A 116,976-nucleotide genomic window follows, 5' to 3' on the forward strand; every position below is an offset into this window, starting at 1 on the left:
CTCAGACCTTGGTGCCGGTGAAAACGGGTCACTCAAGTCTGTAAAGGGGCGGCTCAGTAATGCACTCATTTCTGCAACAGGAGAAAAAAGTATACAGTACCACACAGAAAAGATTCCTCACCAAAGTCCACAAACAAAACAAAAAATAATAATAATTGGCACACATGGTACGCAATTTTTTATTTAATTTAACATAGGAAGTCAAAGAGAGAAGAAATACATCCATTTATGTCAAGCAGCCTAGAAGCAGATATCTCCACACAGCAGCCTGGATGAACTACAGATTAATAGTCATCTTTACATGGCTGTCCCTGATGTCCTCAGTCTCAGGATATAAATAGCATTTAGCATATGACCTATTATTAGAACACCAAAGTCTAATACTGTACATATTTACTGGCACAATTCACCTCCACTCTTGTTTAATATGAGTCTAATCCTGTCAAGTCTGCCGATATTCAGTTACAATCAATATTGTTTTGGATAATTGAAATTCCGATTTACACATAAAAGATTGTGTTTTTCATGTTCATCAAGTGATCAGAACAGAAAATTACAATGTTGTACGTTAATAGTTACAAAAAATACTGACGCAAATAAAGTTTGCATAAGACATCTGTCAGTTTTGTTGATTTTGGTTGTTGTGCATTCAAAGCTTAGATTGTGTTTTGTTTTTGTGTTTTTGTGTACGTGTAGTAATACGTAGTAAATTGTATTTATGTGTATGTATATGTATGTAATCAATTTGAATGATTTATTTAAAGAATGAAAAAAATATTGAATTACAATTTAAAATTCACAATATTACCTGAAAAAAAAGAGAAAGGTTCAGCTGAGGCATTGTCACATTTTGTGGTAATAGTGCTCCGTTTATTTGCATGATAGTGACAAGGATTGTCAGTTGTTGTTTTTTTTTTTGTATATATTCCTTTGGCTTGGTTCAGGCATTTTCTCTACGAGCAGGAAAAGGTGGTGTAAGCCAGCAGAGAGCTGGTTTTGTACATTTTTGCTGTCCTGTCGTTTTCTCAGCAGGATGTCTCTTGGGAAAATCAAGGGGAGGGGAAGGCCATGGGGGGAGGGTCTGGCAGAAAACACACACGCACACACACACACACACACACACACACACACACACACACACACACAGAGGCATCACATCTCCAAAACACATCGGCTGTCTGATGCCGCTTACATGTGATTAAGCCTCTGCTTCTAAACAGGCTACGTCTCATGACCCTTACCCCGTCTCTGTTTTTCCCTCCCCTCCCGACAGATGCTGCAGATGACCGTCTCAACAAGAATCACTCTCATGTTCGAAGCTACACTTTGCTTTGTGAGACTCCCTGAAACTGACATTAATCCACTTTTTCTTCTATAGACTGACAAGAGCATGGAATGGAGGTGTCACACTTTCAGGCAGTGCAGGGGGGCAGCACGGCTTTGACGGCCCCGCTAAAGCACTGCTGCTGTCTGTAACAGTCAGAGCACTGCAAATTGGAAATCCAGAGGAGATCATCTGTAAAGAACACGTCTACCAGTGGTGTAGGATACAACCGAGTCAGAGAGGAGAGATGAGAAAAAGCCAGAAAACAAACAAGCTGGTATAAGAAAAAAAAAAAGAATAAAAGCATTCGAGTCATTTTGGGAGAATATAACGAGAATATTTCCAGAGCAAAAATTCCCATTTTCCCACGAGACAAACGCCAAAAGAATATAACATAGCACAGATAATATATTGTGTCATGTGTTGCCATTCAGCTGTTTGTCAGGAATGTGTGGTTCACGTCTTGCTGATCTTCAAACAGAGCCTCTCCATCTCTCTGACATCTGCTGGGATGTTGAGTTTTACCAGGTTCCTGGAGTATTTATTAGAACATGTGGGGCAAATTGCATTACCTGAAGGAATTTGACCAGGTCAGATGCAAAGATTAACTACATGTATTAAAGTAATACACTTTCTTTGGAAGGATCGCATTGGCTTCTTAGCAGGAAAACCTTGTTATGAGTTCATTCCATCACCACCAATATCTTGGGATTTCCGAGGCATTAACTTCATTCTCTTACATACTATACAGCTTGTCGGGTTTATTGATAAAAGGATCAAAACTGTTGCTCGTTCGTTGGTTGGTAATACACCTGATTACATCACAGCTATGGGTCGTATTTTAGATTTGCGATCACTAAGATGCAAGGAAAATCACAGACTTTAAAAGTGCAAGAGTGCAACTCCAAACGAGTTCAGAGATTACGTTTTTTTGCAATGTTGCATCTACAGTTTAATTGAAATGGTAAGTTTATGACAAGACAGTGTTTACTGGTTGTATTCCCCTTTGTCTTGTGGATCATCAACCACGGCGACAGCTTTTCTCTGCGATCTAGGCCGAGATCTTTGCTGTTGCCTAGAATCAGTTGAGTCATATGGATGCCTTGCTTATCTAATGGTCTGGTGACGACAGAAGCCTTCAGCCTGCATTAAACTAGACATCAGCCTACAAGAGAGAGTGGCCTGAGAGAGAGAACTACAGTACAAACTAACAATGGCAGCTCCAGTTTTTTTTTTTATATTTATAGCGCCCAGCAGGTGTCAGCCACAGCAGTCTCTCTGCCCCCTTTGACACCCCATGGCTGCTCCGCTCCACCGTATGAAAGAAAAACGAGAGGGAGGGGGGCAGCTGCCGCCTGGGATTAGGTACCTGAATCCAATCTTGAGGAGCAGTGGGCTCCAGTGGCGTTAAAGTGTTTTCTGGAGAATTTCTCATGTTCCCCACTAGCTGATTATTTCCAGATTTTAGTTCTGCCTCAGTGGAGATGAGCTCCACACAGTTTTGCCAGTCATGGTTAAGATGTAGTTTGACACTCACTGGCCACACTCAGATGAGTTGTATAATCCCATTTAGAGAAGCACATCCCACAGGCAAATCATAATTCCCTAAAATGATATTAGCATTTGTCAACATGTTTAACACATTAAATGTTAACATTACATTCAAGGCTTGCGGTAGAAAAACTGGTGATTTCGTTGAACGTCTTTGTTTCAACCATCAAAAACAAAGGCATTCCCTTTTCACCTCTCTCTGCCTTCTTCTTTCACCAGTGTCAGCACTGCTCTGTCTACTCTTGCTCATTAACCTTGCTTGTTCTTCCACTTCATAGCCCTGCTAATATGAGCCCCCCTACTCTTAGAAGACTCTAAAACCCTTTGAATAACCAAAGGGAAAGAGGTAGTTATTGCTATGTAACTGTCCAGTGATTGGCTTCTAGAAGAAATCACTTTAAAAATGTAAGATTTAACTTAACGGGGCAGACTCAGACAAAACTATGTAAGGATTTGTGAATGTGATTTGATATTTTGTTTGTAAACTGTCAATTGTCACAAGTGTATTGTTATATAATGACATATACTGTATAGTGGAGTTTGAGTTGTAGATGTTTTTGTTTCTTTCCCAGTTAATCATGATTGAGAAATTAAAATTTGTAAATATGACCCGTCAGTAAATAATAAACAGATCTAAACAGTATCATAAAAAAAACAATAATATACATTTAGTTGTTGTTTAGTATTAGTGTATTAATGTTAATTTGTGTGTTCTGATTTTTAAGTTTTTATAGTATGAAAATGACAGGTGTTAATAATAACATTAACAAAGGATTCGTTCAAGTGTCCCACTAAGCCATGACAGTGTGACAGTGAACCAGCATGCACAATACAAGAACCCTGAAACTGAAAAAGTGGTGGTGAACCTGTACTGTATTGTTTCCATTTGGATCGCAGATTATGCCCTAAAAGCCACGATTTAGATTAAGCATTGTGTTCTGTTCTTGTTATATAATTCATTTGTTTAGCTAGAACCTGTCATCATAAGCATATGTCATGATATCATCGTCGTGTCATGTAACTGGACCGTAACAATTTCTGCAACTGATATAAATTGAGCAACTGACCATTTGGGGATTAGACAACATCAAAACTGTGTCCCAGTTTGCAAAACAGTAAATGCACGCTCCTTCACATCTTTCACTCAACACAAACAATAACACCATGTGATGTCAGACAGCAAAAAATACTTTTTTTTAATATGGTTACATCAGCATGTAAATGTTCACTTACAGTAACAGTTTCCTTGATGATCAAACACTTTCAATAAACAAGCAAATGTGTGACAAATACATCCCTCTGTGTTTATTCTTTATTTTATTGAGGTGGAACTTTTATATTCTCGAATGGCTTAAAACCTCTTTTGATCCAAACCGACCTTGCACCAAAACAAATCTGTTGACTCCACAGAATTTCCTAACTAATATCCACACATTCTCTTAGCTGCATTTCCTACTGTAACATCACATAAATCTTTGGCTGTTGTATTTCCTGTTCTATTTTGGTATCCTTACTTCTAATGTCAGTTCCTGCATGTTCCACATCTGTGCGTATTCACCTGCTCCTGGTTGGGACCACCTGCTTGTTTTGAACTACCTGTGTGAGACCACCTAGATTTTCAGTAAAGACTTTGCCTTTTTGAATTCAGCATACTTCTTTGCTGTGTCTGAGTCTCTGATCTACCAGAAAACATTACAGCACAATCTGGCCATGACAGACCCAGCAGAGATTGGCGCTATGCGCTCCGCTTTCAGTCTCAAGGGAAGAGGCCTCACAACCATGAGCAGATGCTGACAAGTTTGGTCGGCGGGGTCCAATAGCTTGCAGTCCAATAAGATGGCTTCCAAGCTGCTATGGAGGACTAGCTGCGTGACCTCAACACCCAGAATCAGCCAGCCCTGAGCCCTGATCCTCGGGTGCCACAGATTGAGAAGTATGCCTCTCATTTCTGACTCTCTGCTCCTTAACCTTCCAGTTTCAGCCGTTCTCCTACCGCACTGAATGATCCCAGGTGGCTTTCATGATTACCAACCTTTTTGGGGAGAGCAAAAGAGTGGCCCCCACAGACTGGATCAAGCAGTCCTCTATTTTCTGTTATGGACTTTTCGTAGGGCTTTGAGGAAGGATTTGGACAACAGCACTCCAGGCAGAGAGGACACCCATGGACTGTTGGTGCTTTAACAGGAAAGCAACTGGGTGGCTCAATATGTGTTTCACTTCTGCATCCTAGAATTGGATTGACCATTCTTTGTCCGACATCCTTTCTGACAACATTAAAGACCAGTTAGCGCCAGACTAGACTTACCCACTGACTTTCACACTCTGGTTGCCTTGGTTTTGAAACCAACCTACTGGAGGTCATGGTTTCCTCACAGAGTCTTCCCCACTGGTCCAGTCTGCTCTGCCGATGCCTTGAACAGCCACTTTGCCATGGTACTCATCGCACTCCACCCCTGCCAACGACTCTGAGCACCTTGCTTTTCATGTTATTGTTTCACCTCAGTTGTCACTTATCCTTGGTGATGAATGGTTGAAGAGACAAAACCTGTAGAAAGACTGGGCTGGAGTACTGAGTGTCACTCATCGTGTCTCTAGTCTGCTTCTGCAAACATGTTCTCCAAGACTTCTCAAACATTCCTGATGTTCCTCCAATTTACAAAGACCTTAAGAAAGTGTTTAACAAGGTCTGTGCCACTTCCTTGCCTCCTCATTGACAATATCATTGTGCCATAGTCCTTCTCTCCAACGTGTCACCTCCCAATGGTCATCTCTACTAGCTGTCAACCCCGAAGATGGAGGCTATGAATCAGCAAGCAACAATCAGCAAATCAACTACTGTACTTTGCTAACACAGTCAAACATCAAGCAAGTGCAACAACACAAGACATAGCAGCCTCTTAATATTGCTTACTAGTCCAACAGCAACTGTGCTTTACTCTTATCAACTCTTTTCTTTTACAGTGGCAGAGGTTTTTAAAATTGATGCATAAAAAGCATAACATCTCAACAGAATGCACAAAATGACGTTTCTGACACTCAACAATATCCCCAGACCTCTGCTTGATTTTTGTCCCCTGGGCATGGGTCTGCCGGCAAGGTGTTTCTTATTTTTACACATTGAAACTTCACACTACTTGGCACAGTCTTTGTCCTTCTCTCTGTGTGAGCACAACAGAGAGAAAGAGAGAAAGAGCAGAGTGGTAACAGGGCTTGTCATTGTTGGCATCTGGTGGTAGCTAGCTATCTAATTCACCAAGGCAAAACTTGAAGGTTATGGACATAAGATGCTTTTTGAAAAGAAAATGCAGGAAGGCAACCAGGTGCAGGACAGGGTAGCAGAGGTGGAAGAAGAGTTATCTCATGTTGTTGTACCAGCAGATGAGTCAGGATGTAAGAGAGAAACTGCATCATCTACAAGCTCAAGTTGGTGAAGAAGAGGGCTCTTTAGTTAGGCTGTGGCTAGATGGTAACCCTAGATTTGCAAAACTCTATGCCTACGAACTAGAAATATCTGCCCTGCTCGCAACGTTTCACTTGATCTGACAGATATTTGCATTTGAAAGATAAGATAAAGCAGGAGAAATATTCTTATCTCTCTGAGTGTATCTGCAATGGTACGAGGAATTTCTAACTCACACCTTTTATGGTTAAAGCAATGTGGATCATCATAAATAAGACCAATTCTGAGGCACCAGTGTGTGACCTGTTTGAGAACCGCTGGTTTAACTAGCCCGCACCCACTGTGATATAAGTACCTTGGGCGAGGCATAGAAAGAAAGTTGGGATGACCTTACTTTGGTAGAATTGATTGGTCTTCAAGCCATAATTTGCTTCCCCTGAAGCATTGGTATGAAGCATATAAATCTCTGCAAGTGAAACAGTGTCAACTATAAAGATATCTAACTAGCTAGGTAGCTCGCAGTCTACCAGTTCACTTTCAATAGCAAGCAGAAATGTCAAGCTACCAGGAAGGTTATAATCACTTAATACGATAATTACTATTACTATTATTTATCTTATTACAAAGAGAATTACCCATTATCATACAGTGAAATGTGTCTCGATCAATCAACCATTTATTTGGGTGTGTTTTGTGTAATTTCCCCCCTACAGATGCAATTTGAAGATTATATATTGAGGTTTAAGTATCATGCTGTGTCCTTTGTTCATTGTGTATTAATGATATCTAAAGGATATTGAGGATAAAAAGAATAAATAAAAGGAAAATTGTTAAAATTGAGAAACTGCTGCAGTTGTGTGAAAATCTAAAGATTTCTGCACTGGGCTAAGCCTCCTTTCAACTTCCTAACAACGGCTCTGGTACTGGCACAACCAAGTGATTGCCAAGTGATCCCTGTGAAGGTGCAAAAACACCACTGCTTGCATGCTAGTTACCATAGCAACTGCACAAACTAGACCTGGATGCTGTCATTACAAATAACCCCTTTCATCTTTACATTACATTTAAACTATTTCTGGTTGTGCATTCAGATACAAACCTTTCACCCAATGCCAATTTGAATTTATCGTCTTGAGTTGTATTTCTGTCTTTGGTTTAGTAGACGTACGTACTTGCTGCTGCCGTTAAGAGATCAGACACTTGAAATTTCAAGCAACTCTTTACACGATTTACGTAATGTAATCTTTTTAGTACAAAAATACACATACTTAACATAAACTACTGAAATATCATTGACCTAATTAAATTAAATTGTGTAAATTAATGGTATTACATGTTTTATATAGTCCAGTATTGATGCAGAGGTGGAAAAAAGCAGGTCTTTAAAGCATTATTACTTTTCACACTAGTGTATCACCTGAAGTAAAGCTGCTTCTTCTCTTTCATAGTAATGTGCCCAGCCAGCACTGATGTTTTTCTTCTTTTCTTTCAGTGATCTTGCCTGTAAATTTCAGCTCATAAATGTTTTAACTGTTCACCAAGACTTGTTTTTCTTTTGCTATCACGTTTCTGTTTGCTTTAACACCTCTTTATTGCATTATGCTATCTTGTCATTTATGATTTGTGAAGAATGCCCAGTGTGATGCATTCGAAGACCTAGAACGATTTAAATAGAAATTAGGTAGCCAAAAGCAATTTAGTTTTTACTATTTCATATTTATGGCTAAAGCCATGAACATGAACCATGAAGAATTATGTCTCTCAGTCAAGGGAACCTCTATAGTGAGTGAGGCTACACTTTAGGGGGTCACTCTGCATGGGCAATTTTCCTGGAGTAGTCACAACGGCATATTTTACTAAAGCAAACTTTGAAACATTTGTTTGACTAACTCAGACTGGATTTCATTTTAACTTCAGGTAAACATTGAACTACATTTTTGCACAAAACAAACTAGATTGTGACTCCCATCATTTACTGTAAGAACAAGAAAAATAATTACACCGTGCAAGCAAAACTTAAGTCTTAAGATGCAGTCTTCCAATGTTCTTATCATCTGCATTTAAAGATATTATGTTCTAAAAAAAGACCTCACAGTTATTAAACAAGACAGGTGAAGATTATGTAACTTTATTATCTTGCCATATCACAACAATCTAATAAAAAGAAATGTCTGAAGAGGTTATTTTTACAGTAAGACAAGCTTAAGACATAATTAAACACAGTACAGACGTGCAAAATGATTTAAAGTTTATTATTCTTGTAATTTAATTGGGTGTAACGGTGATGTTCTGAATTCTGTATTCACTGCGTGTAGCGTAGGTGTAAATAAACTAAACAATGATTCAAGTGTTCTTTGTGTATGCAGAAGGCAGGAGCTGAGTTCAACTCAACTCCAGTAGAACAATTTCAACATCTTTATGATGTGCAGAGATGAGCTGTTTTCTTTCAGATTTGCACACACAGAGCAGCAGAGTTCACTCTCATACAGACTTTACAGTCAACTGACACAGCACTGTGGAGATAGGTCTGCTTATGCGAGACTGCTCGGCTCTAACTGAACTCAAACTGACAGCTACACTTGCAGAACAAGTTTATCTAAAGGTACCCTCAAGAAAGGCTTCGAATGTGTGACCATTGTTATTGTCTAACTGTGCACGTTTTCTTCTTTGAAATGCACAGTTAAACAGCTTGAGTGGGTGATGATACAAAAGAATGTAATTAGTAGATGCTGATTTGAAAAAGACGCAATGGAGAAAATCATAATGACAAAGACGACTGAGTCAGGATCCAAAGGACCAAGACATCTGGGCCAGAGCTTTAATTCTTGGCTTGCTTAAGCATCAAGAGTAAGAAAGCCAAGAATTAAAGCTCATTGATGTCACTATTCATTGCAAGATGATGGCACATTCAGCACAGTAAAACCTCAGTGTTCCTGCTAATGATGACAGAGGAGGCCAATATGGCAGCGAGATCCAGGGGAATTCAACAAAATGCTCATTAAAAGGTCTAATAATTAAAATATTGATTAATTAGTCTTACATTGATTTACAGTCACACTTTATCAAAGCGTGAGGCTCTAATTACCGTGCCATTACGCCACAGGCTGACCTACTCATTTTTTGTCACATGTAATGAAAAAGAACATTTCTTTAACTGCTTTTTAAATTTTTGACCTGTAAAATTTTAATGGGGAGTACAGTGGGTGTCGAATCTGGATTGGCAGCAAAGTCATGGGTGGCTAATGTCTGTGAGTCTGGTTAAGTGGCTGTACACACCGGGAGCTGGAACACCTCTCTAGAGGCATTGGTCAGGGTTACTCTGTTTAAGCAAAATTGCATTCACCAGTCTCTACAAAGGCATAATGAATAATTACACAAAACTTGACTTTTCTAGTGTTTCACTGCAACCTTTTCTTTTTACTAAAGCATTAGAACATCTGTGAAACACCCAACCACAATGTTTTTAAGAAGCACGGAAACGCAGTTATCAAAGTTCTTTGATACAAGCACTTTTTGTGGCTGTCATTTGGTGGTTAGTTAATGAAGAGGTGTTGAACAAGAATTGAATCCTATTTTCCACTCCATACAGTCAGAAAATGGTACTTCACACACTCAGGAATCCCAATTTTGCTCCTGAAATTGGAAATCTGTAGACATGAGAGTGAGGTGCAAATCATCAACAAAGTTTTGGCTGACCAGTGGCAGGATACGGTGCTCTAACTGTCCGCATATCTCTCTCTGTCTATCACAACTCTACAAATTATGCACCCCTAGCCTGACTTAGCATTGCACTCATTTAACATTGTCGGACTCACGATTAGACAAATCGATGCAGCAGAACCAGAGGTATCGTCTTTCTCATTGTCGAAACCTTGCAACTTAACCACCAACCAAGGTCTGGTAAGCTACCCTATTTCTCGACTCTACACCCCCAAATATAAACTTATAGTCACATGATCTTGAATTAGTTGAAGCATCACATGCCGCATAGTTCATGTGAATTTAAGATGGAAGAGAATCACTACAAAAAAACAAAACAAAAAAAAAACAAGGAATAATAATGACACTTATACCATTAAAAACCACACAGCAAATCAAATATTCATTAGTCCCGCAGAAGAGAATCCACCACGGTGAGATATTTAGGCTTTAAAAACAGTAATTCAACATATGAACACATAGTACAAGAAATAGAAATACTGCACGCAATAACAGGTTAAAATAATGCATAACACATAATGGGGTACTTAAAGCCTCCCACCAACCTCTCACCTGATTTCAAACACTTTCAATATAAGTTCTGTTCTATTTAAAATACAGGGCTGTGTTATAATTCAGTTTTGCAAATGTTATTTTATCATCGTGTCATACACAGACAGATCAAACCATGCTGCTAATGATGGTTTTAAACATGTGGTGTATCACAGACAGACCTGTATTTGAGTGATGGGAATGAGACTCTAAAAAACTCAAATCTCATCACAAAACTCCCAAATCACAGCAAGCCCATTAATACAAGGTTGAGGGAACATAGCTGATGTCTTTCATATTGTAATGAGATATGAACGGTATTACACCTCCATGATTTTGCTGCATCAGAACCTATATCCACCCCACCTTTGTTTGCACTCTGTATTTGCATTTCAAAGGGAGCCCCTGGGAAGCCACTTTGCATATTTACATCTGATTAACAACTTTAAATGAACATGTCAAAATCTGAAAATTGTTCATCACTGACATAGAGAGGACCACACTGATTCCGTACTGTAAGATGTAACATAACAAAACACTGAACACAAACTGTGATTAAAATGACACGGTGTTGGCTAACATATGCACGTGTACACAGAGTTACTGTGGATTAAAACATGCTGTTAATTACATACTGTTCAAAGGAAATGTATTTTGGTAAATGTTGGTATACACACAGATAAGAGGAACATGAGGTGAAGCATTTGTGCCTAACATGACGGCAAATAGGAAAAATGCAATATGAAGGAAAAAAAGAATATATTGCTTCCTCTGGCCATAAATTTAAGTAAAGTATTTCATGTTTTGAGAAGGCTTAACTGGTCAGAAACTGGCTCTGAAGCACCGCTTTACTGATTTAAGTATACGTCTTATTTCGTGGTGTATTCCTCCAAGACAGACTCATTCAAATTTCATGACTATCCCTTAGTGGTCCCATTATTATGTATTTTGTACACATGATAGTGAATTAAAAGAAGGGTGAAAGAATGGTCATGTCATTAAAAAAAATCCCAAATTCTAGCATTCGAAGGAAAAGAAAACACAAAGTTCACAGTGTTAAGGTAAAGCTTGGTCATGATTAGGTAGGAAAACAGGCTATAAATTTCTGATGAGAGCTTTGTTCTGCTGAGCGCTCTATAAGATATAAAATATGAACTAACTATGTGATTATTAATTGGGCCCATTGTAATTTGAGGATTCTGGGCTGCATATTGTTGGCAGCTCTCCACGGGGTCTGTCTGTGCAGGAACGTGTCGAGGGGGTACCAGCCAGGATGCCTCAGCCATTTAGAGAGCAGCTTGCCACTCGCGCATCGGCATACCAATGAGTGGGGTTAAAAAGGCACGGCTCCTCTCACAGACGGCCCTCCTTCTCCAGCTCGGCTCCAAAGGGTCTCCACGGACTAATTTCCAAAACCACCTCTTAATGTAGGCTTGTGTCAATCACCTGAACAGACAGCTTCATCCCCTGATATGGAGTAGTCACACAGCAGAGCCAAGCAGACCAAAGAAAGAGTGCTTTACAGTAGCAATCATACGGAAAATAATAGAGAAAGATCTTAAATTCCACATTGATTATTATTAACAGCTCCTGAGAAAAAACATGTTTGCTTATATTTACATTGCAGTGGTAAAGTCTGATTCACATGGTAAATTAATATTATAATAACAAATTCATTGTTTTAGACTTTTAGAAAACAAAATATGCTTTTAGTGGATTTTTCATAACACCTTCATACATGAAATGCTCTTTAATTTAAAAACAAGTCACGTCTCATACGATATTTTTCATGTACAGAAATATACAGCAATATGTGGACAGAGGATTGCATGTTTACTAATACATCCACATAAAACATGCGCATAAATATGGAAGCGTAGTGGAAATGTATAAAATCACGGTTTCTTTGCAGTTTTTTATTTATTTATTTATTTAAGCTGTGTTCATTAATAAATGTCCAAGCACGCATGTAAATGCATATATCAAACTGCCTTGGTCATCGACGCTGTTTTTTTTCCCTAAAACACAGAGTCAAATTGTGAGACTGACTGCAAATATTTCAGTAAGCGTTTTGACCTGCGTGTGTGTGAACGTAGAAGAATTAATTATAGTGAAACACATATTTTAGCTGATTAAGAGTCTTTAAATCTCTTATGAGCAGCATCAGGGTCACTGTAAAACTTGCTCACAAACTAGCTGCTTCATTATGATCATTGTGATTTTTCATATAAATCATAATTATTATAACTAATCTGATCTAAAACCAATGTAATTGGTAGATAACGTTGACTCGGAATATGGATTAAAAAGGCATTTATGTGTGGTCTGCTGTCGCTGTGCAGCTTGAATAGAGATACAGCTTCAGTCATTCCTGATCCACAAACAACTACACACTCCACTTAACTCCTAAACACAACTTATCTCACACTTCTTCTGAAACCCTTTCACGCTCTGGCTTCTCTGAACATTGAATAGCTGAGAAATCATCCCTCATACTGAGTTTTTGCTTTTCGTGTTACAATCCAAGATGACATACGACACGAGAAATGATGAGAAAACTGTGGGGAGGCTTCCAGTAGATTGATTCTCCCATCGCTTCATTCTTTTCTAGTTAGTCTTTTATTGGCTACAAAGGTAGAGTCGTCGTGAAGCCGAGTGAGAGAGGAGTGAACCAGCCTGCCCTGTTTAATCCACGGGGCATTGAAGGAGGGTGATCACTTCTTCTTAAGAGCACAAAGGCCTACAAGGAAATCAGTGCAGTCTATGAGATCCCAAAGCTGATTTAAAGGAGAGCTGTCCCAGCTTGGGCTCCGGGCCTTTAACAGGAATAAGGCCATCCTGTACAATAACAATCTAAGGCTCCAGAGGAAAGAACTATTCATGGTCAAATAAGAAGATCTCAGATTTGGATGGTAACCCTGTGTCCCTTATAGAAATAAGGACGTTTGCTTCTTACAGAGAGGAAAAGTAAATTATTTTATCAGTGCATCACGTACTTCCAGATGTGTGATTTGTTATCTTGTACGAGTAATTCAGTTAGAGGATGTAGATCTGCTGTGTAAATTTCCAATTACATGTTCTCTATGTACTCTATGTACTCTTACAGGCAAGAAGGAAATCCTGTGAAGTTTTTTTTTCTATATCTCTTACGGGCAGATCATGTCCATCTTTATCCAAAACCCTAATAATCAAAGCAGCATCAAAATGAAAACCTATATCTTCAATTTAGCCACAAAGAGGGAACCGAAGATAAAGATATTATTTATATGACTGTGTTTTACTGGAATACAAAGCCATCAGATGTAAAAAAAAAAAAAAAAAAAAAAATTAGCGGTAAGACAGTTGGCTGGACAGCCGGTGGCAATTTAAGGAAATAATCAGTGTTCTGGGTTTTCCTGCGGCTTTGTCATCTTTATTTCAAAGGCATTGATTGCACTTATGAGCGCTTATCTACCTGATGAAGTGCATTCATTCACACAATGTTAACATTATCCCAGACTAGTAGTTAAAGTTTATGTCATTTATTGAAAAGAGCCCATGTGGTCAGAACCAGCTTTGTTGCCGGTACAGGCTGAGGAGCAGGAATTTTGTGCTAAAGAGTGAGTGCAAAATTAATGAAGGGGAACTCTGACTTTTAGTCAATGTAAAATTTCATTAATGTTATTATTCAGTCACCCCTATGGTCCTGAATTTATATCATACAGACCTCATGTGTTGAATCCTGATTGCGTGTATTTCCATTTCTTCAACATCAGGGGACCCTGAGAGCTGAGAGAGGGACACCCGGGATGTTCTGCATGAGAAAGGCATGAGTGACATTAGTGCATCTGAGTACTGAATATCTTTTCATTGTGTGGTATTCCGAGCCTTTAAGTTATCTGTACCACTTGTATTTGTTAAGACACTTTATATTTATTGTAAATACGTGTTGGTAAGGAATCCTTTTAGCACATGCCTTTGATGAAATTAAAGATATATATCTTTAGAGAAATAGATTGTCCCTTTCTCTCATGTCACATTAAAGATTAAAATGATTTTAGGGCACATTTGTATTGTCATGTGACAGCTGGAAAGAAACAGACTAGTGCAATATTGCTTGACATGATGACATTTGGTATTTTATTCAAACGCATTAGCACGATGAGTGCATAGTTAGCACGGATGACCTCAATAGGTAATGCTATTTGATGAGATGATTATATGGGAATATGTATAGACACACTTAGTGATCTGGGAACAAATAGAAGGAAAAGGACAGAAATTTGAATAGACAGTACAGTAGCATTATGTAAAATTTCCCTCGGAGCATCATTTCGTATCAGATCAATGGTGTTCTTCAGACAAATATGTCCCTGATGTTCCTCCACCATGATCGTGGAAAAATAGATCCAGGCAGTGTTTAATTGTTAGCTGTTTTCTCACGAGACAACCACTTATGTATCAATATTACAGCCTCACAAACAGAAATCAACTCAAAAAGCCCCTTGGCCTTCAGTTTTGCATCCTCCTATGGCACTGTTTCCTCTTTCAAATGTTCAACAACAACAAATACTTCTTTGTCTTTGTCTTTCAATCCTGGTCACCTCACCTGATCAGCTGTTAAACGTCAAATAATGTCAACAGCCTTTACAGTAATACTGTCATACAGTACCTCCCAAAATATTCAGCCATAACTCATTTTAATGATATATCACAAAACAGAAGACAACACTGCACACTTAATATAAGTATGTTATTTTATTTAAATTGCTCTATGCTTAGCGAAACAGTTCAAACTATTAGTTACAACCTGCAACTACAGCTGCTCTGCACAACCTATCATTTGCTCATCTGGCTGCATATAAAATAATAAAATAATGTGATATTAGATGTGTATTTGTGCAAAAAAAAAATAGTCACAAAATTTATGTCAGGTGGACAAGATGCTTTATTTGAGTTGTATAATAAATGTGTGTTCCTATGATACATATTTCACATATTAAACTTCGTATTGTGCAAATTGTGTCAGAGAATTGTGTTAACTTTGCATTAGTTTTAATTTCTATAATCTTTTCCTGGTTCCCAGTGTTTTGTCAGTATCTGCATCATGTTTCAATTGGTAGGTAACACACATTACAAGGTATAAAATTAGATACTGAGCCCCTTATTGAGACAGGAATGTACAGTACTGGTTTTTACTAACAGGAAGAAGATAGGGTCATCAGAGGAGCGGCATCATAAAGCTCTTCAACAATAGCTTCCACGCTCTGACAGTCGTCCAATGGACTAAATCAGATAGGGAACGGACAGTCGAAGCACATATCTTTTGACCTGACGAGAGGATTATAGGCTAGGTTTTGTGCTAGTAAAAATCTGAAGCAGACAGCGATGCATAATAGCTCACCATTGCTCAAAGATTGAAACCACCTGATGCCTCAGTAAGATGATCCACTCATTGACCTCTCCATTCCCACCTCCTGTGAATATTCTCTGCATTCCAGTTCACAAGCCACTGAATTATATATAAATATATTATCATTGTGTTAATTTGTGAATACATGCAATTTATTATTACCAAGTGTACTGACTCTCTACATGGATACTTCTCGGATCCAGCACAGGTAAAATCTGAGATGGTAATTCCACAAAGGTTTGTCTCTACGCTATGAATTTACATTATAAAAACACTGTCAGCTAACATGGGTTATCTCTTCATTTTAAGATTTTTGGGCTGTGGATGGAGCTAGAAAAAAAAAGAATCATAATCTTTGTAAAAAGTAGATGCCTGTTTATTTAGTTATTTTAATTTAAAAAAACAGTGCTTATTACTGTCTTTAATGTAATCATCAATGCAAAAGAAGATATCAATGTGCAGTAAGATGTCATGGTGTTGATATACCATCATTCCGTGTTGACTGGTGTTTTAAAATCTTTGAGTGCAGTACATAACCATTCATATATTGAATATGTCAAGTAAGATTCTGTGAACATACCCTGATAATGGTCAAAATATACTGCTGGAAATCTGTGCTCAACACTGTAAGTGAAATGCATGCCTTTGCTTTGGGGAAATAGTCCTCTGTCAATTGTACTGAAATTGCGCTATCCTTATCTCAAGTACTGCTTCACAGATATACGGAGCAGCCTGCTTTGTAAAAAAGAGAAAAAAAAAGATGTCAAATCTTTGCAGTTTCAATTTCCTGTGACATGCCTCTCCAGACCAGTGTCCATACAGCACTTAGATTAAAAAAAAAAGTACACATTGATCCACTTATGTTTGTCACAGCATCAAAGTAGATGAGCTGTAAAATGAATAGCTGTTACATAAATAACAGAAATAACACATCTCAAAATATGAATGTAACGGTGCTTCATGATTACACACTATAACTCATATTCTAAATTATCTCAGCTGTAAATTGTCCATGTAATATATTAAGGTTGGCCAGGTGAGAAACCATGAAGGCATGTATTGATGAAGTCAAGTCTGGTTTGAGATGTGCAGTATGCAGCAGGATATGAGAGAGAGAACAACAAGTTTATTTATTGACATGAACATCTGTATTAGCAGATGTTGTGACTACACTTTTTTGTGTACACGGCTTTATTTACTGTACATGCACATTTGTACAGTATACATCCTATTGATGGAGTGCACTCTTTTCTGAATGGCCAGAAGTATGTGGTCCATATATAGTCCTTCACAGCAAACAATGTGTTGTATGTCTCAGTAATAGCATTTCTTTGAAATAGTTCACTTGAATAAAGACTCAAGATTTTCCTGGAGTGCGACATTTTGCTACAGCTTCTACAATAGACTGAGCATAATGCCATGTAATCTATAGGAGAAAAGGACGACTTATCACACAGCTTAGTGAAGGCTACACTCAGACAAAGCGGGTTATGTATCAAATTACGTAATTAAATTAGCTGACCACATGCATGGTCAGCTGAATGTTTTGGCCGCTGCACGGCCACCACAGGTTGTGTCTTGGCTCTCGTCACTTTCTTTAGCAGATTTAGCTTGGCAGATAAAAAGACAGAGGTCCTCCTCAGGACCTCTCTCTGATTCAGCTTTTTTTGCATTTTTTTTTAAACAAACAAGGTTAATTAGCGAGCTTTAGGGATGCTTTCAGGCAGATTTTGTTGAAAGAGCCAGGCTAGTTGTTTCACTCTGTTCCCAGTGTTTGTGCTAAGCTAAGCTAACCAGCTGATGGCTGTAGCTTCATATTTAAGTGACATATATTAGAGTGGTATCAATCTTCTCATCTAACTTTTAGAAATGTCCAAAATGTCGAATTACGCATTTAAAATGGATGGGGCTACACAGCTAATATGTTATAATATGAATATAATATGAAGGGTTAGGGTTGCTATTGGTCAACAGTGTGTTGATTTGTGTCATAATTTGCAAATGTTATGATTTCCTCAATACAAAAAGAGACTTTGAGATATGGTTAAAAGCTTTTAAAAGCTTTTTTGACAGCAGCATTAATAGATTTTTTTTGGCCACTGGGTGGCAGTGTAACAAACTGTAAATGCCATATTGACATATTATCTAATAAAGTTGATACAAATGTTAAACATGTTAACAAACAACTGCCTATTTACACATTGGAAGACAGAGTAACCTTAGCGTTCATTTGGGGTTGTATATCGTTAACACCAGATACACAAAACACTGTGTGGATTCACCAAAAAGCAAAAATGGATACATAGTCATTTTTGTCAGACTTATGAAGTTGTGTGTACGCTCATGCCCAAGCCTCATTTTCACTCTCACAGTCATAAATTACATAAATGGCTGTAAAAACGCCCGCAAATATCCAAAAAAAAATTGTGTTGCATCAGCGAGGTTCTCCAACTGCATTAGTTAGAACGGCTGTCATTATACACAAAGATTAGGCATGGCTCTGTCTATTTATAGCAGCCATAAGACTAATTCATCACATGTATCTGTTAACCATCACTGTGGCGATATCTCAATCATCATTACTAAATGTCAGAAGGATGATCAATGATTAATCTATAGAGCTCATACTGAAAGTGCTTCATAATTCAGGATAAACTGAAAAGATCATTAACGGGAAAGCGATGACTTGAATGTAAATAAAAAAGAACGATGAAATTCATCACTCATAAATAATTCAAAATCAAGTTTAGAAAAGCGCCTCACAGTGACATTTTACAGAAGATTGTGTAGGCTGCAAATATGTATATGTATATATATATATAACACAATCAGTGCAATCAGTGTATTAATATAGGATACATTTATCATTTAAATTTCAAGTCCACTTTATAATATCGCCACATATGTAAGTATACATATGCACATCATTCATACATCTGGCCCCAGATGTCCAATACTCGCCTGAGGGAAATATCTAGCCCTTTAGCTGCTAATTGCTCCACTATGTTCATCTAGTTTCTGACTTTGACAATCACATTTTGTGTGGTAATTTTAAATTTAATGGCAAATTTGTATTTGTATGTGCCGATGCCGCTCTAAGCACCAAAACAAACGGCCATCCACCACCATCCCGACACACAAACATGTGCATGCAGAGACTATAGCTAGTAAATTCTTACTGCCATGTTTCAGTCTTGAAGAAATATGACAGCAATTACTCAACCAGCATGTTAGCTGACCACCTCTGCAAACCATTACACATAAATATGTTGTGATCCCTGTGTTCAACAGTCTGTTATGGACAAAGATGCATTCCTCTCCCTTTAGTGTGCAGTCATATCTGAGGTCATGGCCATTTTGTCCATATCCCATTTCTTGGTGTATCTTTAGCCAAGCAAACCGTGTGTTGTAGCTCAGACTGAGGTCTTTCTCTGTTGTTGGTGTATGTGGGTCAAAGAGGAATCTTTTGAAAACAGGGAGATAGGAATACTGCCCAGCACTAAATGAAAGGGGTTTACAAAACTAGAACTATTCTCTTAAATGTCTGACCAGAGCAAACTGATATTCAGAGGAAATACTCTAAGTGCAAATATTGCTGCACCTGCTCCATCACTTTTGTACCTTTATACACATAGAAGCATCTGGAAGGCTGTGCTGGACTGAGATTCAATTAACTTGTGTTATAATAAGGGGCAAAGACTGGGAGTTAGCAGCACACAACTAAGGTTCAAATCTATGATTGACGTTAGCCTCCATTCACCCTCAGCATGAAAAGAAGCGCTAAGTAAACAAATAGCATGCTCTTGAAACCTTCTGTGTATTAAACTCACTTTTTTTTTTTTTTGGTAACATCATTGGTTTTTTGTACACAGTTATAAGGTAGCATTGATGTCTACTGGATCATTGCTGGAATGTGTTTGCATTGTGGCTTGTTGATGAATTGAATAAGTCCGCGAGCTGTGCTGTAAATCTCTGAGTTGAAGGACGAACTGTATCTCATACTGGCCTCTATCTGGGAGAAGAGAACGCCTCTGGGCAATGATAGAGGTAGAGGGGACAGAGGAGGGACAACTGGTAATTTAAACAGTATCTTATTTTGAATATTTTTCTTTACAAGAATAATAACATTGTCCTTGTTATCTTTGCTCTTTTGTTTAATAATTGTTTTTGGGGGTTTTATTAAGCAAAAAATGACAAATACTGACTGACCGTGCTGAATGTCATTGTACTTGTTCTCTGTGTTTCTATAGTTCTTTGCAGATAATACTATGAGTTCCAGTGACACATGGGTTTTTATTTGTGCTGAATGAATGACAGTGTCAGATCCTGTGTCAAACCTTTCACGTTTCACTTCACTGCACATTTTATAGTCCTTCTCCTTCCTTGCAGCCTCGGAATATATTAGTCTTGTTGTTCTGGTCATGTTTGGAAGACATAAATGTGGTGTAAACTAAACACGCACACACACACACACACACACACCTAATTAAAGAGGCAAACAGTGTATGTCATGTCATGTCATGTTTACTGGAACATTTTCACACGGCATAATGTAAACTTCTCTACTGCCTTACCTATTTAAAGTAATTAGATTTAGATTTATTGATTAACTTATCTACTTTCAAATAACAGATTTTTAATCACTCTGACGCTACATTGACTTGTAATCAGGTCATTCCCACTCTGTGTCCTGTATGCCTGTGCCTCCACTATGCAACTTTGTGCTCCAGGTATGATCCCCTGCAGTACGTAGTGCTTTACGGCACTAAGTCGCACATCAACTATTTCACTGATTTTGGAGAAAGTCGATCATATTTATGCAGAAAATGTTTTCTCTTTTTCTGTCTGACGACCTCCTGCTGCTCCGCCATGACTCTCTTACTGACTAATGTTCCTGATGATTTGTTAGCCAGGCTGCCTGGACTGAGAGCAACAGGAGATTTTAGTGGTTTGAACCACCAGGAGGAGGAGGTTTTCAGGACTGGGTGGCAGGGGGATACTGACAGGTAACGGAGCCAGTGATGTGCCAGAATCGGAGCTGTGCAAAACGAAATAAAAATATTGTAACTGGCCTAAGAAACATTAGCTAGATTCTATGTCTTGTGCACAAGTTGAGATAAGGCTTCATACAGTATACCTCCAAAAATAATAATTCACATTCATAGAGAGAGATTTATAGGACTTCCCTACAGCAGGACATTCCAGCACTAGGTAAAATGAGGCAATGTGATTGTCATATGAACACGAGCAGTGAGAGGAGAACAGGAGTGGTACTTGGCACAAACACATGTTTGAACTAAATCCAGAGGGACGCAAGCAGGAGGAGGAAGAGGGAGAGTATCCCCGTGAATAAAGGCAAATAAGTCACTATTCACAGGATTACAGCAGCAGGGAGTTTTGCCCAAAGCCTTTGAATCACCATAACATCTAGCCATGCCCAATGAAAAGTGACCTGATGTAATCAGATTACAAATACTGTACATCTATAAATTCATACAGCAAGATGAACTAAAAATCTTTCCCTCAACGTTTCAAAGCTCACTTGAGTTTTCTATTCAGCAGTTTTTCTGCACATTTTTATTTTATACAACAAAACAAAACTTTAAAATTGTTCCCCTAAATTTAAAATATCAAAAAAGGTTTTTTACGATTGGTGGAGGCGGAAAAGTTAATCATCAACAAAAGCAAAATGTAGTAAAGTGCAATGAAAACAGATTTAACAGAAAAAGAATCATCACATCCATGAAGTATATCACTTGTCAACAAAATAAATGTCCACTGAAGCTTCTGATCCACTGAACTAAAACAAATAAAAGCATCAGATTTGTGTGGAGCAATGAGGAGACTGGAACATTCCTTAAATTAATTCATGAAACAAACATAAAAGTTAAATTTCTATCTTGTTTTTTATCATGTTTTTCCCGTTTAAGGTCTGAGTGGTGCTCATTTAAATACATATTTAGTTTTGCCTTCTTTTGCAGTGGTTGAATTAGAACCTGACTGGAGAATTTCTCAGACGATTTCCTCAGACTTTCCTAGAATTTGCTCTCCATTTGGATGGAAACCTAGCTAGTGACTGGCTGGTGTTAAAATTATGTATCTGCTCAGCTCATTCTCCACTGAAACCATGTCCCATGGTCCCATGTTGAGAGTGAAAGTTTTTATTCTCTTAAGAAGAAAACCTCCTTTCTGACTCACAGCAGTCCCAGGAAATTCCTTGCCAAAGTTATTTTCAGGGCCATTCTTGCATTATGAAGCACTAAGCAGCGATATATCGTGGTCAACTTCGTCTTTGTGTGTTAAAAGGTGTGATCCTTAATATTTTTGGATCATTAGCCGGCTGGTGGCTTTTGAATGTGGCTTTGTGTTGCCTCTATAATTTGTTCTGGGTACTCTGAGAGGAAAAGATTGCAAATGTAGGTAGGCTTGCAGGTTATGCCCTCAAAATGCCAACACCGCTGCTGCAAAGTGTGATTTAGCTCACAGGCATTAGGATAGGGTCCTTCATCAAGGTCTGTATTCCACAGACATTTCCGCACAACACAACAGCACCATTACGTTTGTGTGTTCAACTGCCCCTGTACTTAAGTGGCTCCAGTATTTCTTCATGCCATGGACAAGAAATATGAGGGGTGGGGATTTGCATGACATGCATCTATTGTTTCATTTGCATGGCAAACAAACTCAACCACGTGCATAGCATTATCACCCCTGTGCATCTCATACTTGCAGTCCAACAGCTTGCTCTGAGTCATTTTTGAGGTCTCTCTGTAAACTTAATGAGAGCATCATACGTACTCCAGAGACTTGAGTCACCCTCACACATGGTTTCTCATATGCATCGGAAAAAATCCAAGGCATCACACAGTTTGCAGACTAGTAATGGCCACGTTTCACAATTTGCACTTAATACAGATGATAATCTGATTAAGCACATACTTCTCGTTGATGTGGGAAGTGGGGTTGATAAGGGGGGCGGCAGCAAACCGATGAGAGAGAGACGATATTGATCCAGCTACCTATATGACAGCTACATAATGTGGTGATCGTGAACCTGCTCCTGTTAACAGCCGTGCTGGTGGAAATGGCATCGAGAGACTGATCAAGCAATGATTCATCTCTTTTCACAACCAGGGGAGGATAAGAGCTGACAACACGTTTGTGAACGGAGGATTTTCAAACTGGTGCAAAGCTGGAGAAAAATTTAGAGAGCACGAAAAGTCACGTCTTCATCTGGAAGCTGTGAAAAAGATGGCTTTGTTGAGCAACAAAGCCATTAATGTATTGCTATTGGAACAAAACACTGCTAGAGCAGTATTGGAGCTCGCTTTCAGGTCACACTTCAGACTTTGAGGGACTACCTCTGAGAGACTGTTCTTATCACAATGGTGTGTTATGGAAACTTATGGTAACTCGTGACTGGCACCTCAGGAGACACATAGCACATAGCAGAGTGCAAGACAACGTCTCTGAAGCGTCTGACTGTAAATAGCGCAGGCTCACTGACGATGTAACAACAGATAATAATTAATCAGAGCAGTTGTCATTTGTGTTATATTCTAAAGGTTTCAGCAGACATTTTGTAGGACATTTGTCCTCACAACCTGCTGTGCGAGGACAAAGGCAATTTCAATGACGTCCTGTGCCTATGGCTGCACAAATTTAAAGGACCATTATGTCACTTTTGTTATGTATCAATTTTTAAATGATTTTGGTGCCACACTGACTTGTAATAGTAGTAATATAGTAATAGTCTAAAAATTAAATTTAAATTACCACTCTCTGCCCGTATGCCTGTTGGTGCACTATGTAACTTTAGACTCCCGGTTCAAGCTCCCATGAAAATTGTGCAGTGCTTTACAAGCCACCACAAACTATGTCATTGGCTTTGGTGAAACTGGGTCATTTATGGAGAAAATGTTTCCTGTTTTCTCTTCTGAGTTTGGTGATGAACAGTATACTGCTGCAAACCGGTGCTCCCAGACCCAGACTGTCAGCTCAGAGCACCAGGGGAGTCTTTGGCGTTTTTTGGACCACCAAAAAGTGGAGGTTTTTTAAGGTCCAGGGTGGAAGGGGGTGCAGGGAGGGAGTGATGCCAGAATGGGAGCCATAACTGGAGCCAGGCAACATAACCAGGCTCAGCAGAGGCAGTGCACGACAGAGGGGAAGAGGCTAAAGAGGCCACCAGATAAGAGAAAATCTCTGACTGGTTTTTAGTGATTGGCAAGAGCTTTGTGAGATGAAAGGCTACAGACCCTGAGTTGGTCGTCTTGCTGCAGGTCTCATAAGTATTATTAGCTGGCTAGCTGGTATGTCTAATGTTGCACTTGTTTGACATTAGCAAAGTTAATTTTTGATGATAAGTAATCTAATCACAACAAATGTACATGTGCAGCTGTATTGCACAATGAATCTATGCGCTTTAAGCAGGACCGGTTTACATGGGGGGCACAGCTGTAACTGAGCCCAAACAAAGCAACATTTATGGAGCATCTTTGCACAACCAATTGAGGATCCAGGGTGATCACACTATACCTGAAATGTTTAATTCAATAAAAATGGAAGTTATGTCAAACGTGCATCCACAGACTCTTAGCTGTGTTTGTGTCTACCTGTGTCTTTCTCAGGGCTTGTCGGATAGAAACTTGACTCTGTACCAGCATAAATTTGACCTGACAGTGCAGAAGTTTGACTGCTTTCTGACTGTGTGAAACAAGTCATGCTCACTCGTGCTCAATCATACTCACACTTAATTAACGGCGCTCTTGCTTTCTGACTATTTACTTTGTGATATTTGCTTTGTTTTATAGAAAAACTGTGAGGTTTGTGCAGCATTTCGGAAAACATTATCATTAAGCAAGTAAGCCACATTTTAGCTCCAGCCCTCCTCCTCTCCTGGTTATGATGCTCAGTTCTCTGTTTATATGCACTTTCTATGTGTGTTTTGCTAAGCCCAGTTTAACTGTTTTGTCTAGATGAGTCCTGTACTTGAATAGCTAGCATTGCTTTTGGATATCACACACAGCAGGCAAAATTTTGTTCGACAATGTTGGAGTTTGCTAAGATTTGGTTTATGACAATATCCTGTTGTTGGTGAGTATTAAGGTGTTTAATCTCCAGATTTTCTTTCAAATGTGTGCTGTAGAAGACTAACTTTGCCTGTGGTGACCGCAGTTGAGCTTTCTTCTTCAAACTTTTTGGCAAACTATGGAAAAATGACAACAATGGTGCTTGGCAAATAAATTAAAACAGGGAATCAGCCCCACTTGGCATCAAATCTGTGCTATCCGCTTTCATTGCTAAAGACTTTGGGCATGCATATTGTTGCTTTTTCCACTTGACATTGCGAGCGTGGGGCTATCTCCAAATAGCGGCCTCTCCAGCCAAACATAATTAAAAAAACACCATTTTAAAATCATTTCATCCAGACACTGACCTGAAATTGTGGAATAATGAGAAACATAAATATGTCATGCATTACTCCGGAATTATATCAATTTACTCAGAGTTACTCAGTGTCACTATGTATGTCCGTGCTACTTTCACTCCTCCTCTGTGCTGCTGTCGAACTTGTAGAGCACGATCCACCCCAACGAGCATCGATCAGCATTAGAGGGCTGATTAGTCAGCAAAGTCTCAGCGCTGCAGAGTGAAGACACAATCCTGTCTACTTCAAATGACAGCAATCTTATTTGCTCTTATTTACTACTTAAATACACTCATTTCAGTTTATAATTTATTTTTATATGTCTGTGTATTTTAATCTGTATATATTGTCCATTGTAAGTTTTGTAAAACAAAATAAAAAATCAAAAAAATTAGCATTTTGTTGTATAATTGACAATCAGAGCGGGCCAAAAAAATTGTTTTGTGTAACTTATTCTCTCAGCATATGATGTTATGTGAAGAATTGTTTGATTGATTACTGAACATTAAAACTCTAAATATTGTCATATTGTGCTCTCATGTTTTCTAATTCAAAGCTAAACTTACATTTTAAATTCTTTATTTTTTATTTGTTTTCATGCATCGTTCTTGCACAAAATGTATTTTAGATTTTATTTTATTTACACCTTTATTCAAGTCATTATATAATACATTTTATTTCTCTTTAGTTCAGGCTGTTGTTTGTAATTTGTCAAATTTGAGATGCACACAGCAAATTGACAACAAACCCTGTTACTGCATCCTCTCCATCATCATTAGGACCATTAAAACAATTGAAAACACTGATAGCAAACGCTGAGCGTCTCAGCCAGCTGTCTGTCTGTTCTGATATAAAGCATGGACGTTTTTTTTTCTTCAAACTACGGCGCTATCTTAAAAATGATGTATAGATGTTGTGGGTATGGAGTGTAATGAATTGTACATTCATTAGATTGTGTGTGTTTGGACACTTTCTGCCCTCTTGTGGCGGTGCTTTGCAGAATGAGGCACATTTCACATCAGCTCATCAGTAACAAGATCTAAGTGAGCAGAAATTAAACGATTTGCAATAATTATGTAGATGAATATAAAATCATAAATCATGTAGAAAATATCAATCATGAAGATTTTGATGTATATAATGTACTCTTGTAAAACATATAAAAGGAAAATAAATACGTTTTGATTGAATATAATGTTAAATATAATATTTCTCTTATAAATCTCATCCAACTCATCCTATGCAAATTTCTGCCCATAGTATACCAATTACATTTTTAGCTTTTTCTTTGGCTAAATTTGTAATGTGCCATCCTAATTTAATTAAAACAAAAAAAAAACATTAAAACAAAAGATTTTAACAAAGACGTCGACGTAAATGTATGAGCAGAATAGATTAACATAATTCAGAATCAACAGCATGATACAGTAACACAGATCCTCCCTGACTCTGAGCCAGATTAGACGGAGAGTGAATCTGTTCACAAATGCCCAGCAAAAGGTCAGCATGGTATTGAATTTTTTCAAATATTTTTCAAAATACCTCCTGGCATTGCAAATATTTTTGACCACTGCGTAATACTTTGGGGAAGGATGAATCCCCACTCCTCCATGCCCCCATCTCTTGCTCTCCCTCTCTCTTACTTACACACACACACACACACAGATAGCACAACACAATGCCTGCCAATCTGCACAGAAAAACACCGCTCTGGGTTATTCATCGATTGACCATTCAAATCCCAACATATGCTGCTCTGCTTCTATTCCACTGTGTTCTCAGAAATGGACCATTTCCTTATTCTTCCACAAGGCTTCCTACTCTGTTCAGGAGTCACTCGCACACGATGTAAATGAGAGAAAAAAGTAGGCAGGAATGTAAATTGATCCAATACGTGTATAAATGTGCTTGTGCACATGCGCACGTGTGTCTGTGTGTTTGCCACTGTGAACATTTTGACCTATTTTGCAGAAAATGCAACAACAATATATCATCCTAAGTTCTGCTCTGTAACCTTGAAGTAAATTGCCCCGTGATATACATCATGCTGTTTCAAGTTACTTTTCCCAACTATACGTTATGGTGTGAATGATAGCGAACACAGGGAAGTGAATCTGAGAGTTTGGGTCTTCTTTTCACATTGTACAATAATATTCACCCCAAAGTGCTGCACTGTCAAAGATCTCAGCTTTACTTTGCTTTTCACGTCTTTCTACCTTTAAAGTCAAAAATGTTTTCCTCTCCAAGACCCCCTCCTGGTTTTACCCCTGTCGTTTTCCTTTTTTTTTTTTTATCCATCCTTTTGATCACATAAAACATCAGTCCATCACCACCAGAAGCTGTGGTTTATGTCTCCCTGCTGTCCACTGTCTGCCTTCCAGGGAGAGCTCCTCCCCGCTGAGCCGCTTCTCGTTTGCCAAACTCGAGTGTTAGTGGGAGAAGTGAGCAGGTTTTACATGGAGGACTGCCTTAATGTTGTTCAGTTGGTGGGCAACCACACAGGGTGCTGCACTTCAGATTCACTTGTTTGTTCATCTGTGCGGGGCCAAACTCGTTCCTGTCTGTCTCCTGCGCACACAAACCACTACACACCATCACAACCTATATGTGTCACAAAGAGAACATTTCCGAATTAAATCATCTAAATGAAGTGAAATGTACGTCTTGAAATATGGCAGGATATCGTCATGTAAACACTCGGCTCGCTCGGGATGTTACTATTTCATCTGAGGAGTGGAGGTATGCCTTTCAACTGGGGATTAGGAGGGGACGTGGCCTCTATAGGGCTCCCTCAGAGCAAAGCCATTCCTCCCATGTTAATTTCTCAAGGTCAAGACGAACCTCTGCAACGTTTCAGCTTTGAAGGTGGACTGAAAATACAATAACAGGAACCCTGCTGTATAGAAGGGGGGGAAAAAAAGACCAGAATGATTTGAAACCACTACATCTACCTGTTTGCTAAGATCAAAGAGGCCAGTTACAGAGGCGTTTCAGGCCGAACAACAAAAGACAGATACGTCTGCTTAATGTGAGTTTATACAGGACTTGCTGTTAAATGAAACTTCTGGCTTCAGCTTAATAAAAGCAGTAACTCATATTAAAGAGAAAAAAAAAACAAGCTGATCTGCAGTATTACTGTAGTTTCCAGTCTTGTCCTTGTTGGCTTAGTTCCTGTAGGAATAAGCATTAATATGACCATTCATCACTCACTGTCTTAAACAGTTATTTTACATGCTGCACTGTCTAGGTCTAATTGAGCTACTTTACATTGTAATAAGGCAACAAAATGCACGGGATTAAAAGAGACCCCGTTCCCTTATGTATTTAAAAATAGGGCTTTGGAAAAAGCTACATTGCGTGTGTCTCGCCTTTTGAGATTTAATGACTATCCTGTGACTCCACAGAGAATTACTGCCAGTAATTGATTATTAAAACTTGAAATTGCAAACCACATCCATTATTTGACGAGTGCATGTGTTATCCTTGTAATTAACAAAGCTTGGCACTTACCGTTTGCCGGTTCCAAGACCCCCAGAAAAATATATCAGAGGTTAGAAAGGCGATTTATAGAGCAAGCACTGTCTGGGCAATTATCTGAGACATAATACATAACCAAAGATGCTCAATTCACCAGGAAAATTCCTCCTTCACACCATCAGCACAACCATAGTCTCGAAAAACATCATGCAGTGTGCTTTAGATGTAGTCTTTGTTAATGCTGTTGGTGTATATATATATATATCTTTACATATTTTAAAACCCCAAAGTGTTATCTGCATAAAATGAACACTCAGAGAGCACAGACGTATTTTTTTAACTGCTCATGACTGAGAGATTTCAGCCTCTCACCTCGTGTCAAAATTGGTGGAAACATCTTGAATGTCAAGCAATGTGCGACTGATTAGATTTTTTATTAATCATAAAAGTCTAGATTTCTCTCTCTTTTTTAAAAAAACAAAACAATTTATCATTTTAAACAACAAATAAAGAATGTGCCGTATGGCATTTAAAACATACACTGGGGTTTTAATTGAAACTTGACATATCAAATAAGGAACCTGTTCCCATAACGCCTCATGTTTCAAACAGAAGGTACAAAAAGGAGAAATATTTCTTTGAAACACGAGGTTAAAAAAATGTGTCACTGTTCTGGCATCTACTTTTTCCACTTACCAATGAGGATTAGATATTTAACAGATTTTTATAAAAATCAGCAGGACAGTGGCTGTAAGTTCATCTATTGAAAACAAGTCAGACGTTGCAGTTGAGAGTAAATAAGGGCGTACTGCACACTGGAGTGGCACAGAGAAAATTCTCCCCAGATATAAAAAGAAAAGTGTTTGGACAAATCATCCTACCTGCATGACCTCCCCCTGCCTGTAGCTTCTGATCTATAATCTAGAAGACAAGATGCTTACTATAGTGTTTCACCACTGTCTGTGAAAACTGAAGGTTTATTACTACACAGTGAGAATAAAGTAAAACAAGTTTACAGTTTGTGTAGGATTAAACAAAGATAAAATAATTTGCTGTTTGATGGATCACTCACACTTGATCTGTATTATGTGTGAAAGGCTGAAAAGGGATGAAAATCTTTCACGTCACTGGTGCACCTATGATTATCTTTACTCCAGTTCGCTGTGGCCACTGTAGCTACTGTTGCTTCTGGCTTTAGATAGTCCTGATGGGAAAACACTTTGCAAAGGATCTAACCTTCACTACAGTACATCCCCTAAACAAACCTAGTCTCATTCCCTCATAGACTCATACCCAAGCCCAGATAATGCCCTTTTGTGGATCAAGAGCAGAGCAAACTCCAAGGTCTTCACTTCATTGGAGATAATCAGTAATTGGCTGAAGACAGCGAAGCCAGATAATTGAATACAGACGAGGGGAATACAACAAGAGGGGCATATAAGAACAGTGTAAAGTTGCAAAACCTGAAGTCATAAGAGTGAAAGTGCAGGCAGGACTAAATCCAGTGGAGTGGGGAGAAGTGCTACAAACGGTGGTTGTCCATGAGGGTCTGAGACAGAGCGGAGAGACGCTTTATTTACTGGGAGAAATGCTGTATCCACAGGCCGTTTGGGCAGGATGGAGCTGGATGAATTCATTAAAGGAAGCGCAGTCTCTCCCAGCTGCCATCTCTCCCCCTGCAGCCAGACTCCGATCAATGGCAGGAATACATCCAAAACAACATTTAGCACAAGACCTCGGAAGCAGGGGTGCATTTAAGACTTCTCTGTGTGCGCTCATCTCCCCTGGATGTGAGCACTGTTTCAAAATGTGCTATTGAAGTAGAGCAGGGGAGGTATAGGGGCAATGTGTTTGTATCACAACAGAGAAGATTGTTTAACACGGACGCTTCAAGACAAGACACCGCCGTTTACTATTGCGGAGAGAGAACCACAAACATGCCTGTCATGTCTGCTGTTTTTTTCCAGATTTCTATGGATCCTTGAAAGTTGGTTGTAAATGAAAAGATGATTACCTAAAATTAATTCCTTGCACCTGAATAATTAAATTACTTATCACCAGGGGAAGAACAGGCAGGTTTGTTGTAAAATACACATACTCATTGCAATGTGGTCAACTGCAACTATACATGGGTCTCTGCACATAAATGTCACATGCTTAACGCCGCAACTGAATATGCACTAACTTTTCAGTAAGTTAACTTAAAGTCAACATGAACTTCATGTTCATTTTATATGTATTATGTAATTTAAATTGCACTAGGCACATTATTATTTCAAACATAAACCTGGACGAGCAAAAGCAAAATGCTTCTAGTACCATCTAGTGGTTGTAACAATTATTTATGTGACAGCGATGTGGAGAACACAGAGGATGTATATGTATACGTACACTGCCCAGAGTACTCCGTAAATCATACCTGACAACGTTAGGCTAATGTGTCCCATACACAGACTATACAGTGTGACTAAATTTAACTATGTGCTGGATCTCATTAGAAAATCATGACTTATGTATTCACTATAAAAATCTTTCTGAGCAGAGAAGCACCCCACTGTGTGCTGATGAGATGGCTCAGGTGGACATTACATTTTTATAGTGAGATTTAGTGTCTGTCATTGCTTTTGTATCATAACCCTGTATGTCCTATTTACCATACAAAGACTGTAATGTATACTGTATTATATTTTAAAGGCTGAGTTTATCAGCCTAGTGATTGATTGCTTCACATTGTCCCAGATCTCATCTGGGTGTCTGAGTTAAGAATTTACCGTGCTGCGTGGAGAAAGAACACATTGCTGGCAGCTTTTAAACATTGCTCGGGTTTAACTAACAGTATATTTACCTTGCAGTATATCTTTAAACGTGATAATAATTCATACAAAGTCACACATTACAAACAGACTTTGTTTATATATATATATAAAACTATGCAGTCCATGACATTCATTGTTCAATGCACTGTCGTCCAGCTGGAAAAAAAAAAGAAAAGAAACTACTAACAGGAGGCGATCATGTTTGATTTAAAACAAATTGTTTTTAAAAAGCTGATGCATTATTGGCTTGACAATATCTGGCACTGTATATCCACAGCAGTGGCATAGTGGCAAAAAAAAAACCAACCCAGGTTTTGCAAACTGTATACCTGAATCTTTGGAAAACTTAAAAACCTAAATTTCAATATACAAAGAATTCAGATAAAATCAATTTTTTTTCATCTCGATGGGTTGTATCTAAAAAAAAAATTGGTGAAATATGTTTCACTGCTCACATCTAACTTCATGTAATACAAACATTTCATTTAATCACATATATTTAAAATGAATGTACAGTGCAGGCTAGTGAGGTTGTGTGCCGTTTCTCTTCACCTGTACATTAACACCTCTCCCTGTCTCTCTACAGCAGTCTCAAGTCCCAGCTTACAGGACATGCACAGTGACACTTCCTGAGAGGTCATTTCATCTCTCAAATAGAAAACAACGATCATTTTCTTTCTTGTAAAAAAAAAAAAAAAAGATACCTGAATACTTAGAGATACAATGACAATTAAAAGTAAGATAGCTTACTCAAATTTAACAGGACACAGGTGATGTGTACTACAATTCCCAGCATGATATGGTTCCAAAAAAAAAAAACGAGGAAGAAAAAAAAAAGATGCCCTTGTTGGGATTCTACCATCATTAGCTTTGTCAGACCATAACTGACAGATGTATATAATCACTGTGTACACACTGCAGTTTCAGATATTGTACGTCATTTACCAAGAAAAAACTTTCATCTGTGTCATGATATTGTTAGAAGCACAGGCTGTTTGCAGTACACCTTCAGCTCTACAATATACAGTACAAGAAGTCACGTTTTGGATCATGGACTTTGAACAATTTACCGCCACATATGGGCACGTTACAGGGCCAAAGGATAATAGTCACAAACCTGTACATCATCTTCGGGCACATGTAGTCAGTTATTATACAGTCTATTGTCAAATTCAGCTTTTTCTCAAAAAGAAAAATAAGAAGGGACCAACGTGGACAGCAGATGATAACAGTGGTTTCAGTTAGCATGGCTGTTCACTTAGTCTGTATATATCTTTCTTCGTCAAGGCACAGGAACACTGGGAGTGTTTGTCCAGAAAGGCCCCGGAGTTAAGGTGCATGTAGGCCCTCGGGGGTCTCTTGGATCCCTTGTTCACAGGGTGATCCGGGCACAGTGGTGTTTGAGCTTGCAGGGCAACACGCCACGGTTTAGCTGGTAGAACTCCACCAACTGGATCAAGTCAGTGAACCGTGTGTGACCATCATCCAGGCTGTAGAATACCTCCCCTTCATCATCCATCTGCAGTGGAGAATGCACACATACACATATGCATGTCCGCACACACAAAAGGAATCGCATAGAGCAGACAGGTGACTCGCTGAACAAATGGAAACATGTGGAATGAAAACTGAACAAACAAAAGTGGATTGTACTCACAGGTAAGATCTGAAAGTGTTTGATTTTCTGCATGTGGCACAGTGACAGTACAAATGTCTTCGGGTTGCTTTGGCTGTCTCTCAGAAGAAAAACTCTGAAAACAATTTTTTTTTACCATATTATTATTATTTCCTAAAATATAGATGCATAAATGTCTGTTTGGGCTGTTATGGACAATGAGAGAATATTGATTTAGCTTCCTTTGGAGATCTGCTTGCAGTATGTTGACAGATATAAATATGCGAAAGATACATTCAGATGTAAAAATAATGCAGCTGTAACGTTTCTCATCTAGTCTTTTTAAAAGAGTCACCACAATGATTAAAAATGCATTTGTTTAATAGATTTTATTTCTCTAATGAACTGTGTAACTCACATTAAATGTATTTAACAGGAAAATCACCCTTCATTAGCAGTACTACCATACTTGTCCCTTTACAGAACATAGAAAATAAAAGGCTCACTGTTGAGGATCATGCACCAAATGCTGTAAGCTCAGCGGTCTACCAACTACGAACACACCTTATGTTTTAAAGAAAGGATTATAAATGCTTACCCATCGATAAGACCCTGTTGAGTGATGAGACGCTGAGCCTCGTCCCGAGACAGTTTGCCGTGGAACCAGGACTGAGTCAAGTGGAGGGCTGGAGCACAAAGAGAGACAATATATATTACCAAATATATACAAACGCTAAATATTCACTCATGTACAGACGGCAAATATAAACAATAAGAAATAGTGCCACCAACCTATGTTTGACACTGAGCTCTGTGATGTGGAGGGGCTCCCGTGGCTGTTCAGACGGTGGCAGCTTTTCCTCTATAGGAGCAACAGCACCCATTTTACATGTAGGAATGTTCATACAGAGTTATTCATTCAGTCTCTTCCGCTTGTATTATAAAAAGGTAATGCAGGTGCTTAGAACTGTTGACCTTATTAGCTTTATTCTGTTCTAGATAGATGTTGTTGAAAAACACATAAGTTGTGTAGTGTTAACTACGAGTAGGCTCTTGCTGCACTCGATATTAACAGATATGATAAGGTTGTGAATTGTAAGAATTAAAACTAGCCCTAGATTCTCTCAGACACAGTTCAGCACCATTTATTTTTAGTTTGTTTTAAAGAAGGTCAGCAAAATGTCAAGAGAACGTGTTTCCACTGGGTGAAACAACAGGAATATGTCTGCTGTAAAATAAACTATTATCGCTTTCTAACATCCAGTGTACTTTGTATTTTTATAACTATTGCCTCTCAGGTAGAGAAGAGGTTTATTAGTGTAACTCACCCTCCATGACAGGCCTTCCTCCACAGCCACAGATAGCGCCTCAGACGGGTTCTCGATCACTCGGCTCTTTTGGCCAGAAAAGTCCATGGCCACCAGTGAATTTTCAGAGATGCTTTTCTGAAATTGCACACACATCATTTTTGTCATTTTGTAGTTTTATGTTTATTCAAATCACTCCTCAGTATTTTATTTTCCACCAATCCACCTTAATGAAACTTAAACTTTAATAAATACCCAAAGGTTTTTTTTTCCTTTTTTGGTTTGATTTTTTTTGTATACTGTGGAAGGGACTGACTTCTGCTGTCTGGTGGTATTGTATTGCCATCTAGTGTCTGAGTAACGTGATTCCATTTTCATCATTTCTAGATGATTCCAGACAGAAAACTCCATTGAAAAGGGATTAGAGTGGCTTTGAAAAGAAGGACACATGGGCACATTTTAGTCCTCTAAGCCGCCATATAGTGAGAGGCTCACTGCACACACTCAAGAAAATTCTTCTTATCAGGATTACCGAGAAGCTTTTAAATTATCACATTTGTTCCTATACCACCTACTAAGCTTAGAATTTGAACTAGTGGTGAAAACAAAGTGAGGAGTGTTTACTTTGAGGACAGAGGCATTCGAGTCTGTATTATCCATCATTCCCAAATTCCAATGCTGCAAAAATACCTGTCATTGCTGATAAATAAGTTACTTAATATTGTATTCAAATACAGCTTTAATTTTTTATACTTTTCAGAGATACTATGAGGCAGCTTTATCGAGGTAGCGTGTTTAGCTAAATCTGTCAAGTAAATGACAGAAGATTTGGGCAGCCTGACCCTGAATTTGGCAGATTCATGTACTCCCCTATCTTTCTAGCTAATCCTCTTGGCGAAGCTGCTGGTCACATATGACCCCTCCAACAGCAGAGAAGAGGTGATGAGTTGTTAAATCTGAGAGCAGCTGATCACTGTGTATTTTTAGAAAGCAGAGAGTTCATGAACATGTCCAAAAGCCATAAATAGATTGTGTTCACTGCCACGAAAATACTCCCAGTAGAGTCTGAGGCTATTCTGGGATACCAAACCTACATTAACACATTGAAGGTGCCTCGTTTGTCCTATGCAATTATGGTACTACACTGCTATGTATTAGTCTGTGTTAGCTCCAACAGATTTTTAACACATGAGCATTTTCTTCTGATCACCAGGAGACAATGGAACAAGCTAGAAAGACAACACTGATACAAAATGTCTGGCTCTCTGGCTGCTAAGTACTCGACCATGTTCCCCAGCTAGTTGTTAATGTTGTCTGTCTGGTATCATAAAGTGTGTCGGTGTCACAATTCTCCAAATCTATTTGATTTGAATTTTGATTTTAGAGTAACGACTCAATTTCACTGATGGTGACATCACTAGCAAGCTATCGTCAATGGTATATTTTCAAATTCTTCTTTAAAAATACGAGCTACACTGTGATATAAGAGCCGTATCTTTCTTTGAACGCACCACACTGAGGCCATATGATCAAATTTAACAATAACTCACTGCACTAATCATCAGTAAACAACACTAAATGTTCCCACACTGGTGACCTCACTGACAGGAGAATTTTCCATTTCTTTTTCTCTGTCTTCTCTCACTGGCACTGGTGGTGGTTTTCTAATTCTCAGCAGTTTACCCTTACCCTTCTTGGTTAAACTGAAATTGAAAGCTAATTTCATTTTCCATATAAATTTGCAATTGTGACCCTCCTAATAAAGTTTTATTTTTTGGCTTAAAAAAATGCTGACTGTGGCTCGGAGCAAGAATGATGAGAGTTTGTGGGATGAGGTTAAAAGAGGTTGAGGTCAAGTGCAGAGTTGATGTTATGTTCTTGTGGGTTTGTCACAAGTGATCTTGTTTACTTACATAGTATTTTGGTCCAATGTTAATACAAGCTTAAAAGGGGACGATGTAACCATTTAAGGCCCTTAAAGTGAGTTCAGTGATTAAATTCAGGCCTTCGACTTACCATTGGTGAAGTTTTTTGCTTCTGGTGTGGCTGAATGAAGTTTTGGTACAGTTGCATCCCATACTGAAATACAAAGAAAATGTCAGCATCCCAAATATTTCTTACATGTTCACTTTTAAATACTTCAAGTAGAACTGTAGTGGACTGATGAAAAGGGGCCGATACAAATAAACCACCGTCTGTTGTTCTTTACTGTATATTATTTTTAGACTACCAAGAGAGTGACTAATGCTCTAAACTGTATCCAGCAGATATCCAGACAATGAACACATGCTGCTTCTATAAAGAGTAGGAGCGCTAATCCAGCATCACTCAATAGTTTCCCTTGACCTCCTCCCAAAAGTTAAATCTGATTCGAATGCTGACTCAGCATTCCTCCTCTTAGACATCACCCGGAGTTAGTGATCGGCAAGCCAACCTTTAACAAGCGCATGGCTGTGATCCAGCAGGTCCTGGTCTGCTCATCATCCGCACAAAGCAGCTTCAAGTCCCGGACAGAACTGCACTTTGTGGACTGGAGAAAGAAGTTACGAGGAGACAGAGCGTTCAACATGCTGGAGATCGATACTCCACTTGTACTCTTTTTCTATAAAGTGATGGTACCTTGACACAGAGGCCAAAATCTGTAGGTGCTCCATGTAGTTTTTTGGCAGACAACACTGTGTAGACATCACTGTCACTAAAGTCGGCAATGAACTGGAGATGCCTGGGTTCCTTCAAAACAAAGAAAATGTAATAGTGAAACAAAAATGCTGTATACATAAGAACTTGTAATATCAAATCAAACTTTTGGGTCTCGTTTTCATCTCTACAATGGGTCTGTTGTATGTCAGGTCTGTGCATGTGCACGTGTGTGTATCAGTAAGTCTTGCCTCTTCAGTTTATTTTAGGATTATGTCACTTAAGTGATAAACAACACAAAAAATGCTGCTCCAGAAAGTTACTTTAAGAAATTTCTATTAGAAAGGTATAACTGCACAGCACTTATATTTAACATACACAGTAATCACAAAAAGTTTACAGGTGAACTTAATTTGACCTTCTCTAAACCTTTGAATACACATCGTCCAACTGTTCAATGTTTCAGTATTTATTGCATAACATGCTGTTCTCTAACAAGGTGATTAAGGTGCAAAAATCACAACAAGTATCCGATCCATAAATCGACCAAGAAATGTTCTGGTTCAATGACAATTGTATTCAAACAGTCCTCTTCATCATGCTGTTCACATTTTGACATCATAAGACCAAGACAACACCTCACAATCGATCAACAGTACTTGGCCAGTGTGAGGCTTCAAACGGGATGTACTCAGAGGGAAGTTGCCACTGAGCGTCATCAGCAGGTTGCAATGAGTCAGTTTGTGAACAGCATGAGACGTCTAGTCGAGCTGTAACTGATGATCAGGGATACATGACAAATTACTGAGGCATTAAAATGTTTTTGTTGTGGGATACCCACCACTGTTGTAATTTTTAGTTTCAATAAATTGTTTGAAACAAAGATATTAACATTGCATGCTTCTACTTAAATGCCCTACTTTCATGATATAATAACACTATAGCGTAAACTTTTTCCATTTTCCATAAATTTCACCCGAAAGTCAAACATCTGTGAGTAGTGTATAACATACTGAACCTCTACAGTCTCACCTTTTTGGCAAAAGGAACAGAATAGCTCATTTAGGTCAAAGGTGAATTACACTTAAATTTAAACAGTGCAAAAGTATATATATATAAAAAATAGTGTTATCAGTCATTCTGGGTGTGGTTAACCTAAAATCTACTGAAAGAGATAAGGATTAAACATATTGATAAAGGCTGTACTGAGACAGTATCAATAGCCACATTGTGCCAAAGATAAATTTCCATGAAAAAAAAAAAGCACAAAGACAACCATTGTTCTGCTTTCACGTCATGTACTGTTCCCACTTCCTTATATAAAGTAATGCCACAGCCGTTAGTGTCTGTGCTGATTGACTAGCAATGTGTCTGACCAAGACCACAGATGAATGGTAAACCTGCGAGAGGAAAAGTGGGCGCCATACCAAACCCTTTCTGTACTCGACAACAAAAGGTCTACTGTTGTAGGAAATGAAAGCAGTTGGGAAGTGGTTGTGTTGGCATAGCTGATGCCTAGGTATAAGCTTCACTTGTCAGCAGCATTGAGAGTACTGTTTCTGCCTGGCTGCTATGCCAGCTGATCTAAGGAAAATCAAGCTCAACCTGTTCCACTGCCCTCTCACAACAGGAGAGAGATATATACAGAGGATGAACTGGTGACCCCATAGTGCACATACAGACGGCTAGGATGTGCTTTCATAGATTAAGTCAACATATTTAATTTTCCACTTGGTGCCATGTATTTTACCAACATATTCTGTTTTCATATTGCTTTTAATGTGCCTAAAATTATTATTTCATTTTAGTTTTACTCACCTTGGAAGTTCCCTTGTTGGAGAAATAAAGCCCCGACCTCCGCAGGACAAAGTAAAACTTCTTCCAAGACTTCCTGCTTTGCTCTTTGGCATGGAGGTGTCCATGTATCTCTGGACAGGTGCTGGAGTTGAGAAAGGTCTGTGTTGGATAGGGAAATATTTGTTCATAGATGGGTGTGTTCAGTAGATTATTAAAGAAACAACATTTAGACATTGGTTGACAGCCTCACAATTGGCACTCGAGGGCAAAGAAAGTGCAATGTAAACAGAAAGAACTTGATACCTGTATAAGTTGAGAGTGATCCACCATCCCATTGGTTTCACTGGATATGGAAACCATGTGATCTGGGAAAAAGTCCTACCAATGTGAAAGCACATCAGTTATTACAACACTCATGGCATACAGTGGTGGGAACAAAGGCGAGCTGGTTTAAAAGAGATGAAATCCTCTGAAATCCTAAATGGTGTGTATCAATAAAATCTGATCATAAACTCACCAGAGGTTTCCTGAAGAATTCATATTTAGCATAATTCTTCCTAAAACACAGCCGGCTGTCTGTGTCCATTCCCCAGCCTGACAGGACCTCCATAACAGACTCATGATCTTCGATGGTTCTCTCTGGTGAATCCAGGAGGAAAGAAAATAAATGACGGGTTAACCTATTTTTCACTGCTCTATGGACAAACAATGGAGACCAAATAGAATCAGCTGTATCGCCAAACCAGAGTTTGATTATTAACCTTATATCAATGTGTAACCCCTGAGAGAGCGTGGCCTGGAGTGTAAAACGATGAATAATGCTGAATGCTGATTTAATAGAAAACCTTTTTGACCGCTATGCGAAGCAGTGTTGAATAATGACATATGTCCTGCTTTGTAAATGATTTAATTGAATAAGTATTTGTAGATAGTCACATTTACATATAAAATCTGAGATTTGTGCAAAGTCTACAGAAAATACTGAAAAAACACATTTTTCCTGATACCAAACTTTTTCTAAATTAAGAAAAAGAGAATTAATAATATGTAGTTTTGATTAAAAAACATTAATGACTGGGACAGAACAGATGGATGAATGAAAATGCAGCTGAGAAATCTTTTCTGTAGTCTCCCAGCAGATCAGCGTTAATATTCATACACCATTCTTAAATCCATATGGGGATGAATGTACAAATACTTATGTCACAGTATATAAAACATAGATGCCCAAAGCAAACATTACGTTATTTGATACAGTACCTAACAGTATCTGTATTCAAATCTAACCTCTTCAGTTAAAATTGGTACCGGTCAGAATAGCTGGTGGTGCATTAAATTAAAGTAGATCAAATCAGCAGCAGGTAATTCTGCTTTGAAATGGAGACCTCACAGCAACCTCTAACATACCACAACAGAAGCCATGCAGACAATACAGGTAGGTTGGAAAATAATAGTGAGAGAAAATCTATATTCCCTAATGTAGACAGTGATATCTTCATGTATGCACTGCAGTACCTCTCTATTAATGCATTGCCAGTGGAGGAGGAGAAATACTGTAATATTCTATGCAAGGAAGATCTATATTTGATGCCTCGCTGTGATTAAGACACAATCACCACCAGCATCATCTCCTCTCATATTTTACTCATTTCTCATATGTGGCCAGGACATTAACTGGAGAAAGAGGACAGCGCTCTGTCTGCTTGCACGCATGTCTACACACTTCACCAGCCCACTACCTACCTCCAACTCCTCCCATTGAAACCAAGCAAACCTCACCCAAAGAACTAACATCATTACCATCACATGATTAATACCGATACGTAAAATAAATGTCAAAATTAAATGCGTGCAATTATTCAAAGTTGGAACCAGGCTAGAAAGCCACAAACGACACGCTGGCATTGCAGTTTTTCAGAAGGAAATGATGCAGTTAATAAAAACATTATTTTGTTCAATGTTTATCACAAAAATATGGCTAACACTGACTGAGACAACTAAATAACAATGCTGTAAATTAAAAAAAAAAATGAGACAAAACATAAATCCTACCTATTCCAAGATGGCAGAGGTGTTCAAAGAGAGTCCAGCTGTGGTCATCAATGCAGTGGTTCTTCAAGATGAAGAGCTGGCATATGTCCCGTGCAGTGATGTCAGTGGGGACCTCTACTGCTCTGCTAGTGTTATCTTCACTATAAACTTTAATTACCTGCAACAAAAACGATGAATTAGCAACTGTTTCAACTCCTCACGGCAGGGTGGGATACTTTTTACCTTCAAGGAGCACAAGCAGAGTGTTGTTTTTGGGCTTAAGTAATGCAATTAACAGTATTAAAAGTGAGGCAAAGTATCAGACAAGTTAATCAGTTTGACCCACATACACCAGTACGGTACCTGGTTTCTATTGCAGCAACAAAATACTCAGAAAATTAAGAGTTGATGAAAGCCCTGCAAAAGTAAAGGTCAACGTGCAAAGCATATCCCAGGATGAGAAAGAAAGGTAATCTTGCAAAACACACACTAAGACTTCAAACACCCAAGAAATGAATCCATCTGAAAGAAGAACTTACCCCCCTGTTTTGAGCCAAGCAGGGTTCTGAGTTTGGGCAAGCTCTGTAGCGTATGCATGGCTGAGTACACAGCATTGCAAAAGAGAGCTTGTTGTAAGGAACATAGAAACACGCATCAGACAAACACAGCGAGTGTCAGCTGGGAAGCAACGAGCCTCTCTCACTCTCACACTCTCTCTCCACTTCTCTTGCTCTGTGCTGCACTCTACATGTCTCGCTGGGGCTCGATACCAAATCACCTGCTACCTGCGCACCACTAAGTGAGAGAGAGGGAGAGTCAGAGAGGGAGAGAGAGAGAGAGAGACAGAGAGAGAGAGAGGGAGAGAGAGACAGACAGAGACAGACTGACTTCTAAGATCATGGCAATAAATCATCTCTTATGCACAAAATCAATTTCAACTGGTCTATACTTTGAAAGAGCACACTTTAAGTTGCTGAGGAGATCAATCATGCCACATCAGATCAGGACTGAGGAAAGGAGAAAGTGTTCTTATAGTAATAACATGAAAAAAAAGCAGCCTCTCCATGTACTTCCATGTACAGTCGTACCAACTGTGTGTCTGAATAAATGAATATTGAGTCAAATGCTTTACATACAGCGTGTGAGCAAACAGGAAGAAGTTCCAACTTAACCTCCTGTCATTCAGTACTAGTGCATAAGTTGATGTTGGATTATATTACAATGAAAACTATGTCTATCAGTGAATTCACTGTGAGATGCAGGGCTGAGCTTCTTATGACAGTGATCATAAATTAAGACTTCAATGGCTAAAGAAGATCCAACAGTAATGCAGCCCGAGAGAGAACAGAAAACATTTTTCTTCCTCCTCGCTGTCATTACTTTCATAACTCACTGCTGCTTTCTTTCCCTCGCTCGCTCTTTTTGCTCCCTCAAGTGCACCCAGTGCCAAATATCATTCCATCAATGTGCTGTCATGTCTGAATGAAGCCATAAAGGACCATTAGTGTAAAATTCACCAATGCCCGAATGACAAAATTCCATCACTTTAACAAATAGATGGAGCCAGCAACAATAGGGCTATATTAAGGGGAAGGAGGGAGAGAGAGGGAGAGAGAGAGAGAGAGAGAGAGAGAGTCACAAGGCTCCAACCCCCTCTCTATTCACATTCACACACCCATTGCAAGCGGAGTACCCAGCATAATGCCCTGCAAGAGCCCACAGAGCAATTACAAAAGGTGCTGGTTAAATGTAATGCTAGTTGGGTCAACTCAGTCTAAAGTTGACAGAGGCAGGTGCAGGCTGGGTGGGGAGTGTAGTGGAGGGGGGTCAGTAAAGACCAAATGACTGTCTCCTTTCTCTCAATGAGTTCTATTAGTAGTTTAAAGCTGATTCCTTTTGTGGAGAGAAAGGAGGTCAGAGCTCTCCAACAGGGCTGTGGTTTGAGTCCTCAAGGAGCCATCAGCAAATAGGAGCCTCCAGCCATGACATCACCTCTCAGTGTAAACCATTTAGTGTTTAATCAGCCTTCCAGGAGCCTTGCAAGACAAATATCTTTGTTTGTGGATGTCTAACAAAGACGACAGCCTACATTAAACAGATTACACCAGCAGCCAGTGTTTCAATAACACTGCATCATAACGCTGACGGATAATTAACTAAAAAGAGAGTGACAAAGAAAAATAAAAGCTGAGAACTTGACACCACAGTGCACAATCATTCATTTAAAATAACTGCACCCTAGATTAAAGTTTAAAATTGTGTATTTTCTGCGGTTGATAAATGCATCCAGTCTGGACTTCAGTGAAGTTGCTGTGAGGAAGTGGCTTCCTGAGAGACGGCCAAATCAAATCATTGAGGCATCACATTTCACCAGGAACAGGGCAGGGTTTGTCAGAGGGTGAGGAAACCTTACTGGTGCATTAGCATTACAGATGTACTTTGTGTTCTATAGGCAGCTGAGACCAAAAATCTAACTTTTGTTGTCATCATAATAAATGCAACACATCGGTCTAAACACACCATCACGCAGTTGTGTCTCTGCAGTAGACCTTGGAGGAATTGTAGAGTCTCATAAATGCAGCAAAAGCCATTGAAATCCTGCCCTCTGCTGCACTCACGATCATAAAGTGACTTTTTATATTAAATCCCTGAGCAAAAACAGTGTTTTAAGAATGTAAATTATGTACAGTTATGCACAAAGTGGATTGAGAGAAGGAATAAGATGGGGGCATGATGTAGTGTTTGAGGACATGGGAAGTGCTGGTCCTTGTGATGAAACAAACTTTATCACCATGTTACTGCGGCTAGACATCAAAGCCACACAAGCAGAGCAGTTCGCTGTGGATCTAAGTGCAGTCTCCATGGTTACTGTGATATTATTATTATTTTGTGACATTTGCATAATTATCACCAATTATTTGATATTTAACAGTGGGTGTTTGGCCTAAGGGACCAAGATGATGTTCACATGGTTTGCTGAGCTATTTTCAAGTGAGGAACACCAAGGAGGGATGAATTCGGCACAGCGGGTTGTTTTACATTCACTAATTACCTTAGCTGACGCCTGAGTCATGCAGAAACCAGGATGCAATAGTACAGTCATGCTCCTGTTACTTCTCAAGCAGGCATGTATACTACACAGAGTAATACAATATAAAGTATTACCATTTATAAAATAAACACATATGTAGACTGATTATAATTACAGACCTCAGAATGTAATTACTTTTACTTCTATGTGTAAATGTATCATTAAGCATCATTTGTCATCCCAGGTAATTGAAAACATCAAGTGGAAGGTACTGTTAATCATTGGTTAAGAGTTTCTAATGAATGGCCAGGCAAGGTAGCATGATGTGTAAACGGCTGATGTGTTTTATCAGTGAACACAGAGCTGCATTCATCGGCAAGCAACCCTAAACCAAAAGTACACATGCTTTCACTTGAAAAGCATTCATGTCCGCCTACACCTTTTATGTTGCAACATGCAAAAATAGAGAAATGTTACCTGGAGATTTACTTCTCTTAGATTATTGTTACTCACTTTACAGGGCCAAAGTGCAAATTGCTGCAGTTCAACTAAAAATATGACATGTTTTAGTATAGGCATGGTCAGATGAGCCACAATATTAAGAAAACCAACCTCATTGGGGAACAATACATTTCTCAAAAATGCATCTAGAATGTGGAATAATTTCATTTTTATGAGACTGTACTACCAGAATGGAGGAGAGTAATCTAAAGAAATGTGTCAATCTATTACTGTAGTAATACTTTTATTAGTAGTAGTTGCTCCTGTTTTTATTGTAATAGCGCCCTGTTTGCTTGGTATTTTAGTTTTAGGTATTAGCTATGCTGGTTGTGCTCGGTATATTCTTTATATATTTAATGCAACATAATGTGCTGTGTTACAAAGGCCCTTCAACAGAAAGTAAAAAAAGAGAAAACAGCCCGGACAAGAGAGAGTGAATCCAGACATTGTGTATGTAGCACTCGATATAGTCTTGTTGAACAAAAACCCCTCTATTAAACTTTCTTATCTCAAGGACAGGACAGTGTGGCAATGTGAGGACAGTGTGTGGATAGTTCCATTTTTATCTGACTCTGTACTACCAGAATGAAGGACATTAATCTACAGAAATTTGTTAAATTATTACTGTAGTAATACTCATATTAGTATTAGTAGTTGCGATTGTTGGTCTCATAGTAGAATCACTATATTTTTAACACTTATAGGGAGCACCCTGTTTGCTTAGTTAAGTATTAGCTAGGTTGGTTGTGCTTGAAATATTCTTTAACTTTATTTTAAGGTAGTTTAAAACTCACTGACAACATTATTTCTTTTCACACAATGAAGTATTGTCGAATTTCAACCTTTGCCAACATGCAGACACAGTCAAATCTGATGTCTAATTGCTAAAACTAGTTGGTGCTATAATGATATTCAATATTCAAGAAGAAGAGGATGGCTTTTAAAAATGCATTACTACATATGGGCCACATTTGTTTGCTTTAAAAAACAAAAAAACAGGAACACAGTGTTACAAAGGTCTTTCAATAGAAAGGAAGAGGAGGAAACAGCTTGGATTGGACAGGACAGACTGAATCCAGACATTGTGTATGTAGCACTCAATGTAGTCTTGTTGAACATAAACTCCTCTATTAAACCTTCTTATCTCAAGGACAGGACAGTGTGAGTCATTTTGCCAATTACACTGCACTGCTTCAACCTTGAACTGCACTCCCACAGCTGCAGTTCTATCATTGAACGCCTTAAAGGAGGTGGCCTCCGGCCATGTCTACCTCAGAAACCACTGAGAAATGTCCTCCCAGTTCCTCACTATAACATAAAGCTGACAGTCTTGAAATCACATAGGCGTTCTCTCTGATGGTAATGGCCAAAGAAGGTGCTACATACGCCTTACCAGTTGCACTGCCTACTCGATTATTGGTGGGTGACAGCTGATGTCTCACAAACTGTGCTACTTGAATTGGCCAGAATACCATTTGCTTTGGAGAGCACTCAGTGTGCTCCAATGAGGAGATGAATTACAACAGCAGACAAATGTTATCAAGATAAGCATGCTGGAAAGCTAGTAGATACTTTACACAGTAAAAATGACCACTGAGCTGCTACAGTCTTATCATTGTAACAATAAATAAAAATGATTTGGCCTAATTTTTATTTTGCTGAGTCAGTTTAACTGTTATGGATTATTAGAAGATTACAGCTAAATATCTATGCATGGTTTACCAGAAGGTATTTGTCACATAGGTCCACACTTCATTTTACATTTTACATTACAATCATTTATGTAGTAGTAATAAAAAGCTGCTCAACGTATACATTACAATGGAATGCAATAAAAAAATAAAATAAAATAAAAACACTATCTATTGATCTTCTGGCTTAATAGGCGGGCTCAGTGTGCTCTAAGTAAACTGTACATTTTATATTCACACAGTCCAGTGAGAGCCAGTTACTTTTGGAGTTTAAGCATAAAATCACATGTTGCATCTGTGTCAAAGTGTCAAAGATTAATCCAAGAACGCACTTCGATTAATCCAAGAACGCACAAACTTTGTTTTATGTAGACAGTGAAAATCCCAGTGAAAAATCATCTCAAAAAAGAAACAGTAGCAAGTTATATATAAAACTACATAAAGTTTTACACAAAGTGAGCTCTTACAGAGCGCTCACATGAGGTTGGATCTGATCTAGTGCTGTCCATAAATTTAGATTAACGAGCGAACTGAACAGAAGGCAGCGTTTTACTAATACAGAGGAAAAAATGTTGACATGTTAAGAGTATAGTAGTAGATAGTATAGAGGAGATCCTTGTAAGATTCCTACCCGCTTCTGCAGACAAAGTGGTGTGATGGCAGGCAAGGTGACTCTTCTCGCATGGAAATTCATCCCTATGCCTTACTTGCACAATTAACTACATGAAAAATATCCGTATATAGTAACTGAAAATAAGAATAAGGATGTTAAAATAATGGTTCTAATGACAGTATATATAATGGAGTAATAAATGTAGAAGAGATTTTTTCTATATGGTAACCCTTTTGAAAGCTATGGACAAGCCGTTACAGTGGCATCCCTCACAATCAAAGTGTGAGAAACTAAATCATGTTGCCTCCCCACAAGACAAACTCCTCCTTTGTCCTTGGGAATGTAAAAACTTCTTCCTTTTTCACTTTTTGGAAAAGCAGTTCCAATAAACAAAACTCAAAGAAAACAGAGAAAAAAAGGTTTTCTCATGGTGGACAGAGTAACAATATACAAGGTCTGAAAAAGCTGATTGTGATAATGTAAATTACAGCAAAGGAGCTTAGGATTTCCCAGAAAGTGTGTCAGATTGTTTTTGCTTACTTTGCAGACAGACTCTACACGGCTATTTTTAGTCTCAGACATTGAATACATTCATAGGCATAGACTTTGTGTGCTCATATTAGACAAGGATAATGGCATGATTATTAAACAATCCACAATTTTAATAGCTGTGAAAAACTCATGAGTCTACTGGGTAAAGAAAAAGTACTATTGCAAGACAATCTGCTCCTGCGTGCAATCACATTAAGACTGATTTGTTGTAATCCTTCTTCTTCTTTCTTGGGGATTTGTATACTGTATGTATTAACAGAATATTTGCTTTTATGTTTGCTATATAGCCGTTTCTTGTGACTCCATAAAGGTTGAGCTAAATGTTTGTTATAGCAAAAAATTAAAAACAACTAATCAACAAATGCATTTCATTCTTAATGTTCTGAATATACGGTAAGTTTGTTTCAATATTCATACAATGCTTTGGTAATACTGTATCTTAATATGGCCATGCCATTTAAGCCCTTAAGGGAGGGAGAGAGAGAGAGAGAGAGAGAGAGAGAGAGAGGTCCAAAATAGCTCTTACTCCCACAGCCACAATTCACAACCCACATCTGTTTTACTGTAAGACTAGACAAAGAGGCCTTGTGAATAAGAGTGTGCCATCTTTACAGGACATGGCCATTTTAAGCCTCAGTCTTTACCATTATAGAGTTAAAAATGAGAGAAGAAAAAAGGTATAGTTTAACATATGACAACACATTTAACTTTGGAACTATACTGCACAGACAAGCGCTTTTGTGAAAAATACCAGATGCTGTGGAGGGCAGATGCCATTTTAATAAAGCCATTAATGTATTTATAAAAGGAAGAAACAGTCACAGACCACAAGGAGCCTCAAACTCATTGTCTGATAAAGACCACACACACACACACATACACAAACTCATCCAGCCCTGCTATGGTAATACTGCACTGTATATGGTCAAATAAATTGAATGTGTAGTTTATGCCTTTCTAGGTTAGTTTATATGTTAGGTATGGTGTAAAAGCTGCCTGAGTGTGACTGTTTTGGCCCGCTCAACAAACTGGAAAGGTAAGAGAAAAGGCTTCGGTCGGTACCTTGCAAACCTACAGCAAAAAAGTCTGTATACTGTATTTCTATATGTGAATGGGTCTATATTTCTATATCTCCTCCCTTTATAAACACTTAGATGATATGTCATTATATTGGATTTTACAGCAGTGAGTGTATGTGGATGTCCTCTCTGTCAACTCATGAGAACAAACAGGAAAAGAAGAACCTCCCACAACAGGCTTCATGTTTATCTGGAAAAACAGCACACTGATTTGTGAGAGCACAGACAAGCAGACGCTGCTAGTTATCACACAGCTAAAATGAATTGGAATTAATGGAGCCAGAATGATAACAGAGTCTCCACAACTCCCAAAACAAAGCCAGCCCCATACACATTGTCCTTGACCAGGGCTGATTTAATCAAGACCCCTTGTAGGCTCTGTCAAAGTAACAAGAGAGGTGCAGCGGTGCGTGAATGCAGGTATGTAGTGTATACCCACCCCTGGGTAGGGGGGTTCACAATATACCTATCTAAAAAACAGCCAGAGATAAACTGCATATATCAGTAGCGATCTTGCAGAGCAAGGACGTAGCCAGTCATGTTACAATCTTATCTACTGAGGTCTTTTGTTCCCTGAATTTAGCCGTTAAGGCAGTGCCTCCTCCCAAGCAACAGGTAAAACCCTAAAATAGCACCAAACCAGGGAACAGGCAAACTTTTTAGGACATAATCTCTGATATTTCTTTGACATTCCATAACCAATAAGCATCATGGGCGGTATAAGATGGGTGATTATGGGTAAAACAGTAAAACAACAGTTTGACTGACCAAATCCAAGTAAATTTGTTTTTTTTTGTTTTTTGGTGCAGCATTTAGCACCACCTGAAGAGATCAGAAAAGAGTGTTAACATAGCTTATTTAGCTATGGCACTTGTGTTCAACTCAAAACACACACACTGCACCCTTAACCAGTTCATATCAAGTTACTCTCACAGTTTTGCTGTTAACACACGACCTGGGTCTGCAGCTGTCCACACATCACAGTTAAATCATACAGTAATACCAGATCTTGTGTATTTGATAGACATAGTTAAACATCTTGTAGTGTAGTAAAAAAAAAGTTAAGTGGTTTAATCTTATTAATTTACTTGCATTCTTTAATCTAAAAATGAGGAGGACCAAATGTATTGTTGACCTACTAAATGTCTCTTCCGTTACCCAGTATAAAATTATTGTAATCCTGTAATATTTCTATGGTAAGTGCTTAGATATCTTTTAGTTATTAATGAAAATCTCTGGTCACTCTTCCACAGTATATCAAAGCTAAGCCTGCAAAACCTGCATGAAACCCAGATGGGAATAGTCGTAAAGCCAAACAACGTGTGTTGATTGAACAATTCAAACCAACAAGAACCATCGTTTTATCCCAACTGACTGTCTGAAAGGGGTAAGAGAGAGACATGGAGAGAAATATAGCAGCTGCACATGCATCTAACACCAAATGATGTCTTATATATGTTACACATGGTGTCTGTTAGACACAAAGACTGAAAGCTATGTGCAAAGACTCCTGATTCTCACATTAAAATATTGCATTAAATTCATAATTGCATTATTTAACCGTTCAAATCTGTCTGTAATAAATAGTAAATGAAAATATCTGCCTCTATTTTGGCATCAACATAGTGCTGTTTGGTCAGTAAGCAGCTTTCTGACAAATTATTAAGTAGCTATGAATGGAGAGAACATGAATAAATATTTTATGTCTGTTAAGTGCGACCCTGAGGACCCTATAACATCTGCTGTAGAAGAGAGGCTGAAACTCAAAGTGAAGAACACGTACATGGTGTATGTACCATCTGAAATAACATCTCTAAAGAGGCAGGCATTTCCTCTGAGTCATATGGCTGAACTGAACACTCAACACCGTCTGGACGCAGACTGTCTGTGCGCTTCCAGTATCTGGGAAGAGTCCAAGCATGACTGCCCACTATATGCCTGGAGAGCGGAGGCTGTGCCAGCTACTTGGACTTCCTTAGAAAAATGTTTATTTTGCTATTGTATCATGAAGATATGCCAGTTCTTCCATGATTTTACGCCCAAAGCCAGCTTACATTGCCCTTCTCAACAATATCAACATGGAATCATTTTCATAGTGACTGACTGGTTGCATGACAGGTTTTTCAATCTTATAACCTCATGTCATGCTACATTTTGTGTGCTTGTCTGCAGTGGCAGGTTGCTGTCAATCATTCATAGAAGCTGGATTTTTCTTATAACCAGTGAGCACTTTTTCTGAGGTCAAACTCAAAAGTGTTCATCTAAAAGAACTGAGGTGCTATAGGACACTATAATTTGTTCACCATGCAAACCGATCTGTCACAATCACAGTCTTAACCTTAAAAATTAAATTAAATCTTCCTGATACACTGACTTTATGCATTTAGTTTTCTGGACGCTCTTGTGCTGACAGCGAATCTAGGTTTCTCACTGACATAACGCGGCAGTCATGACTCAGTTGTTTTGTTATGTAAATGCAACCATGACACTGCAAACACAGGGCCTGACAGGGGGGCTCAGATAAACCATTTTCTCACGAGTAAAATAGCTTTAAAGCCTCTCTAAAACAAAGCAAAGTCGAGCAAAAGATCTTACTACAATTCAGCAAAGCCATTCAAATCAACTGCAGTAAAACGAAAACCTGGTCAGCTAGACGCTGAGTTGTCTGAGATGCCACGACGACAGACGACACTGCCATTTTCCTAGCATGCATATTTTATAACTTAAGTCTGTCCTTGGTAGAAGATTATTATTTTCAGATAATTGTAACTGATGGGAAAATTACAACCCAGAAGGACACACTGGGAAGCTCAATGGACAATTTTCATTTAAAGAAAAGTTAGAAGGGTGGGTGAGGGGATGAGTGCTGCACAGTTGGAACAATGATGTCATTGGTTTCTTGAGGGCTACTGAAAGAAGGTCATAACCCTGTGACATGAGGATTGTGACACAAAAACAGCTGGCCAGTCTGACATACTCCCTTTGTCTTTCCAATGCTGCTGCTGAAAAGACTAAATGAGAGGCTGTCAGGCCTGTGAGGTGCAGGCACAGTCTTCATCAGTGAGATACATAAGGATCACTCTAAGATTTTCTAACAGGAAAGCCACATTGTTGCAGAGTGAGGTCAGCTGGGTGTCATTTGGCTCCTTCACTGAGAAACCTGAGGATTATTCTCACACTTATCAAAAGAAAATGCCAAATCCGTGCAAATCCCTGACCTGTCTTCACAATAGGCTGCTGAGAACACAGGAGAATTGGCAATCACTCTGTAATTTTCTGATGTGAAACCCTGAATTGTGTGAGGACAAAATAAGAGTAGAAGGGCTCATTTGAGACTTTGTATATCAAGTGGAGACACTTCAGCATTACATAATCAAGCATTCTTCCCACAATGCACAATGAACAAATACAAATTTCATTACATTCTTATGCCAATCACACATACAGTACACTCAAACTAATGGAAGCTTCATGAAAAACTAGAAAATACGCATAAATTCTGTATGCATTTATCATTCTCAGTATGAAAGCAACACGTGAGCACAGTGAGGTCTAATACTGCCGATAGTCCTTGGTAACTGCTGAGCTCTGTAATTTCAGCTTTCCTATGAGTCATTGCTTTGAGCTGCCCCCTGCTGCTACACATGCACACACAGATACACACATTTATACACACACGCCACAAAGATACTGAAAAACTAAAATCAACTTCAGCATACGGTACAGCATAGGGATCCACATCCAGGAAACATCTAGTGGTTGACAAACCAGACTAATTTAACAGCCCTGGAAAATGTATAGACAAAATCCATTATGAAACCCATGCACTTTTGAAGCAGACCCATAATTGTTAGCTTTCCAACATAATGAATGTGCTCTCTTTTTAGAATTTGGCAGCGAGTTTTGTATAAACGTACAAATCGACTACAGAACACAGGATGAAATAAAACATTTTTTTTACTGTGCATATTGTTACATTTTTACATGACTTGCACTCATTGGTTAAAACAGCAGAAATAAAGTGAGTTGTGTGGATCACCTGCATTATGTCTGTGTAAGCTGTCGCAGATGGATCTATTGCCTAAGTTATGAGATCTTAAGATTGTAGGAACAAGCAACAATAGCTATGCAAAACCATGGCGGTATCAGATTTTTAAAAAATGCTCTAATTAGTTAAGTTATATTTCCATGACGTAATAAATTAAAATAATTAAAGCTACTTAGATTTGAATTTTACTGGTTACTGACGATTCACTAACCCCCCACCCCCAATCAACCATCATACCTCAGCAACCATAACTAGGTACGCACAATAGACAAGTCAAGCTTAGAATATCTTTACGTTGAAACAGTGAGACAGTGTGATTGCAGTCGGAGCAGTACACAGTAGATAACGAATTTGTAATCTTTTTTTAATCTCCCAACCGAAATGAAAAAAAACAAACAAAAAAAACAAGAGCAAATCTAAAAAGAAAGCTTTAAACAAGGCATTTGTTCGTACTCGTAGCTCACTACCAAGAGTGGTAACTTCCAACTTCCCATGCAACACAACAACACTGTGTCAAAGAAACACAACATATTCAATGTGTGGGAAGAAAGGAGAAAAAAGCTAGCTGGAGATATTCTTCATCTAACTAACAGCGGTAATATTAATTACTTAACTAGCTGTATGTGAAACTAGAGAACTTAACACGGTTATTATTTTTGACCGTGCCGTGCCGACAGGCATAGCAACAATAACTTAGAAAGGCGGGGCTTCACAAACGGTCAATTGGTGACCAAAGTAGGAAAAACTAAAAACATCCACATAAACAAAACCGTCAAAATTGTCTCCAGATTCAACATCAGAGTGAAAGCTTTTCCAGCACCAGCAGGAAAAGCTTCATACTTCCCCACACCCAGTGTATGAGAAATCACACTGCCTATCCTAAAACAAACGTACAAGAGTGGTTGTTGGGCATTAAGCCAGGTATTTCCTGGTATAGCCCATAAACTACTAATCAAATTTCAAATGAAATATCCACAGGTGGTATCAGACATCACATGCATTTCCCATTTTTATGTCATTTAGTGGCCACTGTATGCAGGTACAAACCTGGGATTGTTCAAGTATGCCAACAGCATTTTTATCTCCTCGCTGCAACCAATTTACATACTCATACAACTGGTTCTACTGTCCATATGCCCTGAAGTTTCAGACAAATCATAAGCCAAGCATCATGTTAATATGCATCTATTTAAATATGTCCGGCAGCTGTTTTTCTGTTACTTGTTCCAATTAAAGTTAACATGACTACACTGCCTGTAGTTTACAATAGAACCATTCTTTTTTTCAAATAATATGCCTCATTGTGTCACAAACACCCTCAGGTATTATAAATGGAGCACTCACCTGAGATGCGCTACTTTTGGTCCATGGTAATAAACATTCTGAGACAAGAGGGGAGATGGTCGAGGGGATAAGCTCAGGAAAAGGGTTTGGAACAGGAGAAGAGAATGACTCCTCTCCCTCTTTATTGCTCCTGAAGGACAATAACAAACAAACAGACACACAGAGAGAAAGATGCTGTATAAAATGTAGCATTGTTCTTGTGCAGTGTGTAGAAAACGATCCAGAATATTCTATTTAATGTAATGTTAAAGGCCTGCAAAGAAAAGAGAAACACGTGTTTCCATAGTGTCTTGGGGACGAAAATGACTGACTGAAAGTAAAATGTCGGATCAAGCAGATACAGAATCAACAGTTTATGTGATAATTGAAGCAATTATGGAGAGGTTTCTGTGGAAAATAAAGATTGTAACAATGCATTAGACTTTAATGAATTAGATTAGACTGATTTCACAACCTGTGGCTTAAAGAGCTGGTTCGTCTGCTCTGCATGTCCCATGTGGAGGAATAGGGAGTATAAATGGAGCAAGTGATAAACAAACTGACATAAACACAGGACCCCTCCTGCTCTCAACGACCAGACGACACACCCCACTCACCATCAGACTTTTGATAAGGTGGCAGATAATGCACACGTGAGCTCACCACAATAATATATTAGCTAACAGACAATAAAACACTGCTGGCTCAAATGAGAAAAAAAAAACCTTTTTGATCATCGTGATCTCTGATGATCTAATTGTGTGTCATCATCCCTGAGGGATGCATCATTCTTATCGGTGAATGTTTGGCAGTAAGGAGTAGCCAGGATGGATGTTTTTGTTCTAAAATGCAAACATGCCCTTGCAGTGAACTCAAATCTGAATCAATCAGAGAAAAACTGTGTGATTAATAAACACAATTTTTCATAATTAACATGATGTTATAAGAAGTTAGATTTTAGCTGACTAAAAGCATATGAGAAGGCCTCCATTTCTGAAAGGTGCTGTTCTCTGACTGACGCTTTCTTAACTGCTCTGTAAACACAGCAGTTACTGAGTTACTAATTATCTCCTGCAAACTAACAGGTGCTTGATTTGACTCCATGTCTTTAACTGCACTGAAATAATACATCACACTTCATTGACAGCTGTGTTTGGGTCAAGCCAATTGTGTTTACAAGTATGAAAATCTACACTACAGCTCTTAAACAGACCTCTGTGTCTCACTCCTTGCAAATACAAAGAGTGTGCTATTTTTCTGCAAGGCAGCTCACATTGTAAAGTGGAGACCAGTCAATACTACGTTTTGTTTTAGTGCAAATGAATCGTATGAAACAGACTGGTGTCATTCATGGCAAGCGTAAAGAAAAATGCATCATACCTGTTCCCCTTGCAGAGCGTAGTCTTGATCTTCTGGGCATTTGGTGTTAGTAAAGGAGCTCGCAAAGGGATGAGGGCTGGGTTGGGAAAGCCACTCACATTACCCTTGCCACTGTGAAAAATCTCTGCTTTCTCTCCAAGGCTTCCAGAAGTGTGTATTTCGTCCAGCGTGTTATTCATATCACTCATGTGGGTCAGCTAAATCCAAGGCATCATCTGGAGCAGGGAGAAGAGGCAAGCTGTTGGACTGGAGTGTGTGCAGAGCACAGTTAGAGCCAGCTGGCTGGCGGGGCTCCTCTGCTCACAGCTCAGCAGAGTACACACATGCATGTATATACACACACACACACACACACTCATACACACTCACACACACACACACACACACGTCTCTCTGGCTCATCTGCTGCCCACGAGGCTGGCCCAGTGGGGCAAAACGATCCCTCCTACCCAAACATGATCCACCACAATAAAGATATTTTTAACACAATGACTCCCGAAACAGTCATCCTTGCTCTGACACAGTAGCGTACTAATAATCAACTAATTTGTTCAGCCTCCTCAAGTCTGTTAATGTTGTTTGCTTTAATTTGCCCCTTTTGTTTTTTTGATATAGTTCCATTTGCAAACCTGGAAGGCAGGAAATGTGCACACAAAGCACACTTACACAAAGGGGGTGTCTTTAGCTCGGTAATGAGTCCGGGAGGGCCGCCAATACTATAAAACAAACTGTTCTTTTGTCATGGACTTCGCACAGAGATCCAAACTGCACTTTAAACTTAGTACACTGTAGAAGGCATGTGTTTGTACGGAGTAGCCGGCCCAGCAGATTGGTTGTGTTGTGGGCTGTGTCATTCAGTGACAGGCTCCATGTGGGGGATGGTTGAGATGATAACATCTTTCTGAAAGGTAATGTGTAACAGAGTCTGTACAGGGTAGGATAGGCTACTGGAGATACAGGCAGGCAGACAGCATAGGGTTAAAACAATACATCACTACATTAACAGAAGACACAGCTTACTTGATTACTTTGGTAAATATGTCAAGCTTTCCGTCTCATGTGTCTGCCATAGCATCTGCCACAATAACACAGCTCCACATGATTTCGACCTTTTAAAATGAGCACTATTATATGCGTACCATGAACATGTGAGAAACAACCAGACAAATCTAGGGCCTTGATGTACCAGTGCTGCTCTGGCTTAAGAAACCAAGCAGCGTCAGTATTAGTTTCTTGAGGTTGATTTTGGAGAGCAGAGCGCAGTGTTAGAGGGGGTTAGACAAATGGTTCAGTTGAAGTCCTATGGTGGACTGACAGAAGGACAAGAAACTCCAGGCAGGATGAGAGGGCCAGAAATAACCCCTCGCCTGGAACACATTCTTTTGGTATCAGTCAATGCAAATGCTAATTACATTGGTGTAGGATGAACTGCAAATCTATTTTAGGGTCTTAATAACAATGTTTCACATAACAGTGAGATACAGTTTTTTTTTTTTTTTTAAAGTATAAGAATGGTTGCACAAAGAGTTAGAAAACTAGGCAGCTTTCTTTTGGTTTTGTACCACAAACTAATTATTTAATTCCCTTGACATTATTTTATATGCTTCAGGAGCAGTACTTTTGCAAAGTAACACAAATTACATCCGTTTTTGGCACCAATGGCACTTGCCACTGACCATTCCCAGGTCTGCTTCTGCTGTGCCACAGCACCAAGAGTGCCTTCACTAATAAACTGCAAAAGTGTTGGTTGCCAGGTTTGTATGGCTTTAGCAGTAAAGAAAGTACTTGTACAGGGTTGTGTAGTACAGTAAAATCAACTGGGGCATTAAGCCCGTTCTTGCTAAATCGCTCTACCCCAATTTAGGAGTCAAGTCCTCACTTTTGAAAAGCCCATTCTGCAGCCATCACCCATCAGCAGAACAGGGGCAAGTTTCTCCAGGAGAAACTGGATATTCCACCTTCCTATCCAGCTGGCAATGGTGGCAAAGAACCTGCGACTGCTGGGTGTATCCCTGTCACGGTCTTAACAACAGGTAAGACCTCTTGACTGTATCAGCTAAGAGGATAGATCTAGTGGAAAGGAACAAGCCTGCCACTGCCCATACTGCATAAGGGCTCTCCAGCTCAAGGACGATGAAGATCTCCTGGGTTCTCCCTGACTATTATAAGAACTGTTTGGGGCATCCATCCCACTCAGACCACAGCATTTTAAAGGGGGGCAGCACTTTTAAAACAGAGTTTAGTGTTTAGCTCCTCTTAGTTTTGCTCTGTTGGTCCACCTACTGGTCCGAGTGGTACAACTCAGACAAAACCTTTCATGCCTAAGAACATCATGAGCTTAAAGGCTGTCTTGTTCAGCTCGATGCACACTATCCAGCTAATGAAATGGAAAGGTTACAACATTTGTGCACTCTGATGGTTGGCTTATGTGGAATGCAACGGAGTGAGGCATAGCAGCTGTCGGAAATGAGAGTGAGAGCTTGGTTAACACTTGTGCTGCAGCAGCAGTGGCAGCGTCATTACAGACAAAACCCACACTAGCCCATTCATAATGTCAGACAGCAGTGATCATGCCATTCCTTTAATTGAATTCAATGCGTCATTTTTTTAGTTATAGTTGTAGGGAAGCGAGGACAACTTGCATAACATTTACAGCCATAGTACCAGTGTGTGTAGTCTCCTCTTGTGACCGAGCATCTAATTTGAAAATCAAATAATCGCCTTTTCCAATGACACACTGTGTCTACTCTCACTGAATTGCTGAAGGAATACAGGAAAAACAGACCTGTATTGGATTTAATGGAGTGTTAAATCAATCCTATTTGTGTGGCGAAACTATTGAGCCACATTGAACCACATGAGCTGAATTAACTGTACATAATTTAAGTATTATCCTAGATTATTTATGAAGATGCTGAATCCTAACTGTTTAATGTGTTAAGCGACTAATGCGGTTTATGTACATATACTTGCAAGGTAGAAAACCTGTTTAATATCTTTCACCCAAGCAGTGGACACCTTTTGAGTTGCAGACAGAAGTTGAAAATTAAGATTTGAGCTAATGAGATAGAAAGTGGCCCTAGTTTTATAGGGTGTTCAGATTTGTACAGTAATAGTGTATTTCATGTCTTTTCCAAAAAAAATATCGCCGCTAACGTCAAACTTAAGGTTTCTCCTGTATAAATAAAGTACATTTACATTTACATAATGACAGAAAATGTATGGATTTAATAAGTTTACATTTACATAATGACAGAAAATGTATGGATTTAATAAGTGTTATTTACTCGTAGTTGTCTGTTGCACACATGAACTATATCAAGTGTGACACAGGTTGTTTAAGTCAACAGCAACTTCACTGCATCAACAACCAACGGCTGAGATATGTTGCTACTGCTAACAGAGATACTTTATAGGAATAACGAACGGTGTCAACATTAAACAAACTTTAATTTTGATAGATTCATGTACTTATTCGTATCTTTTTATTTTATTTAGAAACGTGTGGCGGGGAGGGGAAAAAACAAACCACGACCTTGTTGTGTTTGAACTACGTTAGCTGAATGTTGTTGTAACGTTACGAACTTAAAAAAAAAAAGCGTAACGTCAGTTGACGTAACTTAAGACGTTAACGGCTTTTCGGCGCTGTAACGTTTAAATTAGCGATTTTTTTTCTTTACGTCGAGTGATTAATTTTGATTAGAAAATTTAATTTAAAAAAAAAAAGCTGAATTAAATAAATAAATACGAAGCAAAACGTTGTTCTGCTTTGATAATACACGGTAAAAAAAAAAAAAAAGTGAACCGCTGTCCTTCCTGCTGCGCCCTCGTACACCAGCTGGAATCGACTTCATAATAATAATAATAATAATAATATGACAGAACTCATGTTATTGTTGTTTCTTTCTTTCTTAGAGCCGTCTTTACCTTGTGCCTCTTCAAGTTGAGTCTCCAGTTCAAACCTGGTCTTCACATCGCTGCTCCGGTGGGAGAGTGAAGCTCACTGTTCACACGTGTTGCACAGGTGCTCTCTTACTGTAACGTGCTTTGCGTCACTGAGTGTCTTCACGTTTTACCTGTTGTGTGAAAAAACACCCAGCCCCTGCACTTTACACGGCTAAAAGAAGGCAATGACTTGAATAAAGACAACTGAAATGATAAAAGCTTTATTCGTAACAACACTGCTTGACAAGAACAACAGGTGTACTATGCACATCAGTGTATTTTATTATTTTTTTTGCATATATCTTCATCAAAACTCTGTAATACTTAAATATAAATGTAATGTATAATCTAAGGAGCATTTAAGTACCATAGGGCAAGACCTGGTCTGTCCTACACATCCAGTATTATTTATAAACCCAGTAACTGTGGTAATCAGTCTAATAATTTATAGAATTGTTCTCATTTAATGTTCACTCACAACAGTAATGCATTAAATGCAAGATAGTCGTCACACAAAATAAAAGAGAAGCATTAAAATATGCTGGTCAGCTAGGGAGATTACTTAATGACGTATGAGAAAATAAAGACAAAATACAGCAATTATTAATTATCAAAATACATCATTTTATGTACACTGTTGGAGACTACCAAAAGAGGTAAAACAAAAGACAGTTTCTGCTTCTGTGTCGTGGGATACTAGAGAACTCATAGTAGACCGGATAATCTCCTCCTGGAAGACAAAAACAAAATGCAGTTGTTCATGCATGTGTTGTTGTGGATACATTTGTATATGATATGATATTGCAACACATTGAGTTTGGCTTACAGTAGATGATATATTGTCAAAAGAATTATAGCACTGCTATGGACTGCTCTCTCCTTCCACTTGAACATTCCCACTAAAAGACTGTGGTTCACCGTCTACTCCCTGCAGAGTGGAGCCTTTGTCGCTATCCAACCCTCTATTTTCACCATCCTGTCATTTAAAGAGAAAAGAGACACAATATATACAATAACTGAAGACTTACTGTGCCAGACAACATAAAGACGTGGGGAAAAAACAAGACTCCAGTGTCTTTTTATAGGTATTTTATGGTCCAATAAAACAACCATAGTGAGGTCAAGCAAAAACAAATGAAACCTTTATTTTTAGGCAGAGAAAAAAAGATTGTGGCATAATATAATGGGGGGAAAAAAGCCCCATTGCTTGTGATGCCCCCGGTGAGTAGATGTACTTCCTCAGTGCATTGTACCATAACTCAACAATTCTCTTCATTTGTTTGAACTATGTGGACTATTTCCTGACATTATGAAAAGTCCTTGGACAAACCATATGATCAGCTTTGCACATTTATTTGATCTGCATGGCAAGCACAAGAGTTAGCCCCAAAATCCTTTATTCAGCATTTACATCTTTAGCCAAAATATATGTGTACTGTTATTTCTGAACTTACCTCGAGCTTAGATAATCCTTCTGACTCACTGACTGGTGAGTGACTTGGAATTGGGGACAGTGATGGCGAAACAGGCGAATGAGGCGACTTGTAGGATAAGGACTGGCTTCTTTTCACAGCAGAGGACACTGCCTGGGCAAAGCGGGATGGTGTTGCAGGAGAATATGGCCTAGGGGCTGCAAAGCTCCTTAATTTTTCCAAACTTAACCCTAAGCTTGGCTCTTTACACGGCAAACTACTTTGCCTTGTGATTCGCATCATGGCTACATTCTTGTTATCTCCTTTTGGGCTCAGCTCAACGTTTGCGGCCCCTGTCGTCTCCTCTTGATACTGCACAGGAGGTGGAGGAGGAGGAGGGAGTGGTAATTGTGTTTTCTCTGCACTTGCTTGAGCCTCCCTCTGGCCAGAGCCAGGAGTGGCACTGAGTCGCTTTTCCGCTGCTGAAGTTACATAATACCCAGGTGTTTTTTTGTGCTGTGCCAAGCGGAAAGAACCAGGCTTAGGTTTAGTTGCGGGTGGAATTTTCATCTCCTTGACCTCTACTGGTGAACTTGCTTGAGATACCCCATCAGCCGAGGATGACATCTTGTCATCCGCTTTAGGTAAACTTGTTGGTGATGAGGAATGAGTGGATTCAGGTATACTTCCATTAACAGTGTCTTGGGTAGTAGTAGTAGTGCTAGTCAGTAAGTCTTCCCTGGGTATAGTAGAGTGCAGCTCACTTTTTTCCTTTGAGACTTCTGTCTGTTCTCCTGGTGCTGTAGTTTCCTCCAGCTGAAGAGAACCAATATTAAGTCCCTCTTCTGGAGCTGCAAGAGGCGTCTCCAGTGTCAGTGCAACTTCAAAATATCTAAGTTTCTCCAGGGACTTCTGAGGCACGATGGTATACGTTGTCATCCCCACCTTGGGAATGTAGTCCCTTGTCAGCTCGTTGGAAGGCTTGGGCTTTGGCTCAGAATTTGTGGCATAAATAGATGGTGCCTTTGTTGTGGCAGGGGCACTCGGTGTTGAGTCTTGGCATGTTGAGGTCTCTGAGGTGTCAGATAAGGCATTCTTGAGGTCAGGCGGGTCCAGTTCCTCAGTCAAAGTGGCCATATCTTTCTTCCCCGCTGATTCAACGACAGGCGCATTAACCGAGGAAGGAATTTTGTCTATGTGTTGTTCTGGAGGCACAGGTAGTTGTGTGACATCTGTTTGCACTTGAGCATCCTCTCCAGTGGGGCGTGATGGGCTGGTAGTCACCGGGCTCTCCAACCTATCAGTCTGTTCCCAGAGGGTTTCAGTGTTTGCCTGAGCGGAGGCCTGTGCTTCTGCATCCTGCATCACAGGCGGAGGGAGGCTGCTGGGTACAGTACTGCAATCACCTTCTACGCTTTCAGGTGTAGACCCTTCACACATTACCTGCTGGCTTACATTTTCAAGTTGACACGGACCACCATCTGTACAAAAAAGATAATTTTTCAGGTGAGAGAGGTGAAATTTTTGAGAGGCAAAAACACATAGACTTGGGCAAAGTTCAAGAAATACATTAGTAGGTATCTTTGCAACATATCTGCAGCCCAGATATGAACAATACCACTATATTTAAAGTGCAAACCCACTAGTATCTGCCAGTTCAGATAAGCCTGTTCCATCAGTTGTCCTGACTTCACTCGGAGCTGCTGAATTGTTCCCTGTGCTCTGCAGTTGACTGTAAAAAAAAAAATCAAGCAAAGAGAGGGAATGAAAACTGTTGCTAACACTAATGGGAAAAAAACAGCTTAGGCTTGAGAAGTTATACTAGAGTTCGTACTTGCCATCTGAGGACAGATCATAAGACTGATCTTCCCCACTGCCCTCCTCAACGGACATTGTGCTCACTATGTCAGGATCAGGGGACGGGGTATGCAGTGAAACATCAGCAGACATATTGAGGCTGCTGTCCTCTCCCTGGGTATCATTAGCAGTTGCAGACATTGCAGAGGCAGTGATCTCCTCTTGCTCCACAATCTCCTCCAGTGTGTTAGCAGCTGCACCCCCTGTAAAACACAAAGAAGTCACGCCAAATCATTCACATTTACCATATCTAAACAGGTATTATCAGAGCGAAGTGATCAATGGAGTATCAAAGATCACATTAAATCTCTTTTGGCAAGGGCAAGTGTTGGCTGTAATGTATAAACAATTGACATTATGACTTACTGTATGGAAATGAAAACCTTTAACAACATCCTTATTATGTTTTCCCACCATAATCAAGCATTCAGCTATACTTATCTCATCAAGTACACACATTAACATTTCTAACAAAGAAAGGTTCTTTGATGAAAGACTTCCACTTTTGCATCTCAGTGTCCCTCTTCTTACCAACTAAAGGAAGTGCATCACAGAGGATAAAGGGAGCAAGAGGAATTTCAAGCCTACTTAAACAAAACTGCAGCTACTTCTCACTGTTCTCAGCCTCTGATCTCTATATCTACTGGGCAGCAATGAGTCATTAGGGAAATAGCAGAGGAAGTTATCTTTCTTCATGTTTGAAAGGTTAGGAACATAGGGGGACAGGGTGGAGATGGTGGGGGTAGATATGTTGGTGTATACATGTATACAGCAGTCTTGTCTGTGATTATGGGATTTTCTAATGCATCAACACACTATGCAAAGAAAAAAGACACAGAGGGATATAGACAGCAATTTAAAGGAGATCAGACAAATGGCATATCAGAATACTTTTGATGGAGTGAAGTGAACTTTGTTTGTGGTCCTCAAAGCAATTGAAAGACTCATCAGATACATCTTATTACAGGCAACTCAGACATTGCGCTGGATAGTTCAGTATTTTCTACTACTGAACAAAAGCTGAATAAAACACAGCGAGATCCGTGAATTGTCCAGTGTAAATATGTTTTTCCGGAAGTAATTTCAATGTGAGCACCTCAAACAAACTTCCACTTAACTCAGATGTATCAGAGTGATAGCAGAGAGCAACCAAAAGCAAAACTAAACATATGACTAGATGCCATAAATGGAAAGTGGGAAAATAAGCAAGAAATCTTTATTTCTGTTATCTATAATAGTTTTTATACCTTCAGTAATGTATGCCAAAAGAGATTGCCTATGTTTGTTTATGAGAATCTTTTAGGGAAAACTATTCTTGCTTTAAATTGCTTTGTATACAGGACGGGTGGGGTTTCCCTCACAGGAAAATACAGCAAGGGTCAGATGTGTCTACACAATCACAGGAAAGTATATCAAAGCAAGTTAATTATACCCAACCAAGGGAAAATGCCTGGCATTTCAAAACCTACAGTAATTCTCAGAAACTGTAAGTTTTCTCCTGGAAAAATTAGTCAATGTTCAATAATGACCACTAGGAGGTGCAAGACTCACATAAATAAAATATTGTAGCCTGCCTGCAGAGTTAGAGAAAACCTGACTTTGTCTTCGAGGCCAAAGTACACATGACAAAATGTCACACTGCAGGCAATATGTCATTTAGAACGCAGCAGTTAAACAATGTAAATGTATTATTTAAAAGGAATATAGTGGATCCTCTGAGTGATCAGGATAATACAAATGTGTAAACAAAGACAAACCTTGCAACTTTTCATCAGGAGGAACTGTTTCTTGGACAGCAGCACTAGGGGATGTGGGTGGTGGAGGAGCTTTACGTTTGGTTCTCTTCAGTGAAGACTCTGCTGAGGACCCACGACTAAAACCAGACATCTAGGGCACATAACAATATTTAATTTTTAAGTTATATAATCAATGCACCTAAACTCTGAATGGTTGTCATTCGACCATTCTACCACCCAAGTATTGAAGAACTGTGCTGAGATATCAGAGCTTAATATGCAGGCCACTCACCTGGTCACCATCCAGTTGGGTGTTGGGTTCAGAGTTGAGTCTCTGACGAGTGCTGAGATCCGAGGGGCAGCTCTGAGACACAAGGATTGGGGGTTGAGGTGCGCGTCTTTTCTTTGGCACATCAGTGGTTGTAGGGGAGCCGAGTGGAGACGAATTTGAGCTAGGTAAGGCCATGCTGAGAGGTCGAGGCTTGCTCACAAGCACAGGAGAAGCTGGAGCACTGGCTGTCATTGCCTTTAAAGAACAAACATCCAATCAGAACATGATAAGAGGCCTGTTCCCAAACAACATAGTGCATGTCGACCAATGGCAAACCAAAGTAAACAAACCTCCCTCTGAGCATTTCAGGTTACTTTCTTATACAGTTGTATATTTGAATAACCACAACATTAAAAAAAATAAATAAATGCTGCATTGCCTGTTCAGATTTTTTCTTGCTTTTTCTAAACTTGCTGAAGAGGCCTTTGTTTTCTTCCTCTTTTTGATTTTTATCTTTTCCGGGCATGACTGTTCCTGAAAGAAACACAACAAAAATTCCAATGTTAGTCAGAAATATGAAAGCTCTGCTGAGGTCAATTGTAGAGTTTACAAACTGAAATACCTGCATTAGATGGTGATGCTGGACACACTGGAGAAGCACGTTGTCCTGCAGAGGAAACAAGAAGGAGATTAAGTGCAAAAAAAAAAAAAACACAGAACCAACTAAAGTGTTAAAATTCGCACAATCTCGTGCCTTACACAACACAGTTTCCTTTTTCTAATACATTAGTACTTACCTTTAGTGTCTCTTGCATACACCTCCCTTATTGCATAATCATTAAGAGAGCTTGACAAGTCCAAAGGGGCCAGTGATTGGACATCTTTCAACAAAACTGTAGTCTCCACCTCAAATTCACATTTCTCACAGATGGCTGGTAAGTGTTCAGCCAGGGGAACTCGAGGATTAACTCGTAGTATAGTTTTCTGCGTCTTTTTGTAGTTTATCACCATCCGAACGGTTGCCTGGAAAACATGAAATGTGCCAATTTGATAAAGTCCGTTTATCCAACATGAACAGCAAATAGTGGACTTGCATGGTGTCACATGTTTAATGTACCTCAGGCATCTGGGGAGCTGTCTTCTTATTTTTATCCTCCCCTTTAGGTTTAAGTATGATCTTCTCTGCATCCAAAGTTCCTATGAGAGCATTGGGCTTGAGTTTGGTGTTCTTCCTGTTCGTGGTGACCAGTTCTAAGGTGTGGCTCGATGGGTTCAGGTGATACTTTGCACAAAGCGTCACTAATAGGTCCATAAGGGGTTTGCTAAAAAAAAAAAAAAAAAACACAGTAGACACAATTAATCACAAAACAAAATTATAAGAATAAGATTGAAGAAGATATGAAATCGGGTTAAGTTACAGGTAAAACAGAGAGAAGAATACATTCATCATATTTAAGAGGAGGGAAGCAGAGAATATTTGGCATTTCTGCTTTTAAAAATGACAACTGATTGATTAAAACATGAACACAGATACACTTTCTGGGTATTGCTGAATCATGACGGCTGTGCAGATGTGTGTGGAAAACACCACAAAGCACATTTCCAGTTACAGTTGCTAAGTTACAGTAGCAACAGTAGCTCTGTAAAGCTTCCCTGACACTGATAATACAGTATAAACGTAATGCTTTAACCTTAATCCTCAAAACATTAACATTAGCATTAACTCTGTTGTGCGGGCACTTAGACCAGGTTTAGAAGGAGAAAAGAAGGTGAAGAATCCAGTGCTTAATCCTTTCATAATGGATTGGTCTCAGTACTTTCCCAAGAGGCCAAGGTGCAAAAGACACCGGGGGGAAGAATGTTTGTAAACCGTGTGCATTGTGAGAAAGATAATAATATCTTAAGTAAACTCTGTTGATGGAAAGTCTAAGGTGTGTGAGTGAGTAGACTCACAGAAGGACACACAGACCTTGTGATGAAAAACTCTGACATGGAGGTATGTTGACACATGTTGATCTGATAAAGCGGTACAGTCGTAGCTTAAGCAGTGAACAGTAAGATCTGTACGTGTTCTCATTGCATTGTAGCATTTAATCAAGAGATAAGATTAGGAGTCAAAGGTGCATTCATCCTTACGTACAATAATGAAGAAACTCAAATGCAGTTTTGCAACTAGTACAAATATTAACCAAAACCACACATTCAGCTACTCCACCTATCTGACTGAATCTAACTGGAACGGCAACTTAATGTGATGACTTAATCCGACATCAGTCTCATGATGTAGTGTGCAAATGTCATACTGTGCTCAGCATGGATAAATGCACAATGGTGTTCTTATTCAAACTGCAAAAGTAGTCATCTTTTATATGTAACTGTGTGATTTTAAACTTCTATCATGATTAAGAGACAGTGACCTAAACTGTACCTTCCATGGACTGTGGTCAACTTCTCTTCTCCGCCAGGCAGAACCACAACCAGAGAGAGGTCTTTATCAATAAGGTTCTCCTTCTGGTCCATGGTTAAATGAGGACTTCCTGGGTACCACTGAGAGAAACCTGGGGATTCCAGCTTCTTTAGTCCTGGCGGGGATGGTGCTTTGCTCTTAGTCGACACCCTGTAGTTGGACAAGAAAAGTATAAATTATTTTCAGGGTTGTTAAAAGTGTGACTATTGCTTTGGCACAGTTGGACGAATGAGCACTTTACTGGTAATGGTGTGCATGTGTGGGCATTATTATAGAAAATATCTTTAAAGTTGTTTCTGCTATCTCAGACAGTAATCTGACTGAAAATTCGCCAGACAGCATGAAAGGAATCCTTTCTTCTTGAGGTTTTAAAAAAGCGGTGAGGCTATTACATGAAAGGGCTCAAGTCCACTTTGCAAACAAGTCACAAGACAACCAAGTGGACAGATTTACTCATTGAGCCCGAAGAAATGTCTGTGAATGGACAGACATGTAAGAGAGACTGATAATAAAATGCAAAATAAAGGCCAGAGTTTCTGTATGTTGTGTAACTCACCCCACATCATGCATTAGTGCATGCAACATCGCTTTTAATGTGACTGACTGTGATGAACACGTTTCAGTTTGGAAGTGTACTTGTTAGTGTTTGTCTAGGCATTCCTACTGTGTCAATACTGTGCAGCGCAGTCATGTGAGAAACTGAACAACTATGACACACACACACACACACACACACACACACAAATTCATACATCCAAATGTATCACTTTATCCTGAACAGCTAGCTCATAATAACTCATAATAAATCTGTGACACATCCTAGTTCAGATAATTACACCGTTCTCACAAAGCACCAGAGAGGTGGTGATAAAAATGTGTTGTCTGTAAATAAAAACTTGGATTTGATTTGTGATTATAGTGTTTTCATAGTGTTTTAAGACTAGCCGTAACACATTTTTTTTGTTTTGTGTTACCATTTGTTTGACATGAAAAGCTGCACACGTTATGATAACAAACAAAAAGGTAGACACAAAATCACATCAAGTCAGCACTGCCATACTACAATCCCATCAGTAACTTTAGAGACATTCAAGCGTCACACCGTTCAGTCAGCATATAGATAAAACATGGGTTTTGCAGACCCACTGCCTTGAATTATAGCCTGTAAAGTCTCACGTGGGGGCACTGCTTATTCAAACAGAGGAATCCGAGCAATGCAAGGTCACAGGCTCCACTGAGGCACGTCTAGCAGAGGATTATTAGCCTTGCTGTGGGGGTGGCTGTCCTTAAACATTATGACATACAAGAAAACACACGCACACACACTTTGATTTAGAGTTACCAGAGTCTGTTGATATGCCATCCTTTACTTTAATGCACTGTCATGTAAGTAATTACCTTTATACATACTTGTATAAATCTCTGACATGCTTCCTGAAATGGTTTTATTAAAAGTGTGATTTTAAACACAAATGTGTAAACAACATTATGCAAATTTGAGCTGGGAAATATACTGTAGGCCTACTACCAATGCAACCATGACAGCATATCCTGATACAATTGAAATGGTGACTTCTTACCGGGAAACTACACATGATCTATTTCCTTGTAATGTGAACAACTAGCTACATACCACATTTATTAATTATTCTGTGGTTCAGTAGAGAGTGTTGCAAAAAAAAAAAATCAATGGCTTGAGTGATGATGGTACTGAGATGAAATTGAGAAGTTTGAAAGGAAGCGCACACAACCCTGCTTTAAGTTTGTAAGGCAAACTCGCTGCAGCCACACATTCAGGCAGCTTATATTTTATCACGCTATTACTAAATGAACTAAGACCTCTAAGACTCTGAAATCATTTAGTAAGATTTATTACCTCTCTAATAAAGAACTGAAATCAGGTGACCACTAAGAAAACTCACTTTGCATGACCTGAAGTGACCCGTTTGACACCTGACAATACATTATATGTTTTTTTTCCAGTGAATAGTGAACAAGTTTCATATTTACAAATGTACAGATGTTTCTTTTTATGCATTATTGTCTGCTATTCTTCAAGCAGCTAGATGGAATTTGATCCTGAGTCAGTAGACAGCAGACTGTAGGCAGTACAGAGGAAGAGACTCAATAATTTCAGAAATTCCAAGAAGAGCTGAGGCAACAGAAAAACAAATAAGCAATAAGCAGTGGGACACACAACAGAAACACACTTGTTTATCTGCTCATCTTCGAGCCAAACATAGCAACTGTAGCTAGGATGATGAAGACACGCGGCCCAACACAGACGATAATGAGCAAATCTAAACAATACTGCCGTGACTTGTGAAGTGTTTATTTTTGTTGATTCTGTTCTGGTGCAGAGTGTGTGGCAGTAAGAAGCTCGAAACGTTTCCTCGAAAAATAAACTGAAAAGTAAGAAGGTTCGACTGCAGCGCTCTCTCCCATGGATTTGTGTGAAAAGCCCTTTGTAATACTTCCTAGTTTCAAACTAGTGATTTAATAAATCCGATTGTGCCGGAAAAACTCAAGTACCGGTAATGTGTAAGTCTTTAGGAAACAGATAGCACCTTTCAATCAAAGGCAATCATCTATGTCAGGAAAGAGACACCGCGGCAACCTAACGTTGTCAGTTGGTTAGCTCCGTAACATTATATGTTGTAACATTACAAGCCGACTTTTAGATTTATGCCGCTGTTTCCATGGTAACATGGTAGCTGCCAGAGCTGGTAGCTACATACAATAAACGAAGAAAATGTTTCGCTCTTTGTTTCAAAAGGGTTAAATTAGGATGTTAGAATATCTTATAGAACGGCAAATTATCTTGGAAAATATAATAATATATAGCGCAGCAGCTGGAGGACATCAGAGGGGAAACCAGACAAAACATTTTCCCCATAAAATATGATCCAGTTTCACGAAAATCAGTGAAATAGCTGTGGCTCAGGGAAGGAATGACAGAAACATCATTCACCTGATTTATAATCTGTTATCTTATGATAGAAAAGTAATACAATGTTGCTGTTGGAGTGAGGTCTGCAGGTTTTTTTGTTTTTTTTAAAAAACAAGATGGCAGTTCGTTAACGAGTGGCTAGCGTTGCTAACATTTATGTCAAAGAATTTTAGGCACAAACACTACAGACTAAACCAATATAAGTTATATCTTACTGACTAAGACAATGTACATAATAATGAAAGTACAATATGTCAGTCCCAGTATCACAGTCACCTGGGAGACTGCCAGCAGTGTCAAGATGTGGTGGGTCAGATCTCAGAACACAGTGAACTTCTGATAACTGAAAGACCACTGCATATAAGCAAAACATAAATACATTTTTTTTGGACAGTAGAAATGATAACATAGCACTGAGCATAGTACTGTAGCAAAGTACTGTTGCTATGGTTACTTGTAATTTAAATGTAGCACCTCCCAACACTGATAGATTTTGTCGGCCAGACCTTCATTGTATAAAAATTTGTTTCAGCTTAACTGATCAATAATTTAACATCAATCAAATGACTAACTAGGGGTTCACACATAGTGGCCAAGACGCAAACAATCATCACCTACTTATGCAGCAGAAGTCTACAAGGCTTTTTTAGCCAATGTTATGTAGTTGTTTTGGTTTTATACAGGCCGCACTTTTACTGCATGGTTTCGCCTCACCACTCTCACCAAACTGGTTCCCAGTGGCAGATGTTTTTTAAGCAAAAAAACAAGACAAAATAAACCCACTGCAGATAAGACAGGAGACAAATTTAGCAACCATCTGGTGAAGACAGACCAACATCTAGCAAAGTAACTGTGAAACATTTTTCTCTTGAGTTGCTGCGCACCAACTAGAGTTGAGAGGTAAGTAATAGATCGTTGTTTCATCTATTTATGGGACTGTCTGTCAGCTTGTTTTGCAGATTTTATCTTCCAGTGGGTGAAATTTGATTTATAAATATTTTGTTGATGGGTATGATAAGTAAATGCCTCGGTCTGCCTGTCATCATTTCCACTGAATAAGTGAGGTGCTAGCTTGCAGAAGACAGACATCAGGGGCCTGCACACTCAGGACCATGATTCAGTATTGATACTGTACATCTATGTTCAATAATTCATTTAAAGACAGTAGGGCTCCACTTTGAAAAAACACATACAACAAAGGGATAACCCTTAGGGAAGTCTCCTTAAAAAAAACACACCAGGATTACTGATGAACACCAATTACTCATACAGTTCTGTTGACAGACATTGATAAAATACTTTTGAATGACCATTTAATTAAATTAAAAAAAAATTTGGATATTGAATTGTTTGGATTTTAGCTAGACAAATCATTGCAGTCCAAATAATTTGGATTCATGAGCCTCTAGTCCAGAACTTTAGTCCCACCCATAAGGTGTGTCAGATTGATTTTCTTTGTGTGTGTGCGTGCATGAATAAATTCTTTATTTGCAAAAATTTGTTGTGCACTTTGGCCACTGTCCATGTTTCCAAACTCATACTTGTGTGTATGCCTGAGCTGGAAAACACTCTCAGTTTGCACCACCTGGAGAAAATCAGCATCTGTTTGTGTGTATTTGTGTTTTTTCCTTTGCACGCAATCTGCCATTTCCAATCTTTTGTTTCATGTTTATTGTGAATGTCACTTTAAGTGAGATCAACTATACCCAAGAGAGAACTCACTCACGGCTAAATTGCCATGACATTTGTTTTTGATATTCATCTTCCCTAAAGGATAAAACATTGCAACAACAGCCACATAACGTAACAGGCTGATTTCCATAAAGTTTGCATAGCACACACAGGCTTTGGTAGTCCCACCCTGACGCCAAACATTTAATTTTTAGGCTCCTGAATGGTCTAAAAACAGCTAAATTGTCAGTATTACAGGATGCAACTGTGCCACTGTAATTGTAACACTGCCACCTCTCAGAACCAACAGCACTGCTATGGACATTTTTGTCTTGTGAATAATAGTGATGTGTTGCAAAGTAACCCTTCGCCGAAATGGACAGTTTAGACAAGTAAGGAAGGGAGATGAATCATAAAGTACAGATAAGACGCTCTTGGTGTGGAACCAAACAAATTTGACTATGAATGCCATGAATTCCCTGCACATGTGTCAACAGACAGACCAGCAAAAATAGACATCCACACTGTGATCTCTAGTGGGTACAAAGTCCTGATTCATGGCTCTGGCTGTTTATTTGGCAATGGGATTATAACCCTTCAGCGCTGTGTCTAAACTTTATTTATTTCACACACACATATTTTACTTCAACCGGACCTTGTGAGTAGATGTATTAAACTGTGAACTTCATGTGATATCCGACAGAATCACTCAAATAGAAACAATTAATAACCTAGTATGTAAGAAATATATGATAGTCATGCCTCTGGTTCATGGTCAGCCCAGTTTATACAGCTGTGTCATCAGTGATTTTATCAAGACACCTCGAGCAGGTGACAGACACGGACACACAGCCTGGTTTGTTTTTGCTGTCCAAGCCCTGTGTTTTCTCAGAGGCCCAGGATGTGTTGCTGAATGAGAGGAGACGTGTTGAAGCTTGACTGTGCTGATGCCTCATTCACAGGGTTTCCCTGGGAGGTCTGACACTCACAAACAAGTCCATTCAATACCAGAGGACATGCTCGACAGACGTGATCACAGACTACCAGGAAACAAACAGGCCTGTTATCGTTTGTTGTGTTTCATCATACAATAATCTTGTGAACTTCTGTCGCACTGAAACACATTATGCACTGTGCTGTGCTATGATGTCGTGTTTCATGCTTTAAGTGTGAAGGTGTGAACCGGTCTGCCTCGCACCTGAGGAAAATGTGCAGGGGGGGGAGGAAAATAGGTTTTCGCTTAACTTCTACTGACAAACCTCAAAATGATGACGGCCAGTATAAAATCCAGATGCTGCTTCACATGTAAAAATACTTCAAATACTTTTGTGCTGATGTGTGAAAAAGACAGAATGACAGAGAGAGACAGGTGGAGAAAGATAGAGTGTTTGAAGAATGGTGGAGGTGCATATCTGTCCTCGGTTATAAGTCATAAAAACTAAAGAAAAAAATAATTGTTTTATCAGTAGGAGTGAATCCGATCAACGAAGGAATATCCAAATTCCCCACATTCCTTTACACTTTGTTCCAGCTGGCATGACTTTTACCAGAAACACTTCTAGTCACTTCTATGTATCTTTTCCACCCAGTCAATTAGAATCCCTTCAGGCAAATCCTGAATCATATGTAACAACGAACAGGCGGGCAGCCGCCCAGACAAACTTAACTTTGAGGTTCTGAGAAGAAGGTGAAGGATTAACAAAAATGCCCACTGTGGTATGTTGGCAGCTGCCGGATAGCAGGATGGCCCCTTGGGGGGAACGGTGGGTTCATGTACAAAGAAACAAACAAGTTTTCAAAGAGGCCTTCACACTTTCAGACAACACCCCAATTATTTTAAGAAACAACAGCAAGAATTCAATGCTCCAGTGACCAAAAAACACTCCCGGGACTACAACAAGCAGTAGTTTACTACAGTAGGTAGCTTGCACAGCCAAAATTTACAGGCTCAAACATGCCACGGGGCTCCAAGTCCATCACACCCTCCTCTTCAAGTCACGACACATACACGGTTGACATTTCGGACGCAGAAATATTTCAATACTTTTGGAGGGAGTCAGTGACAGCACTGTATTCCCGTAAAGATCAGCATTACAAGAAGAAAGAACCAGAAGTTCTTGGATAGAAGTTGGATAGCAGGTGTGACAGACCTGCTTTTCCTCTCAGTTTGCCAACAGTTCATTCCACGCTCTTACCTCTTTGCCTCAGGTTGTCTCCGCTCAAATCATTTCCATTCTGCTGTGTATCTCCCATGAGCCGTCAGACAGACTAAACTTTTAAATCAGTATAGCTTCAAAAGGGCCCACCTTAATGACACGCCCAACTGTGACATCAAAAATCTTTCCCCCACCTTCTACCTAAATCCCGCCGGGCCCCCTGACAGCGTCTCCCAGCGAAAGCTCCAGCGCACAGTGTGTAGGTAGCACTCCCCCCGCGGACATGAGCAGAAAGGTAAGCAGCTTTGCCTCCCTGTGCAGACATGAACCTGTGGGTGGGGCCAGTACACGGAAACACACTGCAGCATGTTGGGCACATGCTTTTGTAGCTCTCTGACAAAGAGTAAATATGCTGAATAATCAGAATGTGCTTTAATCATGAAGGAGACTTTATCCGAATCATGCAGGTGATGATGTGATTATCAGAATAAAAGAACCACTGTATCTGTTGTATCTCTTGTAGCTTATCTATTGTATTCTCACAGGGTTAAAACAATCTTCCCCCACTCCCTAATTTAATCAGGTACTTTTCCTGTGTTTGTTTTTGTTATGGAAAAAAAAAAAAAGGTGTGGTTTTGAAAAACTTTTCAAAACCACACCTTACTTCTGCTGAACTGACTCAGCCTACAATCATGTCTTGAGGACTTGGCGGTTGAGTGTAACAACAACGATGATGATGACAAAAGGTATGAAACAGCATATTTCCCATGGTAAAATTCTTCGGTAATTACACTGAATTATAGACAACGCGGTTTCATTTCAAAAGCGTGGATGTGAAAAAGCTGTGACTAACCCGATATTACAAAAGTCAACAACCTTAATAACGAGAGCAGCCAGAATGAAACTGTTAGTAAATGCTGTCAAAAGAGGCTGTCAGCGCCTCGCACTTACTGTAACACATCTAGCCAGAGAAGGCGCTGCCTTTGTGAGGTTTCTCTGATGTGGTCATTGTTAACTTACTTCAACACTTCACAATAGATTCGAATTAAAAAGCATTCAACCTAAAAAGTGAAAAAGTATCACTTCTTGTTGGCTTATTTTAGCTGCATCTATTTTTGTAAAGTACAGAAACACACTTGACAGCTATAATCTTTTGGCATCAGCAACATTAATAAGATACTGTGGCTTACCTATTTTACAAAGCATTAGATTTAATCAATGGAGCTTGATTATTTTCCTGAACCCTATAACCTGCAGTTTAAATGTTGTTCTCTGCAGATTTGATGCAACGTAAAAAGCTGTGGCTCTTGTTTAGAAAACTGCCCGTCTGGCACGGGAGCAATACATTTGACTTTCCATTATGAAATAAGTGCTCATTGTCAAGTCCTTTATCAGGATCCTTGCACTTTCACTTAAGAATGCGTAGCCCGTTCTACAAACAACACCACCGAATATCACCCGACGATAAGGAGGTTAAGTGGTGAATGGAGATGTTAGTGTGTAGGAGCAGGCCCGGAGGGGTGGAGTTAAGAAGGGGAGTAGTAGTGGTGGCGGTGGCGGTGGTGGGGGGGTCCCCGAGGAAAGACAAAACACAGGACCAGAGTCACAGCTGGTAATTTGGTGAGAGGTCACTCACAGTAAACACAAGCTTTTTTAAAGAGGGCCTGGAAAGGCCATTACTTCATAAGCAGTGTGGGATGGAAAGAGATTAGGGAGAGAGAGCACTTGGATCCGATGAGAACTTCCCACTTCCTATGTGTATCGTTTATTATTACAGGGAAAACAAAAACTTTTTCCCACAGCGTCCTCCAGCACAAGGCTGGTCAAACTCCAAAGTCTCTGGGTGTCCTTAACATCATTATGCAGAATTTGGATAAATATTTAAAAGACCAACACACACGCCTCATTTTCACTCATACCATCATTACTCGCTGTGGCGCTCACTCTTGTACTATACTGTATGTTGGTCTAATACCACTGTGGAGAGGGGAGGCCAGAGCATGCTAGCAGGTCTGCCAGCCAGATAAGTAATCAGATTTAAGATTACAATACACAAGGCCCCAAACAGCAGACGTCACACAGTCTGTGAACTGTGGCCTGCTATGGTACATTAGCCTCACCTTATCTCAGAGCAGCTCAAATATTTTACTCTTAACAGTGCACTGCAACACAATGCAATGGCCCCGCAATAAAGGCAATAGTACACTGTGTGTTTCAGTCTCTGTTCATGCACATTTCTATTCTTTTAATTTAATAAATCGGTCATGAAGGTTAATTCAGAATAAGATTTTCCTGCATTCATTCCCAGATATGCACGACAGCCCTACACAACTACAGGAAGGATTAATACAAGTAATTACAACTCTAGACTTTGGTGACTTGACCAAATGTCTGCTTTTTTTTTTTTTTTTAAAGTGAGACCAACATTTAGATAGAATAACTCACTGAGAGAGAAAGCTTCCCCTTGAGTCATAATTATAACTATCACACTGTGTCCTTTCATCTGAAACAATGCAGCATTGTCCACCACGGGGCATCTTTCAAAGCCACACCAGCATGCTTTCCCTCTTTCGCTGATCACATGAACTGAGGTTTCTAAAGTGAGCACACACACACAAACAGACACGCACAGTGACTCTGCACCAAAACAAGCACGTCCAGTGTCTTGTTTCATTGGTAATAGTGTAAACAGAACATTCAGTGTTGCACAACCTCTTAAAAAGACTTATTTAATCTTAATGTCACCCGGGTCATGCCCTTTTTCAACAACACAACTGCTCTAATCTTTCAACGTCTTGGTCAAGGGGAGGAGCTTTTGCACCTTTCCTTTAACTGGCTGGCCTATTCATAACTTCTGTTCTTCTATAATTGCAGTTCTAACAATAAGCAGCTCCCCAGAGGCACGGTGCACAATGAAATACAGCTGGAAAAAAGGCAAAGTGAACATATCTGCAATAAAAAAAGCAGCTCTGTTTGCTTTACTTACCAATGCTTGCTCTTAACGTGAACATCCACGGTGAAACTGCTGGCTGCTGTTTGTTTGTGTCGTGCCGCGGTTCATTGGCTTGCTATAGTGTATGTTTGGAGATGATAAGCTTCAGTGTAGCAGGTTATTACTAGTCTGATAATAAGCAAATTTGTGCAAAGAAACTAGTCCTGCCATGCCCATATGAACAAACAACTGGGTGGATACAAAAGTATGAGCATATGCACGGTGATAGTGCCATCTAGAGAACCATCTCAAGGTGTGCAATTTTCTATTTCCCATATTATACCTGACCTTTGTTGTCGTAATATTGGTTTGAGCTCAGACTGATGACTTGTCGTCTTGAATATTGTCATCTTGAGAGCTTGTCAAGGTCTTGTTAAACAGACCTGGAGTAAACTGAACGCCTTTTTCGATAAACATCTCATCTAAACAAGGCAAACACTGATAACGGAGGTCAAGTAAATCAAGGCAATTTGTTCCTTTGTCGGATAAAATGCTTAAATATTATCTGAGATAAAAGTAAAAGTTCCTATTGAGAGCGCACAAAGGACTAATTCATGTTAGGTCATTCTGAATGCTACAGAAAACTGAGAGTGGGAGGCCTCCAACTGTTATGCCCTGGAACAGTGCACAACAACTACACAGAGGGCCCAAGACTTCCAGTTTGTTTAGCTGGAGTCCAGGCAGGATATTTGCAGTAAATCTATCTAAATAGGCTTCTGTGCACAACATAATCATATTGTGTACTTTAGAGATAAAAAGAGAAATTAGTTAGAATGGCCAACAAACTGTAGTTCATGATGTTCATAACTGTCCGGTGAGAAGTATTCAGTGGTATTCACGGTCAGTGCGTTGGCTCGAGTGTGGTAACAAAGACAAGCCATTATTCCTTCTTCTCTGGATGTTAGCCATTTTGTCTGTTTTAGCCCTTTGAGGCAGAAAGCATCCATGAGATAAAATGTCCCAGTATTCAAAAAGCTCATTGCCAGGACAAGCTTTCAGGGCCTTAATGCTGATTTTTTTTTTATTACATCTAGTGGGTGGACATCTTTGAATGACACCCTTTATCTTGCTTTTGGAGAGCCTATGATCTGAGTGGGCTTTTCTGAGGGCAGCATGCTTTGGACCAAGTGATATATTTTCCTGAGCAGACAAAGCCTTGTTGTCTCTGAGGATAATTATGAAGAGAAACCACCGCGCTGTGCTTTAGCGCATGCGGAGTTGTTGTTGAAGTGTCAAAAACAAGTCACTATCACTCAGCTTTCAACACTTGCTTCAAGTGTCTTCAAGTTTCGCCAGTTACTCTTGCCACAATTTTCATCTGTGAGCAGCTGTGCCCTTGGACTGCCTGAATGTGGGGAAACAGCTGTGAGGATTCACAATACCTTAACTAATTCCACATTTTGCCCTGAGAAAAGCCAGCCATGTGAGATCATGGTTTAAGGTGTGTCCAATTAACGGGGGCCAGCTCCGAGCAACGCGCTGTTAGATTGAATAAATTAATATGTCTCCTGAAGATTTATAAATCGAGCCCTACAGTGAAACAATTGTAAGAATGTGTTGAGACTACCTTATGTTAAATAGAGCACCATCTGTCTCATGTGTGGGTCAGTGTTTGGATAACAGATGTAGCGTAACTTTGAGGGGGGACGGAGGGAGGTCACATGAAATCTTCACATATGACTGCATCTGAAAAAGTGAGAAACGGCGGTTTATTGGTTCCAAATATAAGAAGCCACAAATAAGACAGAGAACATGTGCCTCACCCCACACCCCAGCAGCTTATGGAAGAGTGCGGTTTACTTTTCCAAATAAGAGTCAAACCACAGAGAGATTTAGGTAGTCTGTTGCACTCCATTGCCAGGGAGTGTGGCTATGCTCCCAGATTACACAACGCTTATGAAATATGAATACAAGTCACACCAAGAGGGTGTTTCTTTTTAGCAGACTGTATAAGATGTGCCTAAATGTTATTTTTACAAAAAAGGGATATTACAGTATGCAGGGCAGGGCTGGAAACTTTGCATAGCTTTCATGGAATACTGGATTGGAAACTATCATATGTTCAAATTCTCCATCTCACCTCTAATTTAAATCCCAAAAACTCGGCAGATCTCCTCTGGATGCCAAAGGAGTGAGTAGTGACTGTAAAAAAAAAGAAAGAAAGAAAGAAAGGCTCTGGAAACTCACTCCCCCCTTTTTTAATGATTCCAACCACTGGAATACAAGCAGCTGACATCATCTCAAAGTCCCTGAACCAAAACTGATGGGAAATTCCATCATGTCATATACTCTCAGCCCTTTTTATTGTAATTTTCTTTGACTCTTGGACATGACGAATGAGTATTTTATAGAATATCAATTTCAAGCCCGGTGAACGCATGATTTCCACAAGAAGAAAAAAAAAACGAGCATCAGGCTCATCACGGAGGCAGAGGACACGGAGTGTTTTGCCTGCAAAATACTTCCCATGACCTCTAACATATGGTCAAGGCAATTTCTCAGTAAAACTCAGAGAGAGCAGGAAATGAGGAGAGTTCAAAGGTTGAAACGTCTGCAACAACTGCGACTTCGCCGAGATGCACTGAGTGAAAGGAATGTTATCTGAAAGTTGATGCAATATTTTACAAAAAAAAAAAAAAGGTGGCATTAGAAACAGCTGGAGCAGAAGACAGCTGCTCACAACTGTTGTTGTCAGCACCACTCATAGGTGGAGGAACTTGATTTTGCAAGCTTTAAAATGCACAATGCACAAAACTTTTTTCATACTTCATCTATTTTTATAATTTCTTCTCCTAAACAATAATGTTATTGTACATTCTGACAAATATTTCTGCTACAGGACAAACTTAGTCCTACAGGATTTCATTGACAAATAAAACACACATGATATGACAGCTGGTAATCCAAATGACAGTTCTCCTACATACCTCAGACCAGAGCTCCGTGCATGTGGCTGGGATCCATGATCATCCATGACTAAACTCATTGGTTTAACAAAATCCCTCGGACTGGTCAAACACACACAAAAAGCACAATTCATTTTTTTATATATACACACAGTTTTTACATGCTAAATGTTGTAAAAAGCTGGTCTAAACCTGCTGCTTTCAAGTGATGCAAACGGGCAAATGCTGAAATATGGGCGAATCCCACATGAGGTCATCAGCTTTTCAGTCATATGAACCGTTTTTTTTCCTTTAAAAAAAAAAAAAAAGATAACTGGAAATACAGCGATTAAAAGGTGTCTTACCATGAATGTGGTTGGTTTTCGACGCAGATGTCAGCTTCCATCAGTCTTCAGATAGGTAACGTTAGTTGCAGACTGCTACAAACACATTTTGTTTGGATAGATTATCCATAATTTCGCTGTGGAGTTCCACGTTTTGCGCCTTTTACGCAAACCATCCCAGTGTGGTTACAAAAAAAATAAAAAAGATATGTCTCCTCTTTTTAAAACTACACAGTCAGAGATTCATTTTGCACACCCCACGACACCGTGGACAACTCTGCCAACTTTTCTCTCTGTACATCCAAGACACTGCATCGCAACACAGAGCCGTAAAAGCGGGGCGTCTCTCTGATCCAGTTTACCTACCCTCCAGGATCCTGATGAGGCGTCATCATGTCCAAGTTCACATCTTGGGCGAGAACAAACAACCCAATACAACCACGCCTTGAAAAAACAACACACTAAATCCACTGGTTTAGTTAGAAATAAGCTGTATGGAAAACATCAGCTTTGTTGTTTTGCACTTCCTTTTAATAAATGCTTTATTTGTCTATAGTGACATCGTGTGGCTGGATATGGAAACGAGCAGTTCCCCCCTTCTGTGTGATACAAATAATCCATCTCATTATAAAACATTAAAATGCTGCTATGACAGCAATCTTTTAACAACCTGTCTGCAGCAGTTTGCTCCCACAAGAACACGAGTTTAGCACTGATATTTAGCAATAAGGTGTGGTTCGCAGTCATTGTTCATCTCAAAGGTGTCGTTGACAGTCAAGTTCTTCCACACCAAACAGCACGTTATTTTCTAGAACATCACTACATGGTGAAACATTAAGATTTCCCTTAATTGGAAACGAGACTATATCCCAAACCATGGTGGTATTTCATACAGGTGGTACAGTGCCAGAGACATTGGCGTCTGCACAGTAGAACATCTCCACACCGTGTGAACAGTCTTGAGGGTAGAGGCCACTCATGATCAAACCGGTGATCATGACAAAGAGTCCAATCAGTATCAGGATTGAGGGTATCAAGTTTTCACCCTGGAACCAGCGGCCGGTGGAGAGTTTGAGGAAGCAAGCAGATGGAATGATGAAGATCAGAGGTATGGCACACAGTATGCCCTGGATGGTAGAAGAGAAACACTCATAAACACTCATAATAACTGCAGTGAAATGTAGATAGGTGCAGACTGGCTGAGTTCATTTGACTTACATTCAGCTCCAGAACAACTCCCAGACAGTCAAAGGCTAAAGACACCGACGTGCAAACTGAAACTATGAGCAACGTTATGGCCACATGTTCAGCCTTGGAAAGATCCCTACTGCAGATCACATTGGACACCACCTGAGAAGATATGAAAATGACGAAATGAAGCCATGAATTGAAAATACTACTCACACATTTGAATGTATGCATTTTTCGCAAACAGAAAAACAATTCTTAATAGCATTGCATTTGCAAGTTGACATTGTTGCACCACTGAGCAGCTCTGCAGGAGCAGTCAGGTCTAAAGTACCAAGCTTTCTTCTTATTCATTTCAAAGCCTCAGAGACTCAGACCCTCCAAATACCACTTTCCCTCACATATGTAAACGTTTAACTGTTAAATTCTTAGGTTGGCGAACGAGAAAACTATCACTTACCTCTCGTGTAACGAAACACTCCAGTGGAAATGTGGTTATTATGCTGAGGCCAAAACAGAAGCGACCGAATGTTGCCAGGTTATCATTTTTGCAGTAGTTCTCAAATATGTCTCCTAGAAAGTGGAAATCAGAGATCATAATAACACATTTGTGATATTTAAAAGAACATTCGAGACATGTGGTTCAATATCTCACATACTGATACCTTGTGTGTAGCCAGTGAAGGTGGTGTAGCCACCGACAGCAAACGCGGCACTGATTATTAGTGCGGAGGCTACAGACACGTGGGTGACTCGAGACCAGTTAGCCAGTGTGGGCTGCTCCAGGGAACCATAGATAAGAAAGCTGTTGTGATGGCAAATAAATGCTAAAGAGACACACAGGAGCAGAACATCAGACACAAGTAGATTGAGGGTTTGCACACACTTAAATATATGTCTCATTTGTACTTTTCCTGCTACCTTGTATGAACTGAGAGGGCCTCTGTCCTCACTGCAGAGTGGATTTGATGGTAAATTGAGCATATCAATCCCCTTTAAGTCTGCAAAACCGCATCTAAATAGCCTCATTTGGAGCAGTAGTAGCTATTATCATCAAGGTACCTGATTCAAGACCGTAATTTCCACCAAAATGTGTGTAAAAGTGGACCCAGTCCTCTATTCGTTGGGTGCACTAATGGGCACTGAGTCTCACTCTGAAGGCGATGACAGCAGACATTCATTACCAAAGGTTTAGTAACATTTTAGACGGCGTGCTAACTCAATTGATAGCCTCAGTCTTCATATATCTAAACTGGGTGGCGTGTCTTGTGCTGAACAGGCAACACGGTGCATTAAAGCTGAGGGCTTCTACTCTCTGAAGGGATCAATTTAATGACATTAAATTAAAGCTGCATTAATCGATTTCTGGCCACTAAGGGGCAGAGAAACTCCAAATCAAGCTGACAGACACACAGCCTTGAGATTTCCTCACTTAAATTAAGTTGTTATGGAAAACTTAAAAGATCTATCAGACATTAGGCAACATTATCATCCTGTTAGAATCATGTTTTTTTAGCATCCTGGCCCAACAGTGACGGGTCTTTTAGCTCTGTTTTGGTCGTTACCAAGTCCTGAGAAAAGTTTAGCTGTTTGTGATGGGCATGTAGCACACAGCACTCCATACACTCCTGCCCGGTGCCTCAGGTCAGCTGATCAGTTGCTCCTGGAGTTACCAAGGGCTAAACGGAAGCTCAGAGGGGATAGGGCCTTTCCTGTTGCTGGTCCTAAATTGTGGAATGACCTCCTTTTATGCATTAGACAAGCCCCTTCACTGTCCATTTTTAAAAAACGTCTTAAGACCCATTTTTATTCCTTGGCTTTTAACCCAGCATGAGACTCTGTTTCTGTTTTTGCTTTAATATTATTTTAACATTGTTTTATCGTTTATTATTGTTTTTATATTGTTCTTTGTTTTATATGTCTTATATTTCATGTTCTATTTTATGTACAGCACTTTGTGTCAGCTGCGGCTGTTTTTAAAGGGCTTTATAAATAAAGTTCAGTTGATTTGAGCAGTGACTTTTGACAGGAATGAAACCCATGAAACCAAAACAATGAGCTAAATACTCCCTTCACCATCCATCAGTATCAGTGTACGAAGCACTGGTCTCTCTCAGGTGTATGGCGATGCATTCGATACCCCTTTTATCCTGGTGTCCAGGGTTTGTGGATAGTCTGTCTTCATTTACGCAGATTACTTTTTAAAATGTGTTTGGCGGCTGTCTTGTATTTTTGTCTGCACTATATACTTTTTGTCCACCTAACAACACACTGCTAAACACATTCCATCATCAGCATCAACATCATGCAGACAAACTCACCAAAAGACATTATACCAACTGCCTGAATTGCATTCCACTTTGCAAATGCCCATGAGTTCTCCGTAGGGAGGCTGGAGAATGATATTCATATTCAGTCATCAAGGAACACATTCTAGTGGGTATTCATTAAAATAAAGAACCCCAACAAAAACAAATCAAAATCACTGTGGATAAGCAAATTGCAGAGTATTCATTCATACATTTGGGGTCCAAGGGTAGCTGCTCTGATGATTACAATGATGAGGATGGTAAATGTCAGCACCATTGACAGGAAGGACACCTGGTAACACATATAGATGTTTTACAGGTAGCTTTAAAATCACTAAATGTCACATCACACCTGCGTAATAATCAGACTCACCTTCCCGAGTTTCTCTATGTTTCGATAAAGCGAGAGCGGCAGCGTGAAAGCGAGGGTAGAGAGCAAGATCACAAAGTGACGCTCTGCGAGTATGTGATCTGGACCGACTGCAAACACAAGACAACACATGACACGTCATTTAAATATATTCTACATACACCGTGTATGTTTCAATGTGCAGATTTTTCAAACTATATAAATACCTCCTGGTATTCTCTGAAATACTTTAGTCAGTGTGTCACCAGTTGTGATGTTGTAGCTGATCATAGCTGAGAAAAAAAAACAGAGGCGAAGCATTATTTTTATTATTGACATTAATCTGCAGACAAAATAAAACATGCTAATATAATACTGGATATCACACATAAAATGCTACATACTGTGATATACATATTCAACATTTTATATTGAACTTGCATAGATTAAACGACTCACCAATGAAAGGATAAAGGAACTGCAGTCCAGATAAAACCAGAAATCCAGGGAAACCGAACGTGCTTTGAACCAGTGACTGATAACTGTGTGTCCCTGACAGGTTGCTTCCTTTAATCAGTAAGATTATTGAGTAGTCTGCCATGAAAATGCAAATGTTATATTATTAGTTTCTTCCTTCGATTAGTTCATGTCTCCATTTTTATAACGACACTTTCAACACACAGTACCCACCTGTGATGAACGCAACAACTACCAAAAGCAGAAGGCCAAAGGGGAGGCCTGCCTGATTCAGTGCATATGGTAAACCTGGTCAAAGATATATGTAAACATAGTGATTATACATAACTGCAGCTAAAGACTTTCCTATGGGAAGAAAGCAGTTAGCTCAAGTTCATGAATTTCACAATAAGAGCTACTTATTAGTACATGAAACAATCAAGTATATTTTTATGTCTTGCATGGGACAAAATAAGTCATGGGCATGTGTAGTTGGCACTGCACAGACGAATCGTTTTTAATTGAATCTGTTCTGTTTTGTGTTGTTTGTGAATACTGCATTATGACTCAGGCAATTTGTAAGGATGAAAGGGTTAAGGGGGAGAATGAAGGGCAACAGGCGCTAGTCATATGATACCAGGGGGGTTATCACTGCAGGGCTTGGATGGTATGAAAGCTTCTGCTTGTTGCGCTAAAATGAGTAAATGCAGCTGATTATTTAATTGAATCATCTTAAGATGAATATGGTTCATCATCCATATAATCGAATGCATATAATGGAATGGTGATCGTTTGTTAGACAATATAATGTTTGAGTGATTGAGTGAGTATTTACCTATTATCCCAGATCCTATAATGGAATTGATAAAATTAAAAGACGCGGATATCATTGAACTTCTTGGCTCTGATGCATCTTTTTCCGGATGGATTAACGTGATCCCTTCTGCATTGTTTAGCTGGAAAAGAATAACACAAAAGCGGTGATAAAAACAACAACAACAAACAAACTATGAGTCTGTTTGTTTATGTCGTACAACAGCAGCATCATTTTAAACATACCTCCTGAGCCATTTCGGACACCTGCTGCTCCCTGATTTGGTTCCTAATTCTCCTCGTCTCTTCAGCGTTTTATTACTCACTCATATTATGCGGTGTAACTTCATTAGTCGAGGTTTGTAAGAAGTGTGTTAGTTTTACTGAACTAAAACCCTTAAAGCAACCGAACAGCGCCCCTGCTCGGCTGATTTTCAGGGGTTAAATGGGCTGGAGTCCACCGGAGTTGAGCTCCACCCCGTCTCCTTCTATATCACGGCGTTACCGGCTCTCAATGCTGGGCTTAAACATCGACAATGACTTACACTGATCAAACTAGAGTTCCTTTTCTTTGACTGTACATGTGCGTCTCCAGGTTTAGAGAGGGTCTGTGCGCAATTTACGCACGTTTAATGTGGAATCGTGATCTTAGAGTAGCCCAGTTACCTTAAGACTTTTCTACCTTCAAGTTGTCAGACACTAAAGTGGCTGTGCTCAGGAGTCCAGGACCATTAAAGCTGTTGATGCATTTTTATCTTCAGGACTAGTCCAGTTTCTTGTGTCAAGTGAGTTATTACAGGGAGCTTTTCAGTTACGCTGCTTAAAGGCAATAATGTTTCCAGAAGTGGAATTACTGCAAGCATAGAACTTAACACTTCAGTAAATGAACAAATAAGAGATATTGATGTTGCCTCAGTGTGGATATATTTCTATTTTTACGCATGGACAGGGATTTAAGTGTTTCATAAACCATAAATATTGTTTCTTTTTGGAACTTAATACTTCAATGAGGTGAGCTTCCATCAAATTCATTTAAAGGGTCACTCCAACCATAACCATAACCAATGTGATCAAATAAAACCACGTCTCCCTCGTTGCGTCTGGTCATTTAGCCAGGTAGATTCAATTTCAGATGTATGTCTCTGAAATGTCACCGATTCAATGGCTGCGAATTAAATTTAGTTTGTAATCCAGCATTCAAATGGCATTTTGATTCAACAGCAACATCTCTTTCCAGAAACAGTGGACAATCCACATCCGCTGAACATGTCAAGTTTTCATTACTGTCTGCTGAAGAAATAGTCGCCCAACCTGACTGGACAGGGACTCTCCTTCTGGGTGAAACCACTATGTACTGTACATACTTCAAACATACAGCCTGTAATTTTGACACTGCATCAGAGAGGTGTTAATTCAACTAACTTCCGAGAAACTGCTTGCACTTTGCTGCTTGATGCTAAAATATCTAATGACACATGAATGGAAATTAGGAATTAAAGGATTTAAGGATTATATTATGAAGCTGAATGTTTAAAAGACGCCTTTGTTCAGGGACAAAAACAATTAGGTGATATTGCACAGTCAAAATAAGGAGAACTGTTTGCAGTGTGGAGAGTTTGGGTCAAAAGATTTGCTCTGTTTTGTTATAAAACTAAAACTAGTAACTGTTTATAATGTACAATATGTCAGCAACTATAGCTTTTTATATAAACGACATGTCATTGTTCTACTATATAATATTCAATATACACACCAGCATCCAGTTATTCTTCATAGGTGGAGTTTTAGTTGTTGACACATAAACATTATAGTGATTTTTGTTTGTTTGTTTGTTTCCATAATTCATATCTATTTACACACAGATTCAGTAGTACCAAACCTTTATTTTCTCTTTACCTAAAATATTTCAAACTTCACATTAAAGGTCCAGTATGAAAGATTTACTGAGCTCTATTTACAGAATATGTCCAGTATGAAAGATTTACTGAGCTCTATTTACAGAATATGGCAGAAATTTAATATAATACGCATGACTATGTTTTCATTGCCGTATGACGGCATACGGTGTCAGTTAAATGACTAAATGTAAGTGTGTGATCACCTGAAAATAAGAATAATTGTGTTTTTGTTAACTTAGAATGAGCTGTTTATATCTACAGATGCTGTTGGTCCTCTTCCACAGAGTCCACCATGTTGCATCGCCATGTTTCTACAGTATGTCACAATGGACAAACTTAAGACTGACTTCAGATAGGGCCTCTTAGATTTTTACACATGTTTCATAACCACCATAGTTTCTCCTTCATGCTATGGAGGAGAGGGGGTTGCAATCAACAACGATACATGCTAGATGTAACCAGATCATACACACTGCTTCTATATATATTTGATATAGTTTTATAGTCTTTCATGTTTATCTCTCTCTCTCTCTCTCTCTCTCTCTCTCTCTCTCACACACACACACACACACACACACAGTCGGTCCAGTCTGTGTATTTTTCCACTCTGGAAACTTCTTGATGCAAATTTAAAGACCTTTTATAATCTCTAATAATGCTGTCTGTATCCACCAGGTGGCGAGAGACACGCAGTGAATGTGTTGGCTCACAGTCAGATCATCCACCCAACTTTACGAGATAAATTGTTACTCGTGTGCAACAACAAATACAAGGCAGGTACAGACACACCTATGCGATTCACTCATGCTGCAGTTTGATGCGTTGTTTTCTCATTGGTTGATTGATGATTGAATACTTGGAGTAACTTATCTGCCTACAAACCACCACACACACACACACACACACACACACGCACTCACACACATATGTAGTTTTAGAGCACAGTGTGATCCATAGTTGTGGTTTTAGCTTTTAGTTTCTGATACAGGTTGCAAACATCTGTTTATCCGACAATTACGCACCATAATGTCCACCACAATATTATCTCAACAGTCATTCTGGCATCTCTGCCCTCACTTGGTACCCAGGGAACATCCGGAAGCGCAGCAGTACTGTACTCTGACTCTGCCGCACGGAGGGGCGGATGAAATACACTCACACTCTCTCTCTCTCTCTCCCTCTCTCTGTCTATATCCTGTCGAAACCGTGGAAATTGCTGGTTCTGCGCTCTGGAGAAGCAAACACCTTAAAACGGACGAACTGGTTTATTGAAACCAAAATTTTTACGCACACTTACGCAGCTCTTTCACGTCGTTTTTTTTTTTAACAAGTCACCTGTCGAGGATGGAAAACTGATGGTGAGTTATCTTTAAAGTTGCATCTGAGTGATTTTTGTTAAAAGAGAATGGGCTGGAATCTGTTGTAAAGTTTGTTTGTTTCTATTAAGGATTTATTGAGGCCTCTATCTATCTATCTATCTATCTATCTATCTATCTATCTATCTATCTATCTATCTATCTATCTATCTATCTATCTATCTATTTATTTGTCTGTCTACTGTCTTACATAGTGTGATTTTCATTTCATTGGGATGTTTAATGTCAATTCATTTCAGTTTTTATGTCCTTGTAATAAAAGAAATGTGCCAAAGGAGGGTTTTACTTACGCTTGACAATATGGTGTAGCCATGTCTTGTACTACCCTGTGTTTTAAGGCCTGTATGGTGACAAAAAAAAAGAAAAAAAAAGTGATTGATCTCCTGTAGTTCATAAGGACAAGTCACAGAGTGCAAATCATGTACTATAATATATTACAGAAGTTAATGGGCATGGCAGCAATTATTAGCCCACACTCCACCTTAGACGACTTCCTGTCTGCATGACTGTCAACAACATTATTAGATTGCTGTCAATTAGAGATTAGATGGTCCTGTTTGCTTTTTATCCAGCATAGTGTAGCCTGGCAGCTTGAATGTAAAAAAAAAAAAAACAAACAAACAAAAACAAAACAAAAGTATGAATTTATTCCAGAGAGAACTATGTTAACAGCTCCTCATCACCAGTTATTTTGCCAACGCCCTGAATGAGCGAGATCTAATCCGGATCCTGTAGTCTGTAAGAGGCAGCAGCAGGCATTAGTTGTGAGCACTTAAAAGCTGTGAGTGTGTCAGTCCCTTAGGAGCCCACAGATACTCAACTGTGATCACTCTGTAGAACATGTTACTCATTAATGATATACTAATCAGTAATTCTGCTTTCGTCATTGTAATCGCCTTCGTTACAGCTCTGCAGCTCAGTTGTAGGCCTGTTGTTGTGATCAGCATAACAGTCGAGCTATAGTATGTGGTGATGCTGCAAGAACACCCATAGTCTTTACCTGAACTGCATGCCTCACGGGGGACAAACTTTTATCAGTACATCAGTCTAAATTAAAGAATAGGTTCACGTTTTTCACGTCTATGTTGCAACGATACTCACATGTCGACTGGAAGAGTTATATGATGCTGCTGGTACTCATGCTGACCCCTTGTTTATGCGGTTTCAGTGTAAATGATGGGGGTTTCTGTGAAAAGGCATTCCTCCTAAAGTTTGAATGATATTGCGTTATCGTCCCTGTACTGCAGCTCAGCAAGGAATGGAGCTTTTCACAGCCAGTATAGAGAGGAGAAACAATTACATCACCAATAAACACACATCAGAATATATGAACACATTCTTTATCCCTCATCCAAAAACCCAACGTGTACGTCTCTTTTTTAGCCTTTGTAAAAGTCTACCTGTCTTTACTTTTTCATATATAGTGGGCTTTCAATAATTAATATCAAGATAGGGACAAAATTCTGAATCCAGAGACAGGTGAGAACGTAGGCGACTTTGCTATGCAGAGCAAACACACGGTGTCCTGCCTTCCTTTGGTTTATTCATCAGAATGATGATCAGGTTTTGTAAATAGTTTTTCTTTACTGTTCATCATTGGTTCTGGGGCTTTTATAAGTCAAAATATCATCGCAGACACTTACAGTAGCTTTACTCTGCAATGGTTGCTTTGGTTTTATTTGAAAACCAGGAAACAATACACCACAATCTATTACAAACCATCTCTTACTTCATCTAACCAATAAGAAGCATTTTGAGGTCAGTGAAATCAAGTTTTGAAATGAGTAATGTGCAATAAACATTCAAGCTTTTAATATACTCGTAGGCGAATCAGGAAGGCCGAGGGAGGTCAGTCATCACTCAAAGCCCACCAACAGGACGCAGTTAAACGTATGTTGACTCGCAAACACCAAACGAATGTGTCCATTTTAGGTTAGTCGGCACAAGGTCATGATGCCGACAGGTTGCAGATAAAATGAAGTGGGCCTATTTGAAGCTTCAAAGTGGCAGCTCATATCTCGAGTTGTGTGCAATGAGTTGGGAATAGATTGACAGAATGATGCATACCGCTTTAGAGGTTAGTCACTGCAGTTTGACCTTGTTGGGTGAACATCAAATCCAGGTTTATTTGATGTTTTCAGGTAGTTATCAGAAATTTAAGATGTTAGTCTCAGTGTCTTTCCAGCGTTGTTACCCAATTGTTGCTTTTAGCCAATATTTGTGTTAATAGTTATGATTATATGGAGTGACCTTTTTTACAAGGGACTTTATCATTGTACACCGCACAGGAAAGCTATGGGCCCATACTTAACTGTAACCTACATAACAAAGGGCTACATGTTTTACTGTAAATTACGCTGGTATATACACTCATCACATTTATTTATATGTTTCAATCATAAAGCCACAGCACAGCAGAGCAGAGCAGAGTGGAGTAGTTGCACCATAAACAACAGCATCCATTAAAGCGTGCATGTTTGAACCACACTGCAGCACTTACCAAAACCCATACAAAGCCAGTAAAATGTATCCTATAATTTGCACTCAGCTATAAAATCACTTCATGAAAAACATTCACCAGTAGTTCGCATGATCTGTGCCTGGAAATTCTCCAGAACTCTGTTCCTTAATGGTTGGCTTTTATTTTGTGAAATGTAACTGAGCTGGATTTTCCTACACATACATGTCATTTAAAGTGTGTACAGAAGAGGCAGCAACAAAGGTTCATACCAGATCTATGACCTATGTCCAAAATGACAATGACTCCAACAAATATTTGGGGAAGCTGAATTCTGTTGGCCATATGAATAATATAGCAGGTGTAAATATGTGAAGCCACCACTCTGTGTTTGCAAAAGCGTGTGCACTGCGTCTGACTAGTTCAACAGTAATTGGTCATCTTTCTGTTCAGGGCTGTCAGCACCACTGATGCACGTGTCCAAATGATCTCTCTGTGCAAGGCAAACAGGGAATCTTTCAACCAGAGGCAATGTTCAGTATCTCTGATACATCAGCGCACGAGATACTGATATTGTGCAATCCTAACTCCGCCATGTGCACAGACATATTAAAAGGCAAAGCTATTTTTTTATTAGTCGGATCTTCCTCTGTTGTCGCAATTACATCACACATGTACAACCCAGTGCTGAGGGCAGTTTTTTTGACCAGTGTGTTTGTGATTGATTTCTTGCATCACAGCGTGTGGAAGTATTCTATTACACTATTAGATTCAGATCAGGCAAAGGCTCTGAGGTGCAGAGCACCCAAAGAGATGCAGTGTAGTCTGTAGTGCATTCATATTTAATACTGCATAGGTCTGCCTAACACATCATACCAGTCAGGCCTATTAGCAGGATGAATCTTTTCCTCCCACCGCTCTGTCTCAGGCTCCGAGAGAAAAGTGGACTTTTCATTTTGAGGGATGGAGGAGAGGAGCAAGAATCTCACCTGGAATTGATCATTGTCATGTCAAATCTTAATTTTATCTACAGAAGAGCAGATAATTAGATCTAATTTTACCATAGCTGGCAGGAATTTATGTATGTGACAGCCATCTCTAGGCTCATTATAGCCTGTCACTTCCTGGGATGATAATTTCTGACTTCTGCTTCCAGACGAACTTTCAATTATTTGTGTATATGTTTCATATTAGATCAGAAGACATAACTCAGCTTTTTTTAAGAAGTTGTCAACCTCTAATCAGAGGCCCTTTTTCTGTTCTGACCCCTAAGGCCTTTCCCATGTTGGAGGCTAGCTGCTCACTCTGAAGGTGCATGATGAAAAGATGGCACAGCTGCTTGTACCACCAGGTCCAGACAGCATCCGCCCCTTTACTCGTGAGTCCCTCAAAGCCATCGAGACACGTATCACTGAGGAGAACGCCAAGAAGCCCAAGGGAGAGAAGAAAAAACGCAATGATGAGAATAAGCTCAAGCCCAGCCGTGACCTGGAGGCGGGCACATCACTCCCTCTTCTGTATGGGGACGTTCCTAAAGGCATGGTGTCGACACCGCTGGAGGACCTGGATCCCTACTACAGTAATCAGAAAGTAAGTTTGCTTGATTTCAAACAGTGTGAAACTAATGTTTCAAAGGTCAACACTGCTATGTAGGTATTACGTGTGATTTGATATTCTAAAAGAGACTGAAGGAGAGTTACACTATTGCTGTCATTGCAATGGTGTCATCTAGCCAGAGGCTTTTAATCATAAGTGAAAAATTAGGTTTATCAGCAATATGCAAAATGTGATGAGTGATTTACACAATGAAATGTGCGCTGGAAATCATAGGGCTAAAGTACTTTTTGATTTTAATAGTTGAAAGTAACTCGCATTATACTGTCATTTATCATTTTAATCTAGACAGCCCAGTAGAAATAAGAGTATTTCACACATAACTCTCTTTTTCTGTCAGACTTTCATCGTATTAAACAAAGGGAATTTCATCTTCCGCTTCAACGCCGCTCCTGCCTTGTACCTCCTGAGCCCCTTCAACCTTCTCAGAAGAATATCAATTAAGATTTTGGTACACTCATATCCTTTCATTAACGATCTGATGAGAATGAATCATGTTTATAGTGAGCCCACACTAAATCTGTAGCTACTATCTCATATCCATGAAGGTGAATTGTTTGCATTGCCATCAACAGTGAGATTTGATAAATTACAAATAAAAATGTGTCAGTTCCTCAGTAAAATAAGTGGCTTCCTTGACATCTTCCTGCAAATTGTTCAGCGTGGTGATCATGTTCACTATCATCGCCAACTGTGCATTCATGACGCTGAGTCAACCGCCTGATTGTGCGAAGATAGTAGAGTAAGTTTCCCATGAATTGCACATCAAATCCTATACTCGCATGCTTTGCTGTAAATGCAGTTTACAGTATAACAGCTACATTTTGTTTCCAACAGGTACACATTCACCGCAATCTACACGTTCGAGTCCCTCGTTAAAATTTTAGCTCGAGGGTTCTGCATAGGGAAGTTCACATTTCTAAGAGACCCCTGGAACTGGCTGGATTTCAGCGTGATCGCCATGGCGTAAGTTCTTCCCACAAGTTCATTTAGAAATATAGCTGCAAGCAGCGATGGGGCATAGCAGCATAGCAGGCAAGCCTATGCCTGCTGAGGAAGGCGTCATGAGTCCATACACCAAGTTCTGTGTCGATACATCAAGGCATCGCAGAGATATTGTCAAATCAAATTCATTTTTAAAATTTATTGTATGTTTCATCTCTTATTTTGGCAAATTAAGTACAGGTGTTAGAGAGTAATAGTTACAATATGTTAGAAAAGTACAAATTATTTGGCCAGAACAGAAAGAAATCAATGTTATTTATCACTTACACGTAATATCATGTGTATTATTAACAAGATATCAGTATTTTCTTTTTAAAATATCACAGTTATCGTCAATACTGGTATATCACAACACATAGAACATTATAGAAAATCAACAACATAGAAAATCCTGAGAATAATCCATGAGGTTCTGTCAGATGGGAGCTTGTGCGTATCTAATTGTTCATCATAATAATCTCATTATTATTTCACCTTCACCAAGTGCATGCTTCAGTTTATACAGTTTGACTGCTCCACCTGATACAGTATGTACTAAATTGTAATCATCTGTTTAAATTGTTGGCCTCAGTCTATGTTATATTACGTTATGTGTTGTTATCTCAGTTAGTATTTCATAGTAATTCTAAGTTTCCCGGCAGGTATGTAACAGAGTTTGTACCCCTGGGCAATTTCTCAGCTCTTCGTACATTCAGAGTGCTGAGAGCTTTCAAAGCTATCTCAGTTATCCCAGGTAAGCGATAGGAGTAAACGCATGTTAGTTCGCCTCTTACACAACTTTTGCTTTGCTTGGTACTTCAACGTCCCTTCCTCCCATTACGTTCCCTCCCAAAACTGTTGTAACATGTACACAGGAAGCTCCCCGACTCCACCTGTCCACCTCACTGTCACAGAAATGTCACCGAGTTGTTTCAGCAATCTGAATATCCAAAATCCTAAAAACAATCTTGGGCATCCCAGATGAGGGATATTTTGAATGGGTGTGTCCTATCATGGATCAGTTAGCCACTGAAATCCTAACCTGTAGATTCAGTTTGCATAGTTACTCTGTGACATCTGTCCCATTTGCTTATGTCTTTTGAACAATCTGCTTTTCTTGCACTGATGCTTCTGAGTGGACATCTGCTCCTCTTTGCTTATGGTTAATTAAGGCATTATGTTTTGAGGGTGTATCCCATTATTGTTGCATGTACATCATCACTGAGATGCATGATCCCAATTTCCTGTGTTACTTTCTTCTGTCTGATTAGCATGTCATCAAAAATAATTGACAACAAAATGTTATTAAACAGGCAAACATATTTCTAGTGTTTGCTATTAAAACATAATTGTGACAATATTGGGGGAAAATTAAGAATGTGGTACTGTCACTCGTTTGCAGATCTTGGAATTGGAAATTTGAAAAGTAATAATAATAATAATAATGAAAATAAAAATAAACTTTTGTCAATCTGGAGTTGTGGAGTTAAAAAGAAGTGAGCTCACCAGACCTCTGTAGACCTCGGGGCTCAAGACAACATTAGCTGCTGCTAGTATAAAACATGTGTCTCTCCGACATAACTGTCTAGTAGTTGAGGTGCATTGTGGGTAACGTAGGCCTCAAATTTTGACAAGGAAGACAAATGTGGGGAGTAAAAAAGACACTAATTTTTCATGACAAATGTCTACTGTGTATGTTAATGGAGTGGAAGATGCTCACTTGTATCCCCCTTATATTGTTTGCACATGTCTGCTGTTAATTGACTACTTAAACTAACAAGTCATACTGTATCTGGCAGGCTTGAAAACAATTGTTGGTGCGTTGTTCCAGTCAGTGAAGAAGCTTGCCGATGTGATGATCCTCACTGTTTTCTGCTTGAGCGTCTTCGCACTCATAGGATTACAACTGTTTATGGGACAATTAAAGCAAAAGTGTGTACGGATGCCAAGAAATGGGACAGATGAAATTGAACATAATGCCTCTTACTACTGGTCTAAGGAGTACTTGAACAACAAGAGTGAGTATTTCATTTTCCTGTGGTCTATGTTGAGTCATAATTTTATCCTGCACAAAAAATCTGGATAAATCATTAAAGATATTATTTATATAATATATTTCTGTAATACTTCTATAATATAATATAATGGATACATTGGGAGGATATGTGATTAGAAGATTCTTAACGTTATTTAGACTTTACTTACCACTTACCTTCTGTCAGAGACACAATATATTATAATTTAAGAGCCCATATTTAATTATGTTGTACAATATTGGGCTGCAATACATTGAGAAATGTTTATTATTTTCCTCATCTTTATTGGGTTTTAACATTAGAAACAGTCAAGTTGACACTTGCAACACTCTTGTACTGTATAGCATAGATTGTACAGGTTTGCACACACTGCTGACAACCAAAGTCTTTACCACATCTAACAAACTGCACTTTTCCCATCAGGTTATCATTATTACATTCCAGGCAAACGTGACCCATTGCTTTGTGGAAATGGCAGTGAAGCTGGGTAAGCTTATTCCCCAACTACTAGAGGCTGTACAGTGTGACGAGGTGGCAGATTCCTTCTGGCTGGCTTCACAGACTCTCTGTTTGTTGCAGGAGGTGTCCAGAGGGGTACAGTTGTGTCAAAGCAGGAAACAACCCAGACTATAATTACACCAGCTTTGACTCCTTTGGTTGGGCCTTTCTCTCTCTGTTTAGACTGATGACACAAGATTACTGGGAAAACCTTTACCAGCAGGTAAGTAGTGGAATTAGAAAGACTGGAATATATATATATGCTTTCAAATTTCTGTTTTGTTGATCAAGCGAGCAAGAATATCAATTATTAAATGCTTTACATATAGCACAACAAATACAGTAAACATATAATATAGTGATCAGTTTTGGCAATTTTAATTCAAATCCTATGCAATATAAACACTACAGGTCAAAAGAAAATGTATTAACAAAAGCTGACAAGTATAGTAGTTATATCAGTTATTATAGTCAATAATGTCTGAAAAATAAATACACCTGTTTGTAGGTTATCCTAGTAAGAGAAAAATAGCATTGTATTTGGTCACTGCAGTGAAATGCTTTGGCCTGAGGTTTGTTATGATACTGTAGAAATAATAGCATCAGTTAGGATGATATCCGATGTGTAGATACTCAGTTTTCAAAATGTTATTGCGGGATATTAAAAAGATTTTGAAAGAAAATACAGCAGAGCGTCGTCTGCATAAAAATGAAAATGTTGTGTCTCCATATAATTTGACCTGGTGGCATCTTAATGAGAGTTAAGATGGACGAAAGTTTCTCTCTCATACATCTGTAATTGAATGTCTGAACAATGTGATGCACTAAACCATTACTTTAGTGCAAATGTAGCTGTAGCTGTGTTTAACCTAAAGTGCCATTATGGGTCCTTTTTCATCCTTTGCACGGTGACACTGTGAGATGAACATATTTGGTGGTAGGTTGATGAAATATTACGTGTGATGACATGGGAACATTTTTTTGTATTGTCTGCTTCTCTGAATGCATAAACAGGCAGCGCTTACTGCGTTAAGGTGGGGCTCGGTCATAGACAATGCATTCTCACATTACAATACTGATATTAAAGGTGTTCAAACAAACCTCTAAAGGAAAGTGCAGGTGCATCTTGGTCCAAAGGAACAAAGATGAGTACCAGACAAACACAACTTGAATGGCAAATAGGTTTCCAGTGAATAGGCCACTGCATGTTGTAAAGCAAACAGTAATACAACAAAGCGCCCAGGCACAAATCTTTTTGCAGGCACTGTGTGTATTATCTATTGAGGAATATCTACGAGTTCTTTTATGTCAGAGTCTCTTGATGATATAGAACAGTGGTAGTAGTTATATAAATCTATTTTCAAAGCCAGAATTGGCAACCCTTGGATAAATAAAAGTAAACACAGTTTTTGTTTTTGACTGATATTTCTTTTAGAGGAAAACAAAGCGGCCGTATTTTAACACAGCAACAGACATCTGCGAACTCATTAGTTTCTTATTCTTGAGAATATGAATCAGGCTACAGATACAACCTCATAATGACAATCATATACTTAACTTACAACATATAGCACAGTTTACTAAATGATTTACAGAAAGGCATAAAACAAAAAAAATAAAATAGGAAAAGCAATATGGAATTAAGAAAAGAGCGATCCTATGAAAAATATAGGATGATAGAAAATGTAATTATTGTATGAAATGTTAAATATAAGTATATGAAATAAGTTGCTTTTTTTCCTCTTCCAGACATTGCGGGTTGCAGGGAAGCCCTACATGATCTTCTTTGTGCTGGTGATATTCCTCGGGTCCTTCTACCTGATCAACCTGATCTTGGCTGTAGTAGCTATGGCCTACGAGGAGCAGAGCCAGGCCACCATAAACGAGACTAAAGAGAAGGAGAAGGAGTATAACGACATGATGGAACAGCTGAGACAGCAGCAAGAGGAGGCTCAGGTACAGGACAATCCCAGAGCTCAATGTAACTCAGTGTCATACTATCGCTCCTACACATTGTGATTCTCACTGAATTACATAAAGTTTAATTTTTTAGTACAAGAAATTAGATTCTTGTTTTGTTTTTGTTTGTTTTTTTATGATACGATCCAAGGTAATTAATTTTCAGCTACTAATGAGATGAGTGCTGGTATTGTGTTTATAAGTCTTCCATATGACGTTTACATGGAACAAATAGAAAATCAGTTATACAGTACATGCCATGAGCATGAGCAGTTGTCCACTAATGAGATGATCAGTGTTTGACACGGTGGTGTGTGAATGGATGAATGAGAAATGTGTTATGAAAGCACCTAGAAGACTAGAAATGTGCTATATAAGTACAGTGCATTTACTATTTACAAGCCTTTTATACATGATAAATATAATTTACATGTGGTGGAAGAAATATTAAGATCCTTTACTTAAATACAAGTTGAAATATCACATGTTATTTTATGTAGGTTGGACCAGACGAAGCAAGCATTGAACACAAAATAGTAAATGAACTATTAACTTAATAGCTTTATACAGTAGCATTTTCAGATGGAGTTGGCTACTTTAATATTACTGGGACATTATCACTGTTGCTAGCAGTATTTTACTGTTGTAGCTTGTTCAGGTGGAGCTAATTTAACTATTTTGCATCTACAGTTTCAACTGCATCTAAACTAAAGCTGAACTCTTAACTGTAGTGGAGTAGAAGTAGTATGTACTTCAAATTGGTACTTGAGTAAATCTACGTACAGTACCAGCGCTAGATTTCATCACCAACATATCCTGTGCTGTTGTCAAATGCTCAGCAAATTAGAAAGTTGCTGTATCAAAGGCACTTATTGTTTGGATGTTTAAAGATTGTACTGTTTCTTAAAATGTTCCCACTGCAACCTGACTTGATGATCATGACTACATGATCATATTGTAAACTATCACCTACATACCTACAGGGATTAGCTTTTTGATGCTTTCTTTTACGAGCATGGACCACACCACCGACAAGATACGTTTAAATGATTTATTGACAAAATGAAAAATTGTGAGTGAAGCGTGTATTCTTGTGCTTCTTCAGTGTTTCTGGGTTTGTGGGGGAAGTTTCAGTGGGCAACACCCAGACACAACGGACTCCCCTCAAAACCTATGTAGGAAGAAATAGGAGAAAGAAATGGGGTGGGTGGGAGGGATGTGCAGAATACAGAGCGAAGAGGACGAGAGGGTTGGGGGGTATTTAGTTTCTAATTAATTATTACTGGAAGATGCAGCTGTGCAGACAGATAGCAGAAACATGGATCATCCCAGATTTTAATTCAATATTCCAAAGTCCAATTATAAATAAGGATTAGGTTCAAGTTCTACTTGAAACTGCAGCTAAACTGCTCCATGCAGTTGACGACGTTTCTGTCAACAAAAATTCAACAATATAAGAATGACAAAGATTTATTCCACCTGTTTATCCTCTCTTTCCTCTTCTAGGCAGCAGCAACTGCGGCTGCTGCAGAATGCGGGGAGGCTGCTGGTCGAGTCGGTGGCACCGAGAGCTCCTCTGACGCCTCGAAGCTCAGCTCCAAAAGTGCCAAAGAGAGACGCAACAGGCGAAGAAAAAGAAAGGAGGAGGAGGGGAAAGGGGCTGATGAGAAGATTCCTAAATCGGAGTCACAGGAGAGTATCAAGAAAGCTCGCTGCCGCTTCTCTGTGGAAGTAAACCGGCTCAACTATGACATGAAATGCTCATCCGCACATCAGGTTCAGTACAATCTGTCATTTAAACTTAATATCTCAACTTATTTCAGTATCAGTTTACAGACCAACCATTTTCCCATGTGACTTGCACCCTTTTTACTGCAGAATAATGTGAAAGTACTGACTCATCCATTGAGCCCGTCAGACAGTAGCAGTGCTACAAATTCATGCCCGTTGCATCTACATCTATATGTAGAAGATTTTATTTGGATAAATTAAAACTCCAGTCTGTGATAAGTGTTCTTTTAATTGAATGGTAGATTGTTTATTGTATGTCAATAACTGTCAGGACGGGCTCAAGGCAGGACTCAGACGCAGAGCAGATGTTATTAAAGTGAACTTTATTCAGGAATGGCAGCAGGAGTAATCCTCTGAACAGGGTGAAAATAAAAATGCTACAAAAACTCCTGATATGGCTGTGAAATCTTACAAAAGTCATTCCAAAAGGAGGAAAAACACTATGAACACTAACTAGACAAACTAACCTGTCCTAATCTAAGAATCGAGGTAATCTATCCTAACACCTAAAGGGGAATAACAAATAAAAACTCTAACAAACAAGGCGCTCCAAAAGGGAGGAAACAAAACCTACAGAAAACTAAGAAACACTCCAAACTAACTGGAGGAAATGGTAAGAAGGATTAAATTAGAATGAAGACAAAATCACTCCAAACTGACGAAAACAAAGCAGCAATCTCTAAACTATCAAACTAAATACTAAAGCTATAAAGTTACAAAGAAAAATCACCCTTACGAGGAGAAAACTCAAAGTGGCGAAGCAGGGCAAAACTGTGGCTGCGGCAAAGATCTAGGGCACGGACTAGTATGACGACAAAGACAAACACACTGGCACAAGACAAGGGACACGCAGACTATTTAAACATGTGGAGGGAAAGGAGCACCAGGTGCACACAATCTGTGATTAGGGAAGACAAGGTGACACACGCGGAAGGGCAAGTGACCTGAAACTAGAGGAGAGATACTTTTCAAAATAAAACAGGAAATGACGAGACAAAAACACCAGAACAAGACAATATGTGTGACAATAGCAAAGACTCGCTGGCTTTTGTCAAACTCTGCAGAGTTTCAAATGAGTGACAGGCAGGAGAAGCAAATGGATTGATAATGTGATTACATGCGTTTACATTACAGCTGTTTAAAGGGCAGATGGTTGAAAGCTATTCCAACATGTCCAAGCGTTTGATGTTAGAATATCCATACGTATGTATGTCCAGTACAGTGCTCGCAGTGCTTTTTCTTTTTCTCGTCATCGGTATCATCATTGCCAACATCATCATCACCACCATCATCATCACCATCATCATCATCATCCTCACCATCATCTTCTTCTTTGTCTTCATCAACTTCTTATCATCATTGTCGACCTTCATCAAGGTTATCATCATTGTCATGGTTACCATTATTATGACATCATCATCATCATCCCCACCATCATAATCAGCTTTTTCTTCTTCTCAGTCATCACCAATGTGTATTTTTAATTTCGCCGTTTCCTTACTTTGCTCACCGATGTCATCATGAGCATCATCATCATCATCATCATGATCATCATCATCATCTTGCAACCGTTCTTTCCTATTTACAATCAGCATGTATACACTGAAGAGTATCTCTCTCTCCCAGTCCTTTCTGAGTTTTCGTGGACCCCTGTTCTCATCCAGAAGGAATAGCAGGACCAGCGTTTTCAGTTTCCAAAGCCAAGTACAGGACGTGGGCTCCGAAAATGAGTTTGCCGATGATGAAAACAGCATTTTTGAAGACACACTGAGTCGAAGGAGCTCTTTGTTCCTGCCCAGGAGTTGTGATCGACGCAGCAGCAGTATGAGCAGCTACTTGTCGCATCATCGACGTGCACAAAATGGGATCAAGCACAGCTCCGTAGACTGCAATGGGGTTGTGTCTCTGGTGGGTGGGAGTTCACTCCCACCGTCACCTCTTGGGCTCCTTCTACCTAAAGTGACGGTAGATATGGTCTCCACTGGAGATAATGTAAGAAAGGGTTGTCTAGCCCAGATGACTCTATTTTATTTACCTGTAGCTTTTAGCACATAGCTCTATCTATTTTTGATTTTCCTGTTTTTGTTTGCCCTTTTCCTGTCTGACTCGCTGTGTCATGGCATCCTGATTTACTACAGTTGGCATATTTGTTGGTCTGACCATGTGACTAGGGTGCCATTGTTGTGCCCTTATTATCACATAGCGCTTATTTTTTGTATCGTGGTGATCCTGGTATAGCAATATGCTATTTTCTATTGCACAGTTCCCTTTGCTTCTTATCTTCTTTTGCTTTTGCAGCTTTATAGTGTGACATTTTTATTTGCGTTTGCAGCTTCCATACGTCCATGATAACATGTAACTTATTTTCTGTAGTAAAGTTGCATCTGTAGCAATTGTTTCTATTTCCAGGCTGACACCACTGACAGTGGAGGAACACACCAGGAGTTTATGGACTACCTTGAGGGCCCAGAGGCCAGACAGAGAGCTCATAGTATCGCTAGTGTTATAACCAGCACAATGGAGGGTACGTAGCATACACTTTGGCGTAGGTTATTGAAAAGATAAATGCTACTTTGAGATTTAAAAAAATAATAGTTTTGTTTTGTGTTTGTTGTGTGCATCAGAGCTTGAAGAGTCAAGACAGAAGTGTCCTCCTTGCTGGTACAAGTTTGCTCAGACCTTCCTCATCTGGGAATGTTGTCCAGCATGGCTGAAGATCAAGAAGGTTGTTAACCAAATAGTGATGGATCCATTTGCAGACTTAACCATCACCGGCTGCATTGTATTAAACACATTGTTTATGGCCATGGAACATCATCCAATGTCCCCATTTTTCATCAAAATGCTGTCTGTGGGTAACCAGGTGAGTGAACTGTGATTGTGTGTACTGAAAATCTTTGATGCAAAATTGGTATGATGTTTATAAATGATCATTATATCTTTTGTTTTTTTATTAAAGGTATTCACCAGCATCTTTGCGGCTGAAATGGTTTTCAAAATCGTTGCTATGGACCCGTATTATTACTTTCAGAAGGGATGGAATATTTTTGATTCAATCATTGTCACTTTAAGCCTGATGGAGCTTTGCTTGGCAGGTATACTCGACACTAGCATGTCGGTTTTGAGATCATTCAGATTGGTAAGTCTGAATTTTGTCATAGTCAATATGTTCAGGTGCATTTTGAGTGCAGAAACATGAAATGAGTCGTTTCTCTTTCCTTTTTACAGCTGAGAGTATTCAAGTTGGCTAAATCATGGCCCACTCTTAACACACTGATCAAAATAATTGGTAATTCAGTGGGGGCTTTGGGCAACCTGACGCTGGTGCTGGCCATCATCGTGTTCATCTTTGCTGTGGTGGGCATGCAACTGTTTGGAAAAAACTACAAGGACTGTGTGTGTAAAATCTCTCAAGACTGCACTCTACCCCGTTGGCACATGAGTGACTTCTTCCATTCATTCCTCATTGTGTTCCGAGTGCTTTGTGGAGAGTGGATAGAGACCATGTGGGACTGTATGGAGGTGTCTGGGATGACCATGTGCATCATTGTCTACATGATGGTCATGGTTATTGGAAACCTTGTGGTACATTATCATCTCTTATAGTCAATTCATGAGTCCAACTTGTCTAATCCTCTGATGCAGTTTTATAGCTACACGTTTTGTTGTTATAAAGTACAATATCTAAAAGATAACACCATCTTACATGAAGTTATGTCAATTTCTGATAGGTGCTGAACCTGTTCCTGGCTCTGCTGCTGAGTTCATTTAGTGCCGACAACCTAGCAGCGACAGAAGATGACAGCGACATGAACAATTTACAGATTGCCATTGGGCGGATCCACAATGGCATTGCCTTCGTCAAGTCCATGCTTCGAAGCAGCTGCAGCAGTGCCTGTCTCAGGAAGAAGAAGAAGGGGAAGGGTGAGGACAAATGTCTGGATGAGCTTTCCAAACCTTTAGGGCCAAATGGTGTCCCCAACCATACCATCAAAGACTTTTCTAAGAATGGCAATGGCGATGTGACTGGAGTGGACAAGACTGGAGACAAGTACATCGTCAGCAGCAAGAGCGATGATTCCATAATGTCTTTCATCAACAATCCTAGTCTGACAGTCACTGTTCCTATCGCTGTGTGCGAGTCTGACTTTGAAAACCTCAACACGGAGGACTTCAGCAGTGCCTCGTCTGATGCAGCGTGCAATGTGGTAAGGATGCTCATGTGGATTGATCTGTCATGGTGGTAGAGATGAGTTAAATAATGAACATTTAAAAACAAGTCTTACAGCTATATCGCAACCAGACGTGTGATGTTTGGATAAAGGATTTCTGTGCTGGTTGTGGTTAAGATCAAATCTAGTGTTGTAGCAAAGTAGTGTGGTCCGTCATAGTAGTCGCACTTTACCCACAGTCCATGAGATATGAGGTTACGAGATATGAGCATGTGATATGACGTCTCACATGAAGAAAGAGCCCATTTACCACAAACCTTTAACGAGGAGAGGCAATATAGACAGGAAAATACCAGTGTGTAGATTACATTATGCGCCATTTAGGTCTAAGTGCTTGGTAGCAGAATGCTCCTCTTACGGGGGGTTTGTGTTGGAGAAAATCTCAGTGCAAAAGAAAAAAATATACACTGACTGCCTTTGACTGTTGCAATGTTATTGTTGGTATTTGAAATGTTTTTTTCAAATTTTGTCTCAGCTTTAAATAGTTTAGCCCACATGCGATATTTTATGTTACAGTTTGTAAGCAAAGTCATTACTACTGCTTGCTTGCTGCTGCTTTTACAGATGCTCTCAAACTTTTAGGAGACTCGTAAGAACACTTTACTTTACATTACACTCATCAAGAAGACTGCTTGCCTCATTTACAATGACCTCACAGTTCGTCAACATTTTGAGTAGATCACTCATCCTTTTTGTCCTTACTTCATTCACCATCCAATCCCGAGTTTCTACTTTTGTTGATGCTGAAATATTTTTATTGATTCAAACATCAATGAAAACGTTTTAGTAGTTTACTCATTTAATTTTATTTAAACAGGTTTTTGTTTTGACAGTTTTGCAAAATGCATCGTGACATCAACCAGGATGAGAATTTTGAAACAACATTCAAAATGCAATGTTGACAACACATTGGTGGTTTGTGGTGATCTGATCCGCTAACCATACATTAGTAATAATCAACATATGTAATATCCCAAAAGAAAGACAATATTTGATGTTCTACAGTTGACTGGTTATTGTGCTAAAGCACTTACAACAGAAACAGAACAGATGGATTGAAGTACAAACCATCAACACACTGACTTTAGCGCTCACAGTATATCCCAGTAACATGCTTACATCATTACCTGCACTGCATTAGCTGGTCCCAGGACAGCCAAGTGCCCCTCCATTCTCCAGGAAGGGCATTCAAGCTGTTCTCATCTACCAGCTATTAGGAGACACACCCTGTAGAAAGCCATATAACATCAGGATGAAGTAGAGACCATCTGGCTACAGTACAAGACTACTAGGCTACAAACCTCCAATGATTTTTAGCTATTTCTGCCTTATTAAGTCTGCTTTGTTTTTATATTTTTATACTACTGGCTGCTTAGAACAAGCATTGTGCATATATTGTGCATCTCTGATTGGCTTCTACTGTTATTTATATAAATAAAGAAATAACAGCAACTGTGTAATACACATTTAAAATTATGTTACTAATCAGTGTCACCATCACTTTTGTCTTTGAGAGTCAGGCATCCACTCCCAAATTAAGTGGAGATTATAAGGACGCTAGACAGAAAAGCTAATGTGGCCTCATTATTGCCTTGTCTGTTGACGAGCACTCGCCTGTTCTTTTGCTGTCAAGCTAATGAGGGAGCTCTAATGTTTGTTTTCAGTTTAAACAACTGCAAAAAGAGGACATGCAGATAGTGTTCATGTTGACATTTAAACATAAGATTTGTTCAATCTTGTTACAGTACTAATTTATGCATGTTTTTTTTTTTGTTTTTTTTTATTTAGCCATCAAACATTTGATTCAAACTGAATGCATGTCAATATGATATAAGAGAGTACATAAAGCTTGTGGACAGCCACTTACTTTTGCCACGGCTCTGTTTTATTTGCTTATCTAATGCTGGATTTACTCGTCTTCATGCACAGATGATGGATGACGATGACCAGTACAGCTCCTCTGAGGGCAGCACAGTGGACGGCCTGCCAGCCGGGGAGGGTGGAGAGTCTATAGACTTTGAACTGGAAGAATCTATGGAACCTGATGCCTGCTTTCCTTATGGTGAATACTACTACAACCACTGCCACCACTTGGCTTACTGCAGCCTTGGTGTGAATCTGACACTGCATATTACACTGGTAAATCACCATCGCTGCTTTGTCTCTACTCAGGTTGTGTGCAAAGGTTCCAGTGTTGTCAGGTAAATGCGGATGTGGGCTGGTGGAAAATATGGTGGACACTAAGAAAGACCTGTTACCGGATAGTGGAGCACAACTGGTTTGAGAGCTTCATCATCTTCATGATCCTGCTTAGCAGTGGAGCATTGGTAAGTTTGGGCAGGGGGAAAGAAATGTCAATAAAACACCTAAATGTGCTGCTCTGATGTATTTATCTGCCATCTCTTGTCAGACAGTAGATTCTCAAACTATTATGTGCATTTAATGTAATTGAGTTAGTGCATTCTCACCTTAATCTGATGTTACTGCTATGGTTCTTTACAAATATTTATCAATCTATGCAAAATAAGATCAAGATTTTGAATAAGATGTATTTATTTTATTTGTATTTGCATTTACAATTACTGCTTACTTTACTTCAAATCTAGGCGTTTGAAGATGTCTACATTGAGAAGAGAAAGACCATTAAAACAATGTTGGAGTTCGCAGACAAAATCTTCACCTACATCTTCATTCTGGAGATGTTTCTGAAATGGGTAGCGTATGGATTTGCCAAGTACTTCACAAATGCCTGGTGCTGGCTGGACTTCCTCATTGTCGATGTAGGTTGAAACACAGAAACTTACACCTTTTTTTTCCTAGTATCTGTCAATACGTCCCTTTAAACTTAGAATAATGTGTCTCATGTAATGTGTGTGCATGTGTTTAGGTGTCACTGATCAGTATGGGAGCCAATGCTATGGGATATTCTGAACTCGGTGCCATCAAGTCTCTGAGAACCCTGCGAGCTCTAAGGCCCCTGAGAGCCTTGTCACGATTTGAAGGCATGAGGGTAAGAGTCACTGGATTTGCTCACCCACTTGAGGCACCAGCTCCATGCACTGACAGAGCACAGGCACTCTGCAGTCTGGCAGGTAGCCAAAGTGTGTTGCATGAAAATGAAGCATTCCTGTTCTTCCCTAATCCTCTTTGTCCAGTTGTTATTTGTCCTCAGGGTTGACAAAGTTGATTACTTATGACTTTCTTATGAATTTCAATGTATACAAGTGATGGTGGATTTTGATTAAAGTGACGTTATGTAGCCAGTTCGTATTTTAGCAGCCGAAGTTGTAAATATGGACAGCTGTACACGTGCATTAGATCATTTTACGAGTTGACGAGTTTGTTAGCACAGCCAGACATTAAGCAAGTGCAACAACACAAGACATAGCAGCCAGCTAAGTAATGAGTTAGAAGCAAGCCTGACATCTGTCTTTCAACCTTTTATTTCATAAAGCTCTCACCAACGACTAAAAGCCAGTCCCAGATTTACTCTTGTTTGGCGGACTCTTGCTCAGTCACTTTATTTTTCTCTTCTTAGCATCCCAGTCAAAACAAACACACCCACAAAATCATAGACATCAATGTAATCTATATTTCCAGTTTTGGTTATTGACGACATCTTAAACTATCTACAGTACAAAGCCCAGGACTTTATTTTCTGTTTCCCTTCATTAGGTGGATTTAGTCACCTTTGCATTTCCCATAACGTCAAACTATTCCTTCAAGCCGCACCAATAAACTAAGCATTTTATCTCATGCCATTACGATGTTTTGCTGTGCAATTCAAGCACAGAGGGTTTGACAACTTATGTAACTGAAGCGGGAGGCTTTGTCAACTGCTGAAATCAATGTAGCATGTATTGATTTGTTGCTTTCATATTGTGGTGGTCTAGATTTACGATGATGGTCTCTCGTCACGTGGTAGCCAGTGAATTCCCTCATTTGCATGAACAGCTTTTTCGTGTACTCCAGTAGGCCTACATCCATTATTAGTCCATCCATATTTCACTGTTTTGGTTATTGTTTGCTGGGTTCTTTAACATGATTTCATTTATGTTTCTGTTTACAGTAAGCTAATTTTGTGGCGTGGTCCTGCCTCTACAAGGTGTTCTGTTTCAATGTTTCCCTAAAATTTAGTTGTAGCTCACTAAAACCATTTTTAGATACATAGCATCAATTTCCAGCCTCTTTTCCTAATTCTTTTCCCCCTCACATTTACTGTGCAGTTATCATTGTATTTGGTATGAGCCATAGCTGTGGTGAGCTCATGCTGATGTGTTTGTTGGTTCTGAAACTCTTGTGTTTTCCTCTTCTTACCATGACCATTAGCATTCAATGTCGTGTATCTGTTCTATTCTATTATGTGATCTCTGCCCGCTGTACAGATGGATTATGTTTGTGTGTTGGTGTGCAGGTGGTTGTCAATGCCTTGCTGGGAGCCATTCCCTCCATCTTCAATGTGCTGCTGGTATGTCTCATCTTCTGGCTCATCTTCAGCATCATGGGAGTGAATTTATTTGCGGGGAAGTACTACGCTTGTTTCAACACAACCACAGATAAGCGTTTCCTTCCATCAGAGGTGCCAGACAAGGAAGCCTGTAGGAATACAACTGATGCTCGCTGGACTAACCTCAAAATCAACTTTGACAATGTTGGCTTGGGTTACCTTGCACTACTGCAAGTGGTAAGTAACTGAATCATTTGTAAGTGTTGGATAATTATGCAATGCGTGCAACTTTAAGCTTAAAAATTGTATTTGCTGTATAACAATAGCAAAAATAAAAAAAAAAACATTTTCCCCATATTGTTAATTTCTGTATAGGCTACATTCAAAGGCTGGATGGATATCATGTATGCTGCTGTGGACTCACAAAGCAAGGTAATCAAATGTTCATGTTAAGATCATTCTGTTTGTTTTTTTATCTCTCTTATAAATTGTGCCTCTCAATATCATATTTTTTATAATCCCTACAATACAATGCATACTGTTGTATGTTGTTATTTGACAAAATGGATTATATAGTGTGAACGAGAGACATTCATATTTGATGCAACAAAAAAATGAAATCACAACACGTAGAACAAAGAGCCAAACCAAAAAGAAAAGAACAAACTTTCCTGCAAGTACTAGATGCAAAAAAATGTTTTCATGAATACCACAGAGCTTTTCCTCCTTTGCATTTTTAACATGGCATTAGAGCTGTCATAACTTCTTTTACTATACGCAGCTGTGTGCATGAAATCAGATCACAGTTACACTTATCACTGACTCCTTGATTACAACAAGCTGTATACAGACATACAAAAGGTCTGCTCAAGGAATGTTTCCGTCTACCACTATTCTAGGACCTGTAGAATTAAATCACACTTGCTGTTACAACCAGTTGCCAATTAATAAAGATTAAAACATACTAATGTCTTCATTTTCTGTCTCTATTCTAGACAGACAGACAACCGGATTATGAGATCAACCTTAAAATGTACCTATATTTTGTTGTTTTCATCATCTTTGGAGCCTTCTTCACACTTAACCTCTTTATTGGTGTCATCATAGACAATTTCAACCAGCAGAAGAAAAAGATAAGTATCAAGTCTGCTATATAAACAAAATGTGATATTTTCTACCTGATATTAAATAGAAATGCAGTATTTAAAGTAATTACCATTAGTTTCTTCTCCAATGCAGTGTCTCCTCATCACCTTTTCTGTGATTTAACATGCCTCATATCGCCTCTTTACTTAGGAGGTCAAGACATCTTCATGACCGAAGAACAAAAGAAATACTACAATGCCATGAAAAAGTTGGGGTCAAAGAAACCACAAAAACCTATTCCTAGACCATCAGTATGTGCCTTTATTGAGTCCAACATCTAATCTGTATTACAAAACTGATTGTCCATCTCTTTATTTCAAAGCAACTAAAATGCATTTTTGTTTCTCCACCTTGTGTTTTTTTCAGAACAAAATACAAGGATACATCTTTGACCTCACCACAAAACAAGCATTCGATATTGTAATAATGGTGCTAATATCGCTCAACATGGTAGTGATGATGGTGGAAACTGATACTGACAAGTCAGATGATGATGATAGTCAAATTGACTATCTCTACTACATTAATGTGGTATTCATTGTCATCTTCACTGGAGAGTGTTTGTTGAAGATGATCTCGCTCCGCCAATATTATTTCACAAATGGTTGGAATATATTCGATTTCATCGTAGTCATCCTGTCAATCATTGGTATGATTCGCCTTTCTTCACTGTGGTGCTCAAATAAATTAAAATCATTATTTTATTCAGTACACATATTGTTGACAGTTTATTTAATATATTTTTCTCTTTTTCTTTAGGTATGTGTCTCTCAAAAATTATAGAGAAGTACTTTGTTTCACCCACCTTGTTCAGAGTCATCCGACTGGCTCGGATTGGCCGTGTCCTCCGCCTTATTAAAAGTGCCAAAGGAATCCGCACCCTCTTGTTTGCCTTGATGATGTCACTTCCTGCCTTGTTCAACATTGGTCTCTTGCTCTTCTTGGTGATGTTTATATATGCCATCTTTGGCATGTCAAACTTTGCTTACGTCAAGAGGGAAGCAGGCATTGATGACCTTTTCAATTTTGAGACATTTGGCAACAGCATGCTCTGTTTGTTCCAGATTACCACCTCAGGAGGGTGGGATGGCCTATTAGCTCCCATTCTCAACAAATATGAAGGTGAATGCAACAATGCCACAGAGCATCCAGGCAGTTCTGTTAAAGGAGACTGTGGAAATCCACCTGTGGGAATTGCTTTTTTTGTGAGCTACATCATCATATGTTTCCTGATTGTGGTGAATATGTACATTGCAGTCATTCTGGAAAACTTCAGTGTGGCCACTGAGGAGAGTGCGGACCCACTAAGTGAGGATGATTTTGAAATGTTTTATGAGGTCTGGGAAAGGTTTGATCCTCATGCAACACAATTCATGGAGTACAATAAGCTGCCAGAATTTGCAGATGCTCTGGATCCACCATTACGCATACCCAAGCCTAATAAGCTCCAACTGATCTCTATGGATTTACCCATGGTGAGTGGTGAACGTATTCACTGCTTGGACATCCTGTTTGCATTTACAAAACGTGTTCTTGGCGAGAATGGGGAGATGGACATCCTAAGGGGCCAGATGGAAGAGCGGTTCATGGCCTCAAATCCTTCCAAAGTGTCCTACGAACCCATCACTACCACCCTTCGCCGCAAACAGGAGGACACATCAGCCCTTGTCATCCAGAGAGCGTATAGGCAGTATACTAGGAAACAGGTTTCCTTTAAGCCAAACATTCAAAAGGATGAAACATTCATTGATAAAGACTATCTTGCCACAGACGAACTCAAAGAAATCTCTAGCGCTGATAAAAGTGAACTGACACCTTCAACGGCCCCTCAACCTTCATGTAACAGTGTAACAGCAAATGGAAGAAACAAATATGAAAAAGACAAAAGTGAACGGGAGGTTGTGGGCAAGGATGTTGGAGAGCAAGATATATGAAACAGAGACATTTTAATGAATGACAAAAAATGTTTACAATCTTTCAAAGTGACTAAGACATCCATTGGTTTCCCTTCTTTTGTATGGATATCTATGCCAAACTGATCATGCTTACTTGAGTCTGAAGGCTGGTGCCTAAACTGGAAAAGTGGCACATTCAGGCTGTAGTGGGACCACTGTGTTCAGGCGCAAAGATGCCTTCTGGCTGTTTGTGGGGATGGGCAAGTGTTCTAAAAGACACATTAGTTAATGCTTCTATTGCAGCTAGTTCTGCTATCCAGTGTCTTGGATTATTGTTATATCACTGACTGTTGTATTACTTTACCTACTTATTTTTCAAGCAGAAAGAAACAGTCCTAATGTTATTACTTTAAGAATTTATAGTTTGGTTAATTGACTTTTTATACTTTTTTTTTTTTACTCTTGAAAATGGTTGGTCCTTCAGGGGTAGTCTTTACAATGAGCAGCATAGCTTTAAGGCTAGTCTTGCTAACTGATAGCACTTAGAATACTTGACAAGTCCAAGAAACCATGTCGGAGTTGCTGCAGTTATCTAGAAATGTAGACCTGCATGAATGTTTCTCCACGATTATGCATGCTAGAGTGTAGCTAGAGTGTAGCTCTCTCACTGTCCATCATGCTTCATGATGCAAAGTATACAGTCACACATGGCTGTTTTTTTTTTTTTACACATTACAGACACGACCTTAGCCTACAGTCCAAACAAATCCAGCCGAGTGTGTCGATTATGTTTGATTATCAGTGTCAGAGCAGTAACACTTGGCAGAAATACTTTGCACATTCAGTTTTAGTCAATCATCAAAATCATTCACATACTTTATCTCAGCCTGCTGTGTGCTACGTTGTGTACCATTTACAATATTGCTAATTATGTGCAAATGTTATCATGAAACTGTGCTAAAAATGAGTTTTCAGGTTTGTCTTTCAAAGCTTTCAAAGAAAAAGCAGATGTTTGCACATTCAAACTGACCCTGTTATAAGTTACCTCTCTCAAACACAAATCTTTGACAGCTTGCTCTGGGAGGAGATAGTCTGTAATATTGTCTATTTGTAGGACAGCAGCATCATGAAAACATACAGATCTCCTCCATGTGTCTACCTTTTTTCCTCATTTTGTCTGTTCTCTCTCTTTGCTGTGTTTGATAATGAACCTCAGTGTGTATTCTGTAATGATTATGAATTGATGGAGTTTATGAAACAATGACTATTTATTACCTGTGATATGAAACCAAATATATATAACAGGGATATTATACATTCAGAAGGAGCTGCAAGGTGAAAAATGTAAATGCCCATGAAAAACTGTTATATGGATGGTAATTTTTCTTCAGAATACAAAGCCCTGTGTTTGACTGCTGGTAATGTATGTGACTATGCTGTTACTTTACTTTACTTTACTGTATTCAACCATGATCTGCATATTTTTATTTAGAAATTATGACTGAAAAAGGGTAGTTTTTTTTTTTTTTTTTACAGTTTACCTCTCAATCTTTATCATGATAAATATCTAAGTTGAATGAAAGATGACTCAGAACATTCTGGATGATTGTCTCAAGGACATGGCATCACACATCTCATGTGCCCTTGGCTGTTTCCTGCTTCAGTTTACATTTTATAGTGGCAGTTGTGTTACTATGAGATCCACCCTAAACTGTGTCACAACTACATCTGTTGTTCCATGTTATGAAAGTATAATTCCATTCATGTAAGTATATTTTGCATGTAATTAAAATGTTCGGTACTTACACTATACTTTATGCATAATGAAAGAATGTTTTGATTACACAGAATTTAACATCTCCCATCATTCATATGCTTAATGCTCGTAGTGTATAAATAAACTGCATGCAAGACACTCTTATAACCCATTTCACTGAAACGGCAAAAGAATAAAGATTGCATTAACCTCAAGTCTGCGTAAAACATTCATTCATTTTATTATGCTATATAAAAGATTTAGATATTGTTTTATGTATTTCCAGGTCCAGTTTGATATGATAACTGTTTCTTTCTACATGAGTGGATTGAGAGTGGGGTTATGTGGATTATAGTGAAAATGTTCTTCTAGAGTAAGACTAATTGCTCAAAGTTTGGCTCATTATGCTTTGCTTAGTTTTTGTCATTTGTTTTTCCAGTAAGAACGACCCTGTTATCGTCTCTGTTCTGGTGAAACTGTGTATTATTTCATGTCAGTCTCTTCAAATCCTCTGTTACACATAACTGTCCTGTTTTATCTTGCGGCATTCAGCGATGTGCAGCAACATTTTTTTTTTTTGGTTTCATCTTTTAACTTGTATTAGATATCAGTTAAAGATCAATATTTGTTATCAGGTCATTGTTGGTCCAATAAGGAAAAGGATTAATAAGTCAAGGTGAAAAAATATATATATATATTATGTCTGTTGCTCAGAGCTGCTGGTCCACTTTTATGATTTAGTATACACATTGTTCAGGGCCTGAGCTTCTTATGTGCGTTTTATGTGCAGGTACAGTATATGCCTTGTTTACCCAATGCAAAGTGCCTATATTTCTCTCGGATTTCCTTGCTCAAACACTAAATATGTATCATTTATATAACATACTCTAATGTGCACAGTTTTATTCACAGGAAACCAATGCAGAGATCCCAAAAATAGGTTTTCTTTTTCTTAAGATTAATATATATTTCTCTCAACATAACTTGTTTCCAATAGGTAAACCAGATGACCCTGGCTCAGATACGGCCGGTCTAATATGTCTTCAGTTCAAAGGGGCACCAGAGACATGCAACGAGGGACCACTTCATTAGTACACTTGAACAATGTAATTCAGTACAACTCTGCCATCAATTCTGCTTTTATGAAGCTTATGATTTTTCAGTTTTTGTTGACACTGTCAGAGAGGTATTAATTTAACTATTATGTTTTTTTTATTGAGGTTGTAGTTCGCAGTAGTAAATTAAACTGGACCTCATTATGCTGAGAGGTGTTTCTAATATTTTGGCCACCACATTTGCATACATGAGAGGGCCATAATATTATATATTAGACACCTCTCAATATAATGTGAAATTGTTGTATTGGATAACAATGGATTTGTATCTAATGAAGTGACCGGTAGATGTAGAACCTGGTGTCTAGTTGATGGTTGATAGTTGATATAGAGTTGATGTATCATAACTGTTATCTAGGCAATGTGTGAGAGATTGAGTGATTAAAATTTTACTGTCAAAAATGGCCTACCTCTCCCTCATACATAAATTAAAACATGTCTGGTGACATTTGACTGTGGAGAGTCAAAGCACAACAACGTGTTTTGTTTTTTTATAACACAATTGATACTTGTTATTTTCTTGCGTTGAGATTCTTATTGTGATTATCTGTCAGATGCTATAGGTGCATTTTTAGGATCCAGTGCCCTACTTCAACTTTAGTTCAACTTGGTTTGGTGAACTCATGCCATTGATATCACACAGGCAAAGATTCATGACCATAGTTGAATGAAACTGATGAGTAGTAGTATCAGACTGTCATGATAGCTTTCAGTCGAGTGACGGGAATTAATTTTGAAAAATTATCTAAAGCCACATTTAGAGGCATTAAGCATCAGCTTTTACAGTTATAAGCTTTATGACTGTTACAATGCTGATGGCTACCACACCGCAATCAGCATTAGTGTCATTTCAGAACCTGTAAAATGTTGAAGTTATTAGTGTCCATTTCACAAAATGTAATGAGCACTTTAACTGCAGCCTAAATGGTTCAACTTATATTGATTTCTTGAATCTCTTGAGATATTGAAAGCACTTATGAATGTATGACTTTGACATGATGATACTCAGTGGAAACATTTCTTCAAAAATCACTCCTGATCAAGAAGGACGCTTCAGAACTGAACATGTGCACAGATTTATGTACATTTTAGCTAACATCTGGAGCTACAATCTGGTTTCTGACTGAGCTTTGTGGCTCCTGCCGGAAACTATTAGCATCTTAAGTGGGTGGAACATTTTATTAATTATTAATAACAGGCCAAGAATTCATTACAGTTCAACATCGCTTTTACCTATTGTGGCTGCTGATTCCTGAGAGCAGTAAACAGAGGCTGATGGCAAAGTGCTGATTATTCTTGCCATTCTGCCTCACAACGATGATGTGATTATCAGTTTTGCGCCACACCCACTCCTAGTACTTTATGGCGCACATGTTTTTCTGTCTCTGGATAAATGTTTGCCAGCATGCTCTCAGAAAACAACAGGCCAATTATTTAAATGGTAAATGTCAAAAGATCTTTGCCTATAATGTCATCCACTAACTGATGTAAGCGAGCCAATTTACTTTAAGATGTGGCTTATGTCTGAAACCAGCACACAGCTCCACTGATGGCAACAGGTGGGGTTACAGATTGCCTTTTTTTTTTTTTAATGACCAGTAAATCAAGAGTGATTCTCCAGATTCTCCTTGCCGGTTGCCCAGCAACATGACATCAAGCTCCTTTGTCAGACTGCATTAGGGTGGAAGGTCGGAAGTTGGTCTGCCGACTCCTCCCTGGGAGTCTTGCAAGCTGGGCAGTAATATGTGGACATGTTATCTGTGGAAGGATGTTTATTTGGCTGGGGATCCCGCCACTGGCATGCATGGTGGGGCAGGGTGAAAAACAATTCACAGAGAAATATGAGAATGCTACCCATAACAGCTCTGTAATTTTATTTGCTGTAGATAGATGGGAAGAAAATCCCATTATATTAGGTAGTGGTGAGTACCCCCCTATACCTTCCCAGTGTGCTAATAGACAGACACACACAGAGAGACACACACATCTCAACAACTACATTCAAGTGAACCACTCCCTCAGTAACTCACACACACACAAATACCACAGTTTACAGACAACACAGTAGAAACACAACAGAGCATCGCACAAATCCCTTCTAGTTTAAAAAATAAAGTTATAGCGATCAATTTAATACATGCTATTAAATCAGCACATGCATGTGTCCAATCAAAAAAACAACAACATTTTTTATCGCAACATGTATGGAAAAAAATAAAAGAGTTCATTAGTAAGTGAGCTACTTATTGGGCATGACTCTTTGATCAATAATGGTCTGTACAAACCACAGTGGATATAGCCATTAGAATGCTATAGCAGTGTATCCCAAGGGGTACATATCCTACAGTCTTTCCTCTAATAGGTTTTCAAATGCATTCTTTGTAAGTGCAACAACACATGCAGTATTTATTGCTCTTTGCTAAGCACAACACCTTCACTGTCCACCATGTAACTACTCATATGAGCATTATTGTAACTATTATTTGTTTCATTTGGATTAACGAGTCAATAAATACAAAATAGTTCATATTAAATCAATATTAATAACGTGTTTTTCAGTAAGAATAACTTTTAACAATATGGGCTCAAAGCTGTGAGCTAAATTGTGATACAGCACACAGAGATTTCCCATTGCTGCACATGCTCAGAGCTCGATACCAACCTGATTTACTCTTCCATTGATGTGTGCTGCAGAGAGTAATGATTATGTGCCAGAGTTAGTGCTAA

General features: G+C 39.1%; 4 protein-coding genes across 9 annotated transcripts; 1 reads left to right on the forward strand and 3 right to left on the reverse strand.

Annotated features, from left to right (window-relative positions):
• Positions 1-32,100: 32,100 nt before the first annotated feature.
• On the reverse strand, positions 32,101-59,347 carry grb14 (growth factor receptor-bound protein 14). 3 transcript variants are annotated; one of them, XM_010737458.3, is made up of 15 exons: positions 59,171-59,347; positions 55,244-55,458; positions 53,885-54,014; positions 41,047-41,203; positions 39,512-39,633; positions 39,298-39,372; positions 39,016-39,153; positions 37,180-37,290; positions 36,995-37,090; positions 36,577-36,639; positions 34,582-34,698; positions 34,046-34,115; positions 33,852-33,939; positions 33,296-33,389; positions 32,101-33,157 (listed from the first exon to the last, which is right to left on the reverse strand). In XM_010737458.3, the coding sequence occupies exons 2-15, from the start codon at positions 55,429-55,431 to the stop codon at positions 33,011-33,013; spliced, it is 1,596 nt and encodes a 531-aa protein (XP_010735760.1). In that variant the 5' UTR covers positions 55,432-55,458; positions 59,171-59,347; the 3' UTR covers positions 32,101-33,010. The 3 variants fall into 3 exon arrangements, with proteins under 3 accessions (XP_010735760.1, XP_019110737.2, XP_027146615.1); XM_019255192.2 differs by lacking the exons at positions 55,244-55,458; positions 59,171-59,347 and adding an exon at positions 41,565-41,820 and having other exon boundaries at positions 53,885-53,992; XM_027290814.1 differs by lacking the exons at positions 53,885-54,014; positions 55,244-55,458; positions 59,171-59,347 and adding an exon at positions 46,880-47,125.
• A 117-nt stretch (positions 59,348-59,464) lies between these two features.
• Positions 59,465-80,408, reverse strand: cobll1b (cordon-bleu WH2 repeat protein-like 1b). 4 transcript variants are annotated; one of them, XM_027290813.1, is made up of 15 exons: positions 80,296-80,408; positions 79,951-80,025; positions 79,628-79,708; positions 66,893-67,081; positions 65,582-65,786; positions 65,262-65,487; positions 65,087-65,131; positions 64,904-64,998; positions 64,486-64,719; positions 64,215-64,344; positions 62,435-62,660; positions 62,244-62,332; positions 60,643-62,081; positions 60,015-60,164; positions 59,465-59,918 (listed from the first exon to the last, which is right to left on the reverse strand). In XM_027290813.1, the coding sequence occupies exons 2-14, from the start codon at positions 79,989-79,991 to the stop codon at positions 60,051-60,053; spliced, it is 3,114 nt and encodes a 1,037-aa protein (XP_027146614.1). In that variant the 5' UTR covers positions 79,992-80,025; positions 80,296-80,408; the 3' UTR covers positions 59,465-59,918; positions 60,015-60,050. The 4 variants fall into 4 exon arrangements, with proteins under 4 accessions (XP_027146614.1, XP_019110806.2, XP_019110807.2 ...); XM_019255261.2 differs by lacking the exons at positions 79,628-79,708; positions 80,296-80,408 and having other exon boundaries at positions 79,951-80,080; XM_019255262.2 differs by lacking the exons at positions 79,628-79,708; positions 79,951-80,025; positions 80,296-80,408 and adding an exon at positions 76,695-76,796.
• scn1laa (sodium channel, voltage-gated, type I-like, alpha) lies at positions 74,415-112,899 on the forward strand. The gene is made up of 27 exons (XM_027290812.1): positions 74,415-74,454; positions 92,050-92,366; positions 92,731-92,849; positions 93,043-93,132; positions 93,228-93,356; positions 94,037-94,128; positions 95,174-95,392; positions 95,834-95,897; positions 95,990-96,131; positions 97,658-97,864; positions 99,374-99,643; positions 101,285-101,617; positions 102,068-102,182; positions 102,283-102,521; positions 102,618-102,797; positions 102,887-103,243; positions 103,390-103,866; positions 105,820-105,952; positions 106,063-106,217; positions 106,497-106,670; positions 106,778-106,900; positions 108,305-108,574; positions 108,713-108,769; positions 109,333-109,470; positions 109,630-109,734; positions 109,850-110,132; positions 110,243-112,899. The coding sequence occupies exons 2-27, from the start codon at positions 92,103-92,105 to the stop codon at positions 111,415-111,417; spliced, it is 5,910 nt and encodes a 1,969-aa protein (XP_027146613.1). The 5' UTR covers positions 74,415-74,454; positions 92,050-92,102; the 3' UTR covers positions 111,418-112,899.
• Positions 80,800-85,635, reverse strand: slc38a11 (solute carrier family 38 member 11). Its single transcript, XM_010737464.3, has 12 exons — positions 85,291-85,635; positions 85,067-85,187; positions 84,466-84,540; positions 84,235-84,369; positions 84,003-84,068; positions 83,800-83,906; positions 83,639-83,718; positions 83,439-83,509; positions 81,783-81,944; positions 81,578-81,690; positions 81,148-81,279; positions 80,800-81,056 (listed from the first exon to the last, which is right to left on the reverse strand). Exons 1-12 carry the CDS (start codon positions 85,300-85,302, stop codon positions 80,817-80,819), a joined length of 1,314 nt encoding a protein of 437 aa, XP_010735766.2. The 5' UTR covers positions 85,303-85,635; the 3' UTR covers positions 80,800-80,816.
• Positions 112,900-116,976: the final 4,077 nt, after the last annotated feature.

The sequence above is a fragment of the Larimichthys crocea genome, chromosome XVIII (assembly GCF_000972845.2).
Source record: "Larimichthys crocea isolate SSNF chromosome XVIII, L_crocea_2.0, whole genome shotgun sequence".
Classification (NCBI taxonomy): Eukaryota; Metazoa; Chordata; class Actinopteri; family Sciaenidae; genus Larimichthys; species Larimichthys crocea.

Bases quoted from the DNA above. Each gene is read 5' to 3' on its own strand.
- cobll1b (XM_027290813.1), bottom strand. From the start codon at position 79,991: ATGGAAGCTGACATCTGCGTCGAAAACCAACCACATTCATG. The intron at 67,082-79,627 runs GTATGTAGGAGA...GTCCAACTACAG, and splicing joins GCACGGAGCTCTGGTCTGAG to GGTGTCGACTAAGAGCAAAG. The intron at 62,661-64,214 runs GTTTGTCTTTGT...TGTGTTTTACAG, and splicing joins TCCTGATGAAAAGTTGCAAG to GGGGTGCAGCTGCTAACACA.
- grb14 (XM_010737458.3), bottom strand. From the start codon at position 55,431: ATGAGTGATATGAATAACACGCTGGACGAAATACACACTTCTGGAAGC. The intron at 36,640-36,994 runs GTTGGCTTGCCG...TTTGTATTTCAG, and splicing joins CAGCCATGCGCTTGTTAAAG to TATGGGATGCAACTGTACCA. The intron at 33,158-33,295 runs GTGAGTACAATC...TCTCCACTGCAG, and splicing joins AACACTTTCAGATCTTACCT to ATGGATGATGAAGGGGAGGT.
- slc38a11 (XM_010737464.3), bottom strand. The intron at 84,541-85,066 runs GTAAATACTCAC...ATCTTTGACCAG, and splicing joins TATAGGATCTGGGATAATAG to GTTTACCATATGCACTGAAT. The intron at 83,510-83,638 runs GTATGAATGAAT...ATCATTCTCCAG, and splicing joins GCTACCCTTGGACCCCAAAT to CCTCCCTACGGAGAACTCAT.
- scn1laa (XM_027290812.1), top strand. From the start codon at position 92,103: ATGGCACAGCTGCTTGTACCACCAGGTCCAGACAGCATCCGCCCCTTT. The intron at 108,770-109,332 runs GTAATCAAATGT...TCTCTATTCTAG, and splicing joins CTGTGGACTCACAAAGCAAG to ACAGACAGACAACCGGATTA. The intron at 109,735-109,849 runs GTATGTGCCTTT...TGTTTTTTTCAG, and splicing joins AACCTATTCCTAGACCATCA to AACAAAATACAAGGATACAT.